Raw genomic sequence first — 144179 nt, forward strand, 5'->3', positions numbered from 1 at the left:
GGCAGGTAGGTTAACTTTATCGCCGTTGCTCCACATATTTTAAATAAATAATGTTTTTTTTTTACCAGGTAAGGCCCACTGAGCTATCCAGCTGTTTTTTTTTTTAGAAGTGATCTGACTATCACAAATGATAGCTCAACAAAGTGGGCTTATCGCGTGGAAATTTATACCAACCAAAATCCTCTGCTCGCGTGACGTTTATTCTAAACGTGGAGGGGAAAAACCGAGGACCCAAAGAAAGTCCACGCGACCACTGTGAGAGAGAGGGACACGCAAACTCCTTGGTCCTTTCGGTAAAAGTCACCGTAGTAGGTATAAAATAAAATAAATTAAATCACGACGTTTCGGGCGCAACACAAGCGTCCGTCATCAGGTGGGACAACCACAAAAGTTCTGCCGTGACAAGAGGCGATATATGTCACGGCAGCCCTTTTGCCCACTTCAGCAATTGTTTCGTCGTGATTTAATTTATTTAATTTTTCTACCTACGTGACTTTACCCAAAGAACCAAAGAGTATGGATCCCTGCAGTCACGAAAACTTCAAATCTAGGAACATGCAAACTCCAAATTTACCGGCGTCAGGGTCAGGATCGAACCCAAGACCTCCGGTATACCAGGTGAGGTAGTTAACATCTCGCCACCGTGGCACCCCATAAACATAACCGATTCCATCATGTAGGGGAAACGGACGTTTTTCATTCGCATTCAATGTGATCTAGAGAGCTAAACGCCAAAATAAAGGGCCCTTGAAGGCCCAGAAACCGATCGGAAGAGGTATTCGAGTGTACCAGCTAAACATTGAAGGACGGAGGAGAAACAGCAAAAACCTGAAGCCCTTTCGTCGTGGCTATCAGACGTGGACATTGGCATCTAGCTCCCGAACATATTGCCACCATGGGGAATAATAAAATAGTGGCTGCAATTCAATCACGTGCTTTCATGCGTGTGGTTCTGGGTTCCTGAATATCGTATGTGAAAAAAAGAAACGCTGAGAGGTGTTCGCACCAACATGAGAATGCATGTTTCAGCTTTTGAAACGCCAGGTCAATACGATGTCACGATAAGCAGGAATGCTGAACTGTGGCCTATCGTTGCTTATCTTAAAGTCTATCGACTAATGTGTGCACAGAGCATTGTTACATCGTGATGAAATAATAATATTTACATGATAATATTAACGCTAGTTGTAAAATTGCAGACTGCTTGGATTTCATTTAAAACGGTGCTAGCTGAGCGGATCTAGGAAGCTAAGGTTATGTTCAGGCTGCCACTTGACATAAAGCCACGTGTTGACATACCGAGGAGCACTCAACAAGCTGAAATAGAGGATGCATGGTATCATGGAGAACAAACGGTAATACCCTGAAGAGCGTCAGTAAAATGCACACTAATCCATCGGGACTCAGATAGATGAATGTGCATATTTCATATGGAGTACCCTTGCCAATAACAGCTGCTAACCCGGCAGCATCTTTTGTTTGAAAATCATTGACTCTGCTTGTGAGACCCAGAAGGTGAAAACTGCTCAGAGTTTGCTTGCTTCAATAAATCATGCCGCTGGATAATATTAGTCTGGAAAGCAAATATGTATGGATGTTCAACCTATTTCGCATACCGGGTGAAGAACAACAAACTAAACACTAAAGGCTGATGAACGAAAACATTATTACGTGGAGGCACAGTGGATATTAACATTTGAATTTAGCCATGCTCCAGGGAAAGGCATAGTGAGTTGATATCAGAAAGTTCAGTGGTCTCAACGCTGCAACCCATGAAAAATGCATTATCATGGTTTATTTTAGTGTATTATTGCTGGCATGTATTTTGGCTTGCATTACTTTTTGTGGCTATCAGACAGTAGACAGAATATTACATCTAAACAGAAGCACACTATTGTACTATTTTTTACGTGCACAATAATAATGTACATGTAGCGTTTTCATATAACTTTGCCATGTAACTAATGCCCACCACCTTCAAGGGGTGGTCAGGGCTGACACCACTGACATCCCTGGTTTATAATCTGGGCAGTGACTAAACTGGGTTCTCAAGCGTAGAGAGTTGACTGTCGCAGCCCACTCACCAATAAGAGAGATAAATAAATAAATAAAGACCACAACAACGCCAAAAAGAAGTGGCGTGAAATTTAATTCTGCATTTAATTTTCGTTAAGTTCCGGATATAAAAATGTAAAACGTCGCTTATTGATCGTCATGCGACAGAGACAATTCGCTGGCGGCGGGCAGGGAATTGCTGCCCTCTACCGTGTGGACCAGAGGTCAAATTTAAGTGATCTCAGAGGCAGCTCCGTGATATCAACTTCTGTGGGTCAGTCTCCTACATGAAGGGTTACCACTGCTCTGAGAAGAGTTTCCGAATGGGTGCTTCGTCTCTGGACCTGTAACCGATAAACCAATGTAATAAACAAATAAATACAAATAAATTCAACTCCCCTGTGTCCTTCCATGATTCATGACCATTTTATTCCAGAATAAATTATTTTAGTCTCATTCAAATTATTCTTTGGTTCTTTCGGTAAAGTCACGTAGGAAAAAAAAATGAAAACATTTTATTTTTGTTTTATTTAATGTATTTGAAAAAAAAAGAAATGTTTTATTATTTTTTTTTTACCTACGTGACTTTACCGAAAGAACCAATGAGTATGGATCCTTGCAGTCACGAAAACTTCAAATCTAGAATCTCATTAATGTTGTATGTTTAGTATTCTCTATTTAGCTTCCTTGTCTTCTTCAAGCCATTAGCCTTCAAGGATAACGTTTACATCAAATTTGCATAAATAGAAAATAATGTATTCTAACACACACACACATCTCTGTAAGTATAGCAAGCTTAGGAATACATTTACCCTTAATCAAACCATTACATATGCAATATATATCGTCGTGAAGTAGTTGTTGGCAGCAGTTAAGCGATGTAACATTTATGTAAGTTCATTTATAGATGCATTTATGTCCAACTGCCAGCACGTCATTTATTAACCAAATACAAAATTACAGCTTTTGCATTCTTGCAAGAGTTTTTAGATAAGCATTGCCTTGTGGTGATAATTCTGACTTTTACACGGACTACTTAGCTGCCGAAACATTGAGAATTTAACTGACTATAATTGAAAATAGTCATTAGCATAATTGATTAGACATGGTGTGATGCTTTCAATTTGACAAGAACATATCAAAATTCTGTTATACGCATTAACGAATTACATGATAGACCATACAGGCAAGAGCAGCCATGGACAGTAATTGAGAAACGTTAGCTCATGTACATATAATTGGGTTGAGTGGTGGCGGAGTGGTTAGCGCACTGTGCATACCGGTGTGCTGTACTAGTGTAGTGGCCTTATTGACGACGGAGACTTATTCTTTGGAGGCAACACGTATTTATTACAGACGCTTCAATTACAGTGGCGAATCTGATACTTGAAGAGGTGACGGCCTCTTCACCCGTACTCTATAGAGGGAACGTTCCCCGAGCCTTAGCCCACGCTAGCTCCCTGGTTCCCTCTATCCCGGTCCTCTCTCAGGAGGCTATCTGACCTGGCCCAGCTTCGGCGCAGGTCCCGATCACCAGCCCCACGAGTCCGGCCCTCAGAAGGACATCGGCCCTTGCGGCTCTGGTGTCACACCACTGGCTTGCTTTGCCCGGCCCTCAAAAGGACAGCAGGCCAAAAGAGTTCCAGGGTCTAGTTAGTTGATCTCCTTTCTTCACTGGCTCTTCATCTTGCTTGAGTCGAACTGCCTCTCAGCTCTCCAGGTCCCACCTTTTATACTGTCCCTCACTGAGGGGTGGGGCTGGGAGGGATCACAGCGTCCCCCACAGCCCCCCAGGGTGGTGGCCGTAGCAGATGTGTTTGTGGCCACCGCCCTACAACCGCGTGTCACCCTCCCATAACACCTCTACATCACCCTCCCTCCTGTACAGTCCGCAGCCGTCCCGGCTGCAACAACACTCATCAAAAAAATAAAAAAAACGTTTAACAAGAACCCGAATTTCGTGTGCCTCAATAACAAGAACAGAGCAACAACAACAACAACTTACCCCAACCCACCTGTACAAATAGACACTATACACAATATATATCCCCCCCTCCCCGGCACCGGAACCCACGACGCAACACGACCGACCCGACGCGAAGTTCGTGAGGAGAAGAGAACGCCCGGACAGTGAGCAACCATCCCTCACAAAAAACCGGCGTGATTTAGCCCGAGTCCGACTGGCCGGCCCATTGTACGGGGCAGGGAATGGTGGTTTCGGGGTTGAGGCAGGCAGCCCCTGAGGGCACGGTGTGAGCTGCCTGGTTCCATGTTCATTGTCCGGCTCCGGTGGCTGATGTGTTTTGTCAGCCGTCAATTCCGGTGTGCCTGGAAGTGGAACAGGCAGTGGCGTGTGAGGATCAGGCGACGGTACCACATTCCCCGAGTCGACGGACACATCACATGCTTGGCCCCTAGGACATCCATGGTAGGTATGCGGTGAAATGAACGGTTTCAGTCGTGAGGGGTGAACATACCATAGCCGTTTCCCCCACTTAATCTGAACACATTGTGGCCGTGCCACCTGCACAACCACAACCGGCCCTCTCCATGGCTTCAACAGTTTAGGGGATGTTGCCAACGGTACCTGCGGACAGTGTAGCCAGGCCTTATCGCCAGGCTTCCACTCGTGGGTGTGTGTGCGGCGAGCACGCAACCGCTCGTTCGCCACTTGGCGAGAGCTTGAATGCTGTGCCGCAGCCTCCCGTGCCTGGGCCAATATCAAAAGGTTGAATTAGACATGATCGGCCAACTTGGATTTAGGGTGGGACACCGAAATCCCCAACTGGGCATCCACGGGCGGATCAGCATCCCTGCCGTACATCAGGAAGAAGGGGGAATACCCAGTTGCCGCGTGGGGAGCCATCCTATAGGTGGCAAGAACACCCGGGATTTGGAGGTCCCAATCCACCTGAGACTCGCACACCTGATGGCACAGCATGAACGTGAGCATCCTGTGGAACCGCTCCACCATCCTGTCTGTCTGTGGGTGGTACGGAGAGGTACGAACTTTCTTTATACCCAACAGATCGCACACCTCACGCAGTAGGGAGCTCGAGAAATTTTTTCCCTGATCGGTCAGCAGCCGCTCCGGTGCGCCTTTGTCCAGGACATAGCCCTGGCCAAAGCCCTCGGCGACGGCCGCTGCCGACTGGTTAGCGAGTGGCCAGGCCATGGGCCATCGAGTGAATTATTCGACGTCCACCAGCAGGTACTTATTACCCCTAGGCGTTGCCGGGAATGGCCCCAAAATGTCGAGCGCGACGAACTCATTGACGCGGGAGACCCGAATGGATTGCAACGGTGGACAGGCTGCTTTAGCTGGCGGTTTTCTCTCGGCGCACTGCACACATCCTTTGAGAACAATCGACACATCCTTATCCATGCCCGGCCAGAAGAAGTCAAGGCGGAGCATGGCTCAGGTCTTGTGAAACCCCAAATGCAACAGCCGCTCGTGAGCGGCCAGAATGACCCTACCCCGCAAGGCGGACGGCACGACGATTCTGTAATGGAGGGCTTTTCCATCCCAATTCATAAAGAGACCCTCCCGCATTATCCAAGAATCGACCCCTCTCCGACCGTCCGAAGAGCCGCCAGCCTTACGACGTAGCGTGAGCAGGGATGCATCCCCCATTTGGAGCCCGCCCCAGTCAGCGAGGATCAAATTAAGTAACAAATCCACAAATCTACGCAAAACCTCAGAGACCCATCGTGTTTTTCGACAAGCACGATGGGGGCCCCCCATGGACTGGTGGAAGGGGAAATGATGTCCGCCGACAGCATGTCATTAACAGCCGATTTGACATGCTCCTTCTCGGCGGGGCTTAACCAGAAAGGATTTTGCCAGATGGGGGCGGCATCACCCGTGTCAATATGGTGATGTAGCAAGTCAGTGCAACCGATGTCATATTTGTGGTTGCTAAAAACGTCAGAAAATTCAAGCAACAGGGCGCGCAGTGCAGCAAGTTGCGAACCGGACAGGTCACTATATTCAGAACAAAGTGAATCCAACCACCCCTGATCCTGACTTAGTTCCGGCTGTGGAGTGGGACCATCATGCACATGCCCAATCACCGGTTCTGCCATTGGTGCCGACGATGCGTGAGCGAGCACGGTCCCCTGTGGGACCACAGCCGTCCGAGGACCCGCATTTAGGACCATGACGAAGGGATCCCCATCTGCCCACACTATCGTCTGAGCCACCAACAACTCCAGCCCCTTCACTGCTCCATTCGACGGACCCAAGAGGACCCCATACGGTGCTACTCCTATGCCGAGAGGTTTTCGCAGCCGCAGAGGAACCAACATTTGCGACCCAGGAGGTACGTGTACCGTCTGGGTGGCCATAGCTTGTACAGTTGCAGCGGTTGTGCGTATACCGCTGGGGGAATCCAAAAACGCTCTGCGGCGGCCCAAAGGAAGTTCAATACAGCCCTGATCAATGAGGATCCTAATCGGCATTTTAGCCAAAAAATCCGTTCCCAACAAACATGGGACTGCGAGAGAGGATAATAGTTTAATATCGCCAATACAAATTCTCGCCCGGATTTGACCGATGATCCCCAAGGATTCTCCATTTGCCGCATATTTGAAGAAATTACCCGTATGGATAATTACCCGTATGGGTAATTTCTGACTCCACTATCAGTCCTTCACCCTCTCTCAAGCATCCTTGATGTTAAACTTGACCGACACTCCGCATCGTCTGGAGCATCCAGCCAATGTTTTCCCCTCCACGTGTAGAATCGACGTGCGTTTTCGAGTATTTGGCTGCTATACATTTCCACGTGATGATCCACTTCATTGAGCTGTCAATTTATGGCTTCTGATGAAGAGCTATACAGCTCAGTGGGCCTTACCTGGTGAAATAACAATAGTCAGTTAGTTAATTATTAATCAACCCTTCCCTCTGAAAAATCTGGCACAGCACGTCCCTCAGTCTGCTTGTCGTGCCATGATGACGGACTGTAGCCACCGATCGTCGCTCCTGCCATCTGGAATGCCGTCTCTTTTTTTTTACAAACGTAGAGGCAGCAGAAGCGTGTAACGTCGCGTTCCACCTTCAGGGGGTACCGAGAGATGGCGCGCCTATTGTAGCAACGACTGCACAAAAGACACAGGACGGCGAGGATCGCAACAGGCAAAATGAGTCGTGGCAGGATTCAATAACGCCTGGAGAAGTAAACAAATCAGCTTGCGAGACAAAAACTGAACATCTGAAGAACATGCGTGTTCAGTACAGCTTTGTATGCCTGTGAGGCTTGGAAATTTAAAAAGATTGACAGAAATAAGATGTTGGCAATAAAAATGTATTGCCATAGCAAGGATACTGCTGCATCTAAACTGGACCCCAAAGAGTGACCAACGTAGAATAAAAAAAAATGTTTGCGCACAGAAGAAGACAACCTGATGATGCAGGCAGTGATGAGAAGGAAACTGGCACTATCTGGACACGTGTGTAGGATGGACAAGAACGGGAATATGAAACGTGTGTTGTCCCGAAAAACGGAAAGAAGTGGAAAGAGAGAAAGACGTAACGGAGGATGGCTTGATGACGACATCAGAGATTGGTCACAGAAAGATGTGCGCCCTACTTGAGCATATTGGCACTACAAGACAGAGAGGAAAGTGGAAACAAATGTTTGCAGTGGACACCTTCCGGGGCTATCTGCCCATTGGGATGGTGATGATGATGATGATGATGAGCGGGGTCTCCGTGCCTCTGACTCACACTCGAATTTGAGTCCATTCGAGGAATTGCGTCCTTTACAAAGTGTACGATTATTTTCTGTTAAACTATTAACAGGCATTCACATTGTATAAAGTACAATAATTGTGATTTTAATTAAATATTTTATATTTTTAATAAAAACACACCATAAGACTGATGAATTACAGTAGATGAGGTGGGAAACGCAGGGTTAATAAAATGCACAGTGACCCCATAGTGTTACACTTAAATTGTGTAATTGAATTTACCGGCAAAGCAAGGAATATAAGTGCAATAAAAACTTTCATAATGTCTACAAGGTTTGGCGGTAAAAGGGAATTGTATGCTCTACAGCTCAATTATAAGACTCCATTCTCTTTATTTGAGTCTCTAAGATAAATATAAAGTTAATTAAGATCTTCGCTCAGGGAAACCTGAGGTTTCAGCATCCAATATGTGTAGTGTATAATACGTGGGTAGCTTACTAATGCCCTGTGTATGTCCCGTTATACTCCTCTTCCACTGGCATACACGAGCCATGCCAGCGCGGGGCCATAACAGTGCGCATGCTTTTCCACTGGCTATTTTCCTAGGTGAGCCAGAACCAAAACCGTGACATACGCTGGCCTCACAAGACATCTGAATCTGGCTTGGAACGAAAAGTGGAGAAATCGCTATCCGAGCACATTCCCTTAATAAGCTTTAAATCAAAATTTAAGCTCAAGGTGGTTCAAGAGAAACGACGTCATCCATCAGGGTTGAATTTAGTCGTGAAAAGTCTTAAGTCACCGGTGATGAACCTTATTGGTCACAATTTGATCGATACATTGCAAGGTAGAAATAATATCTTTGTAATCGTGACAATATTGTCCGGTGGTGGAATGTTAACGACAGGAATCTTGGAATAAAACTACATGGCCTCAAACCAAAAACTAACACGGATCAAGGCTGCGGTTGCAGGGATTAACACTCAACCTGTACGGCAAGCCTTTGTCTGCTTTCCAGAATATCAACGATGACCTTTATCTGCAGTATTTACACCTGTCAATTATGTTTGGAGAGGGGCAGCTTTTTTCTCATTAGAGCTTTTATGAAGGTGGCCGGCGGGAATATGTCGTCGGTATATTTCGGCCATTATTTTCTGCGTGAAATAACGCATCGAGAGGAAAACATCGACGGTCCAATCTCATCGGAGGCATCAACTTTGATGTCCGACGTATCGGAACCAAAACGTCGATGTCTAAAATATATCCATGCTCTTTTTTTGTCCATCCCAAGGGTTAACTTCACCCCCCGCCCCACCCACCCACTCTTCCCCCTTCATCTAGTAAACGTGCCAACGTTGAGACAACGTTGGCAACGTTGGCGTATGTGGTTGGAACCGTTGGTACCAACATGTCTGTTTTTTTTTACTCACTCGTGTATATTAATGATCGTGATTAGATATCGTATATCGTGAATGGAGAGGAGCATTGCCTTCCCACTCCCTTCAACTCTCTTTTGTGCAGGGAGAAACTCCAGCTCTCCAACACGTGGATTCGGTTCCTGCCACGCCTTGGTTCTTGCACGATGTCCCGACGTTTCAGTTGCTCCGTGCGCAGACTGCGAGAGATCATCAGACGCTCTCTCAAAGCGACAGCGCAATTGGCTTGGTTTCCACGCGCTGCTTTTTCCGTGCGACTTGCACTGTAACCATCCGCCGTGTGCATCTATCATCGTGTTGTGCACTGTGTCACACAACACATGCGTAATGTGCTATTCAAGGGAAGCTCTGCAGCAGCCGCGCCTGTCACTGAGGTTAATTTCGGGCTATATTGAGCACTGCGTAAGGAGCTGCGAGTTACATGAACGTACGGGCAGTGAGTGTTTACGACAACACAGAATGCAGGATCTTTATTTATACTGGAGGAATGCAATATGCGTACTGTATGTGCAAGATAAAAAAAAACCTTCACCCAAAACATTCTACCAATATTCTTAGTTTTTTCGGTAAAGTCACGTTGAAGAGAAACAACAAAATAACAAAATATATATAAAACAATAAAAAATTCTCACGACGTTTCGACCATAACTCAAACGGTCATCATCAGGTGTGTCGGTTTGCATAGATTTATTTTGAAAACGGCATATTTATTTATTTATATATAAAAAAATAACGTTTGCGTCACGCGCAACGATTGGCAGTTTGCCCAGGACTAGTCCATCTATTTTTTGAAAAGAGGAGGGGGGAGACGAAATTTGTTTTTATGTATGCTGTCTGAAAGCCACTGTAAGCAATAATTCAAATATAACTAATCTTAACAATGAGATTGAAGCGGTGTCACAGGAGTGAGCACGCTGCACTATGAACCCAGCGATGACCTGATGAGTTTGATCCCCAGCTAATATCATTAGCGAGTGATATCTGAAGCTGTCTTGCCTCCTGCCCTTTACCAACCTGCACTGGCCAGTTTGGTGAAGTATGGTCAAACAACCCAAAGGACCGACATGGTACGGAGTAGACCATCATCCAGCAGTGGATTTACAGAGGACTGTGTTTAGCTGTTTAGATTTTACAAAGTATTGTATGAAGGGAAAATAGAGCCTGGTGGAAAAAAATAACTAACATATTCCCCAGATTATAAACTTCAATATTTGTTGTCAGTAACTGTTTAACAAGCATTTTTAAGATATGCCAAAGTTGCACTAAAAGATAAGGGAGCCCGTGACATATAAACTAAAATACACGGTCTACGATTATTTCTACAGTATTTTTACCAGATTACTTTTTAAAACATATTATGTACCGAAATTGTGTTGCATAACCCTCATGATTTACACAGCAATCTAACATTTTTTTCTGCTTCCGCAAGTACATTTATTGCAGTATAAAAGCAATTTCAAAAACGGCACTTGTTTCAATGGAATTGCTGTATTAACAAAACCCATTAAGTGAAATGGTGTATACTCTATATTAAAAAAATATATCTTGGATTTTGATTTTTCAGCCCTTTGTGAATCCACGACTGGATTCCTTTGGAAATCCACCACTTTGCTTTCCTTTCCTATACCTTGCACTCCGAGCGTGTGTTGTATTGTTTGTTTTGCTGTCATAACTTTCTGACCCACCCCGACTGGACATATGTGAAAGAAAAAAAAAGTTCCATATCTCATTGGATTTCTCCTGGAATAAATAACGATCCCGATTCTGGATGCAGAAGGTCCTCACACAATCCTGTACGGTCATGGACGTTGTTTGACCATACTTGACTATTCTGGTCTCATGGGTTGGTGATGAGGGGAGGATGTCCCAGGGAGCGATTCGGATATCATATGATTTGGTACGAGTCATGGCCGGAAATCAAACTCAGGTCAAACCATAAACAGGTCCCTGCAGGGTGGGCTGGTAGGACAAGTCTCTGCGCTGTCTATTGCTGATTTTACACCCAACAGCACGAGATTTCACTTCGTTAAAGTATTGAAAGGGGACGGACGGACGGACACATTAATCTATTGCAGGCTGGTACACTCAGTTTACAACTTCGTTCCTACCAGTATAATAGGGGTTTTCCCCTTATTTTCTGGCAACAAAACTGAACCTTTTTTACAAGGATTCATGTCTGCATTAACCACAATACCTGCAGTCAAAATGCAAACAAAAAACATACTATGATAATATATGCATTGTCCTTGAAACTTTCAGGTCAAACCAATTCGCCAAATACAAAAACTTTTCACATTTTTATAGCGTTTCATTTTTGTGAGCGCTTAACGACGGACCTGCATAGTCTGACAAAAATCGGTGCTGTTCTCTAGACAACTGATAGGTTTCTCTCAAATCAAACAGTGAGTAAAGAAAACAAATATCAAGGAGAAGGCTGCTTAACAAAATAGGAACACGAGACGAGAGAGCATCGACCGTGTGTGGATTGAAAACATAATAACTACACGGCCAGCTATCTAGCATATACACATCTTTCATCATCGCCGGTATTAATAATCTCTGCGCCAGGTCACGCTGATGATGCACCTCCGACAAGTGGCCCACTGCATTTAGCCACGCGTGAAGTGTGCTGTAAATTGAGAGCCCCGTGCAGTTAAGTGGTGGTGGTTGTTGTACTTAAAGGGCCTCTGGATGCTTCCTTAGTTGGGCTTCCCCTCCCATTGGAAACGTGATCAGCTGGCCGAGTGTAAATATCACTGCGCGCTGGGAGCTGGGACCATGCAATATGGTGCAGCCTTGCGATTGCTTGCTCACGTAATCACCATAGCCTCCACAAGAGGGAGCTCTTGAGAGACACTTTTAAAGGGTTGTTTTTTTTTTTGGCCTACTCTTCCACGCTGGTCAGATGTCTTGGAAGAGATGGGAGTTCCCGCTTCTGTGTCCCACTGCACGTGGCCTGCCGATCTAATTTAGTAAACCTGCACTGTTTTTCTTTTCAAATGCCACGTGCAGGGAGGCTCAAGCTGTCGACCATCTGAATTGCAACTTTCAGTGTGTCAACGATTACACCACGGTATCATCCCGGGTTGATTGTAAACAGCACAAACATACAATGTTATTTCGAGACGCAATGGAGAACTGCCTTAATAGATACATACTGAACCACACAATTGTATTGGTGTTACATTGTTCACGTTTCAAGTCGACGTAGCTGCTATGTGTACGCAGGCACTTTAGAAGATGCAATTATTGCACGAATGCGATTTTGGATCCAACAAGTATCTTAATATGCCAGCAGTGACATATCATTAATTCAATTTCGCAGGTGATTAATTAGTTCAATTGAGTTTGTTCAACCAGGTGAGAACACAGGAGACCAGGATGGTCCCAATTGCAAGAGTGGCCCGAGTCACCAACAGGGCAGAGATAAACAATATATCCGCACTAAAACAATTGTTTTGCCTCACGAGGAACAGTAAATATTACAGGCAGAATTCCCTGCCGTGTAATGCCGGCGCGGGCAGATTAACCCTAGAATGACCATCAGCACAAATTACAAAACGAAGCTTCAGAAACATTCCAAAACATATCTAGGGTGAAGAAAATGCGCACGCGTAAACACATTTATATATATGTGCTGTCAAATGCGACTGCAGTTCTCATTTGAAAAATAATCGGCAGCTCGGCATTAAATTGTGATTTAGTTGGGAGAGTAACCAAAGACATTTGTGAAGAAATGGAATTCCAGGTGGTTGTGGCAATACCAGAGAGTGAGTGACAACCAGGTGAGTTTTTATGTCCTCGGTAAAGTGATATTTTAGTGCTGGGATACGCCTGAGATGTTGAGGTCCTTTGGTCCTGGATGAACACTGTGGATATGGTTAGGGACTACATTCTGCGTGTATGCATTTAAGATGAGCATGGCCCCAATGAATCTCCCTCCGAGTTTAAATAAACGATGATATTTAGCCACGGAGTAAAGGTCACGGTGGTGAGTGGGAAGTGGTGGCTCGGCACGTGACTTGTAGTAATCCAGCACTGTGGAGGCGGCAGCGATGGTTGGTGGGATCACACAATGGTTTGTAGTACCCCTTCCCCTGAGGTGCCATACCCTGGCTTGCCAAGAGAAAGCAGTACAGCAAGTGGACTAATCCCCATCTGTTTCCATCTATATGGAGATAGAGTGTTAAATTATTTTAAAAAACTAAACTATAAAATAATTTGTATTTTACCAAGTAAGGGCCACTGAGCTATATAGCTCTTTATCAGAAGCGACCTGGCCACAAATGATAGCTGGATGAAGTGGCTTATTATGTGGGAATTCATAGCAGACAAATACTTTAAACATACATTTATACATGCGGAGAGAAGACCGGAGGACCTGGAGAAAAAGCCAGAAGTCCACGGGGTGAACATGCAAACTCCAAATATACAGGCATCAGGGTCGGGATGGAACGCACGACCTATACAAGGCGATGAAGTTAACATCTCGCCACCGTGGCACCGTTGTTGCCACCCTCGCGTGCATCAGTTTTCTCCGGCTGCTCCGGTTGCCTCCCATGCGTATAAACACTAATCGTTAATTGGCTGAAACAATCTTATTATAAATCAATGCAGCCGCAGGACGCTCCTGAAAAGTGAGAGACAAAATAACAACAACAAAATGTTATAAATTGATTTGCATTTTAATGAGGGAAATAAGTATCTGACCCCCTCTCAATCGGAAAGATTTATGGCTCCCAGGTGTCTTTTATACAGGTAATGAGCTGAGATTAGGAGCACACTCTTAAAGGGAGTGCTCCTATCTCAGCTTGTTACCTGTATAAAAGACACCTGTCCACGGAAGCAATCAATCAATCAGATTCCAAACTTTCCACCATGGCCAAGACCAAAGAGTTCTCCAAGGATGTCAGGGACAAGATTGTAGACCTACACAAGGCTGGAATGGGCTACAAGACCATTGCCAAGCAGCTTGGTGAGAAGGTGACAACAGTTGGTGCGATTATTCGCAATTGGAAGAAACACAAAAGGACTGTCAACCTCCCTCGGCCTGGGGCTCCATGCAAGATCTCACCTCGTGGAGTTGCAATGATCATGAGAACGGTGAGCAATCAGCCCAAAACTACACGGGAGGATCTTGGCAATGATCTCAAGGCAGCTGGGACCATAGTCACCAAGAAAACAATTGGTAACACACTACGCCGTGAAGGACTGAAATCCTGCAGTGCCTGCAAGGTCCCCCTGCTCAAGAAAGCACATATACATGCCCGTCTGAAGTTTCCCAATGAACATCTGAATGATTCAGAGGACAACTGGGTGAAAGTGTTTCGGTCAGATGAGACCAAAATGGAGCTCTTTGGCATCAATTCAACTCGCCGTGTTTGGAGGAGGAGGAGGAGGAGGAATGCTGCCCATGACCCAAAGAACACCATCCACACCGTCAAACATGGAGGTGAAAACATTATGCTTTGGGGGTGTTTTTCTGCTAAGGGGACAGGACAACTTCACCGCATCAAAGGGATGATAGACGGGGCCATGTACCGTCAAATCTTGGGTGAGAACCTCCTTCCCTCAGCCAGGGCATTGAAAATGGGTCGTGGATGGGTATTCCAGCATGACAATGACCCAAAACACACGGCCAAGGCAACGAAGGAGTGGCTCAAGAAGAAGCACATTAAGGTCCTGCAGTCGCCTAGCCAGTCTTCAGAGCTTAATCCCATAGAAAATCTGTGGAGGGAGCTGAAGGTTCGAGTTGCCAAACGTCAGCCTCGAAACATTAATGACTTGGAGAAGATCTGCAAAGAGGAGTGGGACAAAATCCCTCCTGAGATGTGTGCAAACCTGGTGGTCAACTACAAGAAACGTCTGACCTCTGTGATTGCCAATAAGGGTTTTGCCACCAAGTACTAAGTCATGTTTTGCAGAGGGGTCAAATACTTATTTCCCTCATTAAAATGCAAATCAATTTATATCATTTTTGACATGTGTTTTTCTGGATTTTTTGTTGTTAGTCTGTCTCTCACTTTTCAAATAAACCTACCATTAAAATTATAGACTGATCATTTCTTTGTCAGCGGGCAAACGTACAAAATCAGCAGGGGATCACTTTTTTCCTTCACTGTACAACTGCATCTCGGGACACTAACGCACAAAGGGTGCAATTTACATTATTTGGCAGCCTCCTCGCGGATCCAACAAAGCAAGTGGCTGTTCTCCAGCCAGACTGCTCGCTAATGTATCCCCCCCCACCTCCACAAATAATCACGAGCCATGCGCTCGATAGCCCCCACAAGCAACACCGTCCCGATGCCGTCAAGAGCCCGTCAAGGTGGCACACCACACAGCGGCGGCGCTCGCCAAACTAGCCGTTCGGGGCCAGAAGCAGACTATTTTTGGGGTGCTTCACGTGAACACAAACATCAGACGCTGGACAAGGCTACACAGGAGCCATGCAATGCACTTGCAGTGCGTGCAGGTGCTGGGTGGATCGTCACGTCGCAAGATCGCGGGCGGTGGCGGCGGCGGCTTTGGCGAGGCCTTCATCCAGCAGTGGATTGACCGTGGCAGATGACGACGATGACGTTACATGACAAAATTATACCGCGGTTGAATGTATGTGCGTTGAACTTCTTTCGCACCGCACAAAGCCATTCGGAGGTGCGGGGGAAGATAGCAAACTGTCAAATCATTAAGGTAATCGACTATTTACCAATGAATCTGGGGCCCCTTGAGCTTCATGGGGCAGTCAACCTTTGCTTGGTTTTCTGATTCCTAGCACCGCCACTGGTCACGTGGCACGTCCCGTGGGGCAGTGGCCGTCCCCGATGAGCGAGGAGTGTGACAACGCAGCGACTCGTCAACTCATCACTGATTGTTCAGCTCAAGATGCATGCGGTCAAATTGGGCGTGTAAGGATCGACGTTTCCGATGTGCGTGTGTGTATGATGTGTGTCATGGATTCACGTCACCACACCAGACACTTTAACCACAACGTTAAAAGAGAACCGATTCATGCGTGGAGTTGTGACAATTCATTGAATCGGTGAGCGGGGAGGGGAGGGAAGCAGAATCACTCGCACCTCCGATTAGCAGGGCTGGCTACGTACGGTGCGAAAACAGTTCAACATACATATCCTCACGAATTAGGCTCCACCAAACTCTGTGATATGTTCGAATAATACTATTTTTTATATCCCACATATTGTAAAGGTCCTTAGTCTGATTCTTTAAAGTATACATTATTATATTTGTATTGTCATTGCCGTTGAAATAACTGTTTACTTAAGGAAGAAAAATTGATAACGCCACAACTAAAAATAATCCAACGCCTTGAGTTTTCTGGCTGGCTGCTTGCTGGGCTCCTCTCTACCCCAACAAACAGGCCCGGACTGTGATTGGCTGCACTCGCAGCTGGGCACACTCTGTCACTCTACCATACCCAGACTGTGATTGCCTGTGTAGTGGGTTCACAGGACACGGAGACGGTGGATTAGAGGCAGCACTGTTTATTCAAGCTTAACAAGGGTTACACTGGAAGGGGTAATGGCCCCTTCACTCGTATACACGCTGGGACACCCCCTAGGCTATCTAGCCTAATTCCTGTGCCCCCCAGTTCCTCCACTACAGGCACTAGAAGAGGCTATCTGATCTGGCCCTGGTCAAGCACAGATCACGGCACCCCACCAACCAGACTGACCCTTAAAAGGGCTCCGGCTCTGAGGCTCTAGGACCGCACCACCGGCTTACCCTGCCGGCCCTCAAAAGAAAAGCGGTCAGGGAAGTCTCAGGGTCTATCTAGCCGGTCTTCTCTCTTCACTGGTCCTTCATTCTTGACCCCAACACACTGCCCCGAGCTCTCTGACTCCCCGCCCTTCATACCCATACACCACTGAGGGCGGGGCTATAGCGGACGTGGTTGTAGCCACCATGGTGTGATTGCGTGTTACCTTCCCGCAACACCCCTACATAATCCCCTCCTGTACAGTCCACAGCCGTCCCGGCTGCAAGAATATTGAACAATAAACAACGCAACAAAAACCCGAACCGTGTGTGCCTCATAACAACCGAACGCCCCAACAAATAGCCCAACCCACCTATACAAAGATACACTATATACAGCATATACATTCCCCCCCCCCCCCCCCCGAATTCAACCCGAATCACCTGTCAGCGCAGCAAAAGGAGACGTAACAGGTGAGTAGAAACAGTGTGAACAGAACAAGTGCAACAAGAAGGCAACATTACAAACACTGGCGCGTTTTGGCGCGAGTCCGTTTTGCGGCGCCATCGTAGGGGGGGAAACCGGTTGGGCTGGCGGTGGGCACTGTCCATTCAGGTGCGCAACCCTCCGGCATCCCGGGAGGACAATCCCCGTCCCCGCCGGGTGGTGCAGGCAGCTGGGAGGCCATCATTCTCGAGGCACCTGAAGATGGAACAGTTAGTGGCAGATCAGGGGCAGGCGACGAAGTTGCCGTCTGGGAGTCAGCGGGCACGTCACATGCTCAGCCTGTGTAATGTGATGGAGGAACGCGCGGGGGTGTACATACCAGCGACGTTTCCCCCACTGAATGCGAATACACTGTGGCCGCATGACCTGCACAATTTCCACAGGACCCCTCCATGGCCACAAGAATTTCGCCGAGGTTGCCAACGGTACTTGAGGGCAGTGCAGCCCGGCTCTGTCACCCGGTCTCCATGCATGTGTGCTTGACTGGCGCAATCGCAACCTCTCGTTAGCCTGCTGTCGGGAATTAGAGTTTTGGGCGGCTGCCTCTCACGCCTCGGTCAACCTCACTCCAGCGCTGTCCTCCAGACAGTCTCGTCCCCTTCACCTGATGAAGGCCGCTTGTGTTGTGGCCGAAACGTCGTGAGAATATTATTGTGTTATTTTATTTTATCAATTTATTATTTTATTCTCATTCTACGTGACTTTACCGAAAGAACCAAAGAAGATGAACCTCAGGATATTAAATTTGAAATGGTCGGCCAATTTCGATTTTTCGTTTCAGCTGAGCCTCAATAGGTGGATCAACATCGCGACCGTACATCAGGAAGAACGGCGAGAATCCGGTCGCCGCATGAGGAGCCATTCTGTAGGTAGCCAAAACCCCTGGGATCTGAAGGTCCCAATCGGTCTGGGAGTCACACACTTGGTGACACAACATGGACATGAGGGTCCTATGAAGGCGTTCCACCATTTCATCCGTTTGCGGGTGATAGGGGGAAGTACGAATTTTTTTGTACCGAGGAGCGCACACACCTCGTGCAGAAGGACACCAGAGAAGGTCTTCCCTTGGTCAGTCAGCAGCCGTTCGGGAGCACCTTTGTCGAGGACATAGCCCTGGACAAAGGCCTCGGTGATGGCTGCTGCTGACTGGTTGGCGAGGGGCCTTGCCATAGGCCATCGAGTAAAGTATTCTACGCCAACCAGCAGGTACTTATTACCCCTAGGGGTCGCAGGGAAGGGCCCCAATATATCGAGCGCGACGAGTTCATTAACTCGAGAGACCGTAATAGACTGTATCGGCGGACAGGCGCTCCTCGCTGGTGGCTTCCATTGGGCGCACTGAGTGCATGCACCCAGGAGGTCATCCACATCCCTTGCCATGCCCGGCCAGAAGAAATCTAGCTGGAGCATGGCAAGGGTCTTGTGGGTCCCTAGGTGCAAAAGTCGCTCGTGAGCAGCCCACACGGCCTTACCCCGCAGAGCAGAAGGCACCACCAACCTGTGACGGCGGGCATTGCCATCCCAATGCATAAGGAGCCACTGGTGCAGCCCTAACGAATCAACCCCCGTCACCCCCCTCATGGAACCCCCTGCGCGACGACACAACGCGAGGATGGACGCGTCCTCCATCTGGAGGCGCCCCCACTCCGTAACAGACAATCCCAGCAAGGAGTCCTCTCCCCCCTGCTCGATAGGACCCACAGACAAAGGGCCCTCGGTGGCGGCAGCAAGAATCGGAACATTTAAAGCGGGGCTGTCATCCGGCGGCTTACAACGCCCCAATCCCATGAGACAAGTGCAATCTGAGGCGGGTGGCAGGCGAGACAGCGCGTCCGCATTTGTGTGTCGAACACCTTTCCAATATGTGATTGTGAAATCATAGTCCTGAAGGACCTCGAGCCATCGAGACAATTGCCGCAAGGCATATCGCAATGCCGCATGGTCTGTACGGACGGTGAAGTCCCGTCCATACAGATATGGCCGATAATATTGTATAAAAAATACAATGGCTAACAGCTCCCGACGGGTGACGCAGCATCTCTGCTCCGCCGGAGACAAGACCCAACTGCCGTAAGCCACAACGCTCTCCACACCACCGACGACCTGTGAGAGCACACCCCCAATATCCGTATTGCTGGCGTCCGTATCGAGCAGGAAGAGATTTCGTAAAAATTTGGGTAGCTCAATGGTGGGGCCCCCACGAGAGCATCACAAAAGGAATGAAAAGCGGTCTCCTCGACCTGGCCCCAGTGAAATTTTACTCCCTTCGCCGTCAGGGCATGTAAAGGTTTAGCAATGGTCGCAAAGTCCGCAACGAACCGCCGGTAATAAGATGCGAACCCAATGAAACTCCTGACCTCAGCCACCGAGGTGGGGGTCGGCCAGGAGCTGACGCACTGCGTTTTTGCGGGGTCTGTGGATATGCCCGATCAGCTGACGATGTGCCCTAAATACCGCATGGATTCTCGGAGCAAGTGGCATTTTTGTGGTTTGAATTTAAATTTGCAGCGCGCATTTTGAGGAACACGGCGCGCAATCTTAGAAGGTGTTCGTCAAATGTCTTGCTAAATACAATTACATTGTCCAGATAGATCAGACAAATGTCCCATTGTAAGCCAGCCAAAACCAGTTCCATAAGGCGCTAAAAAGTCGCCAGAGCTGAGTGTAATCCCATAGGCAACCGGTTAAATTAAAATAGGCCGTGTGGTGTACAAAACGCAGTCTTCGGTCTGGACTCATCATCCAATGGAAGTTGCCAGAATCCTGACAACAAGTCCAATGTAGAGAAAAATCGTGCCCCTGCTAGAGCATCCAGAAATTCGTCCATTCAGGGGAGTGGATATGCATCAGCCACCGAGATTTTATTTAGGCGACGGAAATCCACACAAATCTCAGAGACCCATCATTCTTTTTTACAAGCACTATGGGTGCCCCCCACGGACTGGTGGAAGGAGATATAATTTCTCCAGTCAACACGTCGTCCACAGCCGTTATAACGTGATCCTTTTTGGCAGGGCTCAACCGAAAAGGATTCTGACATACCGGGGCATTTGCACCCGTGTCGATGTGGTGTCGCAGAAAATTCGTGCACCCAATATCATATTTGTAATTGCTAAAGACGTCAGCGAATTAAATCAAAAGGTTCCGTAATCCGGCGCGCTGGGAGTCGGATAGATCGTTCGTTCCTGAACACAGTGCATCCATCCAACTATCATCCTCAATGGAACGGGGCCGAGTTGGAGGGTCGGCCCTGATGTCCCATAACCGTTTCTTCTACGGGTTACCGGCGTCGCGTGTGTAAGCACGGTCCCACAGCCGTCTGCACCCCCACATTAAAGACCATGATAAATGGGTTATCACTCCCCTTCACAATCGTTTGAGCGGCCACCAAATCCAGCCCGTTTTCCCCAGCCTTTGAGGGCCCTAACAGAACGCCGTTGTCTGAAACACCCGGCGCGAAAGGTCGACGTAACTGAAGAGGTACGAGCATTTGCACGCCCGGTGGCACACGCACAGTACGAGTGACGAATGCCTGTATATCGCACAGGCCGTCCTTGAGGTAATGGGGGAAGCCAGAAACGTTTTACGTCGGCCCGAAGGGAGCTCAATGCATCCCTGCTCAATCAATATTTTAATCGGCATTTTGGCCAAAAACTCTGTCCCCAACAAGCACGGAACCACCAGCGAGGATGAGACTAATATTGGCCCAGATAATTTGATATCCCCATTGCAAATTTGTGCTCAGATCTGGCCTATGATACCAAACGAACCCCCGTTTTCTACGTAACACGGAACGTCGACCGGCAGCAAGGGGCGGCTCTGAACGGGGAGGATATTATAGATCAAATCCGACACAATCGTTGCCGATGCCCCCGTGTCGACAAGGACAAGCACCTCAACACCATCGATGCGACCCGCAACAACGGACGAACCCGCCGCTTTTGCAAGGGCCAGGAGAGCCGTGCAGTACGCAAGTGGCGACTCTTTCTGGCCCCTGCGCCGCTCGTGGAACAGTTGGCGACAGTCCGATGGCGGCCCGTAGACAGTGGCGAGGACTCAGAGCGCCGACTGCAGTGTAGCACGCGCCGACTTGGGGGACGTGATGAGGGTGGCGAGAGCGTCATTATCCAACGTGGCCAGCAAGACATGCAGCGCCTCGTTGTCTGTCCACCTGGACATCTCTTGATGAGCGAGGAAGCGACGCTCAAAAGGCCCCCCAGTCGCCCCCATCGAACACAAATTCTTTCAACACAGGCTAGCGCTGTTGGAACTATGGCCCCGTTTCCAACAGCCGCTGCGCGTTGTTCCCGCCACTTTCGTCACCAGTGGAGGGGATGGCGGTCCCCATCGGCGGTCGCACAGTTGATGACGCGGCGTCTCGTGATTGGAATCGGCAGTGCTCATCCATCGTTGATGACGTTGCGCCTGCTGATTGGTCTTGGCGGCGAAAGTCCATTGGTGATGACGTCACGGCTGGTGATTGGCCCCCACTGTCCACGTGGCGTTCCGGCCCTCCAATCTCGGTAGTAGATACCGCCATGGCGGCAAATCCAAATTCTTGCGGCTGTGTGCTGGCGGGAACGGCCGTTGACTGGCGTTCTTCGCCATGCTGCATCGGCACCCCCAACCCCGCGCGGTTAATTTCTTCCAGCGTGGATGCTGCGGCGTACAGCAGCTCGGCAAGACGGGAGTGAGCCGCCCGTAACCTGTCCCCTAACGGCGGCCACTCCTCCATCTGCGGCGGCTGTTGGGACGCCTGTGGCATTTCGGGATCGTCGGCCAAGTCCGCTGGCACTGTCCCAGCAGCCCTAGCAGAGTCGTCTTCCCCCCCAGGTTCTTGCGAGTGGTTTGTCCGTCTTGTGTCCATTATAAATACCACTTCTGACACCAGTTGTAGTGGGGGCTCACGGGACACGGAGACGGTGGATTAGAGGCAGCACTGATTATTCAAGCTTAACAAGGGTTACACTGGAAGGGGTAACGGCCCCTTCACCCGTATACACGCTGAGACACCCCCTAGGCTATCTAGCCTAATTCCTGTGCTCCCAGTTCCTCCAGCTACAGGCGCTAGAGGAGGCTATCTGATCTGGCCCTGGTCTAGCACATATCACGGCACCCCACCAACCAGACCGACCCTTAAAAGTGCTCCGGCTCTGAGGCTCTGGGGCTGCACCACCGGCTTACCCTGCCGGCCCTCAAAAGGACAGCGGTCAGGGAAGTCCCAGGGTCAATCTAGCCGGCCTTCCTTCTTCAATGGTTCTTCATTCTTGGCCCCAACACACTGCCCCGTGCTCTCTGGCTCCCCGCCCTTTATACCCATACACCACTGAGGGCGGGGCTATAGTGGACGTGGTTGTAGCCACCATGGTGTGACTGTGTGTTACCTACCCGCAACACCCCTACACCTGCACTGCAGCTCTGGCCACACTCTGTCACTCTCCCAGGCCCAGACTGTGATTGCCTGCACTTGCAGCTGGGCACACTCTGTCACTATACCAGGCCCAGACTGTGATTGCCTGCACTTGCAGCTGGGCACACTCTGTCACTATACCAGGCCCAGACTGTGATTGCCTGCACTTGCAGCTGGGCACACTCTGTCACTATACCAGGCCCGAACTGGCCCATGGGGCAGCAGTCCATGGGGTAAATTCCCGGTGGGCCGGTCCATTCCAAGGGCCGGTGGGCCGGTCTGTGTGGGGAATTTTCCAAATGTGATCAGAGTTAAAAAATATATTTGAATATTTCATTACCTCTAATGTGTACGCTTCATTGTTTATTTACGCTCTCAGCTGGTAATAAGTCTGCCACATTCGGCAGCCCAAAAGATGATTCCTCACTGGCCCACTTGTTCTTTGGAGCCAGCCCAAACGGGCCCCCGGAGATCGCATGGCAACATCACGCGAATACGTCGCCACATCGCAAATCTAACTACCAGTCCCCAGTTTGTCGCACAACTCATTTTTAAAAAGTAGCTTTAATTTGGGCCAGTGTGTTAACAAATGCCTGGGACGATTTATGTTGTCCCAGTCAGTCACTGCCAACGAGAACTCAATTGTTAGAAGAAATATTGTACAGTTTCACGTAATATTCTAATGAATATTGTATTGTAAATAAAAATCAAATACATTTTTTTTTAATCCGTTTATTTTCACTTATGTTGAGTCCCGATGCTGGATTGCTTGTCGGAAGGGGGGCAATGAGTCACCAGAATTACACACACACATGCATGGGGCACGCGTGCACGCACACACACACCCAGACAAACACACACAGGCAGACACATACACCAACGAGAACGATCCCTTGTGTAGCCTTCACACAGGCTGTTAAGGCAAGTGCTGTTAGCGAGCAGCGTCTATGAAGGCCGGCACGGCACACGAGGGGGTGGGTGGCCAGCACCACGCCCGACCGCCTTTGTCTCCCCAGTGGCGATGTTTACTATGCCCTGCACCAGGGACACATTTGAGACTGAGTCGAGCTAGGGGAAGCCCAGGACCCATTGAAAGAATCGTAAGTGGTGTTGACAGCTGCCTCATATTTTGTGCTGCACAGCAACGGATTCTCTACCAGTATGATGAATACAATATATATTTTTTAATTATCCTTTTCAAGCCACAGTGTTATGAACGAATGTGTTGATTTTTTGTTACTTGCACACCCTGAAAAAGCAGCAGCATCACCACCAAATCATTTGTCATACCGTCTCCACGTGTGTCTCTCTTCTGCTTCATCTCGGTATCTCTGTATCACTGCGTCTCTACTCTCTCTGCCTCTGTCCATTTCTCGTCACACTCTGCCCTGTGTGTGCACTCTCTCTGTGCTTTCTCATTTTGTATTTAGCTTAATTGAGGCAACACATTTGCACAAATTATACAAAAAAATGAGAATCAATACGAAAGAGACAAATTTTGATTTACAGTTTTCGTGACTGCAGTAATTCATATTCTTAGCTCTTTTGGTAAAGTCACGTTGAAGGGAAACAATAAAATTAAATATGTATATAAAACAATAAAAATTCTCACGACGTTTCGACCATAACACAAACGGTCATCATCAGGTGTGAAAAAACCAACGGCAAGAAACATTTGAAAGAAGTGGCGGTTTGCATTTATTTTTAAACGGTGTATTTATTTATTTATCACGCATTCGTGAACACAAAGCAGACCTTAAACACGGCAGGACCAACACCTCGGCCGTGGCAGATCATTGTTATAATTCAGTAGGCTCACATGACATTGACTTCTCCAAGACAGAGGTTCTTTGTAAGCCATCTGGCTACCATGAGAGATTCGTTCATGAGGCTATCCATATATACAAGCACAGAGACAATTTCAACCGAGAAGATGGATTCTGGCTTAGCAATCATTGGAAGGATTTAATAAACCGTTTCAGGTCTTAATTGATTGTTCACGCTTACGGTGGCTTTCAGAGAGCATACATTAATTTTTCATCTCCCCCCTCCTCTTTTCAGAACATAGATGGACTCGTCCTTCTAAATAAACTGCCAAATCGCTGCCCGTGGTACTAACGTTTTTTTTTTATAAATAAACACCGTTTAAAAATAAATAAATGCAAACCGCCACTTCTTTCAAATGTTTCTTGCCGTTGGTTTTTTCACACCTGATGATGACCGTTTGTGTTATGGTCGAAACGTCGTGAGAATTTGTATTGTTTTATATATGTTTTATTATTTTATTGTTTCCCCTCAACGTGACTTTACCGAAAGAGCTAAGAATATGAAAGAGACAGTTAATAAGCAACATTTTTCCCATGTTTTTGTGTTCCCCTCCCCTGATATATTGCACGGATGCTGTCAGCATCATACCAAGAGACGAATAACAAATTTGAAATCTGATATGAATCCATCTCTCATTAAGTTATTTCCCATTAGTGAATTGCCAACAATCATCAACCTCCTATTTGCTGCTTTCATGCTTCCATCGCTTGCCATGTCGTCCTCAATCAAGTTTGTGGTCGTGTTCTCTGATTTTCCCCCACGTGTCACAAATGTATTTTACTGTACGTTTGTTGAATTTCTTTCGCACCGCACATAGCCATCCGTGCTAATCGGAGGTGCGAATAATGGCCCATGGAAAGCATTTTTTTCCACTGGACTTCCGAAGAAAACCCTTCGAGTGGCCTTCTTAAGCTTCACAGAGTAAAGAGCGCACACTGAGAATGTTCCACAACTCTCAGACCGATGAGTTTAATTCTCAGAGCTGTGATTTAATCAAATAAATGTACTCAATTCAATGATGGCTTTTTAAGGCATCACTGGTGACTGGATAGAGTCTATTGACTCACAATAATTGATGACCTGCTGGTTTAATCACAGGCAGCTGCCCAGATTCCGACTCAGGACCTCAGTGGTGCCAGCTCGGGTACTGTGACCTCTTGACATCTGAGCCACCCACAGCGGCGCACATATGGCAAGAACACTTGCCGTATGTACGTATACTGGGCCTGATGAGCAGCATTGGGTGAATCTTTAAACTTGTTGGCTCAAATGTTTTTTGGGTTTTTCGAATAACTATAGAGGCACTTTACAAAGAAAAAATATAATAATTTCAGCAAAAATGTCACCGAGTGAATTCTTTTGGCGAGCCATCGAACCTTTTGGCAGGCCATCAAACAAAGACGGCCACTGCATCGAGTTTAAACAAGTGAAAAGCTGTTGAAAATGAAAGCCGTAATTTTATAGTAGGAAAGACAAAGTGATTTCATGTGTGTTCAGATGCAAAACTATTAAAAGAAAGCAAATTCATTTACAGAAATGATGTGCATAAATCTCAGCGACAGTATTTCCAGGGGAAATTGTCAATGAAAGTAAACCCTAAGGGAATTTCTGCTATTTCCATGACAGGAAAATCCGTAGAAAGGGTATTCCATGACATTGTATCATACAGCAGCAAATGTGAAGTCAATCTTGTGTCATGCAGGGTCTCATTAATCACTTCATTTTCACAGGAGACATATATATCTGACAGCAGCATTAGGCCATGGCATTGTCGCTGTTTAACAATGGCCGTGGTGGGTGACGCTATTGCGATGCGATGCCATTTCACGCTTTGAAATTTATATTCAGAGAAAATTCATAACGCGATAAAATTAACGAAAAAGAAAAAAAACGCGTGATAAATAACTACTGCACAATGTTCTGATGTAATTTTGTCACATTGTAGAATGTACAAATCAGAAGTTAAACGGTGCAAATTTATCGCAGTCCTAATTACTACTATATCTTGTATTGTTCCATTTCATATGGCCTGCGAACTTTATGCAGCGGAGCCTATACTGGCAATATGGCAAGAGGTGGCAGTATGGTACAACAATACATTATTGTATTCATCTGTGTGGCGCTTTTGAGTGCTTTTATTGTCAGTTATTTTCCAAAGATTCTGGTTTCCTCCCACTGTGCCAAATACTCAAACGTGAATTAAACCCAAACATGAAATAAACCCAAACAAGAATAAAACCCAGACATTAATTAAACCCAGACATTAATTAAACCCAGACATTAATTAAACCTAGACATGAATTAAACCCAGACATTAATTAAACCCAGACATTAATTAAACCCAGACATTAATTTAACCCAAACATGAATTAAACCCAGACATTAATTAAACCCAAACATTAATTAAATCCAAACATGAATTAAACCCAAACATCCCAATGCAATATCCTGAAACAGAAAGTATTGAGTTTTGCTTTCCTCGATAAAGGGCATTTTTATTACATGAACCGAGGTACTGTCCTGCTTAAAACTGGATGCAATAGTTTTGTTTTTTAACACGGAATATTGCGGTTTAATTTTTTTTTATTTTTGTTTATGTTAAACATGTCATGGACAGACAAGTTATATATTATATTGCATATAGCAGGGTACAAACATCATATAAAAACATTCGAGAAAGCCAAGTTATATATCTTGTACATGTAATTAGGAAACAAGAAACTGAATATAGCATTGTGACCAGCGAAATTATAGGTGAAAGAAGCCGAGGAATACAGGGAATTAAGTACATAAGCAATTTGAAGAATTATATGTAACTGGCAGTATTGAATGCAACGTTCTTTGAAGGCAATGATCGCTAACGTATTTTATGAAAAGCATGGCGCAGACAGAGGGATAGATTATTAATCACTGCCTTGCTAGCAGTGTGTGCCATAAACCACACAAATCCCCACTCACATACTGCAGGGTATACATTAAGCTATGCACACAGCTCGTTAATGTACTGTATAATTATTAGTATTATCAAACTCAGAATCTGTATTCAATGCAGAAAAACAACAGCAATAATAGTACCAGGCGACACAAAGACAACACATAGTCCCTGAGTATAATTGAAGTTACAAATGACATTTATCACTTCCGTTGCATGTTTTTTTGATAGATTACCCTTCCATAGAGTTGCGGGTATATCCGTGAAGCCGTCCAGTGCTACATTCTGATGTACTGTAAGTCATCACCATCAGCCATGCTCTATTCACTGCTGGATGAAGATCTCTCCATGCCATCACCATCTCTCATGGTCTTGCGATGCAATAATCAATTTCTTTCCTACACAATAGCCAATTACATGACTCCATAGGATGTATATTTTTTTTACAATGATCATAGGAAACAGAAAGATGGAATACATAGAGGCCAACCAACAAAATTAGCAATTTAAGTTTAGGAAAGGTTTCTCTACCATTGGCAGCATGCATTCTATCATGCAGATTATGGAAAACGACTAATAAATATCAAATATCATTATGTCCAGCCTTTGTAGCCTCAGTGGAACTTGATGCAGTTCTCCAATCTCTCACAAACCAAGACCAAAATAAATTATTTAGAAATAATAAAAGCCATTTCTCAAAATGTAACAGCTCACACTAAGACCACATTAAAAAAAATAGTCAGACAAGGAAATGCACTTTTTCCAACGTTATATCCAAAATAAAACTGACCGATTACAACAACCAAGAACAGAAAATGACAGACGATCTTAATAAAGAATGCTATGAATCATTAAACTAAATAAGGCAGATGAGAGCAGTTTTGGGTGATTTTGGAACAGGGAAGGACTGTAATTATGAAAATCAAAATAACAATGTGCCAAAAGGTTTACACATATGGATGAAACATGGACGTTGACAAAACGATTCGAAAAGCTATACCATGAACAGAGCATAGGAGTTCCACCGAGACAGGAAGATAAACACGTGGATAAGTGAACATACAGCAATATCACAATTTAAAAACATTTTTTCTTTACCAAGTACGGCCCACTAAGCTATGTAGTTATTTTTCAGAAGCGACCCCGCTATAAATGGTAGCTCTACGAAGTGGATGATCATCATGTGGACATTTATAGCAGCCAAATACTCTAAGCCAGCGGTCCCAAACCTTTTTGGCATCAGGGACCGGTTTCGTGGAAGACAATTTTTTCACGGACAGGGGGGGGGGGGAAGGGGGTTGTTCATCATTGGGTCTTTCCCCATTTTCAAAGAAGCTCTCCAGCGACGATTGTTTTTTACTCATTTTGGCTAGGGGTTAGCTTGTGGGCTTACCACTCTAGGCTCTTCCTGGGGAATTCCCAGGCGTTCCCAGGCCAGCCGGGTGACACAGTCCCGCCAGCAGCAGCGTGTCCTGGGCCGGCCCCGGGATCTTCACTCAGTGGGACGTGGTGCCCGGTAGAGTTCCAGGGGGAGTATACCAAGGGGGATCCTTACCAGGTGCCCGAACAACCTCAACTGGCTTCTCTCGATCCAGAGGAGCAGCGGCTCAACTCTGAGGCTCTCCCGGATTACCCAGCTCCTCACCCGAAGTGCATGCTGGAGAGCACAGACTGACGAGGCAAAGAGGACAATGTCATCTGCAAAAAGCAACTTCTCCACCACCAAGCCCCCAAACTGGATACTCTCCATACCTCGGCTGCACCTTGATATCCTGTCCATGAAAATCACAATCAGGAGTGGAGACAAGACGCACCCTTGGCGGATTGCACGACTTTGATTTAACTCAAAGTCGTTCACCCACAGTGAACGACTTTGATTTAACACCAAAAATACGAACACACCTCTCAATCCGAGAATAAGGGACTGGATAGCAGACGTAAGCGGCACCGGTACATCATACTCCCGCAGCACCTCCCACAAGACATTCCGGGGAACACAGTTATATGCCTTCTCCAAGTCTACAAAACAGAGGTAGACTGGAGAAGCATACTCCCATGATCCCTCAAATATCTGTGAGAGGGAAAAGAGCTGGTCCATTGTCCCATGACCCTGACAGAATCCACATTGTTCCTCCTGAATCTGAGGCTCAACCATCGGGTGCAGCCTCCCTTCCAGCACTCTGGCATAGGCTTTTCCTGGGACGCTGAGGAGTGTGATCCCTCTGTCGTTGGAGTCCACCCTCTGGTCTCCTTTCTTAAAAATGGGGTCCACGATCCCAGTTTTCTGATCCAGAGGTAGTACCCACGTTACATGCAACATTGAAGAGGCGCTTTCAACAACTCTGGGTGAATATCGTCCACCCCAGCAGCTTTGCCGCTACGAAGGCCCTCGACTGGCACAGAGACTTCAGCAGCTGTGATGGATCCAACCCCCCAGCTGTTTCCAGGGCTGCCTCCTGAGAGAAGGGCATGCACACCGGGTTGAGGAACTTCTCAAAGTGTTCCTTCCACCTCTCGACTATCTCCTTAGTTTAGTTCAATGTTACACCACCCTTACTGAGAATTACCTGGGCCACGTCCCGTTGAGCCGTCCTAAGGCGTCGGATGGTTTGCCAGAACATCTTTGAAGATACCTGGTAGTCCTACTCTATTGCCTCTCCAAACTCCTCCCACGCCTGGGTTTTTACTTCAGCGACTGCTACTGCTATCGCCCTCTGGGCAAGCTGGTACCTCTCAATTGAGTTGGAAGACCTTTTTCCGTGCATCGCTCAGAAAGCCTCCTTGTTCAACTTGACAGCTTCCCTCACCACTGGTGTCCACCAGCATGTCCTAGGGTTGCCGCCATGACAGGCACCAACTGCTTTCAGGCCACAGCTTTTCGCAGCTGCATCGATAATCGAGGTCCTTAACATCGTCCACGCGGACTCAATGTCCATAACTTCCCCTAGAGTATAGGAGAAATTTTCCCAGAGGTGGAACTTTAAATCTTTCTGCACAGGGGCTTCCACCAGACATTTCCGAGAAAACCCGCACTATTCGTTTGGCCCTTCGATGTCTATCTGGTCAGTGCCCCAAGCGTCGGATTCAACTTACCACCAGGTGGTGAGCAGTTGACAGGTCTTCCCCTCTCTTCACCCGAGTGTCCAGAACATACGTCCTGAGGTCCGATGATACAACTATAAACTCAATCATTGACCTTCGGCCCAAGGTGCTCTGGTACATTTATGGACATCCTTGTGTTCGAACATGGTGTTTGTTATTGACATTCCGTGACTAGCGCAGAATTCCAATAACATCTCACCATCCGAGCTCAAATCAGGGGGGGCATTCCTCCCAATCACGCCTCTCCAGGTATCTCCATGATTTCCCACATCAACAATTAAGTCGCCCAGTAAGACTATGGAGTTGGTAGGCGGCACTCTGTCGAGCACTGCACCCATCGTCTCCAAAAAGGCCAAATACTCTGAACTGCTATTTGTGGGTGGTCTCTCTCCTCTGGAATAGGAGAGAGACCACCCACGATCGAGAAATTTGGTTCCAGTGCCAATGCTGTGTGTGTAGATGAGACCGACTATATCCAGTCTATACCTTTCCACCTCCTCCACCAGTTCCAGCTCCTTCCCCCCCCCGTGACGCGCCATTGCACGTCACAATTGCCTGTGTCCATTGCCAAGGTCCAGTCTGTCGGAGACCATGCGTCTCCCTGCCATAGTGGCATCGCTTTCGCACCTCACCAATCATCCTGCGGATGGTGGGCACACACGACGGCGCCACGTAGCCATTTCGGGGCTGGGCTCGACCAGGTTACGTGGGGTCACCCAGCCACCAGGCGCTAGCCGGCGAACACCACCCCCAGGTCTGGCTGCAGGGCGAGGTCACGGTATACCTTGTCCGGGTGAGGTTCTCATTTTTTATATTTCAGAACAATTCATAAGGGCTTTTGTTTATACCGTTATTTGACTGGAACCTCCTCCCAGACCTGTTTGGCAAGGGAGACTATATCAGGAGCACAAGGCTCCAGGCGACATCGCTCTGAGGGTCATTGGAACACATAAACCCCGTCACCACGTAGTGCCGGATTACCCTAGTAACAAAAGTAGCTACATATGCTACTTGCCCCGCACTTTCAAGGGCGCCGTGCCAAATGCTTTCAAGCTATCAATTCCGGTTCAGTGATTCTGAACTTGCTCTATTACTATAGTACTATACTGCCTTCAACTTTTATGAACGACTGGGTGTTATTTGCCTGTATAACTAATGGAAAAATACAATCACTTTACTATGCAAGTAAAAATATAGTGTTTTAATATTTGTGTTATTTTGTTATTTAGGACCCCTTTAAAACATATGCTACAGGCCCCGCACTAGCTTAATCCGGCACTGCCACCACGATAAGGTTACGATCCTTCGGTGGGGCCGAAACGTCGCCTATTATTTATGTCTTTCCTTTGAGGCCACAATGTTATTGAAGAATGCGTTAGGTTTGCGTTAATTCTGCTTGCGTGGGTTCTGCGCTCTCTCTTTGACCAGAGGCTCGTGACGTTGCCTCAGTGGAAGTTGGCAGCGCGCCAGATCAGTCATCATCATCTGGCACGTGCGGGAGAGAGCGCGCGAGCGATCGAGGCGAGAGCTTATTCATGCGCGCACATTTGTCCCGCTTACAACATTGCATCATTACTCATGTTCATTACTCATGTGGTGTGGAGGGTGTGCATTGGTTAGCTTGTGTGCGCTACGAACCCGAAGACCCAAGTTCTGTTCCCGCTCACGGCCAACACCAGTGACGATTATATGAAACGGTCCTGGGCCGTCGACTCAGTCTCAATGAGTACCTGGCGCGGTGTGTAAAACATCGCCTCGAGGGAGATAAAGGCGGCCGTGCGTGTTACTGTCCACCCACCCCCTAGTGTGCCGTACCGGCCTTAACAAGGTGCTCGTTAACAGCACTTGCCTCAACAGTCAAGTAAGGGAGGCTATACGGGGGGTATTTGTCTTTGGTGTGGAGCGTGTGGGGAGCGAGCGTGAGTTGTGGGAGCGGTGGTGCAGCGGTTAGCGCAGTGTGCTACGAACCCGACCACCTGAGATGGATTCCCATTCACGACCCCAAAAAATAGGTCATTTTAATTGAAGCGGCCACCGGGCCTCCGCTAGGTTGAAACTCAGCCTTAAATGAGTGCTTGGCGAGGTGTGTAAACATCAGCACTGGGGACAAAGGCGATAGGACGTGGTGTTATTCAGCCACCCCCGTGTGAATCTTGATTTGAAGCTTTCGTGACTGCAGGAATCCACACCCCCGTGTGCGCTATGCCGGCCTTCATTGGTGCTCGCTAACAGCACTTGCTCCCAATCGTCGGACGACGGCTAGACGGGTGATCCTCGTCTTTGTGGAGCGTGTAAAAAAAAACAACCATGCGTGATTCATAACGCCTTTCATAATAATAGGCTACCCATGTTTAGCGGGTTCATCATTTATACCTACCGCCTTCATCATTTCAATTAGACATTATTTAAAGACACTAATAGGCCACGCTCGATGCCATTTCTGACGAAAGGTTATCATTAGCGTAAAGTTGCATGTATATTTACATTCGTTAATTGGCGAATTCATTACAGGGGAACCCTTTCTAGGATTAAGATACAGTACTCCTCCTGGACCGTATGTCTCCAATAGGTTTTAAACGGTGACACCGTAAAATACCCATTTGTATAACACTGCACCACTCGCATTGACTAGCGTGGTGGTCAAACTCCCCCCCCCGCCGCCGCCATCCTCCCCATTGCCGGGGAGATGGAGCCTTAATCCAACAGTGCGTTACCAGAGACTTGTATCCATGCCTACAACGTGTGCATAAATACGAAAAGGCAGAATCTCCGCGTGTAGCCTCTGGCAGAGCCATTGCCATCGTAAAAGCGCAGCACGACGTGTGACGGGCGCGGTCAACCAACGATGTTTGCCATTTTTTTTTCCACGTGGACATTGCATATCTGGTGGTTTATTTTAGGCTGAGTCGACTTAAGAGAGGCACAGGAGAGATGCGCACGTAAAGAATATTTGCGGGTTGGCGAGATCGAGGTGGGATCGGTGGGCAGCACTGCTTCAGATATTAACTCGTGCCACGTTCAGCACCTCGACGCGAATGAAACTTTGTCATGGTGCATTCTGGGTTCTTGGCGAAACGCGCTAACCGCTGCGCCACCGCTCTTTGCAGCAGGGCACAAACATACTCAGTACAATACAAAATACATTGCTGCTTCGAATACTGGATTATCAGTGCAATAAAGTTCATTTAAAACCGCATAATTGGACGCGGAATGTATTTTGTCCGTCAGTGAATTATGTTCGGTCATTTCTATTTACACATTTTGCGTTACCAAACATAGTCAAATATACGCGAAACATTCTGTGTATATACAGTGTGTATATATTTAGATGTGTAACAGCAGTGGTCCGAAGATAGACTGGCTCTCGCCATACGGATGTGGAATATCCACTGATGACTGCACCCCGATGACTCGAGAACCCCTGAATGGCAACAACAACGACACTGAGATTCGGGACGATGATGACGACGACGACGATAAACTTCGACACGAACCGTAGCAGACACAGCCACCACCAACCCAGCCTGTGCAGTCGCGCACCAATGTGAACAGATGGCACATGACTGCCGCGGATACGAGTAACTCGTTTCATACGTAAATAAAGGCCACCTTATTCGCCGTCCGGTTTCCCTCTTCGACTAAAAACCTCGTCTCACAGAGAGGAAGGGGGGTTGGTGCATGGGGTGGTGAGGAGGAAGCGAAGTTTAACACGAGTATGGCTTTCGCGACCAATATTAATCACAAAAAGGTGTTTTTTGTCTGGGTTAGACCGCGTAGATATGTGTCGTTAACCCACCACCACTACCACCCGACACGACCAATTAGTAAGGTTTCTCACGCGAAACAAAACGTGCCGATTAAGTTACTAGTCGAGCGCACCGGTTGTGTGTTGGAGAGTAAGACCCACGAACATTTACAATGCACCCACGTTTCCCCGGTGATTGTCAACTCTGGCAAGAACGCTCGATGAAGCCCGCTATAATCGACAGCGAAAACTTCGCGCTTTTAATTGTAAACGTGGTGGGTTTTACTCGACGTAGCACCCAGGCGGCGTGCTGAAGTCGAAACTAATGGGCGAGTTCAGTTCACGTGACAACCCCTTACTAATTGGCTGCATCCGGGTGGGTTTGGTGGGTTAACGACACACGTGTATATTTACGCGATGTAACTCCACCGCCAAAAACCCCCTCTGTATTATGGAAGCTAAGCTATTTCGAAGCGATAAAGGAAATCCCCCCCCCCCGCCGTTAAATATGGTATTAATCGGACACGCGCATCCCAAGAGTGGGGGGGGGTAGGGGGGGAGTTAGACGCAGCTCCGAATGCTTGCGCTGCCTACTCAGTTGGCTATAAGCGCCGCTCCTCTATCCAAGCTCAAATTAGTTAGCGCCCAGAGCTCCCTTCGCAACTCCATCCACGTAGACCCCCCCCCCCCCTTCTCTGGTGCATATCCCCTCGGTTCCATCCATCCAGCCCCCCCCCCTCCTCCACCCACCCCCACCTCCCCCCCACGACCAACGCGCTAAAAGGACCCCCCCCCCGCCCCAATACGACCGCGGCGCGGTTGAGATCAGCAGCTGTTGTGTACGGGGAAGAGGCTCTGGGTGGGCGCACGCTGCCCCTCGGCCGCAGTTTCCTCGCCTCCGTCTTTGTCTTCATTCTGTAATCATCACCCACGCCTCAACTCTTTCTCTCTTATCTCTCTCCTCGCCGCGGATTCTGTCTGTCCGCGCTTCCAAACGTCTGTGTATCTCTCTCCTCTCTCTCTCTCTCCACCCTTCCCGAACATTAATCGTATTCATTCCTTAATGTCCACGGTTCAAAATGTTTGTATAATCTGTGTTCACGTCTCTCTCTCTCGCTCATCCTTCCCCTTCATCCTTTACTCACATATCTGGATGTTCACTGTCGCGAACGTCGCTGCGTCTCTCTCCCCTCTGTCTCTCCTTTCCCCTTCCGTGGCCCGCCACTCGCTGTGCTTGCGTCCCACTCTTCACACTACACGCCGTCTTTGTCCAATCTACCCCGCTCGCTTTCCTCTCCACACCTCTCTCACCCCGTAACTTCGCGTCCTCTTCACCCTCCCCATCCTCCTCGCTCAAATCCTCTACTTTTAAAACGTATTTCTCTCTCCCCGCCCCCCCCATACACGCGCACACTCTCCATCCCATCTCCCCACAGCCCGTCTCCCTGCCAGTTTCCCGGCTCCGATCTGATGTCCGAGGCGCCCCAGACCCACAGCGCGCATCCGCCCGCCCCGCCGCTCACGGCAGCAAGCACCCCCCTCCTCCCTCCCCATCCCTCCCCAACCGCATAGCCAGACCCCCCCCCCACCACCACCACCACTCCCTGCAGCGTAACCCCACTTACTCGCCCCGGTCATGCCCCGTAAGCGGCACTGTGATGCCTCCGTCTCCACTGGACGGACGCCTTCTGGTGGCCGTCTCTTCGTACAGCGCCATTAGCAGCTTCATCAGCATCACCAGCAGCGGCAGCGGGAGCGTGATCACAAGCAGCAGCAACAGCAGCAGGACGAGCAGCAGCAGCAGCAGGACAAGCAACAGCAGCAGCAGCAGGAAAAGCAGCAGCGTCAACAGCAGAACCGTGCTCACATCTCAAACGCTGGCGACCCAGCAGCAGCTGAGATTCAAGCGCACGTCTCGTCGTCGCATCCTCGCGGTCCACTCGAACGCCGCTACAGCAGCGGCGGCATCAATATCAGCAGCAACTCCAGAAGCAACATCATCACTACTAACAGCAGCAGCAGCAGACATTCGCCGGCAACTCCAGGAGCTTGGCGATAGCTGTCCCACGCCAGGTGACGAGCAGCGCTCCATCAACTCCACCATCTTCTGCACCACCACCACAACCACCACCACCACGGTCCACTGCCAGGCGAGGCAGATCAGCGTCAGCTACACGCGGTATATGCCCGCCACCAGGAGGGGAGGTCCCATTCGCTCGCTGTCCTGTGGATGCGGCGGCCCCAGCAGCTGTTGCGCCGGAGGCGGCAGCACCCCCAACGCGACGTCGTGCGTGGAGCGCTCAGCCAGTGCAGCCGTAGCTGTGGTACCGTCCGGACGCCCGGGGCTGGGATTCCATCATCATCATCACCACCACCACCATCAGCAGCAGCAGCAACTTCAACAGCAGCAGCAGCTGCAGCAGCAGCAGCAGGATCACCACCATCACCATCGTCTCCAGCATCAGCACCTGTTTCAACACCACCAGCATCAGCAGCAGCTGCAGCATCAGCAACAGCAGCAACACAATCATCTTCATTATCATCATCACCATCAACAGCAGCAGCAGCAGCAGCAGCCGGGCGTTTTGGCCTTCTTGCCGTCCACGAGTGGACACTATGGACCTGAGGGTGGTAGAGCATTGGACCAGCAGCAGATCAACATCTGCCCGTCGTGCTCTCGCCTCCTACGGGACTCGCAGCAGCAGCAGCAACAGCAGCATGGCATCGGAGCCGTTCGAGTCGGGAGCTCGGTGGTCGGTGCCTCCAAAGGCTCTCTGTCTTCCAAGCTGGCGCAGGACGGCAAGGGCACCAGCAGCAGCAGCAGCAGCAACGCGAGCGGGGCCATCTCCGACCATCAGCCGCCGCTCGCCCACCGCAATTCGTCCGCCTCGTCCGCGGCCGCGTCATCGGCGTCTTCGGCTTCGTCGTCGTCGACGACCACCCCGACCAAGACGTCGTCGACAGTGTCCTCGTCCTCCTCCTCCTCCTCTTCCCCCTCCTCCCAAGCGGAGCAGCCGGGAGCCTTGGCGGTGCGCACCATCTGGCCGAACGAACTGGCCAAGAGGATCGCGAGGGCCACGGCTTTGAACAGGCGGAGCCATCACCAGCAGCAGCAGCAGCACCACCATCAGCAGCAGCAGCAGGAGAAGCGCCGAGCGGGAGCCAGGTGCTTCGAGCAGACGCGGGGCGACGACGACGACGGCGTCGAGGTCGGAGGAGCCGGGGGACCCGTGATCATCGACTGCAGGCCCTTCATCGAGTTCAACAAGAGCCACATCCGCGGCGCCGTGCACATCAACTGCACGGACAAGATCAGCAGGAGGCGGCTGCAGCAGGGCAAGATCACGGTGCTGGACCTGCTGAGCGCGCGGGGCGGCGGTGGTGGTGGCGGTGGAGGAGGAGGAGGAGGCGCGCAATTCGGCAAGGGGCGGGGAGACATCGTGGTGTACGACGAGGCGACGAGCGAGCCAGCGTGCGTCCAGACCTCGCAGCCGCTCCACCTGGTGATCGAGTCGCTCCGCAAGGAAGGCCGTGATCCGCTCATCCTCAAAGGTAAAGGGGAGGGGCGGGGGCCCAGGTGTCGGCGATCTGTCCCCCAACGTGTGACGGTGATTTTCGTGGGGGGCGGGGGGGGGGGGCTTCCCTTCTCGCTCGATATCATCCGGAACAGCGTTGCGTCGGATTCTCCGCGGTTGAAATTGACCACTGCTTGTCGGTCGCTGATTGTTTTCGGTCGGAAGCCAAACCAACTCCACCGCTCCCCCGGCCCCCCTTACTGAAAGTTCAGCCCCCCCCACCAACCTTTTAAATTGTCAATTGAAAAGATGTTGGTGTTGTTGTTACAGCTTTTCGTCACACACACACAGGAGGGTGGTGATAGCGGCGGCAGCGTGCATTATAGATCTACAAAGGCAGATCGGATCATTATGCGGTCCGTTTAGCTTTTAACCTTTACGACAGCCTCGCGCCCCTTCATACACATCGGTTTGATGAAACAAAGTAAGTTGTTACTCACGTGCCCGTGCTTAATTTGTGTTTTCGACGATTTACCTTCGGAAAAAAAATTCGCCCATGTCTCGCACGCCCCAGAAATGGCATCTCGCTCCCCCAGGGGGCACAGCGCGCACCCCAAGTTAAGAAGAAGAAGAACCACTGCTCTAAGCATTTGTTTAAAGCTTGTTCATCGCCGTGTCGTGCCCTCGCCGCTTACCCCTGAGTTATTTTTGTTGCTATTCCTCCTCTCCGCCCTCCATTTCAACGACGCCTCGCACTCTCGCACTTGCGGGGTGCATGTGGCTGTTGTTGGGTCCGCTGGACGTTCGGCCGGGTCACGTGTTCGCGCGTGTCACCTCAAACAGCCGTGCGGTTGATTCGTGCACGCGTTGTGCTGCTTACTTACCGAGATAACAATCGCTGCGCTCTTCTAACGCGGTTGTTGGAGGTTTTATTTTTGGGGGGGGTGGGCTGTGAAAGTCCACCACGACGACGATCATGAAGTCGTAAGCAGCTGTGTGGAGAGCCACTCATGGCTCCAACCATTGTGTCTTTCAGATTAAAATAGAAACCTTAGTTCGTCACAAATTAACGACAAAGTAGTGCGATTGTGGCCATGCAACCAAAAGCTATGGGCCAACATTTTGTAAAACCAAAACTACACAAACTCTCTCCTGAAGCCATCAAGTGGCTCGCAGGCCTCAGGGTGAGCATTTAGCTTCTGAGCATTTTGCCAGACGCAAGAACAGAATCCCGAAAAAGGTCAGGCAGTCAGAACCTCCATTGTTTACCTCTCCGTGAGAAATATAAGCATCAACGTTGGCAATTATGTTTTAAATCGAATCCGGGAATGCTCACTGCAGCAATCACAGCACCCACATGAATGATATATTCAGTTGCATTGCATGGGGGGGGGGAGGATTGTCTGAACATTCTGCATGAGCCAGATTGCCTCACGAGGCAGCGGTTCCGATTCCAGTTACTCTCTGTGGGACATTAACACGAAAGAAATCAACAAGAACATGGCATTATGGAAAAAATGAGGCATCACCACAGCGAAAACCACCAACTCCGCTTCCCCTGACGACATCATCTGGCTCATTCACCTCACTGTAAAATTATAGTCGTTGTACATCAACATCAGCCATACGACGTAGATGATTCACGCAATTGCTAAGTGTTAAAGCGGACGTTAGAAGAGATAGCCGCGCTCGAATTAGCAATTACAGCGAGCCCATTGTGCGGCAATATACACGCACAGTGTCAATGGAATTGCATTACACGTCGTGAAAAGGGATGTTGCTGTGCGTCAGAGGTTAACACACCCGGCAGTGTACACGGGAAACGCCACAGGCGATCTGCAGGTCAACTTGAGGCGAGGTAGAGTGTGGGTATCCCCACCTCTTCAGCCAGCGTCGGAATAGTCGGCCGAAACACCCTCTTTGGGTGGTCCTCGAAGTTGATTGCTTTTTTTTCCTCCAAGCAGTGGTGTGAGAAAGCACTTGCAGGGCTGCGCCTTTACCTTTTTGCGTGATCTCTGCACACAATCTAAACGCACCAATGTGTGTGTGTGTATATATATGGTGGCCTGGAGGTGAAGCGGGTTGACACGTACCAGAGGGCCATTCGCCAGTTTGCGCGAACTTGACGGTTCGAATTTTCTTGGTGATCCCATCATTTCTGTGCGGGGGGGGGGGGGGGGTTATTAAAGTACGCCGTCAGCTGGAAAGTTAAATATCTCGCCCGGTATACAGGAGTTTGTGGGCTCGATCCCGACCCTGACGCCTGTACATTTGAAGTTTTCATGTTCTCCCCGTGGTCACGTGGATTTTTATCCGGGTTTTCCGGTTTTATCCCCTCCCCATTTAGCATCAACATCACGCGTTTAGAATATTTGGCTGCTGTAAATGTTCCACGTGATCATCCATTTACAGCTGAGCTATTATTTGTGATGGCCAGGTCGCTTCTGAAAAAGAGCTACTGTACATCGTAGCTCAAGTGGGCCTTACCTGGTAAAACAAAACAAAAAATGTTCATAGTTTTCATTTCAGTGAAAGACTCAGCTTCCTCATCCGCAAGAGTAAGACTCAGCGTGTTGGCCTCACAGCCGCAACGTTCTCAACGTTTGTAATTGCTGCAAGTGAATGTCAAATAAACTCGGTTTCATTAAAATAAAATAAATAAAAATCCCCCAAACCAAAAATAAAACTGCACTCAATAAAGAATTAAAGCTTTCGTGCTGCATAAATTACTCATTGTTTTTTTTCGGTAAAGTCACGTATGTAGGAATACCATAAAATTATATAAAAACAAATCAATCACAACGTTTCGGTAAAGTCACATACTTACGTGACTTTACCGAAAAAAACAATGAGTAATTTATGCAGTCACGAAAGCTTTCATTCTTTATTAACACACTTCTACGGGGAAGTTACATTTGCAATTCTGTCCTAAACGTGGTGTGCCCCGTGCTTCCTCCTCCTCCCCCGCTTCTGCTGCTGTGCCCCCTTTGTCTCTGGCCCCTCCCCCCACCTTCACTTCTTATTTAAGGCTTCTGTTCATCCAACTCCTTTTTCCTCTCTTCTCTGTCCGTCCTTGCCTCTTGGTGGGCCTGTATCTGTATTTCTGCTGCCTTGTACCTCGTATTTGTTCACTCTGTCTATGCTGGTATGTTCAATCCAGAGGTTGAACACGAAATTTAACACTCTTCTGAAATTCGTGATCCGCCAGGCAAGTGTCTAACTGTGTTGTTGACCTGACTGGTTGTGCATCGCATGTTTTTTCTTATGTTTGTTGAATTCTCGTCTCTCATCTTCTTGTTGTATTTACCTCCGTGATTATTATTTTTTTACACCTGATGAGGACCGCTTGTGTTGCGGTCGAAACGTCGCGATTGATTTGTTTTTATATAATTTTATGGTATTCCTACATACGTGACTTTACCGAAAAAAACCAATGAGTAAAACTGAACTCCTCAAAAGATAATGCGATTTCAGTACCGTAATACCAATGGGCACCGGCTTGATGAATTAAGGGAACACAGGCACGGCATGTCATAATGAATATTGCAGTTCATCTGTATAACGTTTCCAAACGAGTTAACTTGAGTGTCATTCCTCTAATTCCTAGAAATTGCCACTAGTATCCTCCGAAGATTATGTGAGGCGTTATAAATATACATTGCCGATATAAACTACAGTACTTGCATGTGCCTAAAGCATTTGACCAATATTGTGCAATAGCCATCAATGCAATGCCAAGCCCATATTGATGGGCAGTGGTGTTATCACCCATCACATTTTCTAACTCTTTTCGTTGAGCAATAATCCACGCTCGTTGCCACGAAAGTGTCTCTTATTCAGAGCTGCCGAGGCTTATTTGTAGTTTCCCGTCACCATCCCACATAGTCCAGTAGCTACTGTCATCCCTCTCACTCCTGCACGTGAATATATCTCAACGCTCCCATCTGTGTGGTGGCCGAGGCTCTTTGGATTTCTTTCCCCCATTCGACGTCCATTCCATCACCGGTCCTATCCATCGGCCGTCATCATCGCTTATAACGTCGCGCTCACTACACACAAAGTGCTTGCCACAAATGAACCACAATACCGTGGCTGATCTCGTCAAGGAGCATAACCCATCACGTAAACTCCGGTCATCCTCGCAGCGGCTTGTGGCTAGCCATCGAACAAAGACAGTCACCGCATCACGCCGCTTTCCAATATGCTCCTGCGGCCGTCTGGAACGCTCTTCCTTCCGAAATTAGGAAGCCACCGGAGCTATGCACTTTTAAATAATCTAGATTGAAAACTCATGTAAGAGCCCATTTAACATTTGTCAAATGTTGATATTATAAGCAAAATACATTCTTCTCTTCACATAATATTAAGTACCTTCAAACCGATCAACGCATGGGCCTTGCATACAAATATTATCCAGCATGATTTGTTTTATTAATCTCAAGAACAGTTTCAACATTCCGATATTGGAAGCCATTGGAGCTATGCACTTTTAAATCTAGTTTGAAAACTCATTTCCTTCAAACTGCTTTTTCTGTTTAGATTGTTGTCTTTCCCCCGCATTTCCGATTAACACGGTTGGCTACGTACGGCGCGAAAGAACTTCAACATCGTAGATACATACATCCCGTCTAAGTGCCGTGTCCTGCCCGAGCCCGTTGACACTTACTAACTGTCACTATGAGAGAGTATCTCTGATTTGTTTTCTTCTGTCTCAGTGTAATCCAAAGGAAGCATCTCCTCAAGCATGCACCTCCCATTTAGTTGATACGACCAAATCAAATGCATAGTCCACGTGCAGTGTTTTACAGTCCACAGCAATACATCCTAAATATCACACGAGATTAATTTATAATGAAGGCCGCTCAAAATGGCAATCACTGCACAATTATTCCAGTGCCCTGGTTTACCAAGAGTATAACTCAGACAGGCAGATATATATTGATTATCATTTGGCCTCATGCAGTTAATTTATGAGTACTGCGGAATCACGCGAGAGCCGGTTATCGGCCATAACAGCACCACGCGCAAATAACTTGGTCGCACGCAGAGTATTTTAGAACCGTAACAATGACAATTTACATCCTTTAATCAGCCCACTGTTGAATGAAGGCCTCTCCGCACCACTGTCGTGGAGATTGTTTTGTAACGTCATCTTCACTACCACTGGTCAGTGCCAATTCGTGAGAGAGGGACCCAGGACCGGTTCAGATATCACTCGCCACTGATCTTAGCCACGACCAGGTATTGAACTCAGGCAGAGGGGTTCCCATAGTGTAGTATGCCCCCAATCCCACTGCCCCTTCCCCCAGTGTTATACTCATCAATTAGTGTCGTTTTGCGCTGTCCACGTGCGCAGTACGTTAAGTAAAATCCAGACATTTATATTTGGCCTTTGTACTAAGAGTAAATGTGATAAACAACCAGAGTGTAGTAGGATTTTTGTTTTATTACATGCATGACAGGAAAGGTTCATATAGGTATATGCCTGTCGATCTATGTAGCTGCAGGTATCGCCAGTAATAACATGTAGAGTTGGGCTCCATGTGTGTGTGGCTCTGCGTCTTTCTGTGTCTACCTCCGAGTGTATCTCCGTATCTGTGTGTGTCCGTTTTGGTGTGTGTGGATGTCTCAATCATGCATTTGCGTCTCCATGTCTCTGTGTGTCTCCTTGTCTCTCTCCGTGTCCCCATGCATACTTGTGTATGTATTTCCATCTTTCTGTGTATCTCCATCTCTGTCTGTGTCCGTGTCTATATTTCACTTTCTGTATCTCTGCAAACACACTTATTTTATATATATATATTTTATGCTGAAAATAATTTTTTGCACCATTAAAAATATTGCAAATGTCCTGCAGATAATGGGACAAATATACGGTGCTACTCCTTTTACCATGAATGGATGGCAGATAATAGGAAAATAGGGCTGCAGATAATTTGAGTTTATGTGCACCCTACAGGAGTCATGGGTAATAGTGTCATGGATCAGAGGGGAGATCTCTAAATGAGCCTTGCCAATTCCAAATTTTCATCAGTGCCATATAAATGTTGTTGTCCTCTCCTCGCACCTCCGATTAGCAAGGTTGGCTACGTACGGTGCAAAATAAGTTCAACATACATAAATGTGGTGAAACTCTGCATTGTGAAACAGTACTGGGATTGCTGATTTCCCACCAACTGGTATTCACAATATGGTACTCAATTTGCCAACCCCCTTTAAAGGATGATGGACAATATAACTCATAATTTATGTTTTACCATAGGCTCGCTTTGCTATTATTTTTCATGCGACAATTATGATCGGCTTGGTTTAAAAATGGATCTGATACAATTCTATTTTTAAAAACAAAATTGGATCAGACCTACCACGCTTCCATCAGAATGTGACCCAATAGGCAAGGTCAGGTTATGATTGGCTGATTGGACCGTGTCCATTTAGCCAATGGAGAAGAGCCAATTTATACTTGTTTACCACGAAATTAACGTGATTTTTTTAATGAAATAAACCCCCTTAAACTGGCAATGGAACTTGTCCCTTGTGTGTAAAACTGTCCCATTATTCTAACTCCTCCGCTGCAGGCTGTCCTGACAGACAGTAACTATATTTAACTCAATTAGCGTCACTGGTAATCATGTAGCTGAATTCTCAGTAAATTAAACTTTTTCAACTTGAATAATGAAGTAGTTAAACACACCTTTCTGTTCTCTACATAGTAACGTTGCACGGGATCATGCACAATTATTGACGTATGCCTTACCGAGTTTGAAATCTGATTGAGCCTGCTCAGGATCGGATCAAGCCCCCATTTACCAATTGGATCCAGGTAATTGTGGGCAGTGAAGCGCCCAAGCGGAAAGGGCATTCTCCGCCCATTTCAGAGGGTCACGGGGTCGAATGCAGTGGCCGCCCTGGTTAATACTGCCAAGGTGTAACAACCACAATAATACAAGTCTCTGAGTTAACAGTGACATCGGTTAACGTTTTTTTGGTTAACGTTTCGCCTCCCATAGGATCTCCATGGTTTCTAACGTTAAAATTTGTGATTAACGGTATGGGGCTGAGCCATGCCCTCAGTCAATCAGCGACGCCCATTTATGAGCGTTTAGACCTCGAATGGCTTTGTTTAGAGGTGGCAACTCTCGTTGGGATACGGCCCACGGCCCATAGATTCGCCACCACTGCTCTGGATATGCTCTTACCTGCGTTCCACTTGCAGGCCTCTCCTTTGCCACTGTGTCGCTGGGGCCCTTAGGGTTTTAACTTAAGGGGGTAACGTAACCATTAAATATTTAGGTACAGCTCATTGTAAACGTTCATCGAATGCCAGTTGCTCGCAGACACACATTTGATACACTTTCGTCCAAATGTGATTGAAATACGATGCATCATTTTACGTAAGAGTGTAACTCTGCGAAGGAAAAAAAGAAACAGCACACATTTAAAGGAACATAAATAGGTTATAATATTAATAACACTGATATTAACAGCTGGGTCTATGCATAATGACATTGAAATGGGATACACAGTACATTACGCACGCGATTTTCATTGTATTTCAGTAGGCCAATTACACTATGTCAATTGGGCATTTGGCATGGATTAACATACACATTTCATTATAACCGATTTCCCTGTAATGCTGTTGTGATGTGATAATCGCGTATGAATAAACCACGTAACGTACACGAGCAGCTGTCAGCTGACATGTTTTTGTTGAATTGGACTATGACGCAAAGTCACACATTATACGCTTTCTCACTACACACCACATCAGGATTCATCCAATGCGGCAATAAACACAGATGAGCAAGTTCACGCATTGTACGCTTTAGTTTATGTTCATTTTACATATACAGGGTGTCTGGAATCATATAGGAAAACACAGCTCTGTGTTATTGGCTGATGGTCTGGATGCAGTCTGTAAAATTTAACAGCGACCTCCCTTTGAATCCGATTACCTATGAGTAGAATTATGTGGACTCGTTCTTCCTTACTCAGAGAAATTTTGGGCCTGCAGAAACAAACAAAAATTGGTTATTTTTCCTATGATTCCAGACTTATGGGCCACCCTGTATAGAGACTCCTCTACTTACGAACATTCGACTTACGAACTTTCAGAGATACGAACAAAACTATCGTCTGTTTGGACCGAGAGCCATAAGTTAAACCGCCGCGCAATAGATGGTGGTAGTGACATCTACACCTGCAGAACATGAAGAACCAGTGGCATCTACATCTACAGGAGATTATACCACGTTTAAAGCCATTCACCGTGTTTAGTGTAGATAGCGTACAACATGTTTTTAATTGACAGGAGTAAAGTTAGACTTACAAACAATTCGACTTACGAACAAACTTCTGGAACCCAACTCGTTCGTAAGTAGAGGAGCCCCCGTACTTTATATCAAATAGAGGATCAGTAAGTGAAGCGACAAAAAAATCACAATCTGAAACTGCACCATCCTGCCCGTGTCTTTCCATTGGAGTTCATGGACAATCCGTTGCACTGCAAAGCACACAACAAAGAAAATAAAGATCTCAGGAGCCACTGGAGTTGAGCACCTTCTATTTGTTGCCACCCAGCTTGAATTGAACAACTGTCCGAGGGTTCAGCAATGTAGCTGTGGCCCTCCTCTGAAACCAAGCTTTAAATATCAACTTTTCAGAGGACCTGGTGGCTGTGTGGAGGGAAGCAGAGGAGGGGGACCAATGGTAATGCGCATGTTAAGGCACTGAGCCAGCAACTCTGAGATCCCGAGTTTGAGCCCCGGGTGCGATGGCAAAGTTGACAAACAAAAAACGCGGGTCTCAAATGCGACGCAATTCTTGGCCTCTCTTTGGCTCACGTGCGAGTGAACAACCAAAGCCATGTTGACGCGGGGGCCAGCCATAATTATAGATGGGAGGGGTGCACAGCCTCGCTCTGCAGTGGTAAACACTGCACCCGACACCTCCCAGTTGGTGGTGGGGTGTGGGAGATGTGGAGCCAGGATTTTCCAACTGCTCCCCCCCTCCGTGCCTACGTCGGACAAGAGATAGGCGGCAGCAATGGGTTGACACTGTAGCCTGGGGGGGGGGGGGGGGGTTGCAGACGATTTTTGAAGCGTGGATTTGAAATCGGCTTGACTACATTATTGTACACTGTACATAAGACGGCACCGCTGCATCGCACGCTTTCAGATGCGCTTCTGCGGCTGTCTGGAACGCTCTTCCTTCCGATTTAAGGAAGCCACTGGAGTTTTGCACTTTTAAATCTATGTTGAAAACTCATTTCTCGGGCAACAGGGAGTTATTTATTCACGCTGTATTTGCGAATGGCAGATGCGGATACACGATGCATGAATGGAAAATGGAAAAAAAAAACTCCCCCTCCGGGAGTCACCCAGAACAGAACCCATTGAACGTATAACGATTCAATGCCAGATTCACGAATACGAAGGGGAGTGTCATCACAGCGATACACTCCGCTACTCCTGATGCAATCATCATCTGCCTCAAGCACCTCAATGAGAAATTATAGCTGTTGCTCTGCATCAACATCAGCCATACGAAGGAGGGGGAGGAGGAGGGAGGACTGCATTTGCAAAATTGCTTTCACGAATTAGATGTATAGCCATTTTGATTCACAGCAACGCATAACGGCACATGGTCTACATCGGTAGAATTCCTCTTACGCACGGGCCCTATTACCAATGACTCATATTATCCGTGGGAGCTGTAGGGTGCGCAAAAAAAACCTATGATTACAGCATTTGCGGGGCACATGGCCGTGAAGAGAATGCGTTGAGTTGTGTAGACTGTGGAAATTGAGCGATGAAATCAATTAATTTGCTGGAGCGAGACAGGTTGTCACCTCCACGCCTGTACCACCCCTATTTTTCATGCCCACAACATGGATACACTTTTATCCGGTAGTGGATTTACAATGAATCTATGATGATGGTAGTGCAAGCAATGATGATTTTAATGGATGGTGGTGATGGTGATCGTGATGACGATGATGGTACAGCATATCGTACTTGTGTTGTCCACATTCATCTATTATCCTTAAAATCCTAACACACTCATCAACAACACTGTGGCCATATATGAAGTATATATATACAAATAAAATCGGCGACGTTTCGGGCAAATACTCTTCTCGATAGCAATCAACGAGGGAGGGGCCAGTGCGATTGCAATGCTTCATGTGCTGTGAAGGGGCCATTGCCCGAAACGCCACCGATTATTTACTTATTGATGAGCGCGTTGAGTTATTTTTGTTCATTGTGTTTGTGCACCACTGCCAGTGCAGCAGCATCATTGTCCACGTTCATCTCTTGTCCACGTTGATCTATCCACGTGTTTGTCTGCGGTGGCTCGAGGGGCACCCGGGATAAGTCCTCTGAAGGCACGGCACGACTCCGGATCTCCGCGGCCGGTCGGTGGGTTAGAGGAGTTGAGCAGAAGTCGGGGAGAAGTTGCCCCCGTTATCCGTGTTAGTCTGTGAGCCGTCCACGTGGAAAGGAGGAGTATGTTGTGACAGATGCAGATTTACAAACAAACAAAAAGACCCGCGAACGGTGGCAGCCATATTTCCCATACTACGCTCAACCACCACACTGAAGGTCATAACGTCACTTCTCCTTCTGCTTCTCTCCTTGCACTGCTGGACCTTGCATCTTTCTCCTATCGTGAGGCACCACGGTGGCGAGATGTTAACTACCTCGCCTGGTATGCAGGTCGTAGGTTCAATCCCGACCCTGACGCCTGCTGTATATTTGGAGTCCGTGTGTTCTCCCCGCAGTCGTGTTGATTTTTCTCCGGGTCCCTCCGGTTTTTCCCTCCGTATTTAGAATCAATGTGTGTCTAGAGTGTTTAGCTGCTATACATTTCCACGTGATAAGCCACTTCCTTGAGCTATTTGTGGCCAGGTCTCTTCTGAAAAAAGAGCTACTTGGCTCAGTAGACCTCACCTGGATAAAATAAAAATTGTTTTTTATTCTTTCCCCTGGTTCTTACAACCTCGCAAAAGTCAATAAACATGTTCACTGTTTTGATTAAATCTTCAAGATTGCCGTTTGTTGCTGGCTGCTTGGGATTTGGGGTCTTTGGGCTATGTGCTCATAAACCGTAACAAAATAAAGGATGAGAGATATTTTACTTTACCGTGCATCGTAGGCAAAATACATCCCAAATATTTGACCGCTTTATATCGTTGTAATAGAGAGCCCTCCCCGTAGACTGTGGAGCCTCCATAAAGGGAGAGGAATTGGCAGAGCCTAGAGGCTCGTGATCCGAGCCAACATCTTCCTCATCCAGTCAAGAAGGATCTTCATCACCTGATCGAGAGTATGCAGCATGCACGCCAAGACAAACATAGCAATACTGTACTGTGCTTGCCGAAGTGAAAGCCGTTCAAATTAATAAATCGTTGCCAGGCAAAACCTCCTAACATTGTCTGAAATTGCAAGATGCAAACTACAACCATGTTTTACTGCATTCACAACAGCCCAAGCCGAAACATTTGCAAGTGTGGCCTTACTCGTTCCTTGCTATATTTTTTTCTCTCTCCCTAATTGCTGTTTGGGAACTACTAACGAGGAGCTTGCAAGAATATGCCAATGAAGGTGGATTATTTACCCAGAGAAAGCCTCATTGAGTTGCAGGAGGGTCCTGCATTGCATTGGGATGTATTCGCCAATAACGCGTGAGTGCATTGCATTTATTGGAAGCTGGAGAAGAAGCCACCACACATGAGGTAGCACTCAGTTACTGCCTCCTCCTGCCACACACCTCATAGCCCCACGTAAGTGCGTGCGGTCTGTTGAACTTCTTTCGCGCCGTACGTAGCCAACCGTGCTAATTGGAGGTACGGAGGGAACGACAAGCACCTGGCAAGCTGTGGTGGTCACTCATCAAAGTACTCAACCAAGCACCCCCCCCCCACGGATCCTGCTTCGAATTGTAGATCTGACGAATGCGGGTGCATTCGGCGTGGTCTTAGCCATTGGAAAATATACAGCACTGTACAAATACACAGTACTGTACATATACATATACACAGTACTGTACAAATATGCGGTACTGTACAAATATACAGTACTGTACATATACACAGTACTGTACAAATATGCGGTACTGTACAAATACACAGTACTGTACATATACACAGTACTGTACAAATATGCGAGACTGTACAAATATACAGTACTGTACATATACACAGTACTGTACAAATATGCGGAACTGTACAAATATCCAGTACTGTACATATACACAGTACTGTACAAATATGCGGCACTGTACACATTCGCAGTACTGTACATATACACAGTACTGTACAAATATGTGGTACTGTACAAATATGCGGAACTGTACAAATACACAGTACTACATATGCACAGTACTGTACAAATATACGGTAATGTACAAATATACAGTACTGTGCAAATATTCAGCATTGTGCAAATATACCGTACTGTACAACTATATCGTACTGTACGAATATACAGTACTGTGTAAATACAGTACTGTAAAAAAACGACAGTAGGGGCAGATCAGTCCCTTACAACACATTCCTGCGGAGGGAGCTGGTAGGAACGTTGGGTTGCTCGGTCAATGGCCAGGGTCAACGGCGGCACCGCGTGGTGTATTGCGCACAATATGCCCGACTGTGAGGGCGGGCACAAGCCGGCGTGAGTAGGTGAAACGTTGAGTTTTATAAGGGCACCACGGGGTGACCAGCCCCTCCCCACCCAGCCCCCACCCCTCCCACCCAGCCCCTCCCCACCCAGCCCCTCCCCACCCTCCCCTCCCCACCCAGCCCCACGCAGCCCCACCCTTCCCGCCCAGCCCCTCCCCACCCAGCCCCTCCCCACCCTCCCCTCCCCTCCCCACCCTCCCCTCCCCACCCAGCCCCACCCTCCCCACCCAGCCCCTCCCCACCCTCCCCTCCCCACCCTCCCCTCCCTCCCCTCTCCACCCAGGCCCACCCCTCCCATTTTTGGATGCACGACGGATGGACGGACACAATAATGCCCTGTTGGCTGGTGGTGTAACCAGGAGGTTCCTACCAGTAAAATATATACAGTATACATATAAACGCGATGCCAGACAGCGAATGTTTTTTGCCGCACGCGGCTGTTGCTGCTGCCTCTGAGTCCAGCACTGTGGAGGCATCAGCAAGGGTTGGTGGATCACCGCACAAGCGACATCCCCTTTGGGCGTCGAGGTGACGGCGCGGCGTGGCAAAGTGTGGACTGATGCCGTCCGTGGCGGGATCGAGCGTTGCTCCCTCCCTTCGCGCGCTTGGGATTTATCTCGGTGCTCAGGTCCCCCCCCCCCACCAACCGCGTGTATACTGAACCACTCACTGATTGGCTGGAACGAGTCTTAATAGATAGAACTGCGGAGCAATTGTTGGCACTGGCTCACCCATCCGCATGGCAACCTCCACAGCTTCTTTGGCTGTACCTTGGCAATCGTGCGATGCAATTTGCATCAGCGACGCTACGTGTGACGCGAAGCGTGAGCGCGTTGCTACGGCCATTTGTTTAAAATTCAGGGGTGGGGAACGTCCGGCCCGCGGGCCGTATGAGGCACCGCGAAATCGTTTGGTGTGGCCCTGCCAAGGCAACTGCAGGCGGGACTCGAAATTCAATAGATCTAGGAGCAAACCTGGAAAAGCGGTTGCGAGTAGCAACATCATCAATACCAGCTAACATCATCACACGCCTCGCCAAAGAGAAGCAGTTCCAACCATCACAGTAGGGGTGAGTTAATTAAATGTTTGACCAAATATAACGGGCTATTTTTTAAGTTGATAATTTTGTATGGCCCGCGAATGATGTTATACATTTCCAAATGGCCCTTGGCAGAAAAAAAAGGTTCCCCACCCCTGTTTTGAAAGCTTGAACTCGTGGGTTTGCAAAAGACGCGACGGGCGCTGGAAGCGAAACCACATCGCTGGTCAAAAGCTCACGAGAGACGCAGAGCCACGGCGTGTGTACATTTCTTTTAATGACGGGCACATTCCCATGGGAGGCACGCCACACACATACCGGCACTCTCTGAAAGCCCCTTAGAAGTAGTTAGCAGCTCTGACCGAACGATCGATGCGGCCCCAAGCCACGTGTCAACCTTCACAAGTCACAGCACCCTGGGGATTGGAAGCATCTCCCCAGGCATGGTGCCGTGTCAGAACGCCTCTGGTCAATGTCTGCACTCCGTATCCCAATGTAAAGGGCCAGCAAGGGCAGGCACAATCGCAGTTTCCTTACGCTGCTTTGAGATATGTCTTTGTAATTGCGTGAACATTAATGCAATTCACCAGAGCAAAGGGGTGAAAAGCATGATCAGTTGTTGAATTGAATGCCGAGCCCGAATCGTGACTCTTCGTTGAATCGTCATCCATAAATCGCTGCGCGCATTAAATTGAAAAATAAATAAGCAGACAATGTATTTATAATTAGACGAATTCCTTACGCAGCCCATCGGCTGCAACGCATTTTGTGAGCGCATCATTTCGGCAGTGTTGGTTCAAGACAAGCAAACTCTGGACCGGTTTCGACACACAGCGTCTCATCATCAGTCAGACTTGCATGAATCAATGCTGGTAAACTGCTGATCGATCTTACAGGCATAAGTCCCTCTCCTTGCGAAATGGGTCCCAGTTCCACGGGTAATAAATACTTGTATTTTTTACGTGAAAAGACGATTATTTTTGCGTAAGCCTAGATGGTCGAACTCGTGGTTATCCACCGGAGTGTGGGGGGTGGACATCGTATATCCTATTATCTGCTACGTTACCCACGAATTTCCTCCACTGCACTGCAGGGGGTGGGGGGGGGGGGGGAAATCACGGATAATAGCAATGATATGGCCGAATATATTACAGAATCCTACAGCTCCCATGGATAATACAGGAGCGGCAGGTGTGGTTGTTAAAAAAAAATGCATTCTACTGATAGCCGAATGAAAATACGAAGACAAATGTCTAGAGCAGTGGTTCTTCACCTTTGCTGCATCCCTGCACCCCTTTGGTTCTCAATCGTAAAACAAAAGTTACGTCAATAAATACATAGAGGGTTTGATTAAACAAAGTAGTTGTACTTATGTGCCTGTGCTTAATTTGTGTTTTAGATTATTTATCTTCGAAAGAGATCTGGCCATGTCTCACACCCCCAGAAAGGGCATCTAGCAACCTCAGGGGGTGCGTACACCCCAGGTTAAAAACCGCTGGTCTAGAGCAATAAACACAGCAGTGTTACCTTTGTAACTTAGAGACAAAGGCAGCTGCCATTTAGTAATAATGGTGAGCACATTGGCCTAGCATACTGGCAGTCCCGAGGTAGGCTTAGAGTCTCTCTTCAAGCACGGCAGTTGAAACGATGCTCTTGAGTTTCTGAAAAATTCCCCCGCATCTGTCCATCAAGCAGTATAATGAGTCCTCACAATAACTCTATTGGCAGGTTCTATGCGGTGGGGTAAACTGTGGGTACACCCACTTCCAAACATTTGGTTCGCGTGGAGGACGAGATTAGATATCCTCTAGAGCTCCCTCTAGTGGAGGTCCTTCCACCACCAGTGACACGAGAATCATGACCTTTCACCTTAACAACTGAGAAGCAAAACCGTACCACGCATGGATTCAATTGGCTGCCGTAGGCGCAGGTGCTCTCAGACGGCTGCCGCTGGCCAATCAGAGTCGCGCGTGCTGCGGTGTCTGTACTTTCGCACGAGCCGATTGGTGCGTTCATCTCGAACGTTCCTGGCAGGATCCGGTAAACGTTTCCTAACCTTTGAAAACCGGTAGTCGATAACATGAACCGTTTGCCAGGATACCGGCTGCCACTAAACAACTCAAGTGGCTGCGCTACATTATCTTGTGTGTGGAGATGGAATCCTCTTTGTGCAGTGAAAGTTATCGTCTGTGTGGAAAAACCCTCACGCCCTGCCTGAATTTGAGACGGAAATAATCGATGCCAGTGAAGGAGTAGAGCCAGAGGCATTGCATCTTTTCTCTAATAATATGTGCTGAGGTGTTAGTTTCTGTTTGCACGCCCAAATCAAAATGTCATCACAGCCAGAGCCATTGATGCCACCACAATTCGCCAATGATTTCTACCATCCGCGAGATAATAATAAGAATTACAGCTTATACAGCACCTTTCATAAAATCACAAGGTTCTTTACGTCAACAGCAATGGGAGTTGGGGATAGGTCAGAAGTGGCTGAGTTAAAATAGAAAATGCCTTCTGAAAGAGCAATTATTTTAGGTGGGACTTGAAGGTCCCAACTGAGTCGGACTCCCCCAGAGAGTTCCACAGTCCGTTTGCCACGGAATGAAAGGCCCGGAGATTGCTGTCCATGGACATGAGGTTCGTTCTGGGGATGCAGAGGAGATATAATTACGCCAAACTCATAGTTCTTGTTGGAACGTATGGGGGCAGCACCGCAATATATGGAAGTGCAAAATCATTCAGATCCTGCAGCTGCTGCACAGTATACACGTGACCTCCAATATCTGCCCTCACAGTATCTCACCAACTGCTCCAAGGTCCACTCTTACCCTTAGTTGCCGGACTCGTGGGGACTCATGGGGACTCCAATGCCTGTCTCAGCAATCGGCCCTCCTTCGTCCAGTGCACACATCCTACCCAGCGCAACCTTTATTGCTTATCCTATATTACCATGGAATTCCTAGCGTCTGTCTTGGGCAGCTGTGCTCAAATGTCGACGGTTGAATTTCAAAGAATACCGAATTATGGAATTGATGTATGAGTCTGTGAATAAACAATTCTATTGCACAGCCATTTCCTTTGTGTTGTACACGGAGGCACGATACGATGCAATAGATATGATTAGATGAAGAAAGATTACACTATTTAAAAACAAATGTTACTATTTTGTATTTTACCAGGCAAGGCCCACTGAACTATACAACTTTTTTCAGAAGCGACCTGGCCACATATGATAGCTCAACGCAGTGGCTTACCTTGTGGAAATTTATAGCAGCCAAATACTCTAAACGCATGTTGATTCTAAATGTGGAAGGGAAAACCGGAGGACCAGGAGAAAAATTCACGTGACCACAGGGAGAGGGACATGCAAATTCCAAATATACAGGCGTCATGGTCGGGATCAAACCCACAACTTCCTGCACGCCAGGCGAGGGAGATAACATCTCGCCACCCCGATGTCCCATATTGCGTCGGGCAGTGCGTGTTCCGGGTGGAGGAGGACCCGTTATCGAAACAGTCATTGAAGTGAACTCCGAGTGTGGTGATCAAGAACGCACAGTTGGTATGCCACTGTTCATGCAAATCTTAAAGGTCGCACATCATCTGTGCAACAGCTGCAGGAAAGGCATGCCGTAGAAATTGTCGGCGAGGCGTGGTGACATAAACTGCTCCGGCCGTGATGACATCTTAATATTGACACATACAAACATAAACCAACACCTCGACACATGGATACAAGATTCAATCCCTCTGGCTGTATGTCCCTCATCACATTGGTTATTTCCATCTTTGGCCGTGACCACATCTTGCCTCAGATGTGAATGCAGCACCTTCACATTGTGCGTACACCGCGCTATACGGAGTGGTCAAAATATGGGACTGTACACGATGGTAAGCCCGCACCTCCCAGAACACGGAACGCGCAGCACTTTTCAGAACTGTTCCTATCCCTTCGCCAAGACGTTTCCGCAGGTCCCATGGGTTTCATACGGCCACCTCTGCACGTCCATTTCGGTCGCCGACTGCACACCTACACCAAAGCCAACCTTGGTGCCCATGTCGGCGGTGGCCCCGATAGCAAACTGTGGCAGAGCAAAGTCCGGCCTCGACAGTCTGGCTTCGACACGATAAGAGATACGCTGATTGGGTGACACGCTGAAGGTCACGCCCAAGGTCGATCAGTAATAGCAAGGGCTCGATCCTCCCCCCCTCCCCCCGCAGCAACGTAGGGCGAGCAGGAACGGATCCAGGCTGCTCGTGTAACGCCGCTAAAATAGACCCGCGGGTGGCTGCCTGGCACTCTCGTGGCTGTTCGTGTAGCAGCGAACGAAGCCAACTTTTGCCACACGCAGCCACTAAAACTACGTACGTGATAATCGGCGTCCAGTTATGGACCCCCGCCCCCCCCCCCCATGATTCTATTTTTTGCGATTCTGTTGTTGTCAATGATCGTGTTTCCCAATGCATATGGCATAGCAGATATAACCTGGCTAAAAAAAGTTCTTCTTTTAGGCACATTAGTATTCACATTTAAAATTTTAGAGCAATTAACTTTTTTTAAACTCACTCTAAACTGCTCTTGCCTGCCCGTTTTTTTCACGATCTTGATTCCGGCCCAGCCTCAAATGGCTTAAGTCAAGTCAAAGTGATCTTTTTGCTCAAATGAGCGTCGGGGCAGTGCTCACTCACTGCCTTCCGTTCACAGTCCTCAGCCAGTGGTGCAAATTACACATTCCTATAGCAGGTCAGGAGTCTCTCCACAAACCATCCAACGTTGACTTCTCCACAACGTGGTACTCTTTCCTTTAGAATACAGGGATGATGATGATAGTGCCAATGATGATGACGATGACAATTTTGACGACGACGATGACGATCATGATGTTGACGATGATGACAATGACGACGATGATGATGATGACGATGACAATGATGATGATGACGACGACGATGATAATGACGATGATGGACCGAGTCAACCCCCCAACCGGAATTTGAACTTGTGACGATATCATCTGTGCAACTAAAAATATTTGCGTAGATGAAGTCAGCCTCTCTGCTGGATTTTCCGAATTTAAATTTCTCCATTTATCACTTAGTTGTCCCCCACAGACACTAAACTATGCTCGGTCCCATGTTAGTGAATTTTAACAATTTCCTCACTTTAAAAAAATTTCATTTTAGAAATGATGTCATTCTTGTTGCATATCTGCTCCAGCCTTTTTCCAGCCGCTGATATCAGAGTGTTTGTTTTTCATTATCATCGTGGAGAGCAACAACAAAAAATCCCCAGACAGATCACCCTACTACAGAACACATATGTTTATCTATGCTTACGCACATATCATCCCACGTGCCTTTACATGTCAATATTCAAGAAACATATTTCACAACCATTACATCAACTGTGATGGTGCAGTCCATTGTGCATGTGTAGCACACACATTAAATGGGCACTTTAAGGCTATGCTCGATTAAGTACAAAACAAAACACGTTTAAACATATATATATTGTGTGAAGTCATTTGGTGACAGGGCAGAGACCCCCAACTCAGTTTATGAGCCCTGTCCTCCAGGGTGCCAGAACAGAGCTCTGAAGGGGGCATTTACCCAGAGTGTGTATGAGCCATCTTGATATTATTTTTTATTCAATTTCCAACCTTGTCTGTTCTAAGAATGAAAACAAGATCTTCTCATTGAAAGGAAGGCAAGCTTTGGTATAGTTTAACATGGAGGCTTTCGCGACCATTATCATCCATAATAGAGTTTTTTGGGGGTTAGAACGCGATCTAACAAAAAAACTTCTATTATGAATATTTTGTATAATTACCCACTATCTAGTATTCAACTTGCGAATCCTGAAATCAATGTGATGAACTGGTCTGTGCCCTTGTTATCTTGATTCGGAGATCTATTCAACATGCTGCTCAAATCTGCAGGACCTCCTACATGTACAGCGCTTTGTCAATCCACTGCTGGATGAGGGCCGTGCGGATCGTGGGGGTTATTCGACCATACTTCACCACGCTAGTCAGCGTGGGTTAAAGAGGACCTCCTACATCTCTCTACATAATATCTTCAGCATATAATACCTTTGGGCATCTCGATTACCCTTACCCACTCGTACTTTTGTCACATCTTCCCTTGGCTATTGCAACTCTCTCCTCTTTGACCTTCCCAAATCACTCCCTGCCAGTCTTAACGTGATCAATAATACAGCAGCAGCAGATGCAGCAGCACTCGTACCTGCACACACGACCGAGTCAACACCTCGATCCTGCAGTCCCTCTGGAGGCTTCACATCCAATTGTGGATTGACTACAACCCATCACCCTTAACATTTAAAACCCCCGATGGGATTGGCCCTTCTCGTGTCTGTTTGTTCTCCTCCTCTTGCCCTGTTCTCCAGTAAAGAAGGCATCAGAATGGCACAGTCTCTCTCCTATGGGATGGGTGGATGCTGGGTTGCCGCATTTCCTCTGCTGCCCACATCGTCTGGAATATAGCCCCCCCCCAACCCCCCACCTGTCTTGTCAGATTAGCCAATGCCCTCCTCATTTAAAATTGATTGCGTAATATCCCTACGCTATTGGTTCAGGTGCCTTGACTAACATGATTGCATGCCACCTTAACGTGAGAAATGTAATGGGCATCTGCTTCGTTTGTTTACGTGACGCAGTTTGCAAGACGGCGCACAACGATCTTGTAAACTGCTGCTGCTACTGAACACGTCTCGTACGCACGCACGTTGAACTTCTTTCACACCCATACGTAGCCAAACTAAACACCAAAAACCCATTCGAATGAAATGAGTTTTCAAAGTAGTATAGTGGTGTGGTGTATAAGAGTGTAGTTTGTAGTATCACTAATATAATGTGCCAAGAATGTCTGTGTGTAACGCGCGTGACGTCACTCCGCGTCGACCAGCCCCCCTCATTAATAATCATGAACAGGTGGGGTCCTCCACATAGACCCGCCCCTCCCCGCCGTCATTAGTAATCATGAACGGGTGACGTCACTCCGCATGAAGAAGTTGGAGCGGAAACGAAAATTTGTTTACGCAAATTTAGCTTTCATTTTGACCTTTATGGAAAGTAAAGCTAATAAAGAAATCAACGCAGCAACTAAAAAAGGCTGTGTCCCACGCGTGACGTCACTCCACATGCGCCCCCGCCCCCCCCCTCATTATTTTTCATGTGTGCCTGGATTTTTTTGACTAACGCAGAAGAAGGTCGAGCGGCTATGAACATTTTTTTACGCAAATTCGCTGTCAATTTTACGTATCTTTATAGAAAGTGAAGGCAATAAATAATTCTAAGCATCACAGACGAAGAATGGCCTCTGCAATGGAACGCGTTTGATGGTCTAATCATGACAAAATAACTTCATCACCACAGATATTGTATCGGAATGCAACCGAGGCGAAATCGTCTTCATCACGAGAATCGACCTAGCTCCAAGTGATATCACTCTTCCTTTCGAACTGAAACGACGACAAATTCCGATAATTCCTGCGTATGCGATGACGATCAACAAGTAGCAGGGTCAGACTTTTAGAAAAGTTGGGTATTTATCTCAATGAACCCGTATTTTCCCATGGCCAGTTGTACGTTGCTCTGTCTAGATCTAAACATCCTCAGCGGATCAAAGTGTTCATCAAGGATAGCCAACTGCAGGGAAACCTTTTGAACAGTGATAAGAGATTCACACAAAATATCGCATACCAAGAAATCTTCCAAAGTCCTTAAATTCATTGAATAAGTAAAAAAAAAATTGTATGTGCTACATTTCATAATAAAATTAACAATCACACAATAAAACGTTAATTTACATCTTTAATATTACAGCTTCCGTCCTAGGACGGACTAATAAGCTAGTGCAGTGTAGTATCTATTGTAGTGTATAGTGTATGTATGTTGGACTTTTTTCGCACCGTACGTATAGCCAACCGTGCTGATCGGAGATGCGGGGGGGGGGGGGGGTGATCAGGACAACTAAACTAAACACAACAAGCGAGTTTAAAAGAGGACGTCGTCACGGCCATAGCCACCGATGGTGCCACCACAACACCTCGCCGGCGCTCCCCGACCCTCTGCCAGGAGCACAGATGCTGCACAGTGGACGCAACGGTGGACCTCCAAGCTCAGCCCCCCCCCCCATTCCCGACACAGTCTCCTTGTGCGTGGCAATGTGTTCGGGAGCTGAATGCCAACGTGGAGATCTGCCAGCCGTGGCGGGGCTCCAGGAGAGAGTTTGTGTTACTTTGCGATGTATCCGTTGAAGGAGCGCAGACTGCAGTAGCCCTGCTGCACGGTCCTGTGGGGGCTAATGCCCCCCTCCCCGCTCCCCACTAGGTGGGGGCTGATCTCCCCCTCCCCATTAGGTGGGGGCTGATCTCCCCCTCCCCACTCCCCATTAGGTGGGGGCTGATCTCCCCCTCCCCACTCCCCACTAGGTGGGGGCTGATCTCCCCCTCCCCACTCCCCACTAGGTGGGGGCTGATCTCCCCCTCCCCACTCCCCATTAGGTGGGGGCTGATCTCCCCCTCCCCACTCCCCATTAGGTGGGGGCTGATCTCCCCCTCCCCACTCCCCATTAGGTGGGGGCTGATCTCCCCCTCCCTACTCCCCATTAGGTGGGGGCTGATCTCCCCTTCCCCACTCCCCATTAGGTGGGGGCTGATCTCCCCCTCCCCACTCCCCATTAGGTGGGGGCTGATCTCCCCCTCCCTACTCCCCGCGAGTGGGTGGGGTGTGACGTCTGCCCCCTCCGCCCCCGACCGGGTGACCCCCCCCCCGCACCAGCCACCTCTCCCCACTCGCGCGTCCTAACCGCGTGGATTACGTAATTGTTTGACTCGCCGCTGTGTGGGGTTTAATTAATAATTTCCACTAAGCCGCTGTGTCAACAAGGCGAACGCTCCCGCGCGGTCCGGATATTAATAAATTAATCGGCGTTCACGCGCCCCCCCCACTCACTCACGTGTGTCTCACCGTTAACACTGTGGTGCACACATAGACACACGTGACACTCACGCGTGTGTCTCACCGTTAACACTGTGGTGCACACACAGACACTAGTGACACTCACGTGTGTCTCACTGTGAACACTGCGGTGCACACACAGACACACGTGACACTCGCGCGTGTCTCACCGTTAACACTGTGATGCACACACAGACACACGTGACACTCACGTGTGTCTCACCGTTAACACTGTGGTGCACGCACAGACACACGTGACACTCACGTGTGTCTCACCGTGAACACTGCGGTGCACACACAGACACAAGTGACACACTCACGTGTGTCTCACCGTTAACACTGTGGTGCACGCACAGACACACTAGTGACACTCACGTGTGTCTCACTGTGAACACTGTGGTGCACACACAGACACACGTGACACCTACGTGTGTCTCACCGTTAACACTGTGGTGCACACATAGACACACGTGACACTCACGTGTGTCTCACCGTTAACACTGTGGTGCACACATAGACACTAGTGACACTCACGTGTGTCTCACCGTTAACACTGTGGTGCACACACAGACACACGTGACACTCGCGTGTGTCTCACCGTGAACACTGCGGTGCACACACAGACACACGTGACACTCACGTGTGTCTCACCGTTAACACTGTGGTGCACACACAGACACACGTGACACTCGCGTGTGTCTCACCGTGAACACTGCGGTGCACACACAGACACACGTGACACTCACGCGTGTCTCACCGTTAACACTGCGGTGCACACATAGACACTAGTGACACTCGCGTGTGTCTCACCGTTAACACTGTGGTGCACACATAGACACACGTGACACTCGTGTGTCTCACCGTTAACACTGCGGTGTGCACATAGACACACGTGACACTCACGTGTGTCTCACCGTTAACACTGTGGTGCACACACAGACACTAGTAACACACTCACGTGTGTCTCACCGTTAACACTGTGGTGCACACACAGACACACTAGTGACACTCACGTGTGTCTCACCGTTAACACTGTGGTGCACACATAGACACTAGTGACACGTGTGTCTCACCGTTAACACTGTGGTGCACGCATAGACACGCGCCGGCGCGGGCCACCGTTGATATTTTGATATGCGCGCGCGGCACACCCACACTGATTTATAGTCACCCACACACCCTCGTATGCCGATCGCTGTCCCACCGCTCTTCACACGTCAGTCTGTGCTAAGATGTATTTCCCGGAGCGAATAGGGGACCCCTGTTTATGGCCCCCTCCAGCCAGCACCCTTCGGACAGCGCCTAACCTCCTATCACCTAGCCATTGCAGAGTGCGTCTATCCTCCAAGCTCGAGCTGACTGCGAGCTGGGCTGAATTGGCCCCCTCCCCCCGTACTTACTCACCTTTCCAGCTGCACTATGGGGGTTGCGGAAGATGCCCGCCTCGGAGACTTTGCCTGGGCAATCGTTTTCAGCTGCACCCTGCAGGCGCTGCACGGACGCTGAGGGCGGCTGGTTTCTCCACCACTCCAGGAGAGTTCTGATCCAATCTGCCCCTCCGGCCCCCTTATGTGCCCCAAGGCCCCTTAACCCCTGGGTCATATGACGTCATCCTGCGCATCCAATCGAATCCTCTTTTAACGGCCGTTTTGAGTGCTCTGGCCGTTGGGGGGGGGGGGGGGTCACGTCATCCCCCCTCTTCCCATTGTCTCTGTACCTGCGTTCCCCTCCGTTGACTCACCGATAATCCCCTTGCTCCCTCCAACTTAAATCAACTCTTATATGCCTAGGGGCTTTTCCCTCCCACCCCACTGTTTACACTGCCGCTGGGTGCTGGCCTTGAGGTCCCATCCCCCCGTGTTGTGTATGCTTCATCGCGGCCGGCCTGTAAAGCTCTATGCCCCCTTTTTGGGGGGGCTGCCATGTAATCCGGTCTCGGGGGCTCAGCCAATTTCCTGGTACGGGGAAACCGTGGACGTCCCTGTTAATGGGGTCCTCGGGTGAAAACCCATCATACCAGGTGATCCCTCCTCGAGACCTTATGGGGGTGCATGTGAGTGTTTAGTGGGGCGTGCGTGCATTCGTGGGGGGGGGGGGGGGGGGGGGGTGCGAGGAGAGGGTAGTGCCGGCCGAGCTGCTCCGCTGTGGTGGCACCACAGTCCGTAGTTTTTGGTTTGCACGGCCATAATCGCGCTACTACTGTGACTTGCCTTTATTTTTTTCCATTCACGATTGAGATGTTGCCCATCGACCTGTTGATGCTCCGGTGCGGTTGACTGCAACCTATTCCCAAACCCCGTGGAGACCACTCCATCGCCTGTCTCTGTCACGTGGCTCTCCCCCATCCTAGCACGTGTGTGCAACCTTTTTTTAGCATCATAATTTCTACAGCATTTAGCTGTCGTATGTACTCTTCACGTTCTCTTTCTGAATAAAACCCTATTTTACTTTTAATAAGATAAAACAAAACGATCTTCATCAGACTGTTGGAACAAGTTGCTGTTAGTGAGCACTTATGAAAGGCAGCATGGCACGCAAGGGGGTTGGTGGCCAGCTCCACTCCTGGAAGCTATTGTCTCCCCAATAGTGATTCTTACTCACCGCATCAGATACGTATTTAAGGCTGAGTCGACCTAGGGGGATGCCCAAGACCAGTTCAAATATTCACCACTGTTATTGGTCGCGGGTGAGAAACGAACTCAGGTCGCTGAGTTAGTGGCGTCACGTGCTAACTACTCTGCGCCACTGCTCCCCACTTTGAATAGACGACAGATGCACGTACTCTACTAGTTCATTGAGCCACCCAGCCACTCCATTCCTGGCATCTTATAAATATATAACATATAAATATATATAAAAGGCAAAGTTGTGAATATGTGTGTCTGTTCAAAATGTTTAGTGTACTTCCCGACATGCAACAAACTTGAAATTTGCCATGTGGGTACTTTCCAGACTGGGGGAAGCTCAATAATGCATTTATTTTTTGCACGGCAAGTGAGCTGTGACGTCAAATCTGTCACGTGACCCTCGCACGTGGAAGCGTAACGCATTGTAGTGTAGCGGTTAGCGCTACGCCGCGCTACGAACCCGGCGATCCGAGTTCGATTCCCGCTCAAGGCCACCACCGGTGACAATTATTTTAACCGGTCCTGGGCCTCCCCTAGGTCGACTCAGCCTTAAACGAGTAACTGCTGTGGTGTGTCAACATCGCCACTGGGGAGACAAAGGCGGCCGGGCGTGCTGCTGGCCACCCACCCCCTCGTGTGCCGTGCCGGCCTTCATAGGTGGTCGCTAACAGCACTTGCCCCCTACAGTCTCACAGGCTACACGGGGGATCTTTGTCTTTATCCTGTCTGTGTGTGGGTGGGGGGCAGTGACTGCGTAGCGATTCGCGCGCTGCGCTACGAACCCGGCGACCCGAGTTCGATTCTCACTCACGGCCACCACCGGTGGCGATTGTTTGAACTGGTCCTGGGCCTCCCCTAGGTCGACTCAGCCTCAAAAGAGTAATTGGTGTGGTGTGTGAACATCGCCATTGGGGAGACAAAGGCGGCCGGGCGTGGTGAATCCAAGTCCCGGGCGAAGCCGGGTAGTTAAGCTAGTAACATAGAAACCAAACACTACACTATTTATGTCACACACACATTGTACTTTATTGTTAGTGTTGCTGTTATATTCATGAATATATTGTGTCGTCTGTAATCCATGTTTCTCGAATATTTTGTCAGATGCAAGAAACACAAAAGTTTGACTCTATAAATAGTGAAATAGGGCTGTTAGCTTTAGCGCAGGCTAGAGGAATGTTTCAGAGATGATCAAAGTTATATTACAGAATTCGTTTTTACTACATTGATTGTTACACAGTCTGCTTTGCCCAAATTGTCATATTCATGACAATAGTTCTGACATATCCCAGGTAGAATAACAGTTGTGCAACTGCTCTTGTACCGTGTTGAACTAATTGTATCAACAATCTAAGGAAATTGAATGTGCGTGTTTTAAATTATATTATTCTTCCTACCCACTGGTAGGAATGATTGCAGTCATTAAGTTACAGCAGTTTGTGCTCAAAGCGATACAAATCTTGACAGCGTATGAGAATTTTTTTTTTTTATTCCAAATATGAACACGATTATTTTTCATACTCAGGCCGTAATGTAGCCAAAAAACAACGATACGCGTACATGGAGAGCCGTACTTATGGATTATTATCACATGGGGGGAGGGGGGGACATTCATACGATATCGAGTTTCAAATTCTTACGTTGCCATTTTCCCGCAATGCAACCGTTTAAACGGGTTTCTTTTTTGGCAGTGTCCTGACTCGCTGTTTAGAATGACCATAAAAAGGAAAAAGCTGTGGACATCTGAGTGATACGTTGGTGACCAAAAAGGGGAACTTGAAAGGGCACGTTTTTTTGTGCGTTTTAATAATTACAAAAAAATGATCCCAAACTACCCTTTAACGGTTATCTACGTACGGTGCGGAAAAGTTTGACATGCATACGTACACACAAAAACGCCAGCAGTTTGTTTTGTAAACCCAAACACTCAGTGAAACATGTGTCACCAATCACGAACTCCTATTGTTCGTGTCGAGGGATCGTGTTTATTTTTCAGCCCGATTTTGCTCGCTACAACAACATCGGATTTGGTGGCAAAACATATATTCAGACCAAATGTGGGTGTAACAAAACCCTCCCTATGTTAGAGGTCAGCCCTGCATCCATTCAGCAATCATGCCATCACAGATGGGGAGAAGGAGGGCCCTCCAAAGGGCATTTTCTACTCTTGCATGCTGCCTATAAGTACACGCACACAGTGTTTTGCCAATCCACTGCTGGATGTGGATCTCTCTACGCTTTGTATGGATTCCCAAGTGGTTTACTTGACAACGTCTCAACACACGTGGGCGCGTGCGGGTTGGTAAAGGCGGTGGGAGCGTACTGCAGTACAACAATTGAGTCGCGTTGGATTCCTCCCTCGCTGCCCGCAAAGGTAACGTGTAACTGGTGACCCCCACCGCGTCCCCGAGTCACCGACGCCACGCAAGGAAAGCATCGAGAGAGCCGGCGATGAACCACGGTGGAGTTTTGTTCGTGCACCCTACAGGAGCCTGCTCAGAGTGAAAGGCGAATCTCTCGTCGAGTGCACTGCACACCCAACACCCATTGTCGTGCTAAGCTCGTCCAGCAATTATCAATCATCCCAATTACACGCAAATGATCACTTACATGGCACCAACGAATTATGAATAATGAAATTAATTCATTAATAACAGCCACAAATCCTGTCTTTGGCACAGCTATGTTATAAGCTATTATCCGATGTACGGCCCAGCCGCGCTTTGGCAATGCCCACGCCTCAAGAGGCAAGCTTGATTTTTTTTTTACACTCCAAAATCTAAGCCGTGCCGTGGTGACGATATGTTAATTACCTCGCCTGGTATACAGGAGATTGTGTGTTTGATCCCGACCCTGACACTTGTATATTTGGAGTTTGCATGTTCTCTCTCCCCGTGGTCGTGTGGATTTTTCTCTGGGTCTTCCGGTTTTTCCATCCGTATTTATAATTAACATGCTTTTAGAGTATTTGGCTGCTATACATTTCCACATGATAAGCCACTTCGTTGGGCTATCATGTGTGACCAGGTCGCTTCTGACAAAGAGCTATATAGTTCAGTGGACCTTACCTGGTCAAACAAAAACAAAAAATGTTAATAGTTTTAGATGCAAAATATTTTTTAAAAAATAATGAATGCCACATCTGACCCTGTTCGACCACAGGCTATTTTCAGATGTCTTCTTGTGTTGGCCAGAGTTTCACAGTTTAGTTCCATCTCGGACCCGGCAAAAAGGCAGTGGAAAGACCCCTCATACTGTGAGGTTCCCAACGCTGACTCGGCTCGGATGTGCTAGTGGGATTTACGGGACTCCTCTACTTATGAACATTCGACTTGTGAATTTTCAGAGATATGAACAAATCTGTCTGTATGTCCAGTTGCCTGTTCGGACTGAGAGTCGTAAGTAAAATTTGCTGCGCAATAGTTGGCGGTGGTGGCATCCACATATACAGAACACGAAGAACCAGGAGATTGTACAACTTTTAAAACCATTCCCCGTGTTTAGTGTACATGCCGTACAACATGTTTGGAATCGACAGGAGTAAAGTTGGGCTTACGAACAAATCGACTTACGAATAGACCTCTGGAAACTAACTCGTTCATAAGTAGAGAAGTCCTGCAGTCCTGGTGCATCAGGATCAGATCGTGCCCGTCCTTCAGCATTAGTTGAAGCAAGGTTCCCAATTGCTGATCGTTTCAATCACAAACATTTACAATTTTGTTTTGATTTAAAGCTTTCGTGACTGCAGTAATTCATATTCTTAGCTCTTTCGGTAAAGTCACGTTGAAGGGAAACAATAAAATAATTTTATGCAAACCGACACACCTGATGACGACCGTTTGTGTTATGGTCGAAACGTCGTGAGAATTTTTATTGTTTTATATATATTTTATTTTTTTATTGTTTCCCGTCAACGTGACTTTACCGAAAGAGCTAAGAATATTTACAATTTTGGTTTGACATTTAATTCAGCTTAAAGCCACACTCAGTGCTTTAGAGTTACGGACATATCCACAGAGGCCCAATCAAATACGGTGCGTGTAGCCAGAGGAGGACCCACTGCGCACAGACAGATGGTGACCCATTCAATATAGCTAAGAGTACAATATTGTGGAGTTTTTTTTTAATCAGGGTTGCTGAGCAAAGGTCCAAAGGCCTAAAACGCCAAACGGTCAGCAACAAACAGCTCTATTCAAGGTGTCATTGATAATAGTTTCTTGACTTGCCGGGTGTAGTTTGCAGTGAAACGTCATACAAAATGTTCAAACTGTTACTTGGTTTTCAACACTCCTCTCAGTTTTGCAGCTAAACCAAATCAATTGCCATATTTGGTAATTACGTCCTCGACTTAATTTAATTGGCTCTGGCATGTGGTGGATGGTTATAGTTCAAAATTACATTATACCTACGCGGTGATCTCACCCAAAATAAACGGATTATTGTGCGCTTTATTCACGTCTCTACGTGGTTCATTATTAATCTCCATCGCATTTAATTATAGATAACTCATCCTGCTTTCACAGACTTCGCAATAACCCATATGTATGTTCAAACACGTTTAATTTTAAATTACATGTACAGTGAAGGAAAAAAGTATTTGATCCCCTGCTGATCTTTGTACGTTTGCCCACTGACAAAGAAATGATCAGTCTATTATTTTAATGGTAGGGTTATTTGAACAGTGAGAGACAGAATAACAACAACAAAATCCAGAAAAACGCATGTCAAAAATGTTATAAATTGATTTGCATTTTAATGAGGGAAATAAGTATTTGACCCCTCTGCAAAACATGACTTAGTACTTGGTGGAAAAACCCTTGTTGGCAATCACAGAGGTCAGACGTTTCTTGTAGTTGGCCACCAGGTTTGCACACATCTCAGGAGGGATTTTGTCCCACTCCTCCTTGCAGATCTTCTCCAAGTCATTAAGGTTTCGAGGCTGTTGTTTGGCAACTCGAACCTTCAGCTCCCTCCACAGATTTTCTATGGGATTAAGGTCTGGAGACTGGCTAGGCCACTCCAGGACCTTAATGTGCTTCTTCTTGAGCCATTCCTTTGTTGCCTTATTCTGGAATACCCATCCACGACCCATTTTCAATGCCCTGGCTGAGGGAAGGAGGTTCTCACCCAAGATTTGACGCTACATGGCCCCATCCATCGTCCCTTTGATGCGGTGAAGTTGTCCTGTCCCATACTCTTTGGTTTTTTCGGTAAAGTCACGTAGGTAAAATAAAATAAATTAAAATGAAAGAAAACAATTAAATCACGACATTTCAGAGGCAACACAAGCTTCCGTCTTTAGGTGGATGTCACGGCAAAATCGCTGCATCAAGTGGGGAGGCTCTGAGAGCCTCGAGCTTAAATACAGGTTAAGGGGGGGGAGGAGCCAAGTAGGGGACATTGATGTTGTGCGGGGCTAAGTTAATCCGTCTTTTGTTATGTTGAGGGTGCGGGGGATGCAGTGTGCTTATTCTTTCCGAACTTTTCCATTTTTGTTTCCATTTTTCCATTGCCCCCGTACAGTGAACCACTGCATCCCCCGCACCCTCAACATAACAAAAGACTGATTAACTTAGCCCCGCACAACATCAATGTCTCTTACTTGGTTCCTCCTCCCCCCCCCCCCTTAACCTGTATTTAAGCTCGAGGCTCTCAGAGCCTCCCCACTTGATGAAGCGATCTTGAGGTGACTGTTTCCACCTGAAGACGGAAGCTTGTGTTGCCTCCGAAACGTCGTGATTTAATTGTTTTCTTTTATTTTCATTTATTTTATTTTACCTACGTGACTTTACTGAAAAAAACAAATAGTATGAATCCTTGCAGTCACGAAAGTTTCACATCTAGAATTGTCCTGTCCCCTTAGCAGAAAAACACCCCCAAAGCATAATGTTTCCACCTCCATGTTTGACGGTGGGGATGGTGTTCTTGGGGTCATAGGCAGCATTCCTCCTCCTCCAAACACGGCGAGTTGAGTTGATGCCAAAGAGCTCCATTTTGGTCTCATCTGACCACAACACTTTCACCCAGTTGTCCTCTGAATCATTCAGATGTTCATTGGCAAACCTCAGACGGGCATGTAAATGTGCTTTCTTGAGCAGGGGGACCTTGCGGGCGCTGCAGGATTTCAGTCCTTCACGGCGTAGTGTGTTACCAATTGTTTTCTTGGTGACTATGGTCCCAGCTGCCTTGAGATCATTGACAAGATCTTCCCGTGTAGTTCTGGGCTGATTCCTCACCGTTCTCATGATCATTGCAACTCCACGAGGTGAGATCTTGTATGGAGCCCCAGGCCGAGGGAGATTGACAGTTCTTTTGTGTTTTTTTTCCATTTGCGAATAATCACACCAATTGTTGTCACCTTCTCACCAAGCTGCTTGGCAATGGTCTTGTAGCCCATTCCAGCCTTGTGTAGGTCTACAATCTTGTCCCTGACATCCTTGGAGAGCTCTTTGGTCTTGGCTGTGGTGGAGAGTTTGGAATCTGATTGATTGATTGCTTCTGTGGACAGGTGTTTTTATACAGGTAACAAGCTGAGATTAGGAGCACTCCCTTTAAGAGTGTGCTCCTAATCTCAGCTCGTTACCTGTATAAAAGACACCTGGGAGCCAGAAATCATTCTGATTGAGAGGGGGTCAAATAATTATTTCCCTCATTAAAATGCAAATAAATTTATACAATTTTTGACATGCGTTTTTCTGGATTTTTTTGTTATTCTGTCTCTCACTGTTCAAATAAACCTACCATTAAACTTATAGACTGATCATTGCTTTGTGTGTGGGCAAACGTACAAAATCAGCAGGGGATCAAATACTTTTTTCCCTCACTGTACATCCCCCCCCAATCCCCCACTCAACATCCCCTCCACCACCCCCTCTTCCTCGAGTTATATAAATCCATGTAAGTGTGTATTGCTGCCATTGCATTGTATTTGCCAAGCTTTTACCACGGCAGGCAGGGCAGGGGCTAAAGCTGATTGACTCTTGCAATGTCAATTGTCTCAGACAGCTCGACTCGACGGGAGACACCAATAACATTCCAACAAGCGGTGAGCCATGGGAACAGCCTGCAAGTAGTCGTAGTAGTAACCCGAGCCCATCACCTCGCTTTCTGGAAGCAATTTTCACGAGACAGAGAGAGAGAGAAAAAAAACAAGTGGCCTCAGGGACTTCAAAACATTATCTTCGTAGCAAAATAAAGGGAAAGTTGATCATGAATACAGTACGCACTGTACGTTGCAGGGCGAGTGGATGGCACGGCACTTAGGTAGGGGCAAACGGTTTGGACCCCGTGACCCGAGTTCAAATTTGCCGGCCACGGCTGACATCAGTGTCGAGTCATGTCTAAACCACTGCTGGTTTAGATATATAAATTAATGGGAGTCTATTAACCTGGACTGGATCTCCTCCAGGTCAGCTTAGCTAAAAGCAACCCCGGGGTGCTGTGCCAGTTTTAAGAGGAACTCACTCGGTCATAATTTAATTATTGGCATTTACGCCACATGGCAGGGCCCGGTGGCACTCCTGGGGGGGATGGGGGCTTTAAGTGGTGACCATCTGTGAACCCTTTTCCACTGCTCAGTCAGCAGACCAGTCTCAAGAGTTATTTCCACACCGTCCATTAACTGGTTAGGACCCCTTGGAGACCCCACAAGCTCCTGCAACATTTTAATCCAGCGCTGGTGCTCGCTGACAGCAGATGCCCCGACGATCCGTGATGCACAACCGGGCGTCGTCGGCTGCTAGATCTCATGCTTGTTCGTGTTGAGTGCTGCACGTAAATTATCACTGTTCAGAACAAAACACCTAATTCTCGACCCAAACGCCACACCTCCCGGCTTTGAGATCCCTCCTCGAATGATGCTGTGGTTGCTGTTACCATCGACCGCACGAGAACATCAACTGGCCCGACCTACACACCTCCATTATGAAATGGGACATGAAAGACAAGCCACAGTTGCGCTACTTGTGGCCATGCAACTCAAACTTTGGTCCACATCGTAAACCCATAGAGATTCATAGAGACACATGGAAATATATTAAAGAACGGTCATAGTAGCACCACGGTGGCCATGCAACCCAAACTATAAAAAAACACTGTAGCCTGCGCCCCATCACCGGAGGTACAGCAAAATTACACAAACTCTCTCGACCCGAACATTGGCATTTAACTCCTGAACATGCTGCCATACGCAATACTAGTACTATACAGAATATATTCTGCACACTGGGGTTTTTTTCCCGTGGGTGTAATGGTTGGTACACTGGAATCCAAAGGTTGCCGGTTTGATTCGTTCTCCCAGTGGCATTTGCGAACTCTGGCCACCCCACCTCTGTACATACATCGGTACCCCCAATCAATTGAACGGCAGGCCATGTGTTGTGGGGTAAAATGTACGTATGCACGTAGAATTTATTTCGCGCCATACGTAGCCAACCGCGCTAATCGGAGGTGCAAATCGTGTGTATTCCCACCTCTTCCAACTCGTTTGAGCGGCATGGAAGAGTTGGCCAAGATTACCAAGCAATTGCAGAGCTGCACCTATAACCCTTTAAACCTTACGTGGATAGACGTCTTCGTTTCTACTGGTGGTGATTTAAAAAATAAACACACATGAAAACGAGCGCAATTGTGAAGTTCTTGTGGATAAGGATTTATTCTCAGAGACCCTTTTTTTTTGCGCAAGGGCTCAACGGTTTTCGCGACCGGTCTGCAGACAGACCCTTGTTAGGTATTTAGATTTGTTAGGCTGCTGTTATAAATTTTCACACGATAAAAGCCACTTCAATAGCTCAGTGGCTTTACCTGGTAAATTGAAAAAAAAAATGATTTAAAGCTTTCGTGACTGCAGGGATTCATATTCTTGGTTCTTTCGGTAAATTCACATAAGGGAAACAATAAAATAATAAAAATATAAAACAATAAAATTCTCACGACGTTTCGACTGCAACACAAGCAATCATCATCAGGTGTGAAAACCTTCTACGTGACTTTACCAAAAGAATCAAGAATATACAAAAAAATGTTACTTTTTTTACGTATTTACTTTTCGTTATTTTCTTACCTTTCCTATACTTTGCACTCCGATCGTTGTTTTTATTATCGTTGTGACTTCCTGACCGCATGCCCCTACTGGACACCTGTGAAAAACAGCTCCGTAGCTCGTCGGATTTCTCGAGGATAAACACAGATTGTGATTCCGAGGCATTGAAAGGCGGTGTGCACGGGGCTTGGTATGCGGTAACCGTGCCTCGAAAGAAAATCCCCGATTGCTTCTCCTGCATTATGAACGAGTCTGTTTGCCTACGGCGTGGCCTGCTGTCGCCCTCTTGTCTGGTTGAATAAGAGGCAACCCCCCCCCCCTTCCCCACCTATCTGTCATCTCGGGCCGTCCCTCATTTTTTGTTCCCCTTCGTGTTCAGCTTCTTTACGTTGTTGGTGAGACGCACGATTTTTTGTTTCAGAGACGCTCATTTCGTGCCGCCGATTAGCACGACTGGCTACGTACGGTGCGAAAGAAGTTCAACATGCATACAAGATAAATGTCTTTCTGAACTTGGCATTGTGGGTAATTCGATATTTGGAATTTTAAAAAAAACATTAAACGGTGGCACAGAAACCATAATGTTATATTCTTTTTTTGTATTTACATTAGAAAACATTTTTGTAAATTAAATAACCCAGAATACGGTGGGAATTTCAACAGGAGGGAAAAAAGTACAGATAACGTATAACAGAGTAGACATCAGGCACCCTCAAAATTATTGAATGAACGATCGGGAACAGTGTATTTAGGGGGGGCAGCGGGGGGGGGAGGTAGAAAATGGGAGAGGGGGCGGATAATGTAACCAAACAGAACCCAAAAATAAAATAACATAAACGCGATGTTCAAGTTTGTCGTTCTAACCATCTCCCAGGAGCAACGGTTACAACGTGTAAAGGAGGGTGGTGTAGTATCCAATCAGAAATGTCCTAGTCTTTAAAATAATGTCACATATACAGGGTGGCCCAAAAGAGTCAGGACACAGGGTTATTTAATTCATTTTACCAAATGTTCAAACTGACTCACATTAACATTAATGCAGGCATTAATTATCTTCTGAAATTAATTTGAGACATTTTACTTTGGATTCCATCTGTAATCTTTTAGCAATCATCAATCGTGTTTTGTTGTCTCAATTCAGTCAGGGTTCTTGGTCGAGTTTTGTAAACCACTGATTTGAGGTGACCCCCACAGGAGGAAGAAGAATAAGAAGAAGAAAAAAATGATCATAGATAAAACGTTGACTTAAGGAATAAAAAATTGCCAGTGTTATATAAAATAACTATATGTCTTGACTTTTGGGCCACCATGCATACAGCCCATTAACTTCTTGATTAAGGCCCATGGATTTTAATGTCCTCTTTGTATTATATTGTGCTATGTACTTGCACTTCATATGCCACAACACATAGCCCGGTGTCATTAGAAAGTAAATCATTGGCTTTATGTGAACAGGATTATCGGTGAGCATGATCAATGACCGCTGGGCTATTATTTAGCTGACCAAGTTATTCCCATGTCTCTTTCAGAACTGAACATTCATTTAATGCAGGACCTTTATCCCAGAGGTTTTAAGAAAAAAAACACACATCTACACTTACATGGCTTCTACTTTGATGGAATTAATGGAAAACTACCACACTGAACCCAGGAGCACACTGTCACATGTATTATTTGGGCCTAGGGGGGGCGGGGGTCATGAAAAGGGGTCAGTGAGCACCTTGGGGATGTTTGTAGCATAAATACTTTAAACATTGAGAAGAACTCCACGGGAATTTATATTCTCAGAGAGAGAGAAACTGCTTCATATTTTGTTTAGAATGTATTTCACAATTTGTTTTATCTTGGGTATTCATAATATCCTTCAGGATTTATGGTAACGCATGAATTCGAAGCAGACTAAACCTCAGGGTTTCTTTGTCACCCAGGAGAATCAGACGTGTTGTGATGTCGACGCCGGTCACGCCGCGTGTCATTCGGCACGGTGTCCGACGTTGCGCTGCACATGCTGGGAGCTTCTTGGGGAACTTAATTGAGTGGCTGCGCTGTAAACGTGTGCAGCTGTGCTGCATGACGAACCGAACAACCCGAGTTAAATTCACTGCCAACATCAAGTGGCGAAAAACTGAAACGTCCGTGGGCCCTCCCCAATGTCGACTTAGCCTTGAACGAATGCCTGGTGCAGTGTGTGTACACATCGGCACCGGGGAGACAAAGGCGGCCGAGGGTGGTGCGGGCCACGCCACTCCCTCGTGCGCCATGCCGGTCTTCATAGGTGCCGCTCGCTAACGGCAATTGCCCCGACAGCCTGCGTGGGCTACACAGGGGACCTTTGTCTGTTATCGATTCCCATCAGAAAATCATCAATGTGTAGCCTATTTACCATGTCTGCCTATTTAGCACAGTCGCTCAGCTCTCAGTATACTGATGTCATAAAAGTTAGTGCAGGAAACGATATTGGCCTCAACCGCAGCCATGCTTGCAAAACCCCTCCCCAACATAAGCTTTCTATGGTCCTTAATCACATTGAATATGGAGCACTTCAAGGGACAAACTTGGTCTTACACACATTTTGTAAAGCTATGCTTAACCCATGGCTACGTGTGAGGTTTATGTTTGTGAAAGCAGCGGCGATATCAATACAAACTTTCGTCATGAATTTGGTCTCTAGAAAAAAAACACAAAACATGGCGCAGTTTAAGCAGTTTAGGCTTTTCCAGGGGAATTTATTTTATTAAATTCGAAATGTCAATAAAATGGACTGGCTGGCCTTGGTTGCCGCCTGGTTAAATAGAGGACATTGATTGCTCGTCGTGCTTGCCAATTGAACACAGATTCAGTGGTCTGCGCAAGTGGCCTGCTATTGTGAAAAAAAGAGAGTACCACTGTGGACTAGTGTGAGCTCAGATTGCAAATTAGGAATTTACTTTTTGTCGGGAAAATATTTTTTTTTTACTTTCAAATACCATGAAAAATGGGATGCTGCCGTTGGTTAATGATTGGTTAGCAAAATAGAGTTGCAATCCAGAGGTGGCCGGTTTGTTTCCCCGAGTACGGTGGTTGGAAAAAGTCTGCCTGCCTCTGTTCACCCACATTGTGAGGTACACGGAATCAGAATATGTATTTATCCTGGAGGAATCCGATGAGCTACAAAGCTCTTTTTCACACATGTCCAGTTGGGGCGGGTAAGAACGTTACAACAACAAACAGTACAAAACACGATCGTAATGCAAAGTACAAGAAAGGTCAACAAATCACCCAAACACAAACAAATACAAAACATTAAACCACCCCTATCATACCAGACAAAGCCCACTGAGGTATTAACTTATTTTTCAAAAGCGACCTGGTCACAAATGATAGCTCAACAAAGTGGCTTATTATTTGGACATTTTATAGCAACAAAATGTCACAAATTATAGATTTGTGTGGTGTATTATACAACTTTTGCATTGAACTATGACGCATATCTACCAGAGAGGGTCCCTGGCCTATAAACATCTGGCATTTCACCCGCATTGGTTCAAGGAAACTTGACACCGCTATTGAGACGTTGATTGTTGAAGGCGGTTCAACATTTGCTCGTATTAAAGCAATGTTGCTTGAAATGGCATACCGTATGGATGATAGGTATTGGTACAGGTATACATATTGTCTGCATATGTATATTCACCAACAACGATGAGAATCGCCTTTCGTACGACATTCGAAAAAAGCAACAGGCTACAATTGTATTTTTTATGTTGTAAGCCATTCTATTGCGTGTGGGATGCTAGCTGAGTGCAGTCCACTTGTTTCACCAGAATGCACGTGTTGTGTTGGGGCAGTCATCCGTGATATGCGCCTGATGGTTTGCACCTAACCGCTTTCGCAGTTTGGTGGAGTCCCCCTGGTCTTCCATTCATGGAGGAAATATCCCCCACACCTTCTTGCGTGGGTTGTTGGGACACAGTTGAGAGCAGTCCTCGCTTTCGTTGGGGCAGAGAGAAACACGACGATGACGATTGTTTTGGATCCATCGGCATTAGCAATCATTTTTATTTAGTTAAGCGCCCTTAAACAATCGTTCTCCGGGCGCTATGCATGGCAAGGCGGAAAATAGTTAACAACAAAATAAAGAAGTGAGAAAGACGGTTTAAAATAAGTAAAGAGAGAAAAACATTTTAAACAGATGCGTTTTTCGTCGAGACTGGAATATTTGTAGTGTCTCGGAAGTTCTGACCTCGAACGGGAAAGGAGTTCCAGAGTTTAGGTGCTGCAATTGCAAAGGCACTGTCACCCCAAGTGTGTAGCCTTGTTAAGAGGGAGATAAACGTTGGACTCAAAAATAGCGTGATTGTTTTTTGTTTTCGAGCCATCGGTAAGCAAATTGAGATGTCCGGATACCACGGGACACACAGCAGCTCACACCCCTGGCCGAGAGAGAGGAAAGTGCGGGCGAGTTCTAAAGTCCATAATAGAGGTTTTTAGGTTAGATCGCGTAAATGTGTCGATAAACCCGCCACCAACACTCGACACAGCCAATTAGTGAGGTTAGTCGCGTAAAACAAAACGTGACAATTCGTTACCAGTACAGCACACCGGGGTGTTGGAGAGTAAACCCACAATTGTAAATGTTGTAACCCACAATTGTAACAAATTGGAATGCTTTGTTTAGGTGACAAACCTTTCTAATTGGCTGTGTCGGGTGGTGGCGGCGGGTTTAACGTAACCTTTATATTTTACGTGATCTGAACACAAAACCCTTTATTATTATTAAACTGATGCCTAAGGTGCTGCCTTTTTTCATCGACATCTGACCCGGCACCTTAATGCACCTACACTCGTCTGTGACAAGGGACTGTTAGCTGGAGCATCAGGCTCTTTCGGGATTCACGACAACGAATGGGACACACACATCAGTCGCTGAATTACTCTGGCGCTTGCCACATTGCTATTTGAGATGCCAACGGACATCTCAGTCAGGCCGATTAAAATGATTCCAGATGACTGGTCTCCCTTCCAGGTTCTGCCCTCAGTATTTTTGCCGTATTATTTACTCTTCTCTCACTATTTTGTACGACTTCTTCATGTTTTATTAAAATTTTGGCCTACTTTTTAATGCCTCCTGCTTCACATTTCACATTCTGTTTTCTCCTAGATTTAAATCTCCACATCTCAAATGCGCATACCGTCATGCTCAAATCTTTATTTGAACACGCACTAATAGCTTTCTTAAATTCTGGCTCAACATTTGTTTTCACTTAAATCTATTTTCTTTTGAATGTTTTAGGCCTTTTTTTTTCAATTTTGTATAAATATATAAATAGCCACTCTGCAAGAGCAGACCTTAGGGTACGGCTGTGGACTCTGCAACTAAAAAGAATGGCAACGTACAGTGGCGCCAACGCAAATGGCTGCGTTGACCTCTTGTGAGTCACCAATTCTCAAGTAAAACTTAACTTTTTTTATTTTACCAGGTAAGGCCCACTGAGCTCCTATATGTAGTGTTAGACTTCACTCGGACAAATTTTGTTCTTTTCTCCCACACCACTTTATTTACAACTCTCCACATTCCGTCGATAACTCCACAGTTCCTCTGATTGCCACGGCTCACTCGCCGCGCTCTGCCCGTCCCGCTCGCTCCGCTTCCTCTCCTGTCTTTCCCTGTCTCCCTCCGTCGCTCGCTGTCCCTCTCCCTCTCTCCGTCTCTCGCCGTCTCTGGCTCTCTCTCCGTCTCTCGCTATCTCTGTCTCTCTCCGTCTCTCGCTATCTCTCTCTCTCCGTCTCACTCTGGTTATCTCTCCCTGTCTCTCTCTCTGTCTCACTCGCCGTCTCTGTCTCTGTCCGTCTCACTCCGTCTATCTCCCCCTGTCTCTCTCTGTCTCCGCTTCCCTCTGTACTCTCTCTCTCTCTGTATCTCTGTGAGGGAAAAAAGTATTTGATCCCCTGCTGATCTTGTACGTTTGCCCACTGACAAAGAAATGATCAGTGTATAATTTTAATGGCAGGTTTATTTGAACAGTAAGAGACAGAATAACAACAAAATCCAGAAAAACGCATGTCAAAAATGTTATAAATTGATTTGCATTTTAATGAGGGAAATAAGTATTTGGCCCCTCTGCAAAACATGACTTAGTACTTGGTGGCAAAACCCTGGTTGGCAATCCCCTTAGCAGAAAAACTCCCCCAAAGCATAATGTTTCCACCTCTATGTTTGACGGTGGGGATGGTGTTCTTGGGATCATAGGCAGCATTCCTCCTCCTCCAAACACGGCGAGTTGAGTTGATGCCAAAGAGCTCCATTTTGGTCTCATCTGACCACAACACTTTCACCCAGTTGTCCTCTGAATCATTCAGATGTTCATTGGCAAACTTCAGACGGGCATGTATATGTGCTTTCTTGAGCAGGGGGACCTTGCGGGCACTGGAGGATTGCAGTCCTTCACGGCGTAGTGTGTTACCAATTGTTTTCTTGGTGACTATGGTCCCAGCTGCCTTGAGATCATTGACAATATCCTCCCGTGTAGTTCTTTTGCTGATTCCTCACCATTCCCATGATCATTGCAACTCCACGAGGTGAGATCTTGCATGGAGCCCCAGGCCGGGGGAGATTGACAGTTTTTTTGTGTTTCTTCCATTTGCGAATAATCGCACCAACTGTTGTCACCTTCTCACCAAGCTGCTTGGCAATGGTCTTGTAGCCAATTCCAGCCTTGTTTAGGTCTAGAATCTTGTCCCTGACATCCTTGGAGAGCTCTTTGGTCTTGGCCATGGTGGAGAGTTTGGAATCTGATTGATTGATTGCTTCTGTGGACAGGTGTCTTTTATACAGGTAACAAGATGAGATTAGGTGCACTCCCTTTAAGAGTGTGATCCTAATCTCAGCTCGTTACCTGTATAAAAGACACCTGGAAGTCAGAAATCTTTCTTATTGAGAAGGAGTCAAATACTTATTTCCCTCATTAAAATGCAAATCAATTTATAACATTTTTGACATGCGTTTTTCTGGATTTTCTTGTTATTCTGTCTCTTCACTGTTCAAATAAACCTACCATTAAAATTATAGACTGATCATTTCTTTGTCAGTGGGCAAACGTACAAAATCAGCAGGGGATCAAATACTTTTTTCCCTCACTGTAGCTGCTTTTCAGAAGCGACTTGCTTATCACAAATGATAGCTCAACAAAGTGGCTTATCACGTGGAAATTTATACCAGCCAAAGACTCCCTAAATACACGTCGATTCTAAATGTGGAGGGAAAAACCGGAGGACCCGGAGAAAATTTCACGCGACCACGTGGGAGAACATTCATCACGCATAGTCAGTGAAGGACCGTTGTGTCAAACATGTGACCTCTTGTGACAGCATTTGCCTAAACTGCTCTTGCTGCTGTACACCGGCGTCTCGAATGATTTGTTTGATCCACGGATCACGTGGGGGGGGGGGGGGGGAAGGCGACGCCGTTCCTTTGAGGGTCACAATGCACTTCGAATGCCAACCATTAACTGAAGTGAGTGCAATATACGGGGAGAACATACAAACGCCACATACACAGCAGGCATGCAGGCATCAGGGGATCGCGATCGAACCCACGACCACCTGCTCCATTCCAGGCGAGGTGGTTAACATCTCACGCGTCTTAAGTCTTGCCGGTCGCGAGCGACGACAGCCGCCACGCGTGAACCCCAAACTGATCCGATGTCGCTCCCCCCCCCCCCCGGTGCTGGTGCGACGCTGGGCCGTGTCACGCCCGCCCTGAATGCAGGAGGCCTCAGCAGCTTCCGGCAGCAGCACGAGAGCCTGTGCGCAAGCTTCCTTCAGCCCGTGGACGGTTCCGGCAGCGGTGGCGGAGCAGCGGGGCCCCCGCTGCCCCCGCTGCCCTCCACCCCGGACATCGAAAACGCGGAAATCTCCCCCATCCTGCCCTTCCTCTTCCTCGGCAACGAGCAGGTGAATTTCGGTTTTGGGAAAAAAAGTGGTACATCGGTGCAGCCCGCTTGCGATTTCTCCCCGCTCGTGCCGCTGATGTTGCGGGGGGGGGGGGGGGGGTGGGGGGAGGGAGGTGCCTCCACCGGTAAAGGGAGCTCCAGAGGCCGTTTGGCCTACCACCGGGCATCTGTGAGAAAGAGCTTCATGGCTCATCGGATTCCTCCAGTGTAAATATTCTGATTCTGGTACTCTTCCACACTGCCCAGATGTCTTGTAATAGGTAGGCGCAGCCAGGCAGTTATAATAATATTTTACACGTACAGTATAAGGTTCTTGGGATTATCCTCGTTGAGCCTGAGAGGCACTGTCTCTGGAATGGAGAGTGTAAATGTGGCAGCTGGATTGAGAAATCCGTGGACAATGTCTTCGTAGAAGGTGAATCTCCGGCTCACGCCACTGCTGGCAGAAGGTGCCGCAACTGAAGGGGGCTACAGAGAGCCTCTCTCAAGGCGATTCGAACCCTTCAACACTGCCCCATACATCGTCGAAGAGGCGGGAAGTGTACCTACCCCGCTACCTCCGCTGAAATCCACTCACCGATCCACTCGCCGTGGTGCGCCCATTTGCCCTGCAGGGTGAAGCGACGCGACAGCGGGGCGGGATTTAAGAATCTTGCCAATTGTTTCACCTGCCGTGCCGGGAGATTAAACCCCAGCGTGCTAGCAGTAACTTGGACGTCTGTGAAAAAAGGAGCTTCGGATTCCGCCAGTCTGAAGTAAAGATTCTGATGCCACAGCAGGATCCCTATTTTCTCGTAAATACATCAAATATAAACGACCTCGATATATTCGGGAATATCGTTATAGTTTGTAATGCGCCCGGCAGTTGCAATCGGCTCAGAGAAGTCACTCTTAATTTTTTTAAAGAGGAAAAGTTGCGGAAATTTCCGAAGCCGAATCTAGCACATGAGTGCAGCTGCTTAACGTGCCTGGATATGAATCAGGAAGGTGATCTCGAAACACTCACTCACTGCTGACGGACAAAATACCACACACAGGTGTTGGCAGTCATAATACTGCACTGCGACAGATCGAAAGTTTGTTTAACCGCATTGTTCATCTGTCCATCTGTTAACAATACTGTGCCTACATATGGATATATCTAAATATCCATCTGTATGTAAGTGTATGTAAGCATATGTGTTGGGAGCGGTAGTGTGGTGGTTAGCGTGCTGCACTTCGAACCCGGCGAACCGAGTTTGATTCCAGCTCACGGCCTACACCAGTGACGAATATCTTATCCAGTCCCGGGCCTCCCCTAGGTCGACTCAGGTCTCAAATGAGCACCTGGTGTGGTGTGTAAACATCACCACTGGGGAGACAAAGGCGACCGTGTGTGATATCGGCCACCCACCACCTCGTGTGCCGTGGAAATCTTCATAGGCGCTCGCAAACAGCGCTTACCCCAACAGTCTGTTAAAGGCTATACGGGGGATGTTTGTCTTTCTAGGCGTATGCCACAGTATAAAATGCCTTCTAAATTGGTATACTCTCTTGATTTAAATATTTTAAATGCACGCATTGCAGTTTACTTCACTTTATACACTAATTATGTTATTGAGTTCGATGTTACATTATTTGTGCAATTGTTTGCGACTCGGTCTTTTCTACGATCAAACCTTTCCTTGTGCCGATAATTCATCCCAGAATGTCACAGCGTCTTCAGCTGTTCAAAGGCACCTGATAAAATACCGCAACCAAACTTTAATTCGCAGACTTCTCTGCCTGCCGTTGCCCGTGCACTGCGAATGGGGGGCCCTTTTACGTGGTCCACATTTACGCGCGTGCCCTTTCAGTGAACCGCAGTTAAATCCGATGCCATTACAAGGATTACGGCGTTAAACAATATAAAAACAAATTCCAGGAAATGTATCAGATCAGCGACCGATGTGACCCTCTGCCGGCGAACGTGCAGACGCATCCCCCATTTCCTCTCCGGTGCAGCGGGGGATCGATCTTGTTTTGCAATGAGTCGCGCCAGATGTGGTCAAAAGACTCACATCCACAAGGCGATGTACGTCGTGCATCGAGCTCCTTCTCACTGCCATGCGTTTCCGCTCGCGGATGTCGCTCTGCTACTCAATGGGAATTATACGTAGCAATCGGCGTACCACCTGCTGGCAGACGGATGTACGTTTTGCAGGCCAGGTGCTGAGTCACCTTTTGCCTGCAGGGAGATAAGCTGTGATTATGTAAAGTGCCCTAAGACACCCTGGCATATAGGGGGGGCGCTAATCATTGCCATTCAACAAATTATAGATGTTGTGAACCCAGCATAGAATATTTCAGTGTTATCAACATTTTACATAATTAGACCGTGCTCACCACCCAGATATATAAGGCGTCACGGTGGCGTGATGTCAACTACCTCACCTAGTATGAAGTAGGCCGTGGGTTGCATCCTCATTGCGACCCTGACGTCTGTACCTTTGGAGTTTGCACGTTCTCTCTCCCCGTGGTCACGTGTAAATTTCTCAGGGTTCCTCCGGTTTTTCCCTCCACATTTACATTTAACGTGCATTTCGATTATTTGGCTGCTGTACATTTCCACGTGATGAGCCACTTCATTGAGCTATCGCTTGTGGCGAGGTCGCTTCTGAAAGAGAGTGGGCCTCATCTGGTTAATAAATAAATAAAGTGTTCAGTTGTTTGGTTTATATAGCAGCACGCACGACCGGGAGCGACACTCTGCAGATATTCTTCGGTCCCCTGCTCTGAGCGCATTCCGTTGCTCTCATAGAGAGAGGGAGGGAGGATGCTGCCATGGAGAAACGCTCAGCACACTGCGGTTTGCAATGCAGAGAGCGCCGGTCCGACCTCCCGGCACGGCAGTTGAAACAACCGTGCATTAAGTTTCTTGAATCTCACCCCCCCGCGCCCCCCGCCTCTGTCCACCCAGCAGTATAAATAGGTACACCGCAGTCAATGAGCAGGTCCGCGTGTGGTGAGGATAAAGAGCAGGAACTCCCACCTCTTGCTAGATGTCTGCTCAGTGAGAAAGAGTGAACCAAATACCTCTGGAGGGGCTCTGCAGAGCTCCCTCTCGTAGAGGCCCTTCTGCCACGAGTGGCACAAGGAAGAAATTGCAGGGCTGTATTGGCTTCAATCCGGGGTACATGCACACACACACAAAGACACAAATCCCCCCATATAGCCTGCACAGACTTTTTGGGCAAGTGCAGTTAGCGAGCACCTATGAAGGCCGGCACGTCGGACGAGGGGGCAGGTGGCCTGCACCACGCCCGGCAGCCTTCATCTTTGCCATGGTGATGACGAGTACACACCGCACCAAGTACTACTTTGAGGCTGAGTCGACCTAGAGGAGGCCCAGGACCAGTTCAGCTAATCTTCACTGGTGGTGGTGGCCGCGAGTGGGAATTGAACTGCGGTCGCGGTGTTCCAAGTGCAGTGCACGGAACCACTCCCTACACACACTACGACTAAGACCCCCCGTGTAGCCTTAACAGACTGTTGGAATAAGTGCTGTTAGCGAGCACCTATGAAGACCGGCACTGTGGCACATGAGGGGGTGGGTGGCCAGCACCACCATACCAGGTACTCGTTTGAGGCTGAGTCGACCTAGAGGATGCCCAGGAACCACAACAGATTCTGCAAGCGGAAGACATACTGCTGTCATTTTATTCTCAACGGAAATTAAGGGAATTAATATTTCTTTTGGAAATTAACTAAATTTTAAATAGCTAAGCTTCATAATTTTCAACATAGCATAATTTACACAATTATATTATTGGGTCAGGCACTCAAATTTGAGCCAATTGGCATTGCTAGTAAATCATTAAGACGAGATGACGTGAATTATTAATGAACAGGCACTTTTCATTTATGGCCGTGTTAACGCAGCTGCTAATTCCCATTAAGACTCTACCCATCAAGCGTATTAAAATTCATCACACCGTGCGTGCGAGATGTAGTAAGGATAAATAATGCAACCCATTAATATCTACCCTAATAGCACGATACAATTCTTTATATATAGCATCTCAAGATGCTGTATCAAACATGAGACATATATCTAATGCGGAGAAAGAGAATCAGTCAGACATAAGTAGGAGAAAAAAGTTAAATAGCTCCAGACAGTGGGGGCAGCAGAGGAGAATGAGCAACCTCCCACTAATTCAAGGTTGACTGAGGACTTTGACAAAAAGCCTTGGGTGTTGGAGTGGAGAGTGCGTGGCGGCAAATAGAGTGAGATGGTAGGTGAGAGGTAGGAGAGTGAGTGGAGGGGAGTGGAGTGAGATGAAAGGGGAGAGGTAGGAGATTGCGTGGAGGGGAGTGGAGTGAGATGAGAGGGGAGAGGTAGGACAGTGCATGGAGGGGAGTAGAGTGAGATGAGAGGGGAGAGGTAGGTGAGTGTGTGGAGTGGAGTAGAGTGAGATGAGAGGTAGGACAGTGCATGGAGGGGAGTAGAGTGAGATGAGAGGGGAGAGGTAGGACAGTGCATGGAGGGGAGTAGAGTGATATGAGAGGGGAGAGGTAGGAGAGTGCGTGGAGAGGAGTAGAGTGAGATGAGAGGTAGGTGTGTGGAGTGGAGTAGAGTGAGATGAGATGGGAGAGGTAGGAGAGTACGTGGAGGGGAGTCGAGTGAGATGAGAGTTAGGAGAGTTCGTGGAGGGGAGTAGTTATTCTAGATGTGGGAAGAGAAGAAGTGTCCTGGATCAGCGACGACCCCAAGGTTTCTAACGCGCTTTGCCAGTAGTATTTGCAGCATTTGGGAGACAGTGGGAGAATTTTTTTGTGAACAGCCATTTAGGTTAAAAGTTAAACATGTTTCCACTTAGAAACTCTGTACGACAACAGAAGCGGCAGCAACAGCTCCCATTTGTAATGTGCCCGTCATGTAACAAATGCCTCAGTGTGGTTTTAAAGTAGCAGAACCCCTTTTCTTCTTATAAAATACACTTCAATAAAATACACTTGAGGCAACAGTGCAGACATTAAATATTTGCAAGGCTCAATATTTTTGCGTCCTTCCTCCCCAACTCAGGTTAAGCGCGGTTGGCTACGCACGGTGTGAATGAAGTTCAACACGATACGTACATCTTCAAATAACAGCTCTCCGACGTCTTCTCAGGTTGCCGCCCTTCGGAGCGATGTCCGACGTTTCGCTCCGTGTTGGGAGCCCCCTGGAAAAAGTGAATGGGTAGAGCGAGGCACCGCCCGCGTCGAGGGAGAGGTTCCTCGCTGCTCTTGTGCTGGACCTCCTGCGAGATTCACTCACCTCTCTTTGTGTGGCCTGGAACTTGTTGTTGTTTGGGCTGCCTTGCCCGAACTTGCGTTTGGCTGTTGTACTTCTGTAATTTATTTACAGTTGTTTGTCTCTTTATTTACCTTGCACTATACATTATTTGGTTCGCTATACATTTCTACACAATAAGCCACCTTGTTGAGCAATCATTTGTGGCCAGGTCGCATTTGAAAAATAACGAATAGCTCAGTGGGCTTTACCTGGTAAAATAAAAAATATATATATATCTGTAATAGAGGTTTTTTTGGGATTAGAGCACGTAAATATAAGTCTGTCCTTAAACCCACCACCACCGACACAACCAAAGAGTCAGGATTGTCACGTAAACAAAACATGACAACTAGTTACTAGTTCAGCACACCGGTGTGGTGGAGCGTAAAACCATAACATTTACAATTCGAGTACGACATTGCGTCGGTAATTACAACCAGCCTCGTCAGGCGACAGCCTAGAGCTGTGGAGACTTTCTGTTATAGATAATATTGGTCGTTAAATGATAACAACTTTGTTTTCAGTTTATTTTTATTGATTTGCTTACCTTTCCTATACTTTGCAATCCTATCGGTGTTTTTGTATTGTTTGTTGATGTCACCTGCTGGCCTGCCCCTCCTAGACGTCTCTGAAAAAGGGCTGAATAGCTTCATCTGATTCCTCCTGCAGTATAAATAAAGATTCTGATTCTTACCTTCAGGGGATTTCTCCGGCTACTCCGCTTTTCTCTCTCAATCCAAAGATACTCGACGAACAGATTCGTCAACCATCCCAAGCAGGATGATGTTTGATGCTCACTTCAGGTTTTCCTGAATCAATAAATAATGGTCATACTTTTATTTATATGATTATCGACTTCACGCAATGTTTACTCTGCAAATCAGAATATGTTTTTATACAGATCTCCATTAAATAATCTGCTCTCCACTCGTGCTAAATAAGACCTCAAAGCTGGGATTGGCCAATTTGAATAGTAAAACAAATACTACCAATGCTTAATTTCACACTGCATTTGATGACCAGGCGGACACCATGAAAATTGCTTGGCATGGTGAGTTGATTTAATATCGCATGGGAGCCTGGGATAGAATATACGGTCTTAATATTGCTGGGTAAGTGCCCCCCTAAGTAACCTGCTGCCATCTATACGATCAAGCCCTTAAAGGAGAAATATTCACGGTGAATTGGCCAAAGATGGTTCATTATAAAGCAATTGTGTTTTTCAGAGCCAATGGAACAATAATTAAATTATTTTGCAGGAAAGCAACAGTGAATCCATTGACTCTATTTCAGGAGGGTCCTGATGAATTGGGTTTTTATTTTAAGACTTTTCTGGCACAATTTCTGGGTTGTTTTTTACAAGTGGGTACGAAATTGGAGTGCCCACAGGAAAACCCCGCGCGTGCGAGGGAGCAACGCTTTATCCCCGCACGGGTGGAAACAGATGAAGATTATCTTTGGGACCTTTTTGCCAGTATCAAAAGGATGAAAAGAAGAAGAGGCTTTACCCTTTTTGGCAATAACAGAGGAGGTGTTAAGATGTTCAAACACCACATAGACACATTTTGCAAGGCATCGAGTCTACATTAACCACGACGACGATGGAGGTGGTGGTGATGGTGAGGAATTCAGGAGGATGCCGGTGTTTAATAACAACGCTGCAGAGTTGTTATAATTTTAGCACTCTGGGGAAGCGCTCGACACAACACTTTCCCCGATTGCATTCGCGTTCTTTTGAATGGACCTCACAGTCGACTCGTTTATACCAAAATGCACAAATAAGTCGACTCTACAGTGAGGGAAAAAAGTATTTGATCCCCTGCTGGTTTTGTACGTTTGCCCACTGACAAAGAAATGATCAGTCTATAATTTTAATGGTAGCTTCATTTGAACAGTTTGAGACAGAATAACAACAAAATCCAGAAAAACGCATGTCAAAAAATGTTATGAATGGATTTGCATTTTAATGAGGGAAATAAGTATTTGACCCCCTCTCAATCAAAAAGATTTCTGGCTCCCAGGTGTCTTTTATACAGGTAACGAGCTGAGATTAAGAGCACACTCTTAAAGGGAGTGCTTCTAAACTCAGCTTGTTACTTGTATAAAAGACACCTGTCCACAGAAGCAATCAATCAGATTCCAACTCTCCACCATGGCCAAGACCAAAGAGCTCTCCAAGGATGTCAGGGACAAGATTGTAGACCTACACAAGGCTGGAATGGGCTACAAGACCATTGCCAAGCAGCTTGGTGAGAAGGTGACAACAGTTGGTGCGATTATTCACAAATGGAAGAAACACAAAAGAACTGTCAGTCTCCCTCGGCCTGGGGCTCCATGCAAGATCTCACCTCGTGGAGTTGCAATGACTTAGTACTTGGTGGCAATCACAGAGGTCTGCTATCGCTACGCTCCCTCTCCACTGCTAACTACTTCTCTTCTTCAGCTCCGCTATCGTTATGCTCACTCCACTGCTGGCTATTCTCTTCTTCAGCTCCGCTATCGCTACGCTCTCTATCCACTGCTAACTACTTCTCTTCCTCAGCTCCACTATCGTTATGCTCACTCCACTGCTGGCTATTCTCTTCAGCTCCACTATCGTTATGCTTACTCCACTGCTGGCTATTCTCTTCTTCAACTCCGCTCCACACTGTTTCCAATTCCGTCTCCAAACTCTGTTTCCAATTCTGTCTCCAAACTCTGTTTCAACTCCGCGTCTTGCCTCGTCCAGCTCCCAACTCCAACTCCCCGACTCTCTGTGTGTCTCCCCATTGTATCTCCATTCTCATTACCCCTAATTAATTGGCCCGCGTGCCTCCCCACGCTTCGCGTCCTCAGAACACCTGTCTTTCTCCAGACATCTCGACGCCTCCTCGCCCTTGACAACAGCCCCAGCCAATCACTGCCGTCGCTGGTCCTCTGGCTTAATTGGCCCAACCATTACCTCATCATCCCAGCCCTTGCACCTGGCTGCCCTAACATGACCTGCACTGTATTTGCCTTCGTGACAGGCTGACCCAACATAACCCGCACTGTCTCTGTTTCCATGCAATACGCACCTTTCTACTCCACTACACCTGTAGAAAAGACACCTGGAAGCCAGAAATCTTTCTGTTTGAGAGGGGGTCAAATACTTATTTCCCTCATTAAAATGCAAATCAATTTATAACATTTTTGACATGCGTTTTTCTGGATTTTGTTGTTGTTATTCTGTCTCTCACTGTTCAAGTAAACCTACCATTAAAATTATAGACTGATCATTTCTTTGTCAGTGGACAAACGTACAAAATCAGCAGGGGATCAAATACTTTTTTCCCTCACTGTAAGTACGCATAAAATATGAATGCACAATAGCGAGTTCAGAGCGCAATGACTGCGAGACTTGAGGACTAAGCGGGCAGCCTCATCTTCGCGGACCATTAAAAATGCAACAACCTTCTGTGGGTCACGAATCGGGAATTAGTGTACATTTAGTTTAACACGTAGGAGGCTTTCGCTACCAATATCATCCATAATACAGGAATAATGCATATAGGAATCAAGTGTGATGTTTGTATTACAATCAATGACGGAGGGAGAAAAACCTGCACGGAAGATAAATCGCAATGGAGCGGGCGTAGTTGATTTATGTCCAGCCAGACCGGGCGGATAAGAACGTTACAACAACAAACAATACAAAAACATGACATTGAAAAATTAAATCCCTGATCTCTGTCCAACCAGCAATATAAATGGGTCCACCACAGTCAGTCAGCAGGTCACACGTGATGGGGTAAAGTGTGGAAGAGGAGGTCAAATACCCTCTCTCGAGAGGTACCCTCTGGAGCTCCATCTTGTGGAGGCCCTTACGTCAGGAATCTGTGAAAAGGAGCTTCATAGCTCATCGGATTCCTCCAGCAAAAGTATTTATTCTGATTCGAATTCGATGGCACGAGCAAGAAATTGCAGAGCTGCACCCTTACCTTCAGTTCAAATGTGATGTTTTCCTTGTTTGGGCATTTCTGCCCATGTGACAACTGGATGTGATTGGCTCTGCTTGATGGTGGGAGGGTTATAAAAAAAAATGACGTTTATACTCGCACAACATAACCCCAAAAGAAACTGATATATAACATAACAATAAATTGTGGGTTTCAATTGAATTCAACCGACGTAATTTAACCTGGCGACGGCCCAACGATGTTCACCGTCCCGTTTGCAACGGGCGAGGCCTGTAAGAGTTGCAGCTGGGAGTGGGACAGAAGGGCCGAATGCTGAAGCCGTATGGAAAAAAGTGTGAGCGGGCAACCCGGCACAGCAAGCGCATGCGTTCTACCTGGGGTGACAACAATGACCCCGCCGCGCGCAACGCCGCAGCAACGTTGGCCGGGGCCAATCGCGCAGTGAGGGCCCTTGTGAGCGAGCTGTCAGAGGTTATCACAAGGCCACAGGGAGCCGCCCAACTCCCCACCACCTCCCCCCCCCTTCCAACCCACCGCCCCCCACCAGACTCTGGGAGAGATTGGCCATTGCACGAGATTAATAAGCAATTAATTTGCCAATTTTTAAAAAAAAATTGTACGAGTTGCTGAAGCGGCAAGAAAATTCATAACGCGCCATGTGTCATCAAGGTTACGCGATGGTGATAGCTCATGTTGTTGGTGCTGCTCCGTATGAGTATTTTACCACGGCTTTCAGCTGCTACAATATACGAGGAGGGGAGAGAAGGCAGGCATTCTAGAGCATTAAGGGACGCTTGAGGACCTGAATATGCTTTGATAAAATAAACCCATTGTTATTTTTATATTCTTGGTTCTTTCGGTAAAGTCACGTAGAAGGGAAACAATAAAATAATAAAAATATAAAACAATACAAATCTCACGACGTTTCGACTGCAACACAAGCAATCATCATCAGGTGTGAAAACCACGGCAAGAAAATTTGAAAAAAGTGGCGTTTTTTTAACGTTAGCACCACGGAGAACGATTTGGCAGTTATTCAGATGGACGAGTCCATCTATGTTCGGAAAAGAGGGTACTGTATTTCGGACATACAGTACCCTGGCGTCTACAAACTAAGTTGCCTCTGTGGTAGTAGTTACATTGGAGAAACCAAACGACATGTCTCGGACTGCATTCATGAACACAAAGCAGACCTAAAACATGGTAGGACTAACACCTCGGCCGTGGCAGATCACTGTTATAATTCAGTAGGCTCACATGACATTGACTTCTCCAAGACAGAGGTTCTTTGCAAGCCATCTGGCTACCATGAGAGATTCGTTCATGAGGCTATCCACATATACAAACACAAAGACAATTTCAACTAAGAAGATGGATTCTGGCTTAGCAATCATTGGAAGGATTTTATAAACCATTTCTGGTCTTAATTGATTGTTCACGCTTACGGTGGCTTTCAGACCTCATCCATTATTTTCGTCTCGCCCCTCCTCTTTTCCGAACATAGATGGACTCGTCCATCTGAATAACTGCCAAATCGCTCTCTGTCGTGCTAACGTTAAAAACACTTTTTTCAAATTTTCTTGCTGTGGTTTTCACACCTGATGATGATTGCTTGTGTTGCAGTCGAAACGTCGTGAGAATTTAATTGTTTTAATTTTTTATTATTTTATTGTTTCCCTTCTACGTGACTTTACCGAAAGAACCAAGAATATGAATCCCTGCAGTCACGAAAGCTTTAAATCAAAATTTAAACCCATTGTTGTTCTTCCAACTGCTTCCCAGCGCTGTATATTCCCATCCCATGTCATGTCAACAGAGACTCTGATAAAAAATTACAATTCGACTCCAAAACAGCCATGAATAACGGCAACCTTCACCTTTGTAGCATCCCCATCGCTCAAAAGCAGACGTTCCCGTAGGGGTTTTCACTGTGACGAGAGGGAGCCGCCGCTGGGTGATCGCTCTGGCCTCTTGGGATGGATGTTGTTGGACTAAGCAATTCCATGCCAGTGGGGCCGTGCACTTTGCAAGCGATGTCCAAGAGGGGGTGAGGACTATGGATGAGTTTTGGATTAGAAACAAATCGATTTAGGGGGTTTTAAGGACAATTTTTTGTCTTTTCCAGATAAATTACGTCATGTACTCGTCTAGCGTGTCTTCACACGAACAAAGGCGACGTCACCCGATGCCACGGGACGCCAAGTTTGGTGGAAGAAATGTTAAATTGAGGCCATCAACCATTACCGTCCTCCCACCCTCGCCATTAAAAAATATATAATTTAAATGACATCGTTGATCACGTATGGACCCATAGAAAGGGTCCATAATGGATTTTTTTGGGTCGTTAGATAAACCCAAAATTGCTCCAGCTGGCTCTAAATCCTGTGAGCAGCAGCAGGGCCTTACGTGAAGATGGTTTTCTTCATACTGAGGAAAAGGTTAATTAGATATGTGATGCCAGACTCTGTGCCATGATACGGTCGGGCAGCACTGTGGAAAAGGTGTTCAAACTCACAATTCTGCAGCTTGTTAGCTCACATCGTGGCTAGTGGTCCCATCGTGTCTCCCGGGTCAATAAAACGAGCACCACTTTGTAAGAAGTCAAAAGCAGCTGATACATAGAGACACGCTAACGTGACTTATTTTGTAAGAGGGCAATCTGGTAAGAGGTGCTTTGTTTGTGAACACCGCATTGGTTCACACTTGAAATTAGACCTGTGTGTAAGAAAGCTGAGTGTGTGACTAAGAGTGAACTAATATACCAGCCCAGTGGCTGAGCTGTAGAGCGAATGGCTCGTCATCGGAAAGTTGCCCATTTCAAATTGGCTGTGGGTTTTCTAAAACCCATAATCCCTCTCGGGGTCGATACAATGCATACCACTTTGTGGAGAAATCGACTTTGCCCAATGGATAGACTCGCCTCCATCATGGGAATGTGGAAATTCCAGAACTTTTCTCAGGCTGCTTCAGTTCTCATTTAAGTAAGGAAGCACTTTGACTTCATTTTTTTTTACTTTACAGCTATGCTGGTTAGGTTAGTAGGTATGTACGTATGTTTAACGTCTTTTGCACCATATGTAGCCAACCGCGCAAATCGGAGGTGCGGGGGAAGGACAACAATCTAAACACAAAAAACAGTTAGTTATAAGGAAATGCGTTTTCAATCTAATTCGGTGTAGATGTAGGATTAGGGTTAAGGATTTGACGATGGCTAATGGAGTATGCATTACAGTCAAGGTCGGTGATAGACCTGCAACTAGGATAATGATCGGGCATACATTTAGATTGAATCCTTTAATAGGCACTTTTTGTGTTTTTCATTACAGAAGCCCACAACCCATCTGACTGTTGTATGTACGTTGAACTTCTTTCACACCGTACGTGACCAACCGCGCTAATCTAAGGTGTGGGAGATAATAATAAAGTAATACAATAAAAATAAAGTAATACAATAATAACTTATAATAATAACTGCCATGTATCCCCCCACAGGCGTGCTCTGCCCGTTAGCTCTGTGCGTGCCACTCTATAGGACGCCCAGGAGCAGAGCGAGCTGCAGTGGCTTCTGGCTAACCACACTGTGTAACAATTTTTTTGTTCCTGGGTAGTAAGTGTTATTTCCTAATTGCTTATGCCTCAAAAGTACAGAAAATGGCTATTATTCCCCAAAAACTTTACCTTTGTGACCAGGACAGTGATATTTTGAAATCGACCTATTTTCCAGAACATTCCAGATATATTCAGTGCTGAGTAAACTTGGAGTAGCTTCTTGAACATTCTAGAACTGTCCAGTAATATATGTAGTAGTATAAATACAGGGGCCTTCAGCAAGGCCACCAGTTCAGTTTATGTTCCAGCTGCCTAAGTGGATATATATATCTGCATTATTCTGAAATGGCATCAAGAGGCTGCAAGCATCCGGCAGACCCATTTTGCTATGTCTGCGGCCAATTTATCAAGACAAGAGCGAACAAGTAGTCTGTGGAAGCATCTGCTAAGATGTATGAGGCCTATAAGGCATATTTTGGCATGCCTGTCAGGGATCAAGACAAACCCTGAGCACCTCATTTCACCTGCGAGCAATGCAAAAAACTCTGGAAGGTAAGATGGACAATTATTGCTCAGAATTTTATGTTATAAAATTTGTTACAAATTTTTTAATTGTAAAAGTTTTTAATTTTAAAATGTTTTACAATTTTCAATGTTGTCGAAAAAATATATCATATATGAAAAATGTTGCGAGAATCTCTTACACATTAGTCATGGGTGAAATAAGTGTATTTTTGTAGGATGGTACAGAGGGGAAAAGAGAGCCATGAAGTGCACTATCCCAATAATTTGGCAGGAACCCAATGACCACTCAAGCAACTGCTACTTCTGCGTGGTGGACCCTTCCAAACGTCGGACTGGCAAGAATGCACCTGCTATTACGTATCCGGACCTTCTTCATCCATTACCCCGGTGCCACACTGCCATGAGCTCCCTGTACCCACTCCTCCGGAGAGAGAGCAGCCGTCTTTAGAAGAGAGCAGCAAGTCAGAGAGCGAGGAAGACGTTGTAGATCCAGATGACAATGTCAGAGGTGGAGCTGAGGAGAGAAACCCATACTACCCCAACCAAAAAGACCTAAACAACTTGATCAGAGATCTTGGTCTTACCAAGTCCAATGCCGAGCTTTTGACGTCTAGGCTCAAGCAGTGGAACTTGTTGGATGAAAGTGTGCAAGTCGCAGATCAGAGGAAGCATCACCAACCTTTTTGCAGCATGTTCACCCGTCAAGATGGGCTCTGCTTCTGACACAATGTGACCAGTCTGTTCGAGGCAATCGGAATCGCCTGTAACCAGAATGAGTGGCACCTCTTCATTGACAGCTCATCCAGGAGCCTGAAAGCCGTGCTCCTCCATAATGGTAACAAGTACCCGTCTCTTCCCCTGGCTCACTCGGTGCACCTCAAGGAGGATTACAACAGCATCAAAACCTTGCTGGACACCTTGAAGTATGATGAGTACGGATGGGAGGTCATCGGAGACTTCAAAATGGTGGCATTCCTGAATGGTCTCCAAGGCGGTTTTGCCAAGTTTCCCTGCTATCTTTGCCTTTGGGACAGCAGGGACACCAAGGCGCATTACCACAGGCGGGACTGGCCACAGCGGACCGAGTTCTCTGTGAGGAGGAACAACGTCAAGTGGGAGCCACTGATGGACCCCTGGAAGGTGCTGATGCCACCACTGCACATCAACTTGGGCCTCATGAAACAATTTGTCAGAGCTGTAGATAAGGAGTCGGCAGCCTTCAAGTACCTTCAAGACTTCTAACCTAAGCTGTCTGAGGCAAAGGTCAAAGCCGGTGTCTTCATCAGACCACAGATAAAGAAGATCCTGGAGTGCAATTAATTCCACAAGAAGCTCACTCGTAAGGAGAAAGTGGCTTGGAACAGCTTTGTTGCAGTGATTTGTGGCTTCCTGGGCAATCACAAGGTCGAAAACTATGTAGAGCTGGTTGAGACTGGTGAAGAACTACGGCACAATGGGCTGTAGGATATCCCTCAAAGTCAATATCCTTAATGCTCATCTTGATAAATTAAAGGAGAATATGGGAGCGTACTCAGAGGAGCAAGGCGAGCACTTCCACCAGGAAATACTGGACTTTGAACGCCGCTACCAAGGACAGTATAACGAGAACACGATGGGAGACTACATTTTGGGGCTGATTCGTGAAAGTGATTTACAGTATAATCGTAAATCTCAAAAAACTACTCACTTCTAAATCTTTTGTAGTCATTTTGTATTACTTTAGGATAATACATGTACATTTTTATTCATATGTTGTTGTTTTCTGACTTTATGTTACACAAATTCGCCCGTTTTCTCATTGAAAATAGGTAAATTTTAAAATATCATTGTCCTGGTCACAAAAGCAAAGTTTGTGGGGAATAATAGCCATTTTTATACTTTTTAGGCAGAAGCAATTAGGAAATAATACTTACTACCCAGGAACAAAAATTTTGCTACATAGTGCCATCAAAGACGGTTACCGCACCGCGCGGTGTCAGATGTGCTTCTGTGGCCATCTGGAACGCCTTTCCTTCAGATATTAGGAAGCCAATGGAGCTATGCACTTTTAGGTATATAATTAAAACGCATTTCTTTAGAACCGCTTTTTGTGTTTAGTTTCTTGTCCTTCCCCCGCTTAGCACAGTTGCCTACGTACGGTGCGAAAGAAGTCCAACATTGACATACGTACTCATTTTCATAGGCACTGTTTGTGCTTTTTTCATTACGGGAGTCCACAGCCCACCTCACTGGTGTGTATCCCCCCCCCCCTGCCCGTGCCACTGTGGGCGTGCTGTGGCCGTTCGCTCCACGCGTGCCACTCTATAGGACGCCCAGGACCTGAGCAAGCTGCAGCGGCTGGGCATCGGCCTGGTGCTGAACGTCACGGCGCACCTGCCCCTCTACCACTACGAGCGCGGCGGCCTGCACTACAAGCGCCTGCCAGCCAACGACAGCGACAAGCAGAACCTGCGCCAGTACTTCGAGGAGGCCTTCGAGTTTATCGGTCAGACGCTCACCACCATAGTCACCAGCACCATAACCACCACCACCGTAACCACCACCATAACTACTACTACCACGCTCTGCGGACACTTCCATTTATAGGGAAATACGCGTGTTCGTTATTCACACTTTACGATTAGAAGTTGAAAGCGTCAATTCGTCAGCCTCTGTACGGACGTCTGTCCTGTCGTCCATTTGGCTGTAACGTGGAGGTAGGATAACTCTCGGTAATATGATCTGATATGAATTAAATTTGAGTGTTGCTATTCGAAACTTACGTATAGAAAACTGGTAAGGTGGCTGAATGTCAGTCCATCCATAACGTGGGGTCACGATAATTCGCTAAATAGATAGTCCAATAGTAACATATTTTTTTGTAAACACTTGTGTTGCTATTATCCAAGAGAAAACCACCAGATACATTGGTAAAAGAGTTCCCCAAAACTTGGGGATATAAACCGGAGCATCGAGGATTGTTTGCAAATACTGTACGGGAACGCGTTTTGCCCAGACGGTTACACGTTGTCTCCTGTGCGACTAAAAAAATACTTCCAAAGAAAAACAAGTGTTGGAAAGAATTGCATAATCCTTGTGTACGCACGATTACTCTTGTTTAAAGCAGTACTTTATTAATATTCATAAGTAAATGTCAGATCTAACCACAACTAATCCACAACTTATTTTCGTACGGAGGTGCCTTAGCATTGCAGGCAAGTTCTAGATAAGAGTCCTGTGTGCAATGAAGGTAGTGGAGTGGTAGGGCTATGATTGTTTGTGCTTTAGTGCCACAATTATTAAAAGGTGTCCCCTTGAGTGTCCTAGCTGTTGCTTTGCCATGTGCCGATAGCGAAAATCAGCGAACAAATTCCAACACTGGTCAAGATCGACCAGTCGAGGCGCTTTAATAACACGATCAGCAACTTTGTGGGGAAGTCAACAATCAATTATCGTCCCTATCGCAGGAATGTGGAGTGAGATGAGTGTGTCCAAGTGACCCAGCTGGCCACCGTTATGCCCTCGGCAGAGGATGGAGCCAGCTGTGTTTATCTTTCTGCAGGGCACATTCAAATCATGTCATCTGCTGTTAAGAGGATGTCACGTCAGGGTACAAGGGTAGAAAGATGCCTGTCAGTGTTATGGCCCCTATCCTTGGGTGTCATCAGAGTCAGACAGCACTCGACTCACAGCCCCCAAAACGATGTCAGCTGAGATCCATGTCGGAGCACAAATGATGACCTGATTCACCCTCCAAGGGGGGTTGATGAGACGAGCCCAAATTGCGTGGGTTTTTGCTGCTGTGCCGTACGGCTCTGCGATGTGTTTTCAGGCTGTTCCACCGAGTGCTGTTCAGCGTGATGTCTGACGTTTCGGCCACCCCCCCCCCGAGCAACCCGCAGTACAACCAAAAACCCAACACTGGAACCGCCCATCGGCGCATCCCGAGCGGTGGTTCTATGCGGAAACCACAACTTGACCACTTTCTTTGTAGCCGCCAATTAATATTATCACAACTTCGTGATTGTTAGAAGCAAGGAGACGCTTTTTACTTTCGAATTAAAAACATTTCTATAGATCAAAAAAAAATTAAATTGTCCGCCACTATACGTGCATATGTATGCTGAACTTATTTTGCACTATATATATTGCACTATATATATTGGGGAGGCACATTCCCCCCAATAATCAAATATGCTCAAAATACCCCCCCCAATATATTGCTATAAAAAATATTTTTCAAAATAATTGCGATGCTATGTTAATAAAAACAACACTTTGCTAAACCTTGGCCACAAAATCTGGACTTGTCTTTATATAACAATGCATAGATTTCTGTTTATATGATTGTGGTTATGGTTGTACTTTATGAATCCCTAATCTCTGCCATTACATACAATGAAACAAGAAAATGTATAAAATTAAAAAACAGAGCATCGTAATACAATACACTATTAGACATTATTGTAAAAAATAAATAAAAAGTCCATCCCATGTGTTAGTGAATTTTTAAAATATTTTATACAGGAAATGGCAGGAAATGAGTTTTCAAATTTAGATATTTTTTTTCTGGGGGGGGGGGGGAACCTAGACCCCCTGGAAGATTTGGTCCCCCCCAATGTTGACTCCATGGCTACGGCCTTGTTTCGCACTTTACGTAGCCAACCGTGCTAATCGGAGGTGTGTGGACAACAGACTGTAGGGATACCCCTTCCCCGCCTGGTGTGACAGACAAACTCTCTCACAGGACTGTCATCTAACGTGGAGCAAATTCACTGGCCCACTGGTTTGTCTCTCGGGCCACTTGCTCTTTTACTGTGTTTGAGAACGTGGGACATTCTCCAACACTCTGCAGTGGCGTAGCACATTTGTAAAATAACGTAACTCAATTACATTATGTGCTGCATTTCCTAGAAATGAGCGACCTAATAATGCCAAGTGTTTTCCAAGTGATGAATAATAACTACAAATTTAAATAAACATGAAGCAGTGCGTGAATAAAACATCATCATGACAGCACCATTAGTGTCTTCCCAGATTCAAAAAAGAAAAACCTGCGGGCAATAAACTTCCAAGAATAACAACGGTCTGCTAGTTTGAATTATGTTTGCGCGTTTATTAATATACCAAAGTTGTTAAAAATGACGGGGTGATGATGAATAGAATGAAGCTGTGTTCTACTAGGGACACCACTGAGGGAGCGTAGTCACCCATCGACTTGCACACCACGTGACATCACACGTGTTAGTTCCAGAGCCTTAAAAGGCCCATCGCGAGACCTCGTCATGCTCTCTGAAAACGATTTCACGACAAAAATAAATAAACAAGAGCGAGTTGCTTACTCCACGCCGATCTTCCAAATACGCCGTCAGTGCCGAGCTTAAGCAAAGCACGAGTCACAAGTGCACCACCCTCATCAGTGGCACTGCGTTAAAAACAAACACTATACATACAGTGCACTGGCCGCAGTTACAGGCAACGGCAAGGAGCATCAGAGGGGGGATTAATTTGGTGCGCGAGTTGACTTGTAGTTGCAAACTGGACTTTAAACGCGATGCCTGAAAAACAATGGGATATGAAACTGTTATCCATTAGACAACAATATATACGTGTGTGTGTGTATGTTGAACTTATTTCGCACCGTACGTAGCCAACCCTGCTAATCGGAGGTGCGTGCTAATCGTAGCAAAACCTTTAAAAGGAAAACATGGCAACAATTGAATGCCATTTAAACATGTACGTGTATTCATACCATCGTATGTGTGTGTGTGCATATACAAACCAGGGATGTGTACTGATTCACCCATGATGACTTGTTATAGCTCGTTGACTTAGATCAGAGTCACAATTCCATTTGAGAAACTGAGTTCGCTGGTCAAACAATCGTTAAAATATAAATAATTGGCGACGTTTCAGGCAATGACCATGGCCTGAAACGTCACATATATTTTTTCTTCTGAGGCCACAGTGTTGTTCACGTGTGTTGAGTTTGTGTATGTTCATTGTGCTTCTGCACCACTGCCAATGAACGCAGCATCAGAACATTCTTAGTTTTAATTCTGTTCAAGAATCAAAATTTGCAATATATACGTTTTGATTGTCTGGTTTTATTTGTACAGTTTTGGAATAGTGCCATGGACCTAACGTGGACGTTTCAGTGGCCTAGCAAAATTCAGGAAAGGCATTTGTGCCATTGAGCACACATGCAGACGATCAATCAAATCCTAAAAATAGAGGAACTAATATCAAATTGCATTACATTATTCCTGGAGCTTACCGATTATGAAAAAAGCATTCATTCAGTTCAGGGGAACCTTGAAGCAGTCATCATAACTATAACATTTCTATACTCTTTGGTTCTTTTGGTAAAGTCACGTAGGTATAAAAAAAAATAGATCGCGACGTTTCGATCGCAACACAAGCAGTCGTCATCAGGTGAGACAACTACAGCAAGAAAAAAACTCACCTGATGACGATTGCTTGTGTTGCAATCGAAACGTCGTGATCAATTATTTTTCTACCTCCGTGACTTTACCGAAAGAACCAAAGAGTATGGATTCCTACAGTCACGAAAGCTTCAAATCAAGATATAACATTTCTACTTGATTTGTAGAAGTGGTATGTAATCAGTTCTCACGCACACAACTTGATTCCGGCGTCGTAATAACGTGCAAGTGTAAGAATCTATTTTAGTTGATGAATTGATGCATCGTCATGTGCCTGTTTAAGAATAGTTTATGCAACTGGTGACCCAGCCTCCACAATAGAAACATACCCGTAGAGTATAAATGTCCACGTGATAAGCCACGACGTTGTGCTATCATTTGTGGCCAGGTCGTTTCTGCAAAAGAGCTATATATCTGAGAGGGCTTTACCTGGTTTATATTTTTTAACAATCTCAAAGCCAGTGTTTAGGTTGAACTCGCAACCTTCTGATTGCGACTCGAAATCAGAAGGTTGCGAGTTCACATCCTGGTTGCGGGTGGACTCAACCCATCATCCTGTCCGGGTCGATAAAAAAAACGCACCACTTTGTGGGAAATTCAACAGACCCGGTCGTCCGATAGCTAAACCTCACCCGAATCATAGGGAAGTGGAGTATTGATCGCTGGCTCGGGCCTGTAAACAGGAGATGAGCACCAAAGGCAAACAAAGCCGCAATGCCCATTTGAGCAATGAATTCACCTTGACTTCGTGTTTATTTTCTTAAAGCACTGGATTCGAACCCAGGATCCGGACAATTGCGGGCAGACGCAGAGCAAGCCCTCTTTAGCGACGCAACAACAGTCTCATCAGCAAGTCATTTATACTTGCTGTTATTTATACTTGCTGACAGGAGGCATTATGTCTGCTGAGCGTAGAGAGCTCTGTTGACTTGAGACCAGGCTTTCCCATATGGCCTCGAATATATAAAGGATCCTCGTCTTATTCCAGAAAAAATTCAATCAGAAAATGTGTTTACTGTAAATTATTTTACGTTATTGTTGTGGTTGGATAAATTTCGCAGAGAATACCACATTTCCTCTAGACTCTGTGAAGACAATTAACGAGTTAAACTCACTAACGCGACGTGGTGGCCGCTACGCTCAATAATCAGTCATTGCAGGGGTAATTACGGTTGTGTAATCTGTACAGGAGCGGGTATTTTTAGGGTAAACAGTAAACAACGTGTTTCTGTCTGTGTGTGTCTGTGTCTCACAGTGTGTGTATGTGTGAGCGGTAGTGTAGTGGTTAGCGCGCTGCAAACACCAGTGACGATTATCTGAGCCGGTCCTGGGCCTCCCCTAGGTCGACTCAGCCTCAAATTAGTACCCGGTGCGATGTGTAAACATTGCCGCTAGGAAGACAACGGCGGCCAGGCGTGGTGTGGGCCACCCTCCCCCTCGTGTGCCGTGCCTGCTTTTATAGGTGCTCGCTAACAGCACTTGCCCCTACAGTCTGTTAAGGCTATATGGGGATCTTTGTCTCATTGTGTGTGTGTGTAGCTGCGTGTGTCTCTCACTGTGCATGTGTGTGTGAGACTGCACATTCAGTGACTTTAGAGCCACCGTTCCCACTTTACGAATGTACAATGCCACAGAGTGCAATTTGGTTTTGAATAGCCTGACGCCCATGTCATGGACTGTCTCGCAATGATGCTCATTGTAAAAACAAAATGCGGGGCCCTCAGGGCCCCCGTCCCCTCGGAAAAACCTGACAAGCAACCTCTCGCCGATCTGACAAGACAAATATCCCCGTTGATGTAGGGGAGGCCCAGGACCAATTCAGATATTCGTCAACTCGTGTTGACCGTGCGTGAGAATTGAACTCTGGCCGCAGGGAGCCACCACCACTACCACCAGCACATCTGCCACCACCACCACGCGCTGCCAAATTGAGCTATTGTATCTTAATGCTCTCTCGTCAGGTTCTAAATAATGGAATTGATCGTTCAATCGATTGAAGTGTGGCCTCTGGAGTTTTATGGAGGATTTGTTGTGGGTATAACATGCCGAAAGAGATTTGCCTGCTCCTTATTGGACATGCACGTATTATGATTGGATGGCATTCAGTACGTGGGTTGTACAAACACGATACAAATGGTGCATTGCAATTTGACGCAATTCGGTTTTATTCACTCCAGTATAAACGCATGTTGTACCGTTATAAAAGATTATTCTCGGGAGCTTCCATGGTGGTGTAATGGGTCGCACACTGGACTTGCAATTGAGAAGTCACTGCTTCGATTACATCTTACCTAGTGGTGTAAACGGAATACGCCATAGTTTGAAAAATAAGAATAGGTTTTAGATTATATGGCAATAAAATAGGTGTTAAGATATTTCAAACACCAAATAGATACCTTTTGCAAGGAATCAAGTCTGCATAAACCACACGCACTTGTGGTAAAACATGCAAACAAACATGCTCTGATAATATATGCATTGCCTTTGAAACTGAATAGCCTATACCTTTCGTGCAAAAGCTATCTATTTTGTGTTTGAACATCTTAACACCTATTTTATTGCTAGAAAGGGTAACACCTATTCTTATGTTTCATACTTTGCAATGGACAAAAAAATGTCCCATAGATATGCCATAGTTGTTTGATCGGCACGTGGCGTGTAGTTTTGGAAGGTGTAGTGTGGGGTACGCCCATGTCTTTCCAACACGCCAGGTTAATGTGGAAGAGTAGACCAAATACCACTCACTGCAGAGCTCCCTCTAGCGGAGGCCCCTTCCGCCAGCAGGGACGTGAGCAAGCAATTGCAGGACTGCACATTTTTGCTCTCGATTACCACTAACAGTACGATGTAAGAAGTGGACAAAGATTAAAAAATATATATGCCTCCCCGGTTACGAACCATTCATACTTATCGTCTGCTTCACAGAGGACCTTACAGATCCCGCGATGTGATCCTAATAAGAGTAGGAAGCCACGTGTGCCGACCTCAGGTTACACTTTTTGTAAATCACTTCTCAAATTACTTAGTTTGGTATAACCAAATAGTGGCATCGTCCCCTGTATGCATGTGTATTTAACTTATTTCGCACCGTACGTGGCCAACCGTGCTACTGGCAGACTATACTTATCTTTGAAATGCAGTGCCTTCGTGATGGCCTTGGGCTATAAGATAACACAATTACCGAATGTGCTGATTACAGTGCAGGTTTGCCTTCGCTTTACGCGGCAGTAGTAGATGCGTTTCAAGGGAAAGGCGCACAAAGGGAAGCCTCTCGAGACAGCTGCCTACTAAATAGCAGGCACAGAACACACAGTATTATGTTGTCCCACGTCCAACCACGCAGCCGCATATCAGTGAATTCAAACTACATAATACAGAGAATTTTAGGTAGAAATAGGTTAGCCGCATTTATGAAAAATCTCAGAAAACGAACCCAAAAACCTTTATTATGAATAATACTGGTTGCGAAAGCCTACGTGTTAAAACAAACCGAACCCGCATACAATTATGGAGACCTGTAATATATTATAATAAAATAGGCTGTAAGCATGTGCAGTATTTTTTATATCAGGTCAGAGTTTTTTCATAAAAACATGTGCTATAAATCAATTTTTATAACATTCCATAAAACTTTCAACTTCATTGACAGACTGTGAATTGTGAATATCAAAAATAATGGGTGATATTAAAAAAGCAATATTTATGGCAATGAATACTCTGGGGCATTTATTCTAAGTGTTGTGGGCTCAATTAAAATATTACGTCGTTTAAAATGTGAATCTATAGTTGGATGTTTTGAGCTTTTATCGCAATATATACAAGTTATTTGTAGAGAATTTTCACATGAAAATTTAGCATATCGAATCTGAGATTTATTCGAAATTACACCATTTCAACATTCATCATCTGTCAGACATGCGTGAATTATTTCTGATTGTGATCTAGTATCACCGACGTTATGAACATTTATAACCTGAAAATATTTAATCATACCCCACTCCCCACCCCCAACTCCCCGACTCCCTTGACTTCGTACCTATCGCCAAGGCGACTGTGTGGGGTAACATTTATTTTGGCCAAAAAATTGCTTCTTCAAATGTCTGCCCATATGCACTCGATTGCATTTATTCGTAATCTATGAACATACAGCTATAGTCATTAAATAAAATAAAAACTAGATTCAAACGTTGCCAAAGACTTCACTTTACTTCAACTAAAATAACCACATGCAGCTCTTTCATATGCATTGTGACATCAGCATATAAATACCGCTCTCGCCAGGTCGATTTGTCTTTTAAAACTGAACCAAGAGCACCGAGATCTTCAGTTTAATTATCGTGCCCTTATTCTAAATCACGTTATCCAAATGTTGTATCTTGCTTTGCCACAGAAATGGCTGTTTTTACCCGACACAAGTCTCAAAACTCAAAGCAGTAGCACGGTAGCAGTTATTTGCCGATGGCAGGATGCATTTGTGATTGTATTCTTGAAAATACAATAGATGAAAATGAAAATCAATATCTCGTGCTATCAGGAGGACAGCCCCAAGTGTGAGAAATTACCCAGTCTTTATAACTTCTCCCTGCACTTTCCCATTTGAATTATGCATTGTGTGAGTGTGTTGAAGCATCCCGAGAATAAGTGAACTGCAGTCTAGTTTTTCTAGAAAAATAAAAAAATTAATCTATTTAAGTGTTACATCTGAATGTGTGAAATTGTATGAATACATTTGGCACTGAATATGGTTATTTTAAAACGGGGAGGGGGGAGAAGGGGGAACATTACCTACGGTCATAATTCTCTGAACAGAAACAAAGTAAATTTCAAAAGCCAAGCTACCGTTTTTATCTGAGATTCAGTGGTTGCTGCCATTACGCAGATAAGCACACAGCCGCAGCGGGAACCTCCCTCAGAAGCATTCGCGACACAATTACCTATATTCGCAACCGCCCAATATCGAGCGTGTGCCGCTTTACGTGGGGTTCATAAAATTCCAACGCATGTACACGCGGGGTGTTTATATTATGCGTGGTGCATTTAAGAGGCCCGTGGTTCGTGAGCGATTTGTGGACGTTTGCTAACTGACCTCTGTAATATCCGCAGTAGGAAGTGAAATTCCATGGCTTTTCATTAGGAGTCTGAGAAAAAAATTCCACCGGCCTTTGTCACCAGGGCTGCCTAACAAAAGATATGTTTATATTATGCGTGGTGCATTTAAGAGGCCGGTATATCGTGAGCGGTTTGTGGTGTTTGTTAACTGACCTCTGTCATATCCGCAGTAGGAAGTTAAATTCCATGGCTTTTCATGAGGAGTCGAAGAATAACTTCCACCAGCCTTTGTCATCAGTGCTGCCTAACAGCAGCAATGTTTATGAAAGTGATGCGCCAAACATCAGTGATGGCAGAGGGCCTTCCTTAGAGGTTTGGCGGTTTATTCTGTTAGTGCTTGCACAACCAATGCCATTTAAAGAGACCCAGCTCTGCTGTTATTATATGGCTCTATACTCATCTGGAATATGGAATTGTCACTAAAATGACCTACTTCCTGTGACATTACTGCCAAAAGTAGGTCATTGAGAGCCAGTTGTTATCCGGTGTAATGGATACATATATGAAATTAGCCGTAAATAAATACATCGAGAAATAATACGATGGCATTGCGAAAAGACATGGAGGATTATTGAATGGTTTCGCAATGGTTAGTCTTGCAAAATAAATACCACAATTTCAAATGTTTTGTTCTCATGTTTGTGAAAAATACAAGTGTGTGAAAGCAAATTCCTTTTTTATTTCGCAACCACAAGAAGACAAATGAAGCCATGTGTGTTAATCATCAAAGCCGAAGCACCAAACAGTATTGACTTCGAGGTGGACATCACCAACATACTTTGGAAGACCGCATCAATTCTCCCTGAATCAAATGCTTTTGAATAATCTACAACAGCCAGGGCAGTGACATTTGATATTCATGTGGCATTTTGAGAATCTCGTTGATTCTCAAAACGGTAGAGAAACCTTTCTTTCCCCACTCTGTTTCTTTGGCCTCTTTATTCTTAATTATTAAGTCCTTCGTGATCTTAATAAACAATTTGTATACACGTGTAAAGCCGCAAACAAAGGAGCACTTCCCTGACATGGTACGCGTGCAAACGGACAGTTAGAAAGTGTGTCAAGGTCTCTGATTGGTGCAGGGAGGCCTCAAAGTGGATTGGCTAAGGACAGAGACTTGAAATCATTGGTGGAGAGAAATTCAAACGTAAAAGGCGGGAAACGAGAGTGGACTGTCAGTGGGAGGGAACGGTTGACAACCGTTAGAGGAGGACGTGGATTGGCTGAGGGAAATGGGGTGAGTGAACCTTCCAGAAAGGGAGCTCGAGGGATATAAAAGGGGATACGCACAAGGGGAAGAGAGGGTTGGAGAGTAGACAAAGTTGGAACCTGAAGAACTGAAGTCGAGGGCCTAGGAATCGCTGTTCGTGTCCACAATAACGGCTCTTAGTAAAGCAAGGATGTGTGTCGGCATCGTTACACAAGCGATGGGAGGATATTAGGTCCATGACAATGTTATTTCAATACAGCACAAAGGCCTTAAAAAAGTACTGTGTATATATAAATTACCAAAATCAGTTGCGCCGATGGAACAGCGCGAAGGAAATAAACACAATACGTATCGGAAAAGAGTCTGCCAAGGGAACGTGATCTCGCCAAGGCTAATTAACAGAAGTATGAGAATATATTGTCTATAAAGAATGAGGTTGAAGAATTAAAGGCATGAGGATATATGGAGATGGTATTGATCGTCAGAGAATTGCTGATAACGTCAAAAGTATAACCCAATGGAAATATGTTAAAAATATATATATTTTTAAATTATACAAAATGTAATGAGTAAAGAGTCCGCTTGGCAGTCGTAAGCCTCGTTAATGTTGTTTATTTACCGATGGGCCTGGAAAAGTCGATTCGCACAGCTATATTATTGACAATAAACCACCCGAGGCTTTGCGTGTCCTGCGCTTATAATAGAACGTGTTTGATGATGCAGCTCTCCAGAAGTATTGTCGTCAAGATAAATTTAAGTTAATTGCGGAGGGTCGAAACGAGCTTTGCGGACAAATTAACCCGGTTTGACTTTCGGGGCAGGGGGGGACGACGAGCGGCGTGGGCCGATCGATCGCCGCTACGCGTACGACGTGCACCTCGAGGTGCGTGCACAAGTCGCGGCCCTGTTTCACGGTGCGTTTACTGGCGCCTCTCTTTCTACGGTCCCCATCGTCGTGCACTTGACAAAAAAAATGCAGCAAAAAGATTCAAAGAAATAGTGCAACGTGGAGGGATGCACGCTCGAAACGCATAGAGATGTATATATGTGTGTGTGTTGGACTTCTTTTGCACCGTACATAGCCAGTTGGATACATGCTGTATCCTTTAATTGGGGTGCACGGATCAGGGAATAATTACTGATTGCGGTGTAGACTGCAGAGGGAAGTTAAGTGGACTTGCGTTGGGTTCCGTGTGTTTGGTTATTTATAAATGAGAGGTGAAGGATACATTTATAAGCAACAAAATGTGACATTGTTTCCGAAGTTACGACAGTTAAAAAATCTTACCAATATCACGTACTTTGGAAAGATGCAAGATTATACGTATAGTTTTAGTGATCTGTGCCTACCTTATTACAGACCAATCCAGACCTTATTGTGCACCCCATGCCCTTATACATCTCCACGTTCATCCTACAAGTCCCATCACAAATAGACAAAAAAATGCCCGTATTTAAACGGCTGTACGCCGTATGGACCTGAACACTCAGTTCCCCTGTACAGTCCAAGTACACGGGTAAACCTTATGGGTTGACAAGGTATGCTAACGTCTGAAAACTGTATGCTGTGTGTAATGCTGGGTAGGCTACGTGGATTTTCATGCGATTTTAAACATTTCGTTTTTCATGGAAGGCAATTTACACCAAATGCGGCTTTTTTTTTAAAAAATAATTAAATAATTCCGGCACGCCTTTCCATTTAATTTCATTTTTATTAACCCGTCATATGACAGGGAATTAAACGAGTATACTATTGTTTACAAAAATGCACTCTATGCACTTGAATCATAGCTATTTTTCGAGTGCATTGTGATTGTGACTTGTCTTTTTTCGTTGTGCTATGATTTATTTGCTACATTGTTCCATTCGAGGATATGCGAAACTAATGTTGTGTCATGTTCTTCTGTATTTTTTCCAACACCGCCCGTTGTCTTGCCCACACCAAGACGTCTGTTAACACACACACACATTACATGCGTGTACTTGCACGAACGCTCGCACATATGGCAATACTTAACCACACATTGACACAAATCTGTGTAAACGCGCTTACACACACACACCAACTCGCGTACACATGAATTATCTCGCACACACATGAACTCACACTCACACATGAACGCACGGACTCACACGCGAACAATCACGTACTCATGCATGATCACTCACATGCAAAGATTCACATACATATATACACACATGAACATGAACACTCACACGCACTCCCTCACACGGGAACACTACATACATACTCACACGCGAACATTCACACACACGGACACTCACACGCACACTCCCTCACACACTCACATACACATACCTCACACACGAACACTCACATACATGCACACTCCCTCACACACTCGCATACACATACCTCACACACGAACACTCACATACATGCACACTCCCTCACACACTCACATACACATACCTCACACACGAACACTCACATACATGCACACTCCCTCACACACTCACATACACATACCTCACACACGAACACTCACATACATGCACACTCCCTCACACACTCACATACACATACCTCACACACGAACACTCACATACATACACACTCCCTCACACACTCACATACACATACCTCACACACGAACACTCACATACATGCACACTCCCTCACACACTCACATACACATACCTCACACACGAACACTCACATACATGCACACTCCCTCACACACTCACATACACACTCACACACGAACACTCACATACATGCACACTCCCTCACACACTCACATACACACTCACACACGAACACTCACATACATGCACACTCCCTCACACTCACACAGAGGACGCTCACCGCCGTGGCCAGGGCCTGCTGGTGCACTGCCAGGCCGGCGTGTCGCGCTCGGCCACCATCGTCATCGCGTACCTCATGAAGCACACGCGCATGACCATGACGGACGCCTACAAGTTCGTCAAGGGGAAGCGGCCCATCATCTCGCCCAACCTCAACTTCATGGGGCAGCTGCTGGAGTTCGAGGAGGACCTCAACAGCGGCGTGACCCCACGCATCCTCAAGCCCAAGCTCCCGGGCCTGGAGACCGTTGTCTGAGGCAGGTCCCGCCGAAGCTGCAATGGCCGACGTTTCGCCACCCGTTGCCGCCACGCGGGCGATGTCATCGAGGGGAGGAATGACCTTGAGTGTAGCTTGGCTGCACCAGCACTCTCCGGCTGAGTCTACGGGACCTGCACAGTGGCCAGCTACGTCTGAAGTCGTCGCTTTGTGCTATTTGAGAAATCATCGTCGTTAACTTCAATGTTATCCCGGGCCCGTTCATTCACTGTCACACGAAGCGATATCCAGTTGTGTCTTCTACACGTCTTCAAACCAAAGCCACTCAGTTTAAAGACAATACTACGGTCTTGAAACCATCTTCAGTGTGACATTTAGAAAATTTATATTTTTAAGTGTCGCGATTCTCTTATGACGAACGTCAACGTAATCAACACAGCTTTATTGACATTTACTATGAAATAGGAACTTCGGCAACATTTTACTGGCTTTTCCGCAAAGCCTGGATTGTCAGCTTTTTTTTTCAGACGTCCGTCGTGTGCCATTCAAGATTACCGTCGATTCACACGCATCACGTTGTCAATTGTTTGAATTGTGGCTTTTTTTTTGGTAGGTCTCTGTCAACTGCTCCAACAAGAGGGCACTTGAACTGGCGCATGAAGCTTCACTCACCAACCGAGGAAGCAAATTACGTTAAAAGCCCTCTTTAAAGTAAAAATAAAACGATTGTAACCAACGTTACATTCGACAATTTCTCATTGCACAACAATGTTAATCAACTTTACAATTCAATTAATTCAATTTTTTTTATATATATTAACACGTGTATCTACTAAATATGGTCCGAGCTGAGCAACCTCCAACAATAAATACGCAACAGCGCAAACACAGAAATGGCTTCCCAGTGACGACAGCAAAGGAAAAAAAAACCCGAAGTGGACTAGCATATATGGAATTACACTTAAATATTAAAGGCCATGCGATGGCGAGGTATTAAACTAGGTCATGTCGACCACCTGTAGAATCGCAAACGCTGCGGGTTTTTACTGCTCCACGCTGCAAGTCGGGTCACTTTTTGGCATCCTCCTAATGGAATAAAAAATTGCCTGCAAGCCCGACTCACAAGTTACACGAAAATCCCTTCCCCCCCCCGCCCCGTCCGCTCCCCACGGCGGAGGCTTCGTGAGCGGAGCGGCATTTTACTCAACCTTAGGAGAGTTTCTGGCAAAGTTATGGAAGACAGATGTGGAACGTCGCCGATCGTTACGGCGGCTCGAGAAATGTTGATGGCACTATTCATTAACCCGTGCCGCGTCGGCATCTTATGTCTCTTGTGTCTGTTACGTGATTCACGTCCGTTATGCCACTGTTATGTTACGTCTGTTATGCCACTTTTGTCTCAGGCCCAAGTTGTGTGGCCACATCCCGAACATAATTAATCATCATATTGGGTGATGCTGACTTAGTTTATGTTGCACTATTACACGATTGGTATATGATATTATTATTGTTTAAGTCGCATAATAACAGAAAACGTACCGAGGGTATGTGAAGGTGTTTTTTGTTCATTAGCAAACTCCGGCATGAGTTGAAACTACAGTAAGAGAGAGCTGTTATTGTGAAGCGTACAGTTGCATTCAAAATGCGATGCAAAAAAACAGGCAACGAAGGTCAGAGAGATATTTTTTGTTGTTGTAATTTTGCACAAAACGTGTCCAAGGAAGTTCGTGAAGTCGCGTGTCGCGTGACGTTAAAGAACGCGGCCACTTCGATGTACCTTGCACAGGGTTTCGCGTGTAGCCGGGAAAGAGTTTGTCCTTCCTTCATCACTTATTTCGGCATCGGTCAATTCACATTTAAAATTGCCTCGTTTCGCGATGGGTAAATTGATGGCGTCGTGGAAGTGGCCAAAAAGGAAGTCAAGCGGGGGATTTTGTTTGCGTTGGGGCTGATTGCCAGAATCTCATCCACACAGCCGCCATCACCGCCAATGAACGGCATTGAGCATAAACAGATGCACACTTTGGCCACGGTATTGCCAATACTGCCTGCGGTGGCGTCGCGGTAAGCGCGCTGCACTACGAACCCAGTGACCCGAGTTCGATTTCCACTCACGGCCAACACCGGTGACGATTAATTATCTGAATCGATCCCGGGCTTCCGCTAGGTTGACTCAGCCTCAAATGAATTCCTAGTGTGATGTGTAAACATCGCCACTTGGAACAAAAGCTGAAGGCAAAGCTGGAGCTGGCCCCCCACCTGCTCGTGTGCAGTGCCAGCCGTAGTAAGTGCTCGCTAAACAGCACTTGCCCCGACAGCCTGTTAAGGCATGAGATGAGATGTCCGACATTTCTCACCACGTGCTGGAAGCTTCTTCAGGAGCTGAATACGAAGCTGCCCAGCGCGTGGAGCGAAACGCCGGACATCATTCTCCGAACGACACTCGGTAGCTTACCTGAAGAATACATCGGCAAGCGATGCTTTAGTTCATGTTTCTTCTCCAAGAGTCATTTATTCTTCCAAGCCACAGCAGCCAAGTAAGCCTTGATGAGTATCTGAAGTGTCACGTCTCGACAGATTGTAAGCAGGTCCAGACCACTGCCTTCGCAAAACAGTCAGCAGTGACATTGCGCACTTTTATTGCGATATTCAAATTAAATATTAATATTTTTATTTAAAGCATTGCTTGTGGGGAAAAAAAAACTGACGAAATAATTTGTATTTAACTTTTCAACGATTCATGTACACCATCCCTACTTCTACATGCCTGGAAAGGTGTGCTGTTCTAACTCATAACCTCTTTTGCACTACGCAACCGAACCATACGGGCGCCGTGCCAAGCCAACCCATTGCAGCTCAGGCAGAACGAAGTTATTTTTTCCACTGCATCCGAGCCATGCCACTGATCGTACGCACAATAAACGAGTCAAGTCAGGTAAATTACGTGCTAATTTCTTGTATCCTCACTGTGTACTTAACTCTGCCCCTGGCTCTACTTGGCCCCAAGCCAGATTCAGACATCTTGTGAGCCCAGCGAGATGTTAATTACCTCACCTGGTATGCAGGAGGCCATGGGTTCGATCCCGACCCTGAAGCCTGTATATTTGGAGTTTGCATGTTTCCCCCCTTGGTAGCGTGATTTTTTTCTCCGGGTCCTCCCATTTTTCCCTCCAGATTTAGAAACATGCCTGTAGAATATTTGACTGCTCTAAATTTACACACCATAAGCCACTTCGCTTCTGGAAAAGAGCTTCATAGCTCAGTGGGCCTTACCTGATAAATAAAAAAGTGTAATTTAAAAAATGGTTGAGTATCATGGTCTGATTCCAGCTCGGCATAGCAAATAGCTAAATGGAAAACAACCCATAGAGTGAGGATTCCATGTTGGCTTGGCTCAGATGTGCCAGTGGAAAAGGGGAACTGGAGCTCACGTGGCAGGGAAAGGAGGGCATGTGAAGGTACCACGTAGTTCATGGAGATTATACATGTTTAACCACGATGTTGATGGCCCTGGGCACTTGAAATATTTTGTTTTGTAGAAATGTGAATTTAAATCTCACGTCTGGACATGCTTGCAGGAGTGAACACGAGACTTTACAGGGACGAGCAGAGGCTGTTTATATTTGGTAAGTGGACTAAGTGTTGGCAAAAGCCGATAAATCAGGTATCCGAGCAGCGTGACTGAAACAGCTGCTGTTAGTAGACCTGAACGCATGCTAAGTGGGAATGCGTCAAATACTGTCTGGCGTACGAGCCGATACCTGAGTGAAACACAAAAGCACGTGAGCGAAGTTAAGAATGTCTACGATGATATTGCTGCTCAAAGAGTGATTTTGGTTGTCGTGAAGCCGCCCTACCCCTACTTTCCCTACATTATTCTACTGCTGCACGCACACTCCCTCCCTTTCCACAGCCCTCACCACAACCCAAACCAGCCAAAGCCAACGGTCTGTGGCCGATGGTAGTGGAAGAGGTGGAGCCGATAGATGAATGAGCAGTGCCTGTAGAGGAAGGGGCGGGACCTATAGAGGAAGAGGCCGGGCTTACGGAAGTTGAACTTGCCTGTTGATTTCAGGTAAAATCATCGAATGCAGGTAGCAACGCATACCTTTAGTGCTGCAGATGTGGCCAAAGGCCAACTCGTTTAAGTTATTATTAGTGCCAAATTGTTAGAAATAAAGTAGACGTGGATAGCATGACTTTTTTTAAGACAAAAACAATGTCCAATTAAAAAAACATTTCAATATTTTAAAATGCGTGTTTACTCCCAATGTTTTCCCCCCGAATTATATTCCAATGGCGCTATTAGCATCGTGTCACAAGACGAAGACTTTTCCATTTGTAACTCTGCAGCTGTAGCAGTGCAGCAATAACTTGTGTATCGGAGAATTTGGAAAGCCGGCGTTTGCAGCATGTTACTGCGGAGATATGTGTGCGGTTATTAAAAAGAAATAACGTAAACTCAATGCCGTTCACTTGTCCCATACACTGGGGTACAGGCAATAAACTGATGCGAGTTGGCAGGATCATATTCCAGTGAATGCCCAAAAGCAATAGTAATTCACCCACTTACTTCCCTCCCACCTTGCTACCATGACTCACTCTTTTTTCTGTCAATTCTAAAGCATAACAATCTCTATTTCAATAAAGAGCGATCGTAACAGGCGAAGTTGAGTGTAAGTATTCAATTGGGGTTATTGCATGTGATGTGCCAGCCGAACTGTGGTGGAATTGTACAATTCTCACTGTATTATGCACGACCTTGATGGTGGAACTCAGAACAATTACATGTTAGCGATAATGTGTGACCATCACAGAACGTTCATCTGCATTGTGAAGGGAAAACATTTAAGCCACTTTTTGACCTGAGAGTTATTTTCCTGCGGTGACATGGGTGCAAGAAATGAAACATGGTTGCCACCTATTCTAGCCAAACAGAAACAAGGCTTTTGTGTTAATTGTATACTTTGGCTTTCACATAGGAACGTGGATTTATCTTGCGTTTAATTGGCTTTGTCTAGTGGTGGATGGTTTTAGTAAAAAAAAAGCATACCTACACGATCTAACCCAGTAGAAACTTAATTACAAATTAACGCTATTTTTTTTTGCTTTATTCATGTCCACATGGTGCAAAAATAAGTAAAGTGCAATAACACTTCTAAACAAATTTTGATATATTTAATGTGTTCAACATTTTGACTTCATAAGCCTAATAAACTTAAATCAAGAATGTTCTTTTTTCACACTTATATCAGATAAAGACTGAAGGTATTTTTAAAAGTCTATTCACACCATGCTTAAGAGTAGACGGATAATGGAAATAAAATAATAAAAATAAAACATAATAAAATTCTGTGAGAATTTTATTATGTTTTATTTTATTAATTATTTTCCCCATTCTACGTGACTTTACCGAAAGAACCAAGAAGATGAATCCCTGCAGTCACGAAAGCTTTAAATCGAAAAGTAGTAAGATACCCAACAAAGCTTCATTCGGCCACGGTAACTATCAGTTCTCCGCGCAATCCCCGCAGCATAAACCAACTCTGCCATCGTGACCAACTTGAAAATGCTGTCATGATAAGAGCTCTGTTTTTGGTGCATCATCACCGCCGCTGCTACACTTCAAGCGCCATGGTGATCATGCTGTCGTTGCACCAATGCAGCCATTCTACGTAACTGTAATTGTCGCCACGCTTGAAACAGCTGTTTACAATGTTGCAGCTGCATTACTTAATACGTTTCACTTGTCTTAACACCCAACAGCAACCACAAAGAAAACAAAAACAATGGCAGATTGCCGCTCTTCTAATGTGCAAGTGTGCAAGGGCATTGCCTCGTTCGATGCGACACATGCTGTATAGTGGCAAAACAATACGCCCTGCGGTGGCAAAACCTGAAAAAATTTGCACATTGGTATCAGGGCCATGCCCCATTAACCTTCACATTTTACCAAAACCACAATGACATAAAATGACTGAAAGTCCAATTACTTTTTTGCCCTCAAGTATTGGCGATGGTGGCTATGCACACCTGTAATCCAGCACTGTGGAGGCAAGGGTTTGTGGATCGCAGAAATATTGCGAAACTCCGTTCCCATGGGTGTCGAGCTGCCATACCCTGGCTTGCCAGGAGAAGGCAGTACAGCAAAGTGTGGACTCCACCTGTTCCATCTGCATGGGGATAGAGTGTTAATATAGAGGGAAATTGTTGACATCGGCTCATCGCATGGCTGCCTTGCTGATTGTGGTTTTTCGCATCTCTGAGCCATTCTTTCTTCGAGAGTTAATGAATATTGTGCGCGTTACAAGTTTAAATTTACATATAAAACCTATTAAATGCTGCATTTCTCACATCACATTTAGGGTTATATTACAACATATCGACGAGGTACATGTTTAAACCCCAGAATGTTATTGGTAAAGTCAAACAGATCTCCAGGCGGCGTGACTTAAACTGTTTTATGGGGTGGCTGGATAGCACATGTGGCTAATGCTGAGTCTGTTACACAATATTGATCAAACACTGCCCTTGGATCCTAAACTTCCACCCAAAATAAGTTTAAGTTCCCTTATGCAGCGAGTTGCATGGTCTCGGACCTGACAGAGAAGAAAATCGTTGTAAGAATTTGATCCGTGCCAGCCATGGGGGCAGATCACATTTTGCACCAATGAAGAGGACCACAGCTTTGCAGGACGAGTAGGAAAATGTAAAGGTATAAAGGAACGGCCTATGATGTCATTTTTAGGTCATTCTACTCGGTGATAAATGGCTCCGTTGCCTCAAGGGGTTTGTGGCATATACATATTTTGCTCCGTGCCTCAATAATCAGACACCTATTTGTACTTATATTCATACAAAAACAAAGATCCCCGTATAGCCTTAACATACTGTTGGGGCATGTACTGATTGTCGAGCACCTATAAAGGCTGGCACACACCATGCCCGGCCGCCTTTGTCTCCCCAGTGGCGATGTTTACATATTGCACCAGGTACTCATTTTGAGACTTAGTCGACGTAGGGAAGGCCCAGGACCAATTCAGATCATCGTCACGGGGTGTTGGCGGCCGCGAGCGGGAATCGAACTCGGGGGTCACCGGGTTCATAGCGCAGTGTAGCGCTAACCACTACACTCTCCCGCACACACCTGTGCTGCAAACACTACCCCAAGGCACCCTTCGCACATCTTCCACGGTGAGCCCAATGGCCGGGGTCAACCGCGTGCGCCGCATTCGAACACTGAGGTGTGCTCTTTCCCATCAGCGAGAGATCGCATCGAACATTAATTACGAAAAGCCACGCTTTGTTGAGCCACAAATGAAAACTCGACATGTCCATGGGCACATGTCCCATAATTTTGACGCAGATACTACAAGAGACCTGTCACCGACAACACTCAGACTGATTGATGGGACTGCCAGGCGATATCCTCTATTTGCAATGTCTGAGATGCGAGCTTTTCGTACCAAACAAGATTTTAGTGAGATGTGCTTTCATATGGGAACCTTGAGGTTGTGACATGGTTGGCACACTGGACTTGTGATCAAAAGGTCACCGGTTCGATTCGATATCTTGGCCTCTTAGCTTGGCAACTGAAACAACAGTGCGAGTTTCTTAATCCAACCCCCGCCACTGTCCACCAAGCAGTGGAAATGGGTGTGCCACAGTTAGTCGATCGACGGGTCGCGCACGGTAGGGTCAAATGTGGGCACTCTCTTCCTCCTTAAAGACGTCCGGTGAGTGTGGAAGAGTCAGCCAAATAACATCTGCGGGTGTTCTCTACAGCTCTCGCTCGTGGAGGCCTTTCTGCCAACTGTGATGTGGCCGTGGTTGGCTACGTACGTTGTGTAAGAAGTTCAACATGATACAATATAACTAAAACTGAACTGTATTTTTTTTTATTTTACCAGCCAAAGCCCACTGAGCTATATTGTTATTTTTCAGAAGTAACCTTGCTACCATAAATGGTAGCTCAACGAAGTGGCTTATCACGTGAAAATGTATAGCAGCCAAATACTCGAAACGCACGTTGATTCTAAATATGGAGTGAAACACTGGAGAGCCCGGAAAAAAGTCACGCAAACTCTAAATATACAGGCGTTAGGGTCGAGATCGAACCCATGATCAGCTGCACAATAGGTGAGGCAGATAACATCTCGCCACCAGGGCGCCTCGCTACATGCAATACAGAGCTGTACCTTTAAAACGTGCTGTAATAGAATTGTTGACAAATCAACAAAGCTAACAACTAGGTCTGGAGGTATCCTTAAAAAAAGTCTCTAAAAGGAAACAATTAGAATACTGACCAAGGCAGACCATAGTATAGCGCTATCTCAATTTAAAAAAAAATAGTTTGGGCTCGTCATAAACAGAACATAAGTAATTTAAAATACCCTACTAATTTCAGCAGTTATCCAACATTCTAGTCTAAACACCACGCTAAATGAGAGTAAAAGGTGCAGCCCTGCCATTACTTGCTCATGCCACTCCTGGCAGAAGGACTTCCACTACGGGGAGCTCCAGATAGCCCTCCAAGAGGGTATATCAACCTACTCTTCAACGCTGACCAGACAAAGAGATTGGAGTCGCCACACCATACTCCACCACACGCGACATTCCAATCAACTTCGAAAAAATACAGTGGTAAAATATTGGGCGATTGTATACAAAATAAACGTTGGCTTTTAGAGGAGTGTCCTATTTGCACGTTTAACTTTAGGCTGTTTAAAACACCGGCATGCATTTTTAACGAACTCTGAGCAAAACCTGACGACGCTCTTAACTGCTGCTTATAACTATGCCCCAAAACAGAGGCAGTAGCGTGGTCATGTAAATTATGGCCCGGTACTTACGCCGAGGTCTTGGCAGCCTGCTTCAGAAAGTCCTAAATTATTTGCGACACGTCAGATAACGAGACAATCACAGCATCGCCAGTGTTGAGGGCAAGGGTGGGAACCGAGGACAGAATACCAATGGGTGTGCGGATATTCGACATTGCTCTCAAGCATGGAGGGTGTTGCGTTTGCACCGTGTTTCAAGCACCACGCGATGAAGCTGCTCGCCCGAGTTTGAGTCCCAGACACGGCTCACGTCAGTGGCTAGTGATTTATAAACTGGTCCGAGGGGTAGATCCATTTTTATTGTTCTTTCCCGCACCTCCAATAAGCACGGTTGGCTGCTGAGGGTGAAAAAAGAAGTTCAACATCAATTAACATTGGCACTGACCAGCGTAGTGAAATCTGATTTAAAACACCGTATAACGGACAAGGTGAGGGATGACCTTCATCCAGCAGTGGATTGACAAATAGCTGGCATTTTATTATTATTATAATACAGTGTATGTTATAATGTGCCCCTCAACTAAAGGCCTAAAACCAACTAAGCAATTACAATCATTAATGTCCCTTCTTTTAGCGTGTGGAAGTCTTCCAAGATTCAAACTCTCACAAGGCCTAGGTAATAAAAGCACATTTTGTAAATCAATTTTAGTTGTCGGAAAATATATAAGTATATATGTGAGGTTTGTTTGTTTTGTAGTTTTGCTCCCCCCCCCCCCCCCCGGACTCCAACTCATGATGACCTGCGTTAGCCAATAACAGAACATCAACGTCTGGCAACTCAGCATTCTTTGGCCCACAAGTCTGCCTCTGGGTGCTGAAACGGGTCAAGAATTTTGCTTCTTTAAGCAACCGCTGGTCGGTCATAATGGTTTGGAAAAACCGACATACTGGTAGGTGGGACAAAATATGTCAGGAATGAAAGTCTACACAAATTTATTGAATTTAACACTGAGAGGTTTTTCTTTGCGATCAATATCAAAAAATAAATGCAAATTTAACAGGTAAGACCAACTGAGCTGTAGAGATTTTTTTAAAGAAGCGACCTGGTCACTAACGATACCTCAACGAAGTGGCTTATCACGTGGAAATGTATAGCAGCCAAATACTATAAACACATGTTGATTATAAATCTGGAAGGAAAACCCGGAGGACCCAGAGGAAAATCCACGCGACCACAGGGAGAGAGACATGCAAATTCCAAATATACAACCGGTGTCAGGGTCGTATTTGATCAGGGCAAATATACAATGGTCGGTACACAACGATGTATATCTTACGCGATACGGTCGCGGTCAAAGCCAACTCTGCGTCTCCCTCTTCGAACAAGCGAGGGGTTGGTGCTCATCCCCGCTGACAAAACAACTGAACCAAAGGTGCTATTTCCACAGTCCTATGACGGAGGCAAGTCTTCCCATAGCATTGTTTACTTACCACAAATCGGCACTGACGATAGCCTGAATTGACCAACCCCCCAACTAGGATTTGAAGTCAACCGTCCCGATCGTTGAGTCAATCATTCCACTCACAGTGCCGTCCACATGAAAACGCGCATGAATACTGTAGGTTACAGAAGAGCACTGGAGTTGATCAGCTCTGGAATAAGGGGAAATATCCACGGAAAAAAAAGTTAGATAAAAAAAACTCACTTTAACTATGATTGCTTATCCACAGTATCTCAGATAACATGTTAATTTTGTTAAATAATCTGTACCAACTCTTCTTGTCGGTAGGAAAGGACAACGAGGAGATGTTTCATCCATCCATTTTTTTATCTTCGGTCAATCACTCGACAGATAACCGAACAAGACAAATCTCACGGGACAAACGCTTGCGGCAGATCTCACCCATCGTTGTTGGCCACGGCAACAACAAAAAATGCACACGTATGCTATCTGCAATTTCCCCAAGGATGCGCGTGAGGGCAATCTGTTTGGGTCCTCCGTTTAGCTCCGATGCTTAGCGGATGGCTCGCGCGTCGATTAACACCAACGGACTCACCCGTTCACTCCATGCCCCCCCCCCACCACCACCCCAGAAAACGAGATTTTCCACCGAGAGGGATTTTTTTTCACGTGCAAAATATTTACAAGAAATAAGAAAAATAAAAAAACGAGGCTCAACCACCTTTCAGGCGTGGCTTGCCGCGATACGTGTGAAAAGTGCACCGGCGTTGAAAATGATCTGCCTGACCGCACACGTTGAGGAAATGTGTTTTGTATTGCAGAGTAAACTGTACCTGGGCCCGGACGTGTAGGTTATCGCAGTCAATATATGACGATACATCATTTATTTGTGATGGGTTAGGCCACGTAATGATTTGGCACACATTTCGACATAAGACCCTCCATCACTAGACATAGCCAACACACATTAAATGGTTATGCGTGCGAGCGTTTAACGGTGTTAGTCATTGTCCCACATGAATTAGAATAACTTTAAAATGAATCAATTTGTAATGGTGGACATCTGATTGGTTGTTTCTGCGATGTCATTTCACTTATTTAACAAGCCAGGTGAGGTGACACGGTTGTTCTGACTTTCCGGACTTTATTCTGAAACATTGTATCTAATTACTATCTAATTTGGTTGTGATAATTGTTCTTCAACTTACCGGTGAGATGAAACAACAATAATTGGCACGTGACAATTACACTTCTTTATCTATGTACGTCGGGTGGTAGAGTGTCTTACAACAGAAAGTTTGCCAGGGTTGTGAAGTGGCATAACCCACATTTCCATTAATTCATATCGTCCAAGTGGTAACACTCAGACCTCAGAGGGAGAAAATTCAATTCCAGACTCCTTTCTGTGTGGAGTTTATTCTCCCCCTGTTCTGCATGGGTCTCCACTGAGTTCTTCCATTTCCTCTCGTAGCTAATGACACACACTATAACTGGTATTGGCCAAACATCCCAATTGTTAGAAGTTACCTGCAAAGTAACTCAGCTGGGATTATACCCAGCAGCATCTCCACCTTGCTGCTAATTCCTTCGCAGGACCCTCCTGAAAAAAGAGTATTGGGACTTAAGGAGGCATTCCTGGGTAAACAACCGAAATACAACCCAATGACAACATGGTTAACTTTTCAAAGGCACCTTCGCACTTTCTAAATACCAGATAATAGTCACGATTTTGGCGCTCAAGCTTCTTTTCCAGCAGTGAGATATCTATCAAGTGTGCAGGCGGTAAAACTGCACCGAGCCCAATGGGGTCACAGGTGCCCAGGCATCAGTTCAATGAAATAGCGCGGGGGGGGAGGAGCACCATGCCAGCCACGCTATGCCAATCTTACCGAGGACTCCCATTAAAATCAATAGATAACGAGAAAAAATGCACTTACCGAATTAAAGGATATCAAATTCAATCTATTTGTGCAAACATTGTATTCGAGGAAGGTGAGGTGTTATCTCCCATCTTGCTGTTTCAGCGAATCAAATAACCACACGAGATGCAAGCCAATTAGGAAAAAAACAGCAAACTGGCAGTTCGGTGTCTGGGATTTTTCATTCTGGAAAAAAAATATGTTAAAAGGTCACGTGACGTCGACTGCAAAGCACGAGGTGCGATTCTGTTCCAACATGGATGGCACATTGAGTAGCGCTTCTTGTCGTCGCGCTCTGTAAATACCACTGACGATGGCGAGTAAAGAAAGCCCCCTTCATGATGAGAGGCTATCCAGGGCCTAGGCATCATTGGCAGCTGTGGGATGCTGTGTGCACGGAGAGGGCTCTGGAAAGGGATTGAGGCTCCCAAACTATTTCACGTCTGTCGGCTGCTTTCTACCACCGTGGCTATTGGAAAAAACAAATAAGCTTTCCCTTTTTTGGCAATAAAACAGGTGTTAAGGTGTTTAAAAAAACACCAAATAGGTACATATTGCAAGGCACCAAGTCTGCATTAACAACACATACCTGTGGCGAAACAAGAAAACAAATACGCTTTGATATAATATAAGCATTGTCTTTGAAACTGTTTGGCCTACAGCAGAGACAGCCTTCCTTATGGTCGAGTCTCACCAGTGTAAGACCAGAGAACGCCAAAAGGCTGACAGTACAAAGGCAATGCCACACGTGTTTATAGATCGGGTTGAGCAGTTATATGTTTGGGATCATTTTTGCCAGCATCAAACTGATGGGAAAACTAAAAATTGCTTTTAGCCTTTAATTATGGCAATAAGGTCCCATAACACCGTGGCTCTACCAATACGGTTTCCATTTGGTACGAAACAATTTGATGGGGCGGTGGCGCAGTGGTTAGCGCACTTAACTAAGAACCTGGTGACCTCCTGAGTTCTAAACTTAACTTTTTTTATTTTAACAGGTAAGGCCCACTGAGCTACATAGATATTTTTCAGAAGTGATCCGGCCACAAATGATAACTCAAGGAAGTGGCTTACCACGTGGAAATGTATAGCAGTCAAAAACTCTACAATTGCAGGCAAAAGCTCACGTCAATTGTGAGTGCTATGTGAATCAGTCCTTCTCACCCTTGTTTTAAATAAAAAATAACCAGCATGAAGTTCAGTATAAGTCAAACAACCCCAATGGCCAACCTGGCATGGAGAGGCCTTCAATCAGCACTGGATTAACAAAGGCAGTAAAAGAAACATAAATGGGTTTTCAATATAGCAGTAAATCTGCTGCTCGTGAATTTGCATGTGTCGGCGAGTAGTGTGGGGAGATGAAATATTTGGATATAAAAGTTGCATAAACTGTTTTGCACGATTGCAGCAAGGTACACATTTGCAGACACTATGTGGGTGAATTTTCATTACATAATCTCAGCATATGAATGTCTTTTTTTTATAAGTAGATTAAGAAAATATTCATCTTCTTGGTTCTTTCGGTAAAGTCACGCAGAAGGGAAATAATAAAATAATGTATTTATATAAAACAATAAAATTCTCACGACGTTTCGACTGCAATACATGTAGCTTTCCTCAGGTGAAGAAACATAACTGTTGGAAAGACAGAGCTCCAATGAACACTGCTAAGCTTGGCAGCGTATTTTAAGCTGGGTGGGAGGAGCAGGGCGCCTTGACAAAGGAGTTTACACATCAACACAAGAATTTAGCATTGAAGTAGCTGTGTTAATGTGAGACATTAGCAGGATGTTTAAGTCAGAAATTAGCATGTAACTGGGAGATTAGCATGATGTTAGTGTGAGGGATTAGCATGTAACTGGTCACGGAAGTAGCTATGTTAAAGTCAGAGTTTATATATCAACAGAGGCATTTAGTATATTGACGCTAAAGAACTGCAACAACCCAACTATCATACAATAAACCGATGTGAAAGAACTAAATATAAACTACATCAATATAATCAATGTACTCAATATATTCTGCAATAAGCTGAGCTATTAACATAAAGTAACTGGGCATACACGACACTATAATGAATACCATATAGTAAACTGATAAAAACTGAAATATAAACTACATCAATATTATCGATAAACTCAATATACTCTCCAATCAGCTGAGCTACTAACAATAAGTCGTTATACATTACAATTCTACGTCGAAAAAAGTGGCGGTTTATTTTTATTTTTTTCCTCAACGTTAGCACCACGGAAAGCGACGAGCTGTGTTCAGACGGACGAGTCCATCTATGCTCGGAACGGAGGAGGGGGGAGAGAGAGAGAAACAGCCACGATGCGCTGCTCTGTCCTGTGTTGCGTGACAACTATGCTATAAACTAGACTACTATACATTACAATGTTATACCTTCCAATCTAAACTACATTGTATAATATCGTATACACAGCCCAATGTAAGCTCTAACATGCATTATATTGATATGCCTCCAACTAAACTTTTTTCTACATTACACGACTATACACCGTAATATATACTGCCATAGACAAACCCCACCATTTAATTATACAATGCGTTACTATACACTACCCTATACTTTAGACTATAAAAATATTAGACTTGTAATATTACATTATGTATTATTCTACCAACCGTACTGTATACCACGTGGCGCAGAGTGGCAGTCTGCCCAGTGGCAGTCTGGCACTCTGCGCCCAACCTTATGGAAGAGGTACGTGGATGACACTTTTATTATCTGGCCACATGGCCGTCCTGCTCTAGACCAATTCCACCACCACATCAATTCCATACACCCAGCCATCAGATTTACCATGGAAGTCGAAAAAGATGGCAAGCTACCTTTTTTGTATGTCCTAATAAAAAAGAGACCTGATGGTTCAATGAGCCACTCTGTCTACAGGAAAGCTACCCATACGGATGCTTACCTGAAACCGGATTCCCACCACCATCCATCCCAGAAGAATTCCCTCATCAAGACTCTGCACCATAGAGCCCAATGCATATCCGACCAGGAACACATAGCCAGTGAACTCAAGCACGTACAACAAGCTCTTAAGGCTAATGGTTACTCCGACTACACAATCCGCAAAGCTATCACTCCAACCATGAAGAAGGACCCTCTTGAGGAGCCATTCAAAACCAGTACTTTACCCTACATTGCAGGGATCACAAAAAAGATCTCCAAAATCTTTAATAAACACAAGATCCAGGTCCGATTCAATACATTACATAAAATCCGTGATCTGGTTCCGTCTGTAAAAGATGTGATTCCGGACATACAATACCCTGGCGTCTACAAACTAAGTTGCCTCTGTGGTAATAGTTACATTGGAGGAACCAAACGACATGTCTCGGACCACATTCGTGAACACAAAGCAGACCTAAAAAACGGTAGGACCAACACCTCGGCCGTGGCAGATCACTGTTATAATTCAGTAGGCTCACATGACATTGACTTCTCCAAGACAGAGGTTCTTCGCAAGCCATCTGGCTACCATGAGAGATTCGTTCATGAGGCTATCCACATATACAAACACAAAGAATTTCAACCGAGAAGATGGATTCTGGCTTAGCAATCATTGGAAGGATTTGATAAACCATTGTGGGTCTTAATTGATTGTTCACGCTTACGGTGGCTTTCAGACAGCATCCATTATTTTCGTCTCCCCGCTCCTCTTTTCCGAACATAGATGGACTCGTCCACCTGAACGTGACTTTACCGAAAGAGCTAAGAATATATATAATTACTTATTGTTAGTAGCTCAGCTGATTGGAGAGTATATTGAGTGTATCGATAATATTGATGTAGTTTATATTTTAGTTTTTATCAGTTTACTATATGGTATTCATTATATAGTGTAGTGTATACCCAGTTACTTTATGTTAATAGCTCAGCTTATTGCAGAATATATTGAGTACATTGATTATATTGATGTAGTTTATATTTAGTTCTTTCACATCGGTTTATTGTATGATAGTTGGGTAGTTGTTCTTTAGCGTCAATATACTGAATGCCTCTGTTGATATGTAAACTCTGACTTTAACATAGCTACTTCCGTGACCAGTTACATGCTAATCCCTCACACTAACATCATGCTAATCTCCCAATTACATGCTAATTTCGGACTTTAACATCCTGCTAATCTCTCACATTAACACAGCTATTTCAATGCTAAATTGTCAAGGTGCTCTGCTCCTCCCACCCAGCTTAAAATACGCTGCCAAGCTTAGCAGTGTTCTTTGGAGCAATGTCTTTCCGACAGTTCTGTTTCTTCACCTGAGGAAGGCTACTTGTGTTGTGGCCGAAATGTCGTGAGAATTGTATTTAAAGTTTGATTTTTATTATTTTATTATTTCCCTTCTACGTGACTTTACCGAAAGAACCAAGAAGATGAATCCCTGCAGTCACGAAAGCTTTAAATCGAAATTTAAGAAAATATTGTTCGTAGATAGCACACTGAAGTTCGTGTTGTGTGGGTGGTCATGTTAAATACATTTTTGGATGGTGCTGTTAAATCTAATTCAGTGTGATTTTATATTTTTCAAATGAGCATTCAGTGAGTGATCATCCCCCATTTACACACTTGATTCAGTGGTGGAAATTCCTCCATCTTAGGGCAGGGGCAAGTCTGTCCACAGGACAACCACGATTGACTTCCCCCCACCCCCAAAAGTGGCCATCATTTAATCCCCCCTTGGTGGGATGAAAGGCCGAGCCAAACCCCATCCAGGGACTGAACTCACAATCTTCCGGTTGCGAGCCGCTGGCCTGTGCCACTGGCCATTTAAACAGTAACAAAAAATCTCACGGAAGCTCGGCGGGCTTAAATCACGGGCCAAGTGCACGCTTTGGCAAGCTAAACGTCTCGTTATCCCACGGTGCCTTAAATTACGTTAGCCATCGAGCAATGGCCAAGAAGGGGCTCCCGCATCAGCACTTTCAGCGTGCGTTCTGTCATTGGCCTTGGCTCCAGTTTAACACATCGGCTTTCACGACCAACGCTATTGCCGCATTCCCACCGCCAACGACTTACGGTGGAAAATTTTATTACTGGAGGAAGCCACTGGAGCTATGCACTTTTAAATCTAGATTGAAAACTCATTTCTTTAGAACTGCTTTTAGTGTTTAGTTTGTCGTCCATCCCCCCCCACCCCACCCGCGCCCCTGATTAGCACGGTTGGCTACGTATGGTGTAAAGAAGTTCAATTTATATACATACGTATGGAACAGGCAGAATCGAATGTTGCCCCTTCACACGCGTGGTTGCTCCGGTTTCCTCCCACATGTATAATAAACACTCACCGTTAGTTAACTGAAAATATCTTAAAATAAAAAGCCAAATGTAGCAGCACCCTCCAAACAGAGAGTCGTACGACTCACTGTGGCTTTCCTGGAAAAATAAGTGATTAGGATTATTGTTTAGTTCAAGTAATAGCGCAGACATCTATTGAAGCTCAGACACATAAACTGAGACTACCTGCCACAATACAGTCAACATAATTCGTCTGTTGTGGTATAATGGCTAGGCTGACAGTTGGAACAAAAGCGGCATATGCAGTAATCCCTTGTTCTTGCTGGCATATTACTTGTGATACTTTGAGACTATTTTAGCGAAAGGTGCCTTACGAGTGAAAATTATTATTGCTACTTGTGCTCAAGAAACTAACACGACTATATATCACACAAATGTGTTCCCGATTATTGATCAGCCCAAGGAATCTGAAAATCAGGCCAAGATACGAAAATGTTTGGATCATCCAAAGTTTTTTTTTGTGATTTCAGATTGATTGAAAAGTGTGACGTCGCAGGAAATGGTCATCACCTATAGGTCCCTTCTGTGCGTTTACGTGGCTAATATGGTGATGCCACTTTTGTTAGCACGAATATACGTTTACATGAGTATATAATGTAAATTAACATTACTATATCAAGTTTACTGCATGTGAATTGCCCTTTAAAGAAAATCTGAAAAATGTGAAATTTGTAAATCTGTGTTGCTAGTTGCTGTAAAATTCCAGAAAGCACATATATTAAGGAAATTTACAAATACAGCATGCGAAAAGCTCATGGACCTGGGAATAAAAAAAAAGCCTATGTACAGTATAAATACCAACATTGCGCGAAAAAAACACTAAAATAAAAAAAATCTAAGATTATGCAAACTTAATTTTCTCAGCCAAGTAAATTAAATATAACGCACAACATGCGCTACAACAATCGCAATGGAAAAAAAAACGTCAGTTAAACGTTTCACACACATACACATGATTTGCAAGTGCTTTAGTGTGCAGATACAGCCCCGGGGAATGTCCACACGGTGAGTGTAACAAGCAGAGGACGAACACAAAGCTGCTGCTCCTGCTGCTTTATGTGTACACCAAGAACACTGTGCATCGAAGCAACCATGCAAACGTTAGGACAACGTTGGTAATGTTGGACCAATGCTGGACCAACGTTGATTAATGTTGGACCAACGTTGGGCCAACGTTCGTTATGTTGGACCAACGTTGGGCCAACGTTCGTTAATGTTGAACCAACATTGAACCAACGTTGGATAATGTTGGACCCACGTTGGCCCAACGTTGGTTAATGTTGGACCAAAGTTGACCCCTACGTTTGCACGTTTACTGGTTACGTGATCCTGTGAGATGGGATTCATCTGCAGTCTGTACGCGACATTTGCAGCCTCAAAAGTGTCATAGCTTATTTTATTTTTCACAGAAAAAAAGCCGACGGGACAAACACTTTGTGGAAAGAGTTTCCCTAAGTCAGCAGCGTGTATTCTGCAGAGCTGCTAATCCTGGGGAGGATAAAAAAAGACACGTCTTGCTGTCAGGTCATTTGCAGGAGTCAGATATTGTATGCCAACAGGTGATAAGTGGCAACAGAGGACAAAATCCCATAAAAAATTCTGTCCCCCTTTCAAAGTGGTTCCCGGATGAATGTTGAATCCGATAACCCATTAGAGAAGCACTGAGTAACTTAGTTACTCAACGTTACAAATGCATTGAACTTGGTCAGGCAGCCAGCCTATAGGCTGCGGTATAACGCTCAGACAGTCAAACCAAGGACACGCCAACACAATACCGGTCAGCCAACGTCGTTTGTTCCACATCCACCAGTCTCCTGATGCCAGTCGGCGAAACTCAATTCGCGCTGGCATGTGACCACAACCACTTCAACCACTCTGAACGTAACCTTCTTACCCCTTGCCCCGACTGGACATGTGTGTGAAAATGACCTTGATAGCTCATCGGATTCCTCCAGTATAAATCAATATTCTGATTCACCCGAAGTATATATCTTACTACCACGACTCTGATACACCTGCAGTTCAATTGATTATATATAATGTAAGTACCTGTAGACGCCTACTCATATTTCCCCTCTTGCAACAGAATTCAGCGTCTTCTCGGTGGATTTTTCTAAAACACAAAAAAATGCAACACTTTTTTTCCATCAGAAAATCTCCCCAGATAAAATATATATATACAGTATACTCTTCATGTGAATGCTGCTATAACGAGGCTTTTATGGTCAATTGTCAGAAACAATATCCGTCAGCAAAGACCACTCCATCGCAATGCCAGGACTGCCGAGGACATTATTTCAATAGCTGCAACAATAGTTGTAGTTATTCGATTTTTTTTGGCAGAGCATCATAGTATACTTCATCATCATTTCCCGTTTTAAGCGACCTTGTTAAACAACAATCTCAATTACAACGAATTTCGTGAAATCCACCTATTTGAATAAAATGCAGGGAATTTGCGAAAGGTAGCAGATCCAGTGTATATTACAGTACCGTCTGTTTTCCTATAACGCAGTGGCTGTTGCGTTCCTGAAGAACACCGCGTTATGGAAAAATTGCGTTAGAAAAAATTATATATAATTATAGGGGTAAAGTACAGTCCGGGATAACACGTGAAATGCGTATGCATAGCCTGGGCGCGTGGGTAGCATCTAGAAGCATCCAGCAGCATCCCGCCTTGTACGATGCTACGTTGAGGTAGCTGTACAACCACTTATTGCTGCTCGCACGACGTACTTCTGTTCACTCAGTCGTGTTACATCCAATTCGCATCCGCCTTGTAAAAAAAATGTCTTCCAAAATGCATTAATCGCATTATATCCAATTCGCGTTATGAAAACTGCATTATAGCAGAACCGACTGTCTGACAAAGTATATTTGATATCAACCTAAAGAGGAGCTTGCAATCCAGATGTTGTTGGTTTGATTATATCTCACGGTTTAACGGTGAAAACAAATGGAAAAGTTTCTCAAATCGACCGACCTATCCACCCAGCAGTACAAATGGATACTTGCTTGTGTGTAGTCAACGTGGAAGAGTAGACCAATGACCCTGTAGGGTGTGTTCCTAGATGGAGCCCCCTTCTGCCAGCTCCTTATATCTGCCTAACGAGCAAGCAATTTTACCAATTCTAATGAAACAATAACGCCACGGATAAAGTAAGAGTGAACCCTGGAGGCTGGGCTTTCGACAGAAAATAATTGAGGATCTGGCATCAGAAAGGAAGCAATGGCATGATGCGATGACATGAACAGCATTGGTGATGGTGAAATATTTGTTGCACTAGAGTAATGTGCTAAGCCACGTGGTTCATGCATTTTGCCTCGAGCAGACGTCACAAGCTGTTTAAAAATAAAATCGGCGTGCAATTGTGATGAACATTGTTCAACGTGCTGAAAGGAAGCGGCATAAATATCAAAGTGATGGATCGACTGATTAAAATACACACGTGGTTAAAAAATAAGGTAAAAAAAATAGTTGATAATTAAATTAAATGTGCACCTTCCAAAATAGTGTCAGGGTCACTTGCTACACTGTCAAAATCTCAGCTCATTGATCTAATCTAAGCGTAGCCTTTAATGCCTACGGGGATTTGTCATCTGGGCTTGACATTGAATGTTCGCCCTAAAGTTTGCGTGATGAATAGCAAATTCCATTCACCGTGGAGCATACGCAAGGAAGTGCGAGACAAGGCTACAGGAGCTACCCCACTCTGACTGACCGTAGCAACTCACCAACTCACTCTTTAAGTTAACACGAATGCTCTCGCGGACAATATTTTGATTGGCGATTTTTTTTTTGGGGGGGGGGGTGGTTAGATCGCATAATAATTAAAATGTGTGTCATACACCCCTCCTCCACCCAACGCAACACGTTCATGAAGTTGTCACGGGAACAAATCTGCCAATGTATTATTGCTTCAGCACAGCGGTGTGTTGTAGGGAAATCCACACACATTTACAGTAACATTGTTTATTACATTTCACATTGTTAACATTGCTAAAGTATGAAAACATAAGACTAGGCTGTACCCTTTCTGGCAATAAAACATGAGCTGTGAAGATGTTCAAACACCAAATAAGATACATTTTGCAAGGCATCAAGTCTGAATTAACTACACATACTTGTGACAAAATACGCAAACAAACATGCTTTAATAACACATGTGTAGTGAACGACTTCCGACACACGTCCAGTAGAAGGCTTCTTATGTATTAAGAGCACACATGGCGATGCACTTCATAACGCGGCTACACCCGCGGCTGCTCTTGACACGCAGCCCCTCTCCGTCCTGCGCTACGCTGGCTGGGCGACGAGCGTAGCGGTGGTGACAGAGCTGGTCTCGCAGAAGAACCAGCCACGTGGTCGAAGACGAAGAGATCACGACGAGCAGCGACGCAACCAGGACCCAGACCCCGCACTAACAGCCACGAAGCTCTGGTTCGGTGCTCCTTATATCTAGCTGGCGTGGCCAAGCTCCACCTCTGGCCACGCCCCCGTTCTACAAACTACTAGACCCTTCGGGATGGTTCCCGGAGCTTCTCGACTGACACCGCCCTTAACCTTTACCCCAGATATGCCCCTTCATGATAAGGCATTATGTAATGCAGCTATAACCGCAATTACCCTCACAGGCTGGCAGGTGTCACCCTGTCATTACACTGTAATGACAGGGTGACACCTGCTGGCCTGGGAAGGGATTCACGGTTACGGGCTCAGAAGTAACAACCAATCAGGGAAGGAGGGGTATCTGGGGTTAGCCGAGATATTCCGGGAACCTGCTCGAAGGTTCCACAAGAGGGCGTGGCCAGAGGCGGGGCCTAGCCGTGCCTGGGGGGATATAAGGGGGAGTGGACCTGGAGCTCGGGGCTGGTGTGTGGGGTCCTGGGTCCTGGCTGTGTCGCTGTTCACCGACATCTCTCTCCGTCATCCGGCCACGGGGAAGATCTACTGCCTGGTTTCCATCGCCGTCATCGTCACACCGCCAGCCAGCGGAGTGAACGAGTGAGGGCGAGGGGACCACACTGAGTGATCGGCTGTGTGTAGCCAGTAGAGACGTTAATATCGAGTGTTGTACTCAGTGTGAGGAAGAATAAGTGTTGGCCTGTGTTGTGCCCAGTGTGAGTAATAAAAGAAGTACCCTCGACACGACGTGTCGCAGAAGTCGCTCATTACACATGTATTGATTGGCTTACAGTACAAAGACAATGCACGTATCAGCGCATTAAAAGCTCGAGTTGAGCAGCTATATAATGGAACCCTTTTCGCCTTTTGACCCAAAAACTATATTATGAACCACGTCGAAATCAAATCTCTGGTTGAATAAAAGGCAATTCTGAGAGTTTCAGCAGCAGTGGAGTGACATGGGTCAGCTGATTTTAAATTGAAAACACAGAAAGGCCTTTTATATCAAACGAGTATCATACTTAGAACACGAGAATGCCCATTGTTGTGGATGTGTGTGTGCTTTTGGAATGGACAGAGTGGATACACGTGCAAAATAATTAAGAGCCTTGAAAAATGGCACCACACACAACTGAACTGGCTTGGCATCGTTCTGCGCTGGAATAAATGCGGCCAACTTAAAATGTAACGTCTGAAAATTGTTTCATTTGCATATCAATTAACATAAAAATCACATTGTCTGCATTTAAAACAGGGGGGTTTGTTCCCACCCATAGAAGTTTGCAGATATACTTGCATGCAGAACATGCATTGCCTCCTCTCCTTATCAGCAACGCCAAGCATTGTACTAAAGTCTACCATGGGTGCCATTTGGATGAGACTAATGTCATATATTTTGTTTTGCATATCTCATTTCTCGGCAATTAACCACTAAGTATAATCTTGACATTGAAATGCGTGGATTTTTGTTTTATTCCAAAACTTCCGATGCCAAGTAACGTAAAAGTTAATTAACCTAATGTCCCTTAAGCATCTGTCTTACGTAATTACAAGAGCCTCACGTCTATTCTGGTTGTACTCGGGGATTAACATATCATGGAATATTTAACCAAGGGCCCTCAAATTAACAACAAGTTTTACCACTGGGGACGGGGACATGGTCCGGCGCCAGCGCGTTCACAACTTGTCGACGAGGTTTTTGTGGTTTCAATCTTGCAGGCCACCCTGTTTATTGCTGCCGGCGTGTTTGCCATAACACACGTGCCATGCACTTCGCAGCGGACGTTAAAGATCCCGTGACGCAATTTGAAGTGAGGAGGCCACTGTGTGCGCAGGCATCATGGCACAAATTTGTCAAATTCCAAAAAAAATACTCGATTCGGCTTACTGGCAGAATCATTCCCTCTTGCAGGCCAGGTGCTGAGTCAACCTTGTGCCGCACAGGGACACCTGCCACTCAGGGGGGGATGCCTTTTCAAATGTGTTGACATGAGATGCAAGTCGCTTGGCACGTGTAAGGTGCTCCCCAGCGTAGAGGCGGGCAGCTCGATCAAAAATCAAATAATGATTGCTGTGCAGGGTTTGGTGGTTGTGCTGTATAGGCATGTGCTCTTTGGGTTGTACCACGTTTTTGTTTGGCATGAAACTATCAACACGTGAAGTGAAGCGTAACACATCGTGCCAAATAATACAGGTTACAGCCCACTTTACTATCGGTTATTGGAGGACACTCAATATGATGCATGATGCATTCACCATTTTGACATTCCACCCAATCGGCAAAGGACGGCGTGGACGGAGGGGAGGTAGGAAGAAAGTACACTGCGGCGGTGAGATTTTAACTACCTTGCCTGGTATACAGGAGGTCGTCGGTTCGATACCGACCCCGACGTCTGCTGTATATTTGGAGTTTGCACGCTCTTCCCATGGATTTTTCTCTGGATCCTCCGGTTTTTCCCTCTACATTTAAAAACATGCATTTAGAATATTTCGCTGCTATAAATGTCCACAAGATAAGCCACTTCATTGGGCTATTATTTGTGGCCAGGTCGCTTCCCTAAAAATAGCTACATAACTTAATGGGCCTTACTTGGAAGAAAAAAGCAGTGGTTGCCATCAGAATCCCTTGGAGATGCTCCAACTTGTAAAATGATCCTGTCACCCTAACATGAGCGCCAGCCCATCCCCTCTCCTGCTGTGATCGTAAAGAGCGAACAGGCCGGCTGAACAAAACATTCGGGGACTGTCTTCTTTGGTTCTTTCGGTAAAGTCACGTAGAATGAGAATAAAATAATAAATTGATCAAATAAAATAACACAATAATATTCTCATGACGTTTCTCATTCTACGTGACTTTACAGAAAGAACCAAAGAAGATGAATCATTGCAGTCACGAAAACTTTAAATCGAAATTCGGGGACTGGTCGATGTTATGTTGCAGTGTTGTTCACTTCCACATCACACGCACGGCCGGTAAACATGCATCTTTACAATGATGACCGAAGACACCGCTGCATCAGCCCACACACCACATAATACCATGTGTATGTTGAACTTATTTCGCACCGTACGTAGCCAATCCTCCCTCTATCCCCCCCCCCGCCGCTACCCCCCACCACACCTCGTTTTTGTTAACCGAAGGGACAGCCAATTCATTATATTTCAACCATTGGCGTCATCATTAGGAACACATTAAGTCGGGCAGTGTGTTTCATTTTAGAACTGTACCATGCATGGGAAAACCTTAATAGAGAAAATGTCGTGAAATGCGATGCGTCATGAGCTAATATATGTGTAGTGTCCTCCTCAGTGTGTGTGTAGCGCACACATCCAGAGACAAGGTAGTTGCAGGAGACACCTTTTATTCCGTTACACCACTCCGGCCATTCACACTCACACGGATCACCTCCTCTCTCGACCACGTTGCCGTACAGCCCGGCCTAGACACAAGCCTGACCACGTTGCACCGACGGCGTCGGCCGAGACAGCAAACTACTGTCCGGACGCGCAATTATCGGGCAAAAGCGGTAGCGACGAAGGCGACAAAGACGACAGCGACAACGAGACGAGTCCACTCCCAGAACCGGCAGCCCTGAGCTCTTGCTCTCCGCTGCTTTTATTCTTCTCGGCGCAGCCTGGCTCCGCCCTGGCCGTGCCTCCATTCTCGAACCCACCAGCGGGTTCTAGGGGCCTCTCGATGAGGTCTTCTGTGACCCTTGCCCCAGTTCCTCCGCCCTGCCGGCATACAGCCGTGTATATGCTCGACGGCGTGTGGGCTAACTGTCCACCGCAGTTGCCACTGCTGGAAAGCAGTCGGCGCTGTGTAACTACATATGTATATTCTTAGCTCTTTCGGTAAAGTCACGTTGAAGGGAAACAATAAAATATATATAAAAAAATTTCTCACGTTTCGACCATAACACAAACGGTCATCATCAGGTGTGAAAAACCAACGGCAAGAAACATTTGAAATAATTTTTGTTTTATATATTTTATTATTTTATTGTTTCCCTTCAACGTGACTTTACCGAAAGAGCTAAGAATATGAATTACTGCAGTCACGCAAGCTTTAAATTACATATGTATAGTATGTTGAACTTCTTTCGCACTGTAAATAGCTGACCGTGCTAATCGGAGGTGTGGGGGAAGGACAGCAGCCTAAACATAAAAAGCAGTTCTCAAGAAATAAGATTTTCAATCTGCTCAATAGACCCGTATTCAGGCTGCCCAGCCCTGCATAGTGCCCTCTTACGCGTAGCTTTTTTTTCTCCCATAAAGTGTTCTTTGGGCGTGGCCTGTGTACGCATGAGCTCAGGGTCCAATCTGCGAGTCACCATTGCATCACGTGTACCCTCGACTCACCTACAGCGACAATAGACGCATCACTATACGTGGCAATTGCACCCAAGCACACGTGGCATGCAGCAGCAAGATACGGAGAGTCAAACGCTACACTTGGTGCCATTTGACTGCAATGCGCAGCCGAGTGGGAAAGAGAAATAACTAATCTGTGCGGTTCGGTGGTGATGCAGTAGTTGTCGCGCTGCACCATGCTACTCAGTAACCCGAGTGGCGTTTTTTTCAAAATTTCTTGCTGTGGTTTTCACACCTGATGATGATTGTTTGCGTTGCAGTCGAAACGTCGTGAGAATTTTATTGTTTTATATTTTTATTATTTTATTGTTTCCCTTCTACGTGACTTTACCGAAAGAACCAAGAATATAGGCTTCTGTTAGAGCGCGTAAATATAAATCTGTTTTTACGTGATAAACCTTATAATTGGCTGTGTTGGGTGGTGGGGGGGGGGGGGGTTTCACGACACGTTTATATTTGTGCGATCTAACCCAAAAGCCTCTATTAAGGATCTGTAACCCTAGTTTGATTTCTATCAATGGTTCTGAGTGGCGAGTGATGTTCGAGCCAGTCCTAGGTGCCCCCTAGTGTCCGGTGGAATGGTGATTGTGAAGCTCCTGGCGAGTGTGATTTGTGAGAGTCTGCTATTAGGTGTCAGGCGAGTGGTGAGTGGTGGTGTTGAATGACCGATGCGAATGCTCTACTATAGTCACGTGATCTTTTTTCACAGATGTCCAGTCGGGAGTGGATCAGCATGTTAACTAAACCACCCAAGCTGTGCAGCACGGTGTATAGAGTCCCGAGTTATAAATTGGCTCTCACACAGTGCGATGAATAACGGTGAAACGATTTATACTGAATTGGTGGTGTTAGTGACATTTGGCGACTTAATGTAAACGTCTTTCCATTGTAAGAAAATCTGAATTCATAACGACCATCAAAGTCACTACCAGACAGTCAACTGGGAGTCGTGTATGAAGTATCATCATTCATAGTCCACATGTAAAGCTTTCTCGAGGAATACTGGTCAGCATAAATTATGCATAGGAATATGCAAAACATTTAATCAAAAGGAAACGTGGATAGCCACCTGACTGGCACCACTGCCTTTTGTAAATCAGCCTTGGTTGATACTACTGTGTGCGTGGCATATTTTAGATTTTACATGGCCACTTCATCACCAAATGCTGGCATGAATTGTGTGTCCTCCCGAACATTCGAAATCGGCCCCTGGTTTCAGAGCTGAAAATAACAACGATCACCAAAACTACTGCATGTAGAGTCATAACTGTTTATCTGCAGTAAAGGGGAGGTGGGATGGGAGGAGGACAGCTATCCCAGTTCCATATATCCCGAGTCCCAACCAGGGGGGATTCACCCCTTTATTTGGGTGGTGGGGGGGGCGTGACCACAAATAACCCCAGATAATTGGAAGAATTCGCCGAATAACTTTGTTTTTCCGTGCTCCAGACCCAGACTGTTTGTGTGGTGCTACAGCAGCGAAGCCGCTCCATCAGAACCGTGCCTGTCACTGTGATGCCACAGCAGCGAGGCCGTCCTGCCGATTCCGTGGCCACGACGCCGCCACCTCCGAGCGACGGGGCCGACGCTGCTCTTCCCCCAGCACCCCCCTCTGAACACACACATGCACTCACATAGGGCCTCGTGGGGGGGGTCACCTGCCCCCTGAGTTTTTACCCGCGAGCCCCCCTCGTGGGGGTGTTCCACGGTTTCTCTGGGCCAGGGAATTGGCAGACCCCCCCCCCCCAGGCCGAATGGCACTGCGGCACTGTGGATTAACTTAAAATTGTATGGCCACGGCGAACTCACTGAGAACCGCAATGAGGACACACCCAGCACAGGGGAAGGGGGCCTCAGGGGGAGCCGAGCTTCCAGCGAGCAGCAGGGGGGCAGCACGAGGAGGACGAGTACGTAGACAATGGACTAGGGAAAAGGGGGGCGGGGCAGAGAGCGGGCTGAAGGAAAGGCACAAAAAGTTGAGGAACGCAGGGAAGCACCTGATTGACCGAGAGGGCCGCCCAGCTTAGCCAGGGATCTCTTTGGTGTGGGAAGGCATAAAAGGGGGGAGGACAACCGTGGGTCTCTTCTCCTGAAGTCAGCGAGTGACACAGCCAGCCTTCCAGCCCCTCGAGCGTCCGAGTGACGCTGACGAGCGCAGCTAGGACACGACCCAGGCCTGGACCCTCGTCCCTCCAACTCCCAGCACGTCAGTGAGGAATCGCGAGTACGTAAGAGGGGTGAGGGATAGTGTGAGGGTTCCCAGAGGGCTCAGTTAGAGATAGGTGAGGAGGGTGGGGCACAGCTGGGACGCTGCTCGCTGGATTGTTTTGGTTCCGGGCCATGCAAGGTTTGCTTACAGTCGCGCCAGTAGTAAACTTTAGCCTAGAATACCGACGTCATGTAATTTCTGTGTGTGTGGAGAAAGCGTCAGCGTGGTGTGTAATTTGAGCGTGGGGGCGAGTGAAGCTGCGCCACGTGGTACACGGTGCATGTTTATTCATACAGTTATTGTGTAGCACGTGCACGTGGTGGGCAGCAGGTCCGGGTGTGCGCGCGCCCGCAGCCCCCGCAGCGTGAGTGGTGGTTTACACGGGGAATGGGTAGCAGAATAACGCGAGACGGTGGAGAGCCAGCCACGAGCCATGTCCCACAGAGAGGACGCTGGTGCGGGGAGGCCGATGACTCGATCGACGGCAGCCCGGCGTGCAGGGGAGGAGGTCAAAAGAGGAGAGGAGGAGGGGGGCATCAGCCCCGACATTTGCCCACCTGTGGCACGTGACAAAAAAACGTCACTAAATGAGGCGTGGCCAACTGTAAATGGCGTTGGGTACCCTCGAATGCCTTTCAAAGATGAAGTTGACGCCACAGAACAAGGTCGCACTCATCAGGTGCTTGCCCCTCAGGCGCTCGCCAGTCCCACGAGGTCTCTCCGAACATGAGGTGGGTATGGAAAGGGAGTTTGCTTGCCATGTTAGCGGCCCCGAAAGACTAGCAACCTCAACAGTGGCAGCAGAGTCTGTTCTTTACCGAAAGACCCAAAGAATATGAATATCTGTTCACCCACTTTGTCACTTTGTCCCAGATGTTTGGAATTATTTGCCAAATAGCTACATTTAACGGTGGTCAGGACCCCTGATATTTGGATGGATGGTCACACCCCCTCCCCCCCAAATATTTGGAAGAGAAAGCCGGGTTTTGCAGATAATCAGGTTGTGGATAATCGGAGTTTGTATATAAAAGTGTGTGTTTACGATAATTACTTCGCTTATACTATCCAGACAGTGCACTTATATAATCATACTCTGACAACCGGTAACAAACTACTTGGTGGAGGATATGCATTTGCCACTGGAACAAAGTGAAGAATTTTGACGTGCACCAAGCTTTTTAGGACTCTACCAAACTGTAGTCTCAATCGGGTCTCAACAATTTCACAAAAAAGAATGCAACATTCATGTTGCGGTTGAACTGGGAATGTGCTTAGTTCCTTCTTTGAGTGGTGAACACTACCTCTTCCTTCGTGTGGTGGATTTGGAAACAGTAACAAATGGCATAAATTCAACTCTTGTGTTCTTTAGCCGTTCAGTAACATTGGTTTGTAAGCCAGTAAATTGCTTTGGTGCCATCGTTCAATGGTCTTTACGGCATTGGCTGATTATGTATGTACTTCATTGTCCTGCTGAGTGGTGCTGCATGGCACGTACTCGTTATATAAATGTACTCATCCTACGGAGCCAAATGGGCATTGTGCTCTGGTTGCGTTAATGCTGTAGATGCCAATTGACGAGGCATCAAATGTGCGTCATCTCCAATGTTCTTTCTGACATCATTCCCCATATGGGTGGTGTGATGATGGTTTGCTGTCTTGCGTTGTTTCATGTTGCGAAAATATTCGGCTTTGTTCCCCAACACACAAAAGCAAGATTTGGATGTAATTGGTAACACAAAATAACTTCCCTAGTTTTCAGTTCATGATGGAGCTCCACAGCCGGGTGGTGGTGGCTACCCACATGGCCTGTATTCCAGCACTGTGGCGGAAGTGAGGGGGTTGATGGATCACCCAAAATGTTACGAAACTCCTTTTGCTTGGGCATCGAGGAGGAGCCATCATATCCTGGCTTGCCAGGAGAAGGCGGTACAGCAAAGTGTGGACCCTATATCATCCGCCCCTTCTGTCTGGGATAGAGTGTTGCCCCCTCGCACGCATCGATTTTCTTACGGGAGCTCTGGTTTCCTCCCACGTGTACAAACGCTCATTGCATTTGCTGAAAACGTTTTAACATATCGAGAGGACAGCAGAGCCTGGGCCCTTGTTGGCGCCAGCTCGCCGACTCACTGCTGCCTTCCAGCTTCGTTCGGTGGTTCCTCAGCGATTGCGAGAAGCAATTTGCACGAACGATGGCACTATATAAAGCGAAACTGTGTGACAAAAACATGGTGGAGAAAGAAATGTTACCGTCTATTATCATCGTTACAGTAGACTGAAATATCTGCTGACGCTATGTTTTTTTCACTTTGTTCAAACATCTCAATGGCTGCATTGCACACATGTGGTGCTCATCAAAACATAATTACACAGGCCCATTAAATCCTCTAAATATTTACCGTGATTGCTGCGAGCTGAATCGCTGTGAAGTGCCACGCGATACATTCCTGCCACGTTGAGATAAACAGTGCATGGCTAAAGCACACATTCCTGTAATCTTCCATCACAATAGCCAAGGCAATCTGCTTCCACGTGCAGCGGGTTAATGAAGAACATAACATTGACTGATATACAAAATTCTTGAACGAGAGGCATGTGCTACGCCACCCAGCCTACACAAAGTTTCCCCTTAGCGATATCAACAACAACAATGACAACTTATAGCCCTTTTGTCAGTGCTGCTTGATGGCCTATTCGTACCTCGATTATACTTCACCATGCCGACGAGTACAGGCTGGTAAACCCAGGCCCAGTTCAGGTATCACTCACCTGATGTTAGCCGTGACTGGGAATCTAACTGCGGAGCCCTAGGTTCACAGCAACCCATTTTGTTCAACCTCTGTGCCACCGCTCTCTCCCACTACTTTTTAGTGCATGGGCATTGAAACTCATCATGTATCGGCCTCGCTGTGCGCTGCGTTGCACCACTATCCGAGTAGATAACCTTGCATTCAATAAACCTTCAGAGCCAGGGTGAACATCCGACTCCAAACGTATTTAATGAATTGAACGAGGTAAAACTGATGGAAAAACGCAGTACAAATGCATCATCTGTTAATACTTGGAAATATCAATACAATGAATGAACTCTACAACATCATAACATTGTCTTAGATAACATGAAACTCAACAATAGATCCTGGATGGACCAGGAACCTACATTAGTACTGAATAGCTATACAAGAGAATAAGCTACTGTGTTAAAGGCACATCGTGTGGTCACCATGCTGCAGCCTACATATACAGCACTACACATAACACTGAACTGTGGATGAGATATTTCGTCATCCTTGCTCTCAAGATCGCAATAAGGTTACATGGGTACAAGTCTGGCTCGACTTATTCAATTACAAGTAACATTCATAATAAGGCAAGTGGCAGGCTTCGTTGTTAACTAGGCCTTATATTTATCATAACAATTTAACAGCATTATAACGGTCGTTCTAACATTATAACAGCATTTCCAGTATTATAAGAACATAAACGAACTTACAGACAATGCTTCTTAAAGTCCCACAATGAACAGATGCACCTGTGTTCACCGAGACGTTATTTGTGCCTCCATTTTGTACTCTGTGTAATGGCTGACACCCGCGTGGCTGAGGGAATCTTAAATCTTAACTTCCTGGTCACGTGACCAAACTCGGCATCAAAACAGGAAATTCCTGTGTACACACACCCCCACATCTGCCGTGAGGCAAACACCTCCCGTGGGGCAGAACACATCACGTTATTCTTTTTATGTCACATTAATCTGCCAATTATGAATAACAAAATAATCGTGGGGTTTCGTTGTGCAGAAGTAACAAACTAGATGAGCGCACGATACATCTCCATCATATGTCTGCATCTCCAAATCTCTGACACGTTTATTTTTTGCAGATGGCACAACCCCCGATGGCTTCCAGACATTGTACGAAGGAGTCGCAACAGGACCTGCAAAATTCCTTCAGGACCCTGTACGAGTCTCCACGATATCGATGTTTTCGTGGTTTTTTTTTTTTACGATGTGCTCTCGTACAACGGCTTCTCCGTTGTAAAGCAGCAGGGAAACTGGCTAAATGGGACCATCCATATGACAAACAAAAACAAACGTTATACTTTCAACTGAAAACTATCCTCGTCAAAAAAGGAGCAAGGTTGTGGAGCGAATGGGTTGTGTAAAACAATATACTTACATCTTCTATGTGGAGAGAGATATAGGAAGGATACATTATCTTCTTCTCCTTTCGGTAAAGTCTCGTTGATAGGTTGAAAGAAAATCACAAAAAACTATGACGTTTCGATCACAACACAACGGTGAGAAATCAATTTCGTGTGAAGCCATCCATATTTATAGACACGGACACAATTTCAACCAAGAAGATGGGTACAAACTGAGCAATAATTGGAAGGACGTTATTAACCAGTTTAAATCATAACTGGCTGTGATGTTTCTGCGCCGTCATCTTGGACGCCTCTCTCCGATCTCACATTAACATGCTAATCTCTCACATTAACATAGCCACCTCCACGCCATCGTCTTGGAAACCGCTCTCCGATCTTACATTAACATGCTAATTCCTCACATGGGCTACACCCATTTCAAACCTTTTAAACAGTCTGCCTCAGCAGCTTTCCTCTTTTCTCCTCCTGATGACGATCACTTGTATTGTGATCGAAACGTCGAAGTTTTTTGTTATTTTCTTTCAATCTATCAATGTGACTTTACCGGAAGACCCAAAGAATATGAATTCCTGCAGTCACGAAAGCTTTAAGTCAAGACCTATCTGTTTTGTTATTTACATTCTCCAGAGAAACGCAAAATGTATTTGGTGCAACGCATATATGTGTGCATTGAGCCAGGACACACATCATGAAGAAGGAGATTCCTTGCCTATAACACCTGAGAGTTTAGCAGCATTGATTCAAGCATGCCTGACACTGCTGATGAGATTCTGTAGGTCAAAACCAGTTCAGAGTTTTGCTTGTATTTGAATAAATGCATCTGAAATTATACCCTACCAAAAGGCCATGGGACTGATGTAAAATGTTTTATCTAAAGAGACATATATATGAATGAGACATTGTCTGCATACTGTATCTATACAGGATAAAACGGATGACTGTAGTGGCTTAAGGAATCCACATCACTGTCCAGAAACGGATCCGGGCACCAGTGACAACTTGCGTTCAAACTCTGGCTTCCCATTTGACCTGAGGCGAACCTAGAGCCTCTTATTTAACCGCGAGTTTGACGACTTCAAGTGACTGTGTGAACAAGAAGAGGAGCGGACGGGAACAACCCCACGAAAATTGCTTTTGGACCTTAGCCGACTTTAAGAACATCACCCGGAGGCCTGTTTGGAAGACAGGCACAGACAGAACAACATTGCTCACTTTCCAGAGCCGACACCAAGAGGCCCAGCCTGTTCATTGTGCAACTTTATAATTATCCTTGCAAAAGGTTTCTGTTTGGTGTTTGAACATCTTAACACCTGTTTTATTGCCAGAAAGGGTACAACCTATTCTTATAATTAGTACAACATTATTATAATGAAGCAATTGACAACACAGCCTTTCCTCATATATTTGTATATGGTATAGAAGATGGGAGCTAGAGCAGTTAGACGAAAGTAGGTCATGTCGCTACTCGTTCTGTTTAGCGTTTAACATTTGTTGAAAGTTTAATTTACATATTCTTAGCTCTTTCGGTAAAGTCACGTTGAAGGGAAACAATAAAATAATTAAATATATAGAAAACTATTACGTGACTTTACCGAAAGAGCTAAGAATATGAATTACTGCAGTCACGAAAGCTTTAACTCAAAACAGTTTAATTTACATCGCGTCATAACCCTCCTGGGCCCCCCGGACCCCGAGTGAGTTACAAACAATGAAGAGCACTCAATTTCTTGCATTATGCAAGCATCATCAATAGTTCCTTAAGAACTGCATTTTTTGTATCTTCCTGCCTTCGGTTACCATCAAAGAGATTTAAGCATCAAGGTGACCAACTGAGAGGCAGCAATGAGACAGGCACACTCCAACTGAACTGTGGACCAGCTCTGTCTTTATAAGTGTAATGACATGGTGCCACCTGTCGGCCTGGAGGGGTAATCGCGGGTATGGGCAAGTTATATAATGACTAACTAGAAGGGGGGCGTATCTGGGGTAAAGGTGAAAGGCAGAGTCAGTCGGGAAGCTCTGAGAACCTGCTCGAAGGTTCTGGAAGGGGGCGTGGCCGGAGGCAGGGCTTGGCCACGCCGGGAAGTATATAAGGGGTACGGAACCAGAGGTTCGGGGCTGTTGCAGGTCCTGGGTCCTGGTTGTGTCGCTACTCGCCGTCATCTCTCTTCGTGGTCCGGCTGCATGG

The 144179-nt window shown here is 46.1% G+C and overlaps 1 protein-coding gene and 2 long non-coding RNA genes across 4 annotated transcripts; 1 reads left to right on the forward strand and 2 right to left on the reverse strand.

Annotated features, from left to right (window-relative positions):
- Positions 1-3378: 3378 nt before the first annotated feature.
- On the reverse strand, positions 3379-35685 carry LOC142929351 (uncharacterized). The gene is made up of 2 exons (XR_012945646.1): positions 35577-35685; positions 3379-4383 (listed from the first exon to the last, which is right to left on the reverse strand). It is a non-coding gene; the product is annotated as an uncharacterized LOC142929351 (long non-coding RNA).
- Positions 35686-35950: 265 nt separating this feature from the next.
- LOC116947174 (uncharacterized) lies at positions 35951-114016 on the forward strand. Of its 2 annotated transcripts, XM_032962628.2 has the most exons (4): positions 35951-37983; positions 80066-80250; positions 95865-96042; positions 109121-114016. In XM_032962628.2, exons 1-4 carry the CDS (start codon positions 36090-36092, stop codon positions 109384-109386), a joined length of 2523 nt encoding a protein of 840 aa, XP_032818519.2. In that variant the 5' UTR covers positions 35951-36089; the 3' UTR covers positions 109387-114016. The 2 variants fall into 2 exon arrangements, with proteins under 2 accessions (XP_032818519.2, XP_075926671.1); XM_076070556.1 differs by lacking the exons at positions 95865-96042; positions 109121-114016 and adding an exon at positions 93016-95836.
- Positions 114017-136428: 22412 nt separating this feature from the next.
- On the reverse strand, positions 136429-141452 carry LOC142929352 (uncharacterized). Its single transcript, XR_012945647.1, has 2 exons — positions 141318-141452; positions 136429-138384 (listed from the first exon to the last, which is right to left on the reverse strand). It is a non-coding gene; the product is annotated as an uncharacterized LOC142929352 (long non-coding RNA).
- Positions 141453-144179: the final 2727 nt, after the last annotated feature.

This window comes from Petromyzon marinus, chromosome 29 (assembly GCF_048934315.1).
Source record: "Petromyzon marinus isolate PM22_M1 ecotype Great Lakes invasive population chromosome 29, UKy_Petmar_22M1.pri1.0, whole genome shotgun sequence".
Lineage (NCBI taxonomy): Eukaryota > Metazoa > Chordata > Hyperoartia > Petromyzontiformes > Petromyzontidae > Petromyzon > Petromyzon marinus.

What these genes read in the sequence shown, in the direction of transcription:
- LOC116947174 (XM_032962628.2), top strand. Translation starts at nt 36,090, where the DNA reads ATGCCTCCGTCTCCACTGGACGGACGCCTTCTGGTGGCCGTCTCTTCG. An exon ending in TCTTCCTCGGCAACGAGCAG is followed by an intron (nt 80,251 to 95,864) that starts GTGAATTTCGGT and finishes GCCACTCTATAG; the next exon opens with GACGCCCAGGACCTGAGCAA. An exon ending in GGAGGCCTTCGAGTTTATCG is followed by an intron (nt 96,043 to 109,120) that starts GTCAGACGCTCA and finishes ACACTCACACAG; the next exon opens with AGGACGCTCACCGCCGTGGC.